Source organism: Oncorhynchus clarkii, chromosome 11, assembly GCF_045791955.1.
Source record: "Oncorhynchus clarkii lewisi isolate Uvic-CL-2024 chromosome 11, UVic_Ocla_1.0, whole genome shotgun sequence".
Taxonomy (NCBI): Eukaryota; Metazoa; Chordata; class Actinopteri; order Salmoniformes; family Salmonidae; genus Oncorhynchus; species Oncorhynchus clarkii.
Window position 1 is genome coordinate 32,296,368 of NC_092157.1, and position 116,083 is coordinate 32,412,450.

General features: G+C 40.8%; 3 protein-coding genes across 11 annotated transcripts; 1 reads left to right on the forward strand and 2 right to left on the reverse strand.

Moving 5' to 3' along the window:
* Positions 1–18,851: 18,851 nt before the first annotated feature.
* Positions 18,852–45,412, reverse strand: LOC139420704 (coagulation factor XIII A chain-like). The gene is made up of 15 exons (XM_071170927.1): positions 45,378–45,412; positions 42,250–42,435; positions 38,757–38,939; positions 36,165–36,413; positions 34,028–34,140; positions 33,777–33,884; positions 33,138–33,309; positions 25,599–25,746; positions 24,807–24,916; positions 21,995–22,083; positions 21,648–21,807; positions 20,717–20,995; positions 20,123–20,283; positions 19,524–19,660; positions 18,852–19,358 (listed from the first exon to the last, which is right to left on the reverse strand). The coding sequence occupies exons 2-15, from the start codon at positions 42,401–42,403 to the stop codon at positions 19,217–19,219; spliced, it is 2,205 nt and encodes a 734-aa protein (XP_071027028.1). The 5' UTR covers positions 42,404–42,435; positions 45,378–45,412; the 3' UTR covers positions 18,852–19,216.
* A 13,742-nt stretch (positions 45,413–59,154) lies between these two features.
* On the reverse strand, positions 59,155–61,519 carry LOC139420705 (coagulation factor XIII A chain-like). Of its 4 annotated transcripts, XM_071170929.1 has the most exons (4): positions 61,424–61,508; positions 61,212–61,267; positions 60,868–61,039; positions 59,709–60,365 (listed from the first exon to the last, which is right to left on the reverse strand). In XM_071170929.1, the coding sequence occupies exons 3-4, from the start codon at positions 60,961–60,963 to the stop codon at positions 60,060–60,062; spliced, it is 402 nt and encodes a 133-aa protein (XP_071027030.1). In that variant the 5' UTR covers positions 60,964–61,039; positions 61,212–61,267; positions 61,424–61,508; the 3' UTR covers positions 59,709–60,059. The 4 variants fall into 4 exon arrangements, with proteins under 4 accessions (XP_071027033.1, XP_071027029.1, XP_071027034.1 ...); XM_071170928.1 differs by having other exon boundaries at positions 59,156–60,365; positions 61,212–61,517; XM_071170933.1 differs by lacking the exon at positions 60,868–61,039 and having other exon boundaries at positions 59,156–60,365.
* A 212-nt stretch (positions 61,520–61,731) lies between these two features.
* LOC139420436 (repressor of RNA polymerase III transcription MAF1 homolog) lies at positions 61,732–101,618 on the forward strand. 6 transcript variants are annotated; one of them, XM_071170570.1, is made up of 8 exons: positions 61,732–61,829; positions 80,906–80,994; positions 97,984–98,112; positions 98,478–98,640; positions 99,125–99,246; positions 99,492–99,611; positions 100,021–100,113; positions 100,284–101,618. In XM_071170570.1, the coding sequence occupies exons 1-8, from the start codon at positions 61,797–61,799 to the stop codon at positions 100,306–100,308; spliced, it is 774 nt and encodes a 257-aa protein (XP_071026671.1). In that variant the 5' UTR covers positions 61,732–61,796; the 3' UTR covers positions 100,309–101,618. The 6 variants fall into 6 exon arrangements, with proteins under 6 accessions (XP_071026671.1, XP_071026673.1, XP_071026675.1 ...); XM_071170572.1 differs by lacking the exon at positions 61,732–61,829 and adding an exon at positions 78,536–78,672; XM_071170574.1 differs by lacking the exon at positions 61,732–61,829 and adding an exon at positions 78,794–78,885.
* The last annotated feature ends 14,465 nt before the right edge of the window (positions 101,619–116,083 follow it).

The following is a 116,083-nucleotide window of genomic DNA, read 5'->3' on the forward strand; positions in this document are numbered from 1 at the left end:
CAGGAGATCTGTGGCCTTTCTCAGCTGGAGATCTGTGGCCTTTCTCAGCAGGAGATCTGTGGCCTTTCTCAGCAGGAGATCTGTGGCCTTTCTCAGCAGGAGATCTGTGGCCTTTCTCAGCAGGAGATCTGTGGCCTTTCTCAGCAGGAGATCTGTGGCCTTTCTCAGCTGGAGATCTGTGGCCTTTCTCAGCAGGAGATCTGTGGCCTTTCTCAGCAGGAGATCTGTGGCCTTTCTCAGCAGGAGATCTGTGGCCTTTCTCAGCAGGAGATCTGTGGCCTTTCTCAGCAGGAGATCTGTGGCCTTTCTCAGCTGGAGATCTGTGGCCTTTCTCAGCTGGAGATCTGTGGCCTTTCTCAGCTGGAGATCTGTGGCCTTTCTCAGCTGGAGATCTGTTGGCGGATTGGATTGTCTGACTGAACACAACCTTTTTGTATACGGTATTTCATTTGTTTTTGGTGTGATGTATACCGTGATGATTTATCTAGTTAGTTGTAGTTGAGGTCACTTGAGTTCCATGAACTTTTTTACTGGACTCTTTTTAGGCCTGAGAAACAGGACATTTCTTGAGGAACCAGAGATCATTATTTGTTATATTGTTATGTGTGTGTGTGATCATTTGTTGGTAATACAACCCACGTAAAAGAACAGTTTTTTTAAGTTCTTTCCAATGTTTTAAGGGTTTATGAAAAGTGTATTTCCATCCTGAATTTTACACAAGTCCTTTGTATTGGTGTAGACTTGACGGACCAGATGGGACTCATTCCCTCCCAAAACAAAAGGAGAAACCAATGTTTTCTCTGGTAGGCACAACCTACCTGGCACCCCTATAAATAATAACTTCAAGTCAAAACTGTTACAGACTACAATCACATATATTGTAGAACAAGGAGCATAAACATATTTGGTTCAGAACTGGCATGGCATTCTATTCTATTCATATGATCTATTCTAAGGATTTGTCTGTCTAACCACACACTGACATGTACAGCTCTCTGGGTGAGGTTCTGTCTGTCTAACCACACACTGACATGTACAGCTCTCTGGGTGAGGTTCTGTCTGTCTAACCATACACTGACATGTACAGCTCTCTGGGTGAGGTTATGTCTGTCTAACCATACACTGACATGTACAGCTCTCTGGGTGAGGTTCTGTCTGTCTAACCATACACTGACATGTACAGCTCTCTGGGTGAGGTTCTGTCTGTCTAACCACACACTGACATGTACAGCTCTCTGGGTGAGGTTATGTCTGTCTAACCACACACTGACATGTACAGCTCTCTGGGTGAGGTTCTGTCTGTCTAACCACACACTGACATGTACAGCTCTCTGGGTGAGGTTCTGTCTGTCTAACCACACACTGACATGCACAGCTCTCTGGGTGAGGTGTTGTCTGTCTAACCACACACTGAACTGACATGCACAGCTCTCTGGGTGAGGTTCTGGCTGTCTAACCACACACTGAACTGACATGCACAGCTCTCTGGGCGAGGTTCTGGCTGTCTAACCAATGCCACTTGTCTCTCGTCTTTCATCTTCTCTAGTCATTCAGAACAGATACTGGACCTATACATTTTTTTCATGATGGTACATGTTAGTCATCATCCCCTCATGTGGTGTCCCATACAAGACAGTTCCCTGACATATTTGAAGAATACACAGGGTCTCTCCCGTACCATTCAATAATAACTAAAGACGATGAAAAGTTATAGATGTGTCTCGTTTCATTTTAATACCGAGTGTAAGGTCTCTTCCAGTTCAGACATCTGTATCAACTTGTCTTTTAATCAGGGGATTCCATGAAAAACCATCTCTCCTGTCCTTCATCTGTGGAAACACAAGGTGGTGTTGATACACACAGCACTGCTAACATTATCAATGGTTGCTAGGTCAAATCCAGGACTGACAAATGATAGTATTTTGACCTATAACCAGATCAAATGTGACCAACCTGAAGTGTGACTGGTGCCTAGCCACTTACTGCCTCAGCCTTCTGCTCCTGATGAGGTAGGGGGGTTTCCCATGGCACTGCTGAACAGTTTAAATGAACACCACATGGCAGCTGGGGGTGGACCACACCTTGCTGTCTCTGGGCAATTGGGCATCATTGGCAATGTAAATAATCCTTACCCGACTCATCCATACCTGTCGTGCCACACTCACTTCCAAATTTCGCTTTGGACGAGACTGAAGTTATGACCAAAATGATCCTATTTACTATCTGTAGTCAATTTTGACACCAGAATAATTGTTTCTGACTCATATTGATGCCACATATCCCGTTTTATATCCAGAAAAGTTGCTTCTAGGAGGCAGTTCCCCTTCAACACCACCTGTTCACTTGTGAGGAGAATACATGCTTTCACCTCACATGTGAATTGCAGATTCACAAGTGGAAATGGCAGTTTCACATGTGAGGAGAATACATGCTTTCACCTCACATGTGAATTGCAGATTCACAAGTGGAAATGGCAGTTTCACATGTGAAAAACTAATGAGTTTAACCTGACTCTCAGAATGTGAAATAGCATTTTCATATTGACTGTTCACATGTGAAATTTCAAGTTTTGTCATGGTATCACATGTGGAAATGTCTCATCCCCATGTTGTCACATTTATTTCACATGAGATCATGTGCTTTTACATGTTGTCACATCTTATCACATTAACTTCACATAAGATCGCGTGTATTTTCCGTAAGGGGTAACTTCAGCCAAAGGGTTAGTTTAGCCACCCCTTGTTTCTAGGAAATATTTAGGAAGAAGTCATCATTTCATGGCTAATATAGTCAAAATGTTTGCCTTGGGGTAAGTTGAGCCAATGGCCACCATACCCCATACAAATTATGATTCAATTGTATCAGTTTAATGCATAATATGCATAGTATTTTTGCAATGTGTCATGCATAAGAGCATTTTTCTTGTTACAGAGTAGACATCATCATGCCCGTGTACGCAAATGTAAAACAAGCAGGGGTTCTTGAGAGAGTTGCCAAGGAAGTGAGAGAAGGGAAGAAGTCAATTTGAGCAGCAGCAAGGGTACAATTTTTTTTAAACATGTACCTGTGTGAATGAGAGGCTATGATAGGGTAGCAGAAGCACACAAGGTCTTCTCTGATGACATAGCGTCTAAGCTTGCTAAACATATCAAGAATCTCGCGAACCAGTTTCATGGCTTTAGTAGTTTCAAATGCTGATAGCTTGTCTATGAATTGGCACATTGAAACAACATCCCTGTCCCAGACAACTTTTCATAAAATTGATCGGAAAGTGATATTGAACAGAGATCTCTAAATGTAGGCATGCATTTAAGATATACAGTATACCACACCCCCATTCCATGAATTAAACATTGACCTACCAGCACTATCACCCACTGTCACAGGACTCAATCAACCACTTGCCACAAGGCGACTCAACTTTCCTGTCCCTATGATCGACTTACCCCATACCCGTAACAAGAGACCACTTATTTTGGACAAGCTATGTTTAAAAAATATATGTTTCCTTGAATTCTGATTATTTTCAGGGATTTTCAACATCCTGAAATACATGTAGATATATTTGTTAGAAAGAACACTATATTTACCTTGACGTAGTGATGCTGAATTTAAAAAAGGGCTCAACATACCCACGTTGAAGAATTTCTAATAAGAGAATCATTATAAATAAATACAACATTTTGATTTAAAGTTGTGCCAAGAGACCCCTTATTTTGGAAAAGTTATGTTTTGAAAACTGTTATGTTTACATGAATTTATCATTTATTTCCAGGTATACACAACATCCAGGTATACACAACATCCAGGTATACACAACATCCAGGTATACACAACATCCAGGTATACACAAATATATGAAGATATCTTTGATAGAAAGAATACTATATTTTCCTTGACATAGTGATGAGGACTATAAAAAATGGCTCAACATTCATAAATTGAAGAACTTCTAATTAAAGAATCATCTTTAATCTTTTTATAAATAAATGCATTTTTTTGTTTCTACTCTACTCTTTCTATACTTCTTGGGAAGTATACAGGGAAGAAAGTTAACAGGGTACTCTGCAGTGGCTTATTACTTGAAAGTAGGCCAACTGTACTGAAAACTCTAGTAGAGCAACTTAATACACAAGAGCAACCATTCATAATACACTTGCCATTATTATATATTGAGGCCTACTGAACTCATTTAGAGCAGCAGACACAGCAGACACTGATTTGTTTGACCTCTTCCTCTCTAAATGTCAGATATTAAAACATGACAGTGCACTTTCTGCAGCTAGTTGAATTTCCTCATTTGAACACTTCCTACAATCCAGATTGAGCACAAAGCATCCCAGATGGGTCACTCAGACCCTTTCTCAGTAGGTCGTCACTGGCTGCTGACAGGGCTTTGACATGACTCGCACAAACTACTCAGCATGACCTTCGTTGAGATTCCACAAACATCTCCTGTTGATGACTATCTGCAAGTGATGGCCGTCACGGCTCATTTTCCCAGAGACTCAGTCTATAAAAATATTTATAAAATATAAATACAAACAAAACAAAGTTAAATATTATCTTTTGTTTGAAGTTGAAAATAGACGGAACATTTTCAATCTTATTTGACCTATGCACTAACAAGGCTTTTCAGCATTTGCATCTTGACACCTGCTAGATTACTGTGAATGTATTGATATACTGTACTTCAACAACAGATGTACTCACATTAAATGTGTTGATTAGGATTCAAACCTTCTCTCAAACAGCCTAATACATACTCTTAGAATAGGTCTACTCCATTAATGTACTTGGTCACGTAAAAGTGTTTTTTCATGTTTTTTCATTCCATTCCAGTTCTTTCTAGTCCAGGACTTGGTGTAATATGTGTCTGTGAAACTGCTGCTTTACATCAATCAATCAATCAATCAATCACATTTATTTATAAAGCCCTTTTTACATCAGTCAAAAAGTGCTGTACAGAAACCCAGCCTAAAGCCCCAAACAGCAAGCAATGCAGATGTAGAAGCACGGTGGCTAGGAAAAACTCCCTAGAAAGGCCAGAACCTAGGAAGAAACCTCGAGAGGAACCAGGCTCTGAGGGGTGGTCAGTCCTCTTCTGGCTGTGCCGGGTGGAGATTATTACAGAACATGGCCAAGATGTTCAAACGTTCATAGATGACCAGTAGGGTCAGATAATAATAATAATCATAATGGTTGTAGAGGGTGACCGAGACTAATAAATAGACCTACTCCCTAAAAGGGAAATGGACAAGGTAGTTGACAGATTTTGGAACATATTTTGAAGCTGTAGATGGTGTATGACCCTGCATAGGGCAAATTACATTTAGAAATTCTAATCTTTTTTGGCTTTAGAAACAAGGTCATATTTCACTTAAAACATTTAAATAATATATTTCCTCGGAAGGTGTGATAATAGCACAAGTCCTGCCACATTATATAAGATTAAGGTACATTTATAGTGGAGCAACCATGACATTTAGCTAACACTGACTCCCACAAGAAACACTGCTTTCTTGGAGTTGGTTCAAGCTCGCAGGTGTCTGGAACATTGGTGATTTCATCTGTGTGTATATATTAAATGTATAGCTAGTTAGCAGTGCGCTAACGGTGACGTAATCCGCTCTGAGACCTAACGTTTGGTGTTTCTCTTGCTCTGAAAGACCTGTGGTTTTTGTGGCACAACTGATAACACTACTTTGTGGAAACACATGTCAATGTGTTCAGAGAGTCACTGGTTCAAGCCCAGGTTGAGCCAAGACATGGAAGCAACACTGTTATCTTCAGACAGCTCACACTCCCTGCAAGGACACCAATGTAATAGTGACACCTGTTGTATGTACTGTGATACAATGTACTGATTTTCACACGTTTTGACTGTGACACAATGTACATATACTTATGTATGGCTCAATTAATGATAGGAGTACACATCAACATTAAGCTGTTAAAAAACAAATATGTTTTAAGTGGGAATAAGCATTGGTCTGAAGCCAAAAAAGAAAGGAAATTCACATGAGCACCACAATCCCTATTCCACCCATGCTCTACCAAGGTTTACCAGCACACAGCTTTGATCTACTAGAGTAGCTACAGTCTTAGAAAAACAGTGTTATCTAGAACATAATAGGGTTATTCTGGTGTCCCCATAGGAGAACCCTTTGAAGAACCCTTTTGGTTCCAGGTAGAACCTTTTGGGGTTCAAGTATAACCGTTTCCAGAGGGTTCTAATAATGAAACCCAAAATGGCTGTACCTAGAACCAAAAAAGGCTATAGCTGGAACCAAAAAGGGTTCTCCTATGGGGACAGCTAAAGAACCCTTTTGGAACCGTTTTTTCTAAGAGTGTATGTTGGTATTGTACTGTAGGCAGGTTGCTTAAAATTCAAACATTTTCAAACCGCCTAATTCATACTCTTAGAGGACGTGCTTCCACAATAATGTGATTTGTACCACATACCACATTGGATTTTTCACACACTACAGTTAGACACTACACTACATTTTCATGTTTTTTTATGGAAGCAAGCTTTGCTTTTATACTTACAAGACCATTAAGCTTGATTGAGTGGTTTGTCTTGTAGTAATGTGGCGCATGCTTGTATTTCCTTAAACCTTTATTTTAGCAATACATGCCATAAAAAAAACATAACATCCTTTTTTGTTCAGTACTGTAGGCGCCCAACAGGTGGTGGTGTATTGGACACAGTAGCTCAGATAGATCGAGCCTGTCTGCATTCCTGATTCCAGTAATGTTCATATTGACGTAAGCTCAGAACCACTTGTTTCAAACATGGTGCTATTTTATCAATTGCTGTGCTGATCAATGGACAGTTCATTACCTCTGTCAAAATAATATGTAGCTTAAAGTTATGTTTGTACCTGTATTTGTTTTAGCAATAAAGACTGTGATTAATTCAAATGTTATTAGTCACATGCGCCAAATACAACAGGTACAGGTAGACCTTACAGTGAAATGCTTACTTATGAGCCCCTAACCAACAATGCAGTAAAACAAATGCAGATAAGAATAAGAGATAAAATTAACAAGTAATTAAAGAGCAGCAGTAAAATACAAATAGCGAGACTATATACAGGGAGGTACCAATACAGAGTCAATGTGTGGGGGCACTGGTTAGTTGAGGTAGTATGTACATGTAGGAAGAGTTATTAAAGTGACTATGCATAGATGACAACAGAGAGTAGCAGTGGTGTAAAGAGGCGGGGGGGGGGGAGCAAATAGTCTGGGTAGCCATTTGACTTGATGTTCAGGAGTCTAATAGATTGGGGGTAGAAGCTGTTTAGAAGTCTCTTGGCCCTAGACTTGGCGTTCCGGTACCGCTTAATGTGCGGTAGCAGAGAGGACAGTCTATGACTAGGGTGGCTGGACTCGTTGACAAGACAACTGTCTTGGTGTGATTGGACCATGTTAGTTTGTTGGTGAACTTGAAGCTCTCAACCAGCTCCACTGCAGCCCCGTCGTTGAGAATGGGTGCGTGCTTGGTCCTCTTTTGCCTGTAGTCCACAATCATTACCTTTGTCTTGATCACGTTGAGAGAGCGGTTGTTGTCCTGGCACTACATGGCCAGGTCTCTGACCTCCTCCCTATAGGCTGTCTCGTCGTTGTCGGTGATCAGACACTGTTGTGTCATTGGCAAATTTAATGATTGTGTTGGAGTTGTGCCTGGCCGTGCAGTCATGAGTTAACAGGGAGTACAGGAGTGGACTGAGCAATCACCCCTGAGGGTCCCATGTGTTGAGGATCAGAATGGCAGATGTGTTGTTACCTACACTTATAACCTGGGGGTGGCTCGTCAGGAAGTCCAGGATCCAGTTGCAAAGGGAGGTGTTTAGTCCCAGGGTACATAGGTTATTGATGAGCTTTGAGGGCACTATGGTGTTGAACACTGAGCTGTAGTCAGTGAATAGCATTCTCACATAGGTGTTCATTTTGTCCAGGTGGGATAGGGCAGTGTGGAGTGCAATAGAGATTGCATCATCTGTGGATCTGTTGAGGTGGTATGCAAATTGGAGTGGGTCTAGGGTTTCTGGGATGATGGTGTTGATGTGAGCCATGACCAGCCTTTCAAAGCACGTCATGGCTACAGACGTGAGTGCTACGGGTCGGTACTCATTTAGGTTACCTTAGGGTTCTTGGGCACAGGGACTATGGTGGTCTGCTTAAAACATGTTGGTATTACAGACTCAGACAGGGAGAGTTTGAAAATGTCAGAAGACACTTGCCAGTTGGTCGGGGGATGCTTGCTCTACACGTCCTGGTAATACGTCTGGCCCTGCGGCGTTGTGAATGTTTACCTGTTTAAAGGTCTTACTCAAATCCGCTGCAGAGAGCGTGATCACACAGTCTTCCGGAACAGCTGGTGCTCTCATGCATGTTTCAGTGTTATTTGCCTCAAAGCGAGCATAGAAGTAGTTTAGCTCGTCTGATAGGCTCGTGACTGGGCAGCTCTCGGCTGTTCTTCCCTTTGTAGTCTGTAATGGTTTGCAAGCCCTGGCACTACCAGCAAGCGTTGGAGTCGGTGTAGTACAACTCGATCTTAGTCCGGTATTGACGCTTTTCCTGTTTGATGGTTTGTCAGATGGCATAGCGGGATTTCTTATAGGCTTCCGGGTTAGAGTCCCACTCCTTGAAAGTTTGGACACAGGATTTTTCTTTATTTTGAATATTTTCTACATTGTAGAATACTAGTGAAGATATCAAAACTATGAAATAACACATATGGAATCATGTAGTAACCAAAAAAAGTGTTAAACAAATATAAATAGATTTTATATTTGAGATTCTTCATTGTAGCCTCCCTTTACCTTGATGGCAGCTTGGCACACTCTTGGCATTTTCTCAACTTGCATCATGAGGGAGAAGAATGGCACATTTATCCTACCAAACGGGACATTAAAAACTAATATCTTATGTTTCAGAGAGTCGTGGCGGAACGACGACATTAAGAACATTCTATGGGCAGGACAGAACAGCAGACTCTGGTAAGACACGGGGCAGGGCCCTATGCATTTATGTAAACAGCTGGTGCACGATATCTAAGGACGTCTCAAGGTTTTGCTCGCTTGAGGTAGAGTATCACACGATAAGCATGCAGCATGTGTATGCGTGGGCGCACTGTTTGTAGGTGCGTACGTGTGTGTAGGTAGGTAGCTAAGTCATTTCAGATTCACTTGAAGGTGTCATGGAAAGCTCTGTGTGTGTGTGTATGTATGCATGTGTGAGGAAGTCATACAAATAGTTTGCATAATGAAACAAATAGGGAGGATGAAATTATTATCTCTCCCTCGCTGAAGTCAGCAGAATTTATAGCGAGCCAATGAGTTTCACTTTTTTCGTGCCAGACCCGGGGGCACTCGCCAGAATACTAAAATGTTTGTCAGGTAGCTTGCTAAAGGAGAATCCTCCATCTGCCTCGGCGTATTGCTAGCCCCCCAACACTTCATTTAGAATGGAGTCAATGCTGCAATAAGTAATAAGTGAAGGGCTAAAAAATGTAATATTGGCTGGAGCCCAGAAGATTATTACCCCGCACCCCCCCCTTCCCCATTCTGATAGGTTGATTATGATAAGAACCTTGACTTTTTTTTATGAGATATGGTTCTTGAACTTTTCCTAAAAAGCTTTTCCCTCTCTGTTGATAAATTAACCAGCATAGTTGTTAAACAGCCTTGGATAAATGTATATCCTAACTTCGAATGGATCCTTGGCAGTGTGGTGCCGGAGCAACAACCTCTCCCTCAGCGTCAGCAAGACCAAGAAGCTGATCGTGGACTACAGGAAACGGGGGGGGGGGGGGGGGGGGGACAGCAGTCATCGACGGGACAGCAGTGGAGCAGGTAGACAGCTTCAAGTTCCTCAGTGTCCAAATCATTAATGACTTAAAATGGTCCAAACACAAACGCACAGTTGTGAAGGGGCGACCGTGGCGCTACCCCTCAGGAGGTTGAAAAAGTTTGGCATGGGCCCTAAAATCCTGAAAAGGTTCTGCAGCTGTACAAGTGAAGGCATATTGACTGGCTGCATCACTGCTTGGTATGGCAAAAGCACCGCCCTCGATCGCATGGCTCTACAGTGGGTTGTGTGGACAGCCCCGTACATTACTGGGGCCAAGCTCCCTGCCATCCAGGACCTCTATATCACGCGGTGTGAAAAGAATGCCAGGAAAATCAAAGACCCCAACTACTCAAGCCAAAGACTATTTTATCTGCTGCCGCACAGCAAGAGGTACCAGTGCATCAAGTCTGACACCAACAGGCTCTTGAACAGACACTATCCCCAAGCAATACAACTGATAAAAAGCAAACAAAATAGCTACACGGACCGAGTTTACCTTGCATCTTTATTGATCTTTAATTTCAGTATTTTCTACTACACAGCATGGCTTGCTGTTTGGGGTTTTAGGCTGGGTTTCTGTACAGCACTTTGAGATATCAGCTGATCTAAGAAGGGCTATATAAATAAATCTGCAAATCTTTGATTTGCACTGTCTCTATGCACACTCACTGGGCCCTCCCTACACACTCACATACACTGTCACCCCAACACACATACAAACACTCTCTCCATAATTTGCTCACTCACACATATATGCACATACATTTCTACTAACTCTGCACACCCACTCACATGCAAGCTGCTGCTACTCTGTTTATCTTATATCCTGTTGCCTAGTCACCTTACCCCTATATATATCTACCTCCATCACTCCAGTATCCCTGCACATGTAGATATGGTATTGGAACTGACATTTTGAATATTTCCTGTGTTTATAATGCTTACTTACTTACTTTATTGTGTATTTCATATTTCTTAGTTGTATTTCTCGTCTTTTTTTCTAGTAATACATTGTTATTGATTATTGCATTGTTGCGCATTGAGTTTGCAAGAACGGCATTTCACTGTACTTGTGCATGTGAGATTAAAACTTATTTTTGACTGGTGACGCGCTGCAAGTCCCACCTCTCCCATCTCCTCATTGGTTTTTAAGAGCAAATACCCACCTGGGAGATTGAAAGCTGAACTGAAGTCCACACTCTAGGCCAGTTGATAGTGGTAATGCACCTTAAAGTTGGTTGCCAACCGCCATATAAAACCCACAGAAGGAGTAGACTGAAGGGGGGAGAATACTAGAAATGGAGTTTCCGCTTTTATCTGTGGATTAGTTGTCAGAGTAGAGAACATGTAATTTTGTGTGACTCAAAATGCGCCAAAATTATACAAAGATCCAGGAAATAAAATTACCTTGTGCCTTTCAGGTAAAATAACAACCCAATGGGTATATCCCAGGACAAATTAGCTATATTTCAACCTGCGTGTCCTGATCGCATCTGGACAAAATCAACATGTGCGAGTCGGAGTGGACTTCTATCAGGAACTTTAACATACTTTGTTTCATGGAATCATGGCTCTCTCAGGATATACTGTCCCTGTCCATACAGCCAGCTGGGTTCTCAGTTCATCGTGCAGACAGAAATAAAGATTGTTTTGATCACGCGGACTGGGATATGTTCCGGGTAGCCTCAGAGAATAACATTGATGTTTACACGGACACGCTGACTGAGTTCATCAGGAAGTGTATTGGCAGATGTTGTTCCCATGGTGTCTATTAAATCGTACCCAAACCAGAAACCGTGGGTAGATTCCAGCAAAACTGAAAGTGCAAACTACCTCATTTAACCATTGCATGGTGACTGGGAATATCGTAAAATACAAACAGTGTAGTTATTCCCTCCGTAAGGCAATCAAACAGGCAAAACATCAGCACAGAGACAAAGTGGACTCGCAATTTAACGTCTCAGACATGAGATGTATGCGGCAGACAATCTACAGACAATCATGGATTACAAAGGGATCAACGGACACCGACGTCTTGTTCCCAGACAAGCTAAACACCTTCTTCACCCGTATTGAGGATAACACAGTGACACCGACGCGGCCCGCTCCCAAGGACTGTGAGCTCCAGTTCTCCGTGGCCGACGTGAGTAAAACATTTAAGTGTGTCAACCCTCACAAGGCTGCTGGCGCAGACCAGCTAGCTGGAGTGTTTACAACTGGAGTGTTCAATCTCTCCCTATCCAAGTCTGCTGTTCCAACTTGATTCAAGATGTGCACCATTTGTTCCTGTACCCAAGAAAGCAAAGGCAACTGAACTAAATGACTATCGCCCCATAGCACTCACTGCTGTCATCATGAAGTGCTTTGGCAGGCTAGTCGAGGATGATATCACCTCTACCTTACCTGACACCCTAGACCATTTCTATTTGCTTACTACCCTAATAGATCCACAGACGATGCAATCGCACTGCACACTACCTTATCCTATCTGGACATGAGGAATACCTATGTCAGAACGCTGTTCATTAACTATAGCTTAGCCTTCAACACCATAGTACCCTCCAAGCTCATCATTTAGCTCGGAGCCGTGGGTCTGAACACCCCCCTGTGCAACTGGGTCCTGGACTTCCTAACGAGCCACCCCCAGGAGGTGAAGAAAACAACACCTCCAACACAGGGCAGAGGCCCCACAAGGGTGTGTGCTCAGCCCCCTCCTGTACACCCATGACTGCGTGGGCATGAATGCGTCCAACTCAAATCATCTAGCTTGCAGACAACAGTAGGCCTGATTACCAACAATGACAAGACAGCCCACAGGGAGGAGGTAAGGGACATGGCGGAGTGGTGCCAGGAAAATAATCTTTCCCTCAACGTCAACAAAACGAAGGAGCTGATCGTGGACTTCAGGAAACAGCAGAGGGAGCACACCCCTATTCACATTGACGGAACCGCAGTAGAGAAGATGGAAAACTTCAAGTTCCTCGGCGTACACATCACTGACGATCTATAATGGTTCACCCACACAGACAGTGTGGTGAAGAAGGCGCAACAGTGCCTCTTCAACCTCTCGTGGCTGAAGAAATTTGCCTTGGCCCCTAAGTCTTAAACTCTTACAGGTGCACAATAGAGAGCATCCTGTCTGGATGTGTTCTTATTTGGAAAGTATTCAGACCTCTTGATTTTTTCACATTTTGTTACCTTACAGCCTTTAAAAAAATTTATCATAAAAATGTTTCCCTCAATATACACACAATACCCCACAATGACAAAGCAAAACAGGTTTTTAGAAATGTTTGCAAATGTATAAAATATGTAAAACTGAAATGTCACATTTACATAAGTATTCAGACCCTTTACTCAGTACTTTGTTGAAGCACCTTTGGCATTGATTACAGCCTCTAGTCTTCTTGGGTATGACGCCACAAGCATAACACACCTGTATTTGGGGAGTTTCTCCCATTCTTCAGAATATTTGCGACATAATGTAGATCCCCATGATGCAGATCCCCTTATTGTATGGAACACTTTTACAGTGCCTTCGGAAAGTATTCAGATCCCTTGACTTTTTAAATATTTTGTTACTTTACAGCTTTATTCTACAATGGATTAAATAGTTGTTTTCCCTCATATATCTACACACAAATCCCACATAATGACAAAACAAAAACAGGTTTTTAGAAATGTTGCTAATTTATTAAAACATAAACATTTTAATATTACATTTACATAGGTTTTCTGGTTATTTACTCAGTACTTTGAAGACCCCTTGGGCAGTGATTACAGCATCGAGTCTTCTTGGGTATGACAGAACAAGCTTGGCATACCTGTTTTTAGTGAGTTTATCCCATTTTTTGCAAATCCTCTGAAGCTCTGTCAGGTTGGATGGGGAGCGTTGCTGCACGACCATTTTCAGGTCTCTCCAGAGATGTTCGATCGGGTTCAAATCTGGGCACTGGCTGGGCAACTCAAGGACATTCAGAAACTTGTCCCGAAGCCACTTCTGCGTTGTCTTGGTTTTGTGCTTAGGGTCGTTGTCCTGTTGGAAGGTGAACCTTTGCCTCAGTCTGAGGTCCTGCGCGCTCTGGAGCAGGCTTTCATCAAGGATCTCTCCATACTTTACACCATTCATCTTTCCCTCAATCCTGACTAGTCTCCCAGTCCCTGCCGCTGAAAAATATTTCCACCTCATGATGCTGCCACCAGCATGCTTCCCCGTAGGGATGGTGCCAGGTTTCCTCCAGGCGTGATGCTTGGCATTCAGGCCAAATAGTTCAATTTTGGTTTCATCAGACCAGAGAATCTTGTTTCTCATGGTCTGAGAGTCTTTAGGCTCCTTTTAGCAAACCTCAAGCGGGCTGTCATGTGCCTTTTACTGAGGATTAGCTTCCGTCTGGCCACTCTACCATGAAGGCCTGATTGGTGGTGGTGCCGAGATGGTTGTCCTTCTGGAAGGATCTCCCATCTCCACAGATGAACTCTGGAGCTCTGTCAGAGTGACCATTGGGTTCTAGGTCACCTCCCTGTCCATGGCCCTTCTCCCCCGATTGCTCAGTTTGGCCGGGCAGTCAGCTCTAGGAAGAGTCTTGGTGGGTCCAAACTTCTTCAATTTAAGAATGATGGAGGCCACTGTGTTCTTGGGGACCTTCAATGCTCCAGAAATGTTTTGGTACCCTTCCCCAGATCTGTGCTTCCACACAATCCTGTCTCGGACCTCTATGGACAATTTCTTCAACCTCATGGCTTGGTTTTTGCTCTGACATGCACTGTCAACTGTGGGACCATATATAGACAAGTGTGTGCCTTTTCAAATTATGTCCAATAAAATGTCCAATTTAAATCAGGTGTTCTACAATCAAGTTGTGGAAGAATCTCAAGGATTATCAATAGAAACAGGATGCACCTGAGCTCAATTTTGAGTTTCAAAGCAAAGGGTCTGAATACTTACAGTTGAAGTAGGAAGTTCACAAACACCTTAGCCAAGTACATTTAAACACTGTTTTTCATCATTCCTGACATTCTAGTAAAAAATTCTCTGTCTTAGATCTGTTAAGATCACCACCACATTTAAAGAATGTGAAATGTCCGAATAATAGAGAGAGTGATTTATTTCAGCTTTTATTTCTTTCATTACATTCCCAGTGGGTCAGAAGTTTACATACACTCAATTAGTATTTGGTAGCATTGCCTTTAAATTGTTTAACTTGGGTCAAACATTTCAGGTAGCCTTCCACAAGCTTCCCACAATAAGTTGGGTGAATTTTGGCCCATTCCTCATGACAGAGCTGGTGTAACTGAGTCAGGTTTGTAGGCCCCCTTGCTTGCACATGCTTTTTAGATCTGCCCACAAATGTTCTATACTTTCTAGGATTGAGGTCAGGGCTTTGTGATGGCCACTCCAATACCTTGACTTTGTTGTCCTTAAACTATTTTGTCACAACTTTGGAAGTATGCTTGGGGTCATTGTCCATTTGGAAGACCCATTTGCATCCAAGCTTTAACTTCCTGACTGATTTGCTTGAGATGTTGCTTCAATATATCCACATAATTTCCCTCCCTCATGATGCCATCTATTTTGTGAAGTGCACCGGTCCCTCCTGCAGCAAAGCAGCCCTACAACATGATGCTGGCACCCCCGTGCTTCACGGTTGGGATGGTGTTCTTCGGCTTGCAATCATCCCCTTTTTTCCTACAAACGTAACATTGGTCATTATGGCCGAACAGTTGTACTTCTGTTTCATCAGACCAGAGGACATTTCTCCAAAAAGTACGATCTTTGTCCCCATGTGCAGTTCACTTTTTTATGGCGGTTTTGGAGCAGTGGCTTCTTCCTTGCTGAGTGGCCTTTCAGGTTATGTCGATACAGGACTCGTTTTACTGTGGATATAGTTACAAGATGCTGGATTGACTTGCACTTTTCGCACCAAAGTACGTTCATCTCTAGGAGACAGAATGTGTCTCCTTCCTGAGCGGTATGACGGCTGCGTGGTCCCATGGTGTTTATACTTGCATACTATTGTTTGTTCAGATGAACGTGGTACCTTCAGATATTTGGAAATTGCTCCCAAGGATGAACCAGACTTGTGCAGGTCTTGGCTGATTTCTTTGGATGTTCCCATGATGTCAAGCAAAGAGGGACTGAGTTTGAAGGTAGGCCTTGAAATACATCCACAGGTACACCTCCAATATACTCAAATGATGCCAATTAGCCTATCAGAAGCTTCTCAAGCCATGACATCATTTTCTGGAATTTTCCAAGCTGTTTAAAGGCACAGTCAACTTAGTGTACTTCTGACCTACTGGAATTGTGATACAGTGAATTATAAGTGACATAATCCATCTGTAAACAATTGTTGGAAAAATGTATTGTGTCATGCACAAAGTACATGTCATAACCGACTTGCTAAAACTATAGTTTGTTAACAAGAAATTTGTGGAGTGGTTGAAAAGCAAGTTTTATTGACTCCAACCTAAGGGCAAGTCAACTTCCTACTTCAACTGTATGTAAATAAAGAATTTCTGTTTATTTATTTTTATACATTTCTCAAAATGTATATAAACCTGTTTTCACTTTGTCATTATGGGGTATTGTGTGTAGATTGATGAGGAGAAAATGTCTTTAATCCTTTTTAGAATAACAAAATGTCTAAAAAGTGAAGGGGTCTGAATACTTTCAGAATGCACTGTATTTATACTTTGTGTATAATGTGTCAATTTGTGTTGTGGTTTGGAGAGCACATTTGAAATAGAGATCTAGGTCTCAATATGTCTTCCCTGGTAAAATAAAGGTATCACCTGGAACCATCGATATAAAACCTGTTCCTGGAACATCAGAGACTGATGAACACTGTCTAATAGGATGTCATCCCAGCCTGCTATAATGTTACTGATTTAAGACTGAAGTAAAAGTTAGCTATTATTGCACTTATTTGAATGAATAGATACATTTCTTGCGGTTCCTCAAATTCATTTACAGTGGTTAATATGGAACCTGTGACGAGTTGACGGTCTGCATGTTTTCTATCACTTTGTGCAAGCCCTTTTTTTTGGTCATAAAAAGGTTGGAGGGTTTGTAAGGTGTGTTTAGATTTTATTCATGAAATGGGACCAGTGAACATAACAATGATATTGGCAGTAAGGGTGGCCTGTTAACTTTATCCCACTCCACCCGGAAATGTTTTAAAATACTAAATGATACAAAAAATATAATGGTGTGACAACAGTATTGATTTTGAAAATGATTTTATTGTTAATCAAAAGCAGTGCACAGCTGAAATGTTAAAAACAGTAAATGGCTGTGAATTAAAATGTTTAGTTTGATGCAAAGCCAAAAATGCTGGTTTTCCAATAAAACTGGTTATACATAAAACTATCAAACAAAATAACTGAGGAATGGTTCCCACATATGGCATTACATTGTGATCTCTTCTTTTTTTACGTTATACAATTAAATTATTTATATTAAGGATAATAGGTGGGTGATGTGCAACGTTTTTGTAACCAAAATCCCAGTCTAAAATAAACATTTTTCACTTTGTTTCCCAAATACGCACAGCTTCTTTAAATGCAGCACCTTTTGTGCTTGATTAAAATCTACTGCAGATAACACTGGACCGTTGATTAGATTGAAGGTCATGATTGTGTGAGAAATTCACAGTCAGCAAAGGTTTGTCAGATCGAAAATAACAGAAACCGAATCTGAGTCGGCTGATTCGAAACCAAATTAAATCCCTGATATATACATGTAATCTAATTAGACTGCATAAAAAAAACCCTATCCATCATATTCATATGGATCATAACTTTTTAAAGTTTTTAGTCCGAGAGTCTTTGGAAACACTTGTGAAGGGTTAACTTTTATGAAAAAACTATGTCAACAACTGCAAGTTTACACAGGATGTTTAGAGTCGACATGCAAGTGATGATATTGTGACCTTATGTAGGTGCCCTTCAACTTTAAGTGTCACCGATGCCTGAAAATACATTGATTTGATTGATATTTGGCAATGCAGAGGAAATAATAAGATAAACTGATGCGCTTATTGCGACAAATCAACTCCTAGCCCCTTCTGTAAAAAATCTTATCGGTGAAAGCAATTCCTTACAGAAAAATCACATGCATTTCACATGTGATAACATCTGTGACAACATGTAAAAGCAACATCTGATAACATGAAACTACACATGTGAAAACATGATCTCGTGAAATAAATGTGACAACATGGGGATGCAAAATGTCTACGTACGATACCATGAAACTACACATTTGAGAGTTAGATGTTCCTATGTGAACGTTTTCACACGTGAAAAACAAATTCCACGTGAGGTGAAAACATGTTATTCTCCTCATATGTGAAAAGGTGGAGTTAACATGTGAACTTTAAAGTGAATACATGTGAACATGTGGTTTCATATGTGAAGAACTGACCTCGTCTTTTTTTTTTATGTGAAAATTTCAGGTACTTCACGTGAAAATGTGATTTTGCATGTCTTTTTGTGTAAGGGAATCAAATGATTTGTGGGTTTTAAAGTAAATGGTACACTATTCAGCTAAAATAGTGTACAAAATATTTCATCAATGACAACATGATTACATTTGACATGATCACTTAGTAGTGACTTTTCAATATGACCCCACCTGGGATTAGAATTGACAACTTCTGGGTTACGCTGATCTTTCTGCTGCCCATCAAAGTCTATAGCATTCCTATACACATTCATTATCTATAATACATGTCTGCACTTAGCAAAAGAGTGCCATCTGCACTTCTATTTTAGTTCATCTTATTATTCTCTCACCATAGATTTCATACAGTGATTTCAGAATAAGTATAGTTTTCTGAATAGTTGTCTACTGTGGGGGATATTATTCTGTTTTAATGTTACTCCTGAACCCAGCCGAGGACATGTTGAATAATAATGACTGTATAAATAAACATACACAATGTAATTATGTATGTCAAAAATGTACATTGAAAACACTGTATGTTAAAAGCACTGTTTTTGTGTATCCTAACGACTTAATTTTGTTTGCAGGGCATCATCTGTGGAATCTCATTTGAAAAATATTCACGTGAAAGGTTATGTGATCACATGTAAAATCCACATGTAAACTTCAGTGTTCTAAAAAAAAAAACATGGTTGCACATGATTTCCCAGGAGGAAATTTCACCTGTGAATCATGTGTTTTTTCCATAAGGGGTATGTTATTTGCTCGCCCTCACCTTCTCATAAGCTAGATGGAATTGCATATCCAGCAATCAAATCCTTTCAAATCTACACAAGAGCCTCTATTCGTCCATGGTTCTCCGGTCGATGGCAGGCGATTAGCAGGTGGGAAGGGCTTCCTGGGCGATGCTCAGGCCTGGACGCCGACGGCCCAATTGCCTTGCACATTCCCAAGGACTGAGCAGTCCAGGACAGCATAGATCATTGTATTCCCAGACCTCGTAGGGACACAGGACTCTATCCAGGTGATGGAGGCGCCGGTAGAGATCTCACTACACACACACACACACACACACACACACACACACACACACACACACACACACACACACAGATTTACTAACCAGACTACATTGGATCTGTTTTTGTGAATGTGAGACTAATGTAAGTGTGAACATCCTCATGATGTGAGGACTTGGAGTTGTAAATCCTCTTACCTGTACAACTTTTCCCGGTATGAGATGAAATTAGGCCCTTGCATGGCCATCTTCACGTCATGCAGGCTGAATGGGAACGGGTTGGTGAACTCCACCTTGACAAATACCTCCTGGTTCACCTTCGCTGGTCCACTCATCTGTTCAAATAGAGATGGTCCATTCACAACAATCTATGGTGATATAAGACATTATAATAATCTAGGAATTATCAACTCCCCTGCGTTCAGAATGGCTGCTTTAACAAAGGCGAGGAGAGATGCAGCACTCCAGCAGCACAAATAGGTTTTTAATTGGGTACACTACAACATTAGCTCTTGGGGATAAACTAAATAAATGTCATATATACTTTTACGGAACACTTTAAAGGATAGTTCACTCAAATTACAAAATGATAGTTTTCCTTACCATGTCAGCAGTCTATGGACAAGGTAAGAGAGCAGTCCATGATTTGGTTTTGTGTACCTGGCCACTGTGACTAAATTACTGCTGACACGGTAAGGAACCCGAAGATGTCATTTTTTTATTTGGGTGAACGATCCCTTTAAGGGAGGAAGGAAATACATCCTAATAAAGAGGACTAATGAAACTTCCAGACCCACCGCAAAGGCCAGCTCGGGGCCTTTCAGGTTCACTATCTGTATGGCCGTCAAGTCCTGGTTGTTCTCCATGCTCTTGGCCGTCACCACGAAGCGGAGGTTGGATTGGCAACCCAGCTTGGGCATGTAGTTCTGGGCCAGCACGCCCACCTGTATCCTCGACGCTGTTGGTTTTAGGGAGACAGAGTTTTGACAACGAAACAAATTCAATCAACAACAGGAGCATATTTGGCAGAACATAACTTTTATAATTATTACCTGAAAATTCATATTTGGATTATTTGGGATTCACCATTCATTACCATTTGTTACCAGGTTGTTACCTGTAAAGTATTTTGAGGTAAGTACTAGAGAGCATCCCATCGTTACCTCACGTTCTCTTACAATACAATACATACACACACCTGCTGAAACAGGACGTTGCCATAAAGCTGTAAAAGGACTGCAAAGCATTTTCAATAAACTGTTGAGGATTTTATTTCAGAGGGGTCTGAAAGCTTTGCAGGACTATCATACAAAGTTGTGAATCATGGAGACAAGCCCAAAATGACCTACAGTACAGTACGTATGTAAAGGATCAACCTGGTTTCTACTCACTCTCCATGGGTTTCAGAGTGACGTCAAAGGTCAACTGCTTGAACTGAGCCCTTTGGATGTTGGTGTAGTAGATCGTGGAGCCGACCAGGAAGCCATGGATGGTGCGTGTGTCTTCACTCAGGTTCCTGAAGACCACAGCCATCTGGAAGTTCTGGCCAATCTTCACACGCTCCTGCGGGATCTCCAGCGTCATCGCCACGCCCTGCTCATCGTCATATTGCAAATGCGTCTTGTAGGTTCTCTCTGCATTCCTCATGGTCTCCTCATCTTTACTACTGCCTGTGTGTGTGTGGGGAGTTGGAGGGGAATAGAGTTAACATGGGACTGGTGGCCTAGGGTGGTCTACTGATCTAAACCGCTCTCTTCGGAACACATATCATAGATCGCTGCAGCAAGGAGTGGGACTGCAATTTTATTTCACCTATAGGAATATACTGTATATACTGTACAGCTGGGGACCTCCACATCTGGCTTCTTCTGAGGCCAGCCACCCTGACAGCTGATGAAACTGGGGAGTATTTCTGTCTGTAATAGAGCTCTTTTGTGGGGAAAAACTAATTCTGATTGGCTGGTTCTGGCTCCCTAGTGGGTTAGCCCAGGTGCCCGAATGGGTTGGCCTATGCCCTCCCCGGCCCACCCATGTCTGCACTCCTGCCCAGTCATTTGAAATCCATAGATTTGGGCCGAAAACATTTACTTAAGTTGACTGATTTCCTTACATGAACTGTAACTCAGTAAAATCGTTGAAATTGCTGCATGTTACGTTTTATATTTTTGCAAAGTAATTTGAAAAGCAGTAATAGCAAAGTCATTTCTATTCTTCATTCTTGTTGCATTAGTTTCATGAGACATTTTGCAAACTGCCAATAACTAACTTTAAACATGCAGTTACACCCTTGCCAGCCTACTCCATTGTCCAGGTGCCACATACCTTCTGGGTATTTGTATGTCTCTGTAATGTCCATTGGCTCATTGGTCTCACCAATGGACTTTGTCAGGATTTTCATGCCGACATAAGTTGTGTCTACGCTTAGTAACTCAGTTTTCCCAGTTTGTGAGTTTAGCTTGTATTTGTAAACGTCGCTATTCACCTGAGGTTAAAAGAAAGAGATACATGTGAATATGATGATGATTGATTTTAATTTAATAAAATGTATTGCAAGTTATAAAGCATAACTGTGTTATGCTTCTTCATGGCATAGAGTGATGATGAAGGCATTATGGCTGAACATTCAACAGAGTGTTACTGGTCAAGCATAAAGAAGAGTATTGTTTTACCTCAGCAAACACAAACGGGGCATCAAATTGATAGCCAAGCATTCCTTCCTTGATGGCTTTGACAGAGCAAGGTCCACAGCGGTAATATCCTGCAAAAACAACATCAACAACCCATGACCCTGTCTATTTGACTTTACAAGGGATAGTTCACGTTTCTAAATGTTTTCTTATTTACGACTTCCCTAGGGTGCTGTTATTTCATCCAAACCGTTTTGATATTTTGTTAGCGGGTTATTTAGCATTGTCTAGAATATATTGGCTAGCATTTTTGGAGAATACACAGCAATGCATTTGGAAACGGATTGTATTAATTATCAGGGCATTGGTCCATTTTCAAGATGCAATCAATGCTTTTCAGAGCCATTTTATTACTTTTAAGAATTGCCTGTACAATTGCAGCGTAATTTATTGGCACCCTTATAGTTGTTTTATAAATAATTCCCAATTTAAGTTTAAATTAAAAAACTATTTTGGTGAAATGACATGGACAAAATGATTAGCACCTAAGAGCTACCTGGATGCAGAGGTTTTGGCCAAGATAACTGCCAACAAATTCAATGAGCTTGCTGCATCTTTTACTGGATTCCTCAATCTGCTGGAAACTGCTCCAATTTCGCAATATTTTAGGAATGGATTCCACCAACTGCTGTTTTCAGTTCTCGCCATAGATTTTTGATGGGATTCAAATCTTGACTCAACACTGGCCACTCCAAAATAGTCCAGCTTTTCTTCTTGAACCATTCCTGGGTGCTTTCTGATGTGTGTTTTAGGTTGTTGTCCTGCTGGTTGACCACAACCTTTGACGGAGACTCCTTTTTTGGACACTGATGACTCACAAATGTCTCTAGCAAACAGAGGTGATGCTGTAATTCTGATTTGGAATTACCATATTTATCTGCAATCTGTAGGGTTGATAATTTTAGTTATAATTTTGCATAGTAATACATCTTACTCCTTTTTTTTTCCATCCGTCACAATCCCTGCAGCCCACAGACAAGTTTTTCCTTTTCATGACTTTCATCTTTCACTGGGTCTGAAGCAGAGGGATCTGGCCCACAGATTCAACATCCACCAGCGGACTGTGAGCTGCATCGTGACAACATGGGGCAACTTTCTTAACACATTTCTTTGTTTCAGCCCCATATGGAGGCTCTGTCAGTGAGGAGATCCTGAAGCAGTCCGACATTGTTTCTCTGCTGAAACCAGCGATTGCCATAATGGTGGAAAAAGGTTTCCTTGTGGACGACTGTGTGCCCTGTAAGGTCTACAGACCAGCTTTCCTCTGAAAGAGAGCACAGACGCCAGCAGCAGAATTCAGGGAGATGCAATACATCTCGGCTGATGGTCCCTGTGTAGCAGCTGACTTGCAGAGAGAAGGAGCACAAGCTGTTTGACACTGTCATCCCTCTCACCATCACTGGAAGCATCAGCCAGCTCTACACCTATTACATAATGCTCATTCAGGAGCTAACATGGCTGCCATAGAATATAGTATAGTAGTAGTAATATAGTAGTGCTATGTGAAGGCATCGCAATGCACAAACCTCAATGTCCCAACTCTCTAAACACATGGCTCTGGATACAGTGTGTTTTGGTCTGAAACAAGTGTGTTGGATATCTTGTTTTTCAGCAAAGCACATTCTAAAGCACATCAAAAGTAAATGTTGTAAAAGTATGAGAACAGACATGAACATAGAAAGGGCCGAAGAACATTCATTTCAGATGAAAAAATGCAAATGTAGAAAAATATACAGCGAGGTCAATAATTATTGGCACCCTTGATAAAGATGAGCAAAAAAGACTGTATAGAATACATGATTCTAATACAAATACTGAGCTACTGTATATTGTATAAAAATATATATGTTCTATTATACTAATACAATTGCTTAAAGAAAGAGAAAAAACAAGCTCTATTTTCATGTCATTTGTAGCATCACCTAGAGTTTAATAAATGGCATTGGCACATGGATTGGAAACAGCGCTATGGTCAGATGACATGAAATTGAAGCTCTTTGGCCACGCTCACCAGTGGTGGGCTTGGTGTTGAAAAACAGAAGCGTATGCATAAAAGTACCTCATACCTATGGTAAATAAAGGTGGTGGACCTTTGATGTTTTGGGACTATTTTGCTTCCATTGGTCCTGGGGCCTTTAAGGTTAATGGCTTCATGGACTTTACCAAGTACCAGGATATTTTATCCAAAAACCTGGTTGCTTCTGCCATGAGGCTGACACTTGGCTGCAAGTGGATCTTCCAGCAAGACAATAACCCCAAGCACTGATCAAAATCCACAAACAAATGATTAATTGAGTACAAAATCAACCTGTTGTTTGAATTGAAGAGGGCAGTCCATAAGTGCAGATTAAAGATATCAAGGATCTGGAGAGATTCTTTATTGAGGAACTGTGGTCTAATATCACTCCTAACGTGTTTGTTCTCCAATCTCATAAAACATTGAAGAAAAAGGCTCAGAGTCGTTATCCTCGCAATGGGAGGGTGCTGGACTATTGAAAACAGGGATACCAATCATTTTTACCCCTATCTTTTTTTAGATGGTTTTGTATTACTTGTTAAACAAAATCTCTTTCGCTGAGCAATTGTATTAGTATAAAATAATGTCATGTTATTGCATACAATATAGCTCAGTATTGTATTTATTTAGCCAAGCGGTTATCAAGGGTGCAAATTATCATGGAACACACTATCTTAAATGGCTGCGTTTTCATGAATTTGATTATGCAATTTTGAAGCATACAAAATGAAGTGAAAATTAGGTCTCTCTCTCCCATCATCCTAATTTCTCTCTTACCATCACTGGTTTCCTGGGGGGTGGAATCCACCACCTGCCAGCCACCAAAGTTCTGGTCTGCAGGGAGGTCAAGTCTGGACAAGTAAGCCTCGTTCCAGCAGTGGTAGTTCCTGCGGAGACAATGCCCACCTCTCAATAACACTATCTGGCATCGTGCACCCATCAGGAACACTATCTGGCATCCTGCACCCATCAGGAACACTATCTGGCATCCTGCACCCACCAGGAACACTATCTGTCATCCTTCACCACTCAGATACACTATCTGGGATCCTGCACCACTCAGGTACACTATCTGGGATCCTGCACCACTCAGACACACTATCTGGGATCCTTCACCACTCAGATACACTATCTGGCATCCTGCACCACTCAGGTACACTATCTGTCATCCTTCACCACTCAGATACACTATCTGGGATCCTTCACCACTCAGATACACTATCTGGGATCCTGCACCACTCAGGTACACTATCTGGGATCCTGCACCACTCAGATACACTATCTGTCATCCTTCACCACTCAGATACACTATCTGTCATCCTTCACCACTCAGATACACTATCTGGGATCCTTCACCACTCAGATACACTATCTGGCATCCTGCACAATCATTTTCTTCTTGGAGCACAATGATTTAAAGATAACAGGGACATCTAGTCCATTTCACCCCCCACCCTGTTATGACTAACTGTTTTTACAGTACATACAGTGAAAGATAGGATTATAGAAACCTACGTTCTGGGATTTCATTTTCATTCAATACAAATGGATAAGCAGAAATATAACTACCAGATTGAGTCTCTGGTAAGGCGCTCGTTCAGTTCAAGCTGATTTCCCACTGAGTTGAAGACGAGATCTGTGATTATGTTCCCTGTGTTGTCGTGGGCGGAGTTGAAGTTGGTGATCACCCTAGCAGGGATGCCCAGACACCGCAGAACTGGGGCAGGGGAGGGGACAACATTAAAGAGACTAGGCAATACTTAAAAACAAGCATATATTAATTAACATGCAATTGTGAACATTAATAAATGTTTAACTAATACATTAAATGTATTCAATCAATTGATTAGAGTAGATTTACCGATATAACTTTCAGAAGTGTGTTTTTCTTGCACAGCAGTGGGCCTTGTCTGAGGAAACTGCTACCTATTTTTATCTGCTAATAGGACTAGTCAACTTAATTACACATTTTCTACATCTTATGCATACCTAGAAAGTGGCCTATGCTCCAGACTAGTCAGAAAACCGGGATTTGTGTTTTGAGCTATGGCTTAGCATTAGCATCTACGGCAGTGGCTGTCAGTGCCATTTACGATGATGTAGGATGATTTTTTTCTTCTGATGAGCATGGCCTTATTTATATTACAGCATACTGGATGACTGTCATTCATATTCTGTTCACCAAGCTCAATGTAACAGCGGTAGGTTTAGGCGACTACACGATACAAAAATGTTCCCTGTACCCATCATGAGGTTCCTACAACCTAGTCTATGAATGAAAGTTTGCAACGTAGGTGCACAGGTCGGGAGAATTTTGAGTAATCAAGGTGACAGACTGTGACACATTCAATACCGCCTTGCACACTCAGCATCTAGCTGATCTAGGGTGTAATATGTTTAGCCCCGTTTTGTTCCGTTTCAGAAATGTTTCTCAACAGAATCAGAGGAATGAATACACCTCTTATCACACGCAAACAGTTCACTCTCATAGCAGCCAGATAAAAACAGGATGATCACTTTGCTCGTTGTATATATATAATACATTCTCGTAACTATCTACACGCTCTCCCCCTCTCACCTTTTCCCTTCCCTTGTGCACAATACATTAGCTGTCTGTGACCAGGCAACAAAAACTTTTCCAAGCAAAACCATATCACGATCGCTAACCTCTATACACAGCCTGCATACTGTAGTTGTCATGTCATAGTCAACTAGAACTAATAGAACTAACGCATTAGTAAACCCGCTAAAATCATGCAGTACAGTGTACAGTCAGAAAGCAGTTTAGCAGTTACACCAGCGGACTCCGGTGGCAATAAATTGATAAAACCAAAAGAGTTGTGTTGGATAGCCATAGCCAAATAGCTAACATAGCATCCCTCTCTGTTTGAGCCGGGTGTATGAGTAGGCTAAACTAGCTAGCTGCATTTGCTAGCCAAGGGAAGGTGAAAGTAAAGAAACAATACAACCAAATATAACTATCTCTCTCTCTTGCTTCTTCTTAATGTTGGAAGAAATTAATTTGTTCAAAACTGTTCAATTATTGTTTTTCTCTCTCTGAGTCAACTACCCGTCACATTAGCACTGCAGTGCTAGCTAGCTGTAGTTTACGCTTTTAGAACTAGATTATTCTGTGATTATTTGATGGGTGGACTACATGCCTGTTCTCTGATAGGTCTCTCATAGGTTGGAGGACGTCCTACAGATGCTGTCATTATTACTGTTTAAGTCTATGGAAGGTGGTGAAAACCACGAGCCTCCTAGATTTTGCATTGAAGTCAATGTATCCAGAGGAGGACAGAAGCTAGCTGTGCCATGGTGCTACCATTCAGAGTGCTGCTGGGGCTACTGTCGACCTTCATTGCAAAACAGTGTTTTAATCAATTATTTGGTGATGTGAATATATTTAGTGTAGCTTTACCTAAAAAATGATAACGCTTTTAATGTTTAACTACAACGACCTTAAGCACACAGCCAAGACGACTCAGGAGTGGCTTCGGGACAAGTCTCTGTATGTCCTTGAGTGGCCCAGCCATAGCCTCGAATTGAACCCGATCGAACATCTCTCGAGAGACTTGAAAATTGCTGTGCAGCAACGCTCCTCATCTGAGTAAGTACTGAGTAAAGGGTCTGAATACTTATGTATATGTTTTATTATTTTAAAAAAAACGTTTTTATACATTTGCTAAGATTTTTTTTTTTTAAATGTTTTTGCTTTGTCATTATGGGGTATTGTGTGTAGATTGATAAGGGGAAAAAACTATGTAATCCATTTTAGAATAAGGGTGTAACGTAACTAAATGTGGAAAAAGTCAAGGGGTCTGAATACTTTCAAAATGCACTGTAATGGAACTAGTGGATATATGGAAGCTTAAATATCCTGACCTAGTGAGATAAACATGGCTGAGGCTCAATCAAGTTATTCGTCTTGACTACTTTCTTATGTCATTCTCACTGGCAAAAGTTTAAAAAGTGTTGATAGCGGACAGAATATGGTCGGACTAGGGCTGTCACAGTGACCATATTACTGCCACACCGGTGTTCATGAGCCAAGATGGCAGTCAAATTCCATGTGACTGTTTAGTCACGGTAATTAGGCTTCTCCAAGCTCTGATGCTGCTGATGATCATTAGTAGCCTACCAAACTTGCTAACTGCCTGGTATTCAGCACTGTATTGTCCCTCTAATCACTCTGAAATCAATGCAAATGTAATCGAAACATCTACTCAAACACTTCATGGGAGCCCATGAGCTCATGTTGCGCAACATTTCTATAGGCTATACAATTGCATGAGAAAACAGAGGAGGATCCCATCAGCTAGGCCTACTATATTTTCCTAATATAAAGCACATTGCTTCTATTTACAACAGGAGTATAGCCTACCTGGCTGGCATGAAAATGAACCACGGGAAAAGTGTCCTCATTTCACTATATAAGTGCATAGATGACCTGCATTCTTTCCCGCTGCACCTGTTTCGAGAGCGGTGCATGATAGTGATCCATTCTAAATCAAAACAAATTTCACACATATATTATTTAGTATATGTAAAGACAAGATTAAATCAAGAATAATGTTATGGGTGACAGGGTAGCCTAGTGGTTAGAGCGCTGGACTAGTAACCGGAAGGTTGCAAGTTCAAATCCCCGAGCTGACAAGGTACAAATCTGTCGTTCTGCCCCTGAACAGGCAGTTAACCCACTGTTCCTAGGCCGTCATTGAAAATAGGAATTTGTTCTTAATTAACTGACTTTCCCAGTTAAATAAAGGTAAAAATGTGTCTATTGCTTTTGAATGACATATTATCACTTGAGAATGATGCCCAGCTTTTTTTTTTGACATTTTCAAATCATAGTCGCACACCTCATGTAGCCTAGCCCACAGGCCTATATGTTTTGATAAGGTTTGTATCACAACTAAAGTGGCCAAATAACTTCTTAAAATGAAGGACATCAATCAGCTTTACAACAGTTGTAAAGCCTAACTGGCATACATACACAGCGCGTGAGTTTCAAATTTGAGGAATATCATTTTTATCCCACAACTGTCCCAGACTATGTTTGGAATATTTATTTCTCGCACAGAATAGAATGGGTCAACTTTTGTACTATGGGGGAATAGTACTGTAGATTGACATAGGATAGTGCTTTTTCTATTCATTAGGCCTACTCATCTTGTTGGCTGGCGAAAAGTACATGTTAACAGTTCTTCCAATATCTTCTATGTGGGCCTCGGAATTGGAGCGCGCAGTTTCGTCCCCGATGTGTCTGTCTTCACTTGTAGCCTGTGAGAAAGACCTGGTCACGTGACAGAGAGCAATGAGAGTGAGCGGTGCTTCGGCCACTGGCCGTAAAAGGCATAGATTTTTTTAGGGGGCATTATGGCCATACAAGGGATGCCGCCGGGAAATTTGAGGAATTATCAAGTGCTTGTGAAATTGTGAATGAGAGATTGCTGAAGTGTACAATCTGCCCAAAAAGAGTTGCATCATGCAGCCTTACAATGTATTAAAAATAAAAAAATTGATCCAAACATTTGTATCACAACTATAGTTGAATAAATAACTCTAAATGAAGCAACGAATAGCCGCATGTGCGCACTCCCTCTAATCTTGGAGAAAATATCCTTTCTATTTTATTCAGCTATGTGCCTTTAGAAACCATGCAACTCCATATTCATAAAACGAGAGCAATTTAGGTCAAAATAAGGAAATAGAAGGACAGATATATACCAATAAAAACTGTACTATAGAGGCACCGAATATGTTTGAGGAAAAAAAATAAAAAATGAAGGAACTTATTCAAGAAAGATCAAGTGCAATATTATAAAAGCAAACTGGACGGAATATGAGAGGAAAATGCACCAAATAATTTCTTATCAACATAGAAATGCTACCAAAAATAATTTACTGAAACTTGTTACAAATAAGTCACCCATGATTCACCAAACAATATTTTGAAAGAGGCGGCAAAGTACTTTAAGCATAAGTTTTCATTTGTCTCCCCCATCTCCACTAACCAACGTTTTTTTCTATGAATAATGTAAAATGAACAGCTGTACAGAAAGACTCATGTGGAGGCCAAATTACAGAGGAGGAACATCTTGGTGCAAATAAAGCATTATGTCCAGGAAAACCCTATGCCTGGATGGCATACCAGGCCTGGTATTCATAGCTAATTTGAAAAGGCTTTTGATAAAGTTTGACTGAAATTTATATAGAATATTTCAATTTTGGAGAATCTCTTATACAAAGTTATGTATAGTAACCCTACGTGAACAATATAAAATGGCTACTTCTCAAAGTATTAAACTGTCAAATGGAGTAAAACAAGGTTGTCCACTATCGGCATATCTATTTATTATGGCCATTGAAATGTTAGCTATTAAAATCAGTTCCAACAATAACATGAAGGGGCTAGAAATCCAGGGCTTAAAAAAAAAGATGTCATTGTACGCTGATGATTCATGTTTTCTTTTAAAGCCACAATTTGGCTCCCTCCACAGTCTCAGGATCTAGATCATTTCCCCTAACCTCTCATGATTGCAACCAAATTATGATTAGTGTACTGTACTCTATTACTTATTGGATCACACAAATGTTTTACTTTTACATTACTGTGTAATTTACCAATAAAATGGTCTGACGGTAAAGTGGACATACTCAGTATTCATTTCCCGAAAGAAACATGTAACGAGTACGCTGAGAGTCGGGAAGCAAGTTCAGGGAGTAGGTGTTAACAAATAAAATAAACACGAAACAAACTACGCACCGACATGAAAACAGAATCAATAACGCCTAAGGAAAGAACCATGGGGAGTGACAGATATAGGCTAGATAATCAAGGAGGTGATGGAGTCCAGGTGAGTATCATGAGGCACAGGTGCACGAGACGATGGTGACAGGTGTGCGGGATAATCAGCAGCCTGATGACCTAGAGGCCAGTGAGGGAGTATACGTGACAGTACCCCCTCCCCGACGAGCGGCTACAGCCGCCGTCAACGGGGACGAACCCGGGGGATCAGGAGCAGACCAGTCACCCCTGCTGATGCACAAGAACCTGCCACGCCAGCTGAAGCACGGGAACCTGTCGAGTCAGCTGGGGCGTGGGAACCTGACAGATCTGTTGGGGTAGGGGAACCTGGCGATCCAGGCAGAGGCATGAAATCCCGAAGAGCCGGCTGAGGCAGGGGAGCCTGGCGATCCGGCTGAGGCATGGGAGCCTGGCGAACCGGCTGAGGCATGAGAGCCTGAGGAGCCACCTGAGGCAGGGAAGCCTGGTGATCTGGTTGAGGCATAAAGCCTGTAGCAGTTCCCGGACCCGACATCATTACTCTGACACAAAAAATGAAATCCTCGCCGATGCTTCCCTTAGGTGAGGTGTTATTCTGTAACAAGTACGCTGGGAAGTCGGGAAGCAAGTTCAGGGAGTGAGTGTTTTAATTAATAAATACAATAATGAACACGAAACACAAACAACGCACCGAATTGAAAAATAATCAATAACACCTAAGGAAAGAAACAAGTGGATTGACAGATATAGGGAAGGTAATCAAGGTGGTGAAGGAGTCCAGGTGAGTGTCATGAGGCACAGGTGCGCGAAACAATGGTGGCAGTTGTACAGGATAATCAGCAGCCTGATGACCTGGAGGCCAGTGAGGGAGTATACGTGACATCACTACAATCAATCTTAATAGAAAGTTAGCAAAAATAGATAAGATCTTGCTACCATGGAAAGGAAAATACCTGTCTATTTGTGGAAAAATCACCCTGATGAACTCTTTAGTCATATCCCAGTTTACTTATGGCCTTGCCTTCACCAAGTGACTTGTTTTTTTAGAAGTATATTGCAAGCCAGACAAAGTTGAACGGTCATATTTATATACTGAATATGAATTCAGAGGGCAGAAATGATTCAATATTAAACTAAAGGCTTCAGTCATACAAAAGTTACGGTATACTTAAATCCATTCTGGTTCTCTGGCAAATTAGTAAGAATGTCTCTCCTCGTGTTCAAGAATGGCCTTTTTCCCTTTATTCTGATTGCAACTTCTCGCTTTCGGTTATTTGAAAATGAAATCATCTCCAAAATATTGCTATTTTTTTAAACAAGCCATGGAAAGTTGTTAGCAATTTCACTTTAATCCACCAGAAAAGACAGAACAAATATTACAACAAACATTATGGTTAAACTCAAATATGCTAATAGATTTTTTTATATTAATTGAACAAATATTTACAAACTGTAAATAATATCATAAATAGGACTAGTGGAGTTATGTCACAGATGCAGCTAACAAAATGATATGGAAATGTCTGCTCTTCAAAAAATTACAACCAACTAATTGCAACATTACCGCAAATATGGAAGAGTCAAGTGGAAGGGGGAGATAGTAAGGAATTTGTCTGTTGACCCCCCATTAAAGACCTGAATTGTTGTTTTTAAAATGGTGATAAATAAAAAAGTATATACATATTCCTTTAGAGCTGTGCCATATAGATTGCAAAATAGTTGAAAATAGATTTTTGATGTACCGATTCCATGGCATATGGACTACGTCATTAGCCTTTTTCCCTGCCTGTACTGTTACCTTTTTGGATTTTCTGTGTATGACCTTCTACCTGTCCCTGGACCCAGCTACCTGCCTCCTCCTGTGGCCCTCTACTAAATAAACACCTGCTGCACCCTGCGCTTGAAACCAGCACTCTGTCTCTCATCATACTCATTACACAATCAAAAGATAACTATTTTTAAATACACTGTATCCGTAAAATGTATATAGTATGTATAAGCTGGAAGTAGAAGCCTAAGTGTTGTTGTCCATTAGTTTACTCCAATTAGGGGAGGGTGGTAGGGTTACGGGAAAGATTGGAAATGATGCAGACAATTATATTGATGGAAACCACAATCCATCTGCAATATTAAAGCTGATCTACCCACTAAAAAAAGGCAACCTTTTCTTAGTTGAAAACTGCAGTTTATAACTGGATGGGCCTGTTTTCTATTGACCATCAATCCCTCAGTGCAAATCACAGGTAATTTGGAAGACACATGACCTATGTTGTGGGGTGGACATTGAAAATGAAAAGGGAATTTGATCAGGCACTCACAGGTGTTGAACGTCCCGGCGTAGACCCAGCACTGGGCGAAGCTGACGGGCCCTTTGGTGACGTACTGGAGCAGGATCTGGTCACTGCCAATCCAGAAGGTTGGTGCAGTGCCAAGGGAGTAGTCATCGCTCCAGTTGCCCACCAAGACCCCGCGGTCATCCTGGGAGTTCATCTGGTTCCACAAGGAATGGAAAAATATATAGAAAACCCCCCAAAGAGATTAGTGCACCAGGTATAAGGATAGGTTAGTTTGAAATGAAATGTTCAGAGTAAGTTGGTAAAAGCATGCAAAAGGAAATTGAGTATTTAATTAAGGCCAGGTACCGGGGTAATTGTTTTCCTTTATTCATATCACAGTTAACTTTTACCAGTTGAATGTACACACAAATATACCCTTTTTTTCAAACTTTTTCCTGAAATATTATATGAAAATAATCAAATGAGGCAATATCTCATTCAATATGTACTGTATATGTATAGTATCTACTGCGAATCACATTCTGTGGATGTAGACTGAAGTTCAGGTTAAATGCTTGGTACGTCTTGTGGTTGTGAAAAGCACTTGGCTCTTAGTGCTTAAACTAGGGCTCATTTTGGAATTTGTGTAGTGTGCTTATGTCATCGTAAAATAACACTCACCATTGCAGAGCCTATCCTGCAGACTTTGACAGCATCGCCTCTGTTTACTAGAGGCATGTGTGAGTCATCCAAGATTTGGAAACAGGCATCAAGAATCCCTTCCACAAACTACAAGAGAGAAATATAACCTCCAGCGTCAAAAAAGGAACAATAATGACACAACTGTAAATGTGTGTGTAGAGTATACAGGACATTAAGGTATTTGATAAGTGTGTGTGCGTGGGGCATGTGTGTGTGGTCTTTTACTGTACCTGACCATAAAACCATTGTCTTCCATCACCTGATTCCTCCTCATATATGAAGCCATTTTCATTCATCACATACTCCTGCCTTTCTTCCTCATTGGGCATGTACACTTCATCATCTAAAGAAATCAGAAATAAATTGCAGCCTCTTTACCAGAATCTGGTCATCTGTTACTTTAGATGTGACTTGTAAGGATGAGAATTGGATGTTCATCATTGATTTCTAATGCCTGACCTGTGTCTATAAATTAATTTGTGTCACTTGAACTAATTGAGACCGTGGTCGCATGTCCTGGAAGGAAGTCATGTCCTGTTGAGCTCTGTATGCTGTCTGGTGTCCAAGTCTTTGCGTTCACACAGCTGATGTCCCACTATCTGAATCCTCCTAACGGCGCATTACATTGGCGGCAGCTGTGTTTTGAGCGTTGTTAACGTCTGTGGAACCTATGTCTTCTGAAGTTATCGCTGGACTAAAGTGACATGACCTCGCTAGGCTGCATGCATGCTAGCCAGGCCTACTCTAGCCCTATGGAGCAAGCATACGACGAGAAGCATGGGCAGCTTTCTCTGCACTATCATCTCCCTCACTGCTAGCTTATTGGATGGGTGAACAGTGAGTACTACACTGCCCACATGTCTGAAATGTCATTACCAACTAAGTACATTTTACCCAGACTTTGACACATATTGGACTTTCCTTTTGCTTTGTGGACGTGATGAGAATGGGGCTTCTCCCGCCATTCTGGACGGGTTTGAGCCGTGGATTATACAACTTGGACTAGACAACAATTCTAACTACTTGGCTGCATGGAGGCACCCTCGAGGGGGAGAACTCTGCTCTCCGACCGGCTGGTTACGCATATGGGATGGATGGAGCTGTGTGGGAGAACTATGTTGCCGGCTACTGTTTGTGTGAGGGACTTTTGTATGAATGTGAAACCGAAGGAGGCCTTGGTGATGCGTTTCCCATTCGACTGTGGGCCTGCTATGTGCATGTGGACCGCGCCTGATCCTCTTTGATGGTTTGGTGAAAAAGTTTGTTTAAAAGAGAAAATATGGACTGAATGTTATTTTACACTGTTGTTGTATCGGCGTTTGACATTTTGTATTTTGTCAGTAGAATTTTGCATTTAACCGTGGAGCTTTATCAACAAGAAAATAAAAAAAAGTGACTCCATGTTTTTCTTTTGGGAATCAAAACATGCTTTTCATGCAGGCTACAGTTTCTCATCACTGTCAGATTTTGTTGTTGTCATGAATCAACGAATTAAACATTTAAATATTTCCCAAATGTTTTGTTCCTAAACAAGTATAGTGTATTTTTTCAATATGACCCCACCTGGGATTTCAACTCACAACCAATGGATTTGGGGTACACTGATCAATCTGCGGCGCTGCAAAGTCTGTACTGTAACGTTCCTCTACACTTTCATTACCTATAATACATCTCTGAACACGAGTTCCATCTGAATATTCTCTGATCATTGATGATGTGAGTGGTTTTCTGTATAGTTGTCTTAGGTTGGTGGGGCATATTATTATTGTAAATATAATATTTTTCTTGGGTGTTTTTTCTTAATTTGACGAAGCTGAGATTAAATTTACTCAAATCCAAATTGTTGGAATACAGGTTAAATCAGCCATTGACACAGACGTGGTGGAGTAGCAGGAATATTGGAATACCTTCAACTAAGAAGTTGTGAGTTCATATCCCAGGTGAGGACATGTTGAATAATAATTACTGTAAAAACATACACAATGTAATCATGTGAAAGTGTCAATTATTTACATTGTATGTTAAAAGCACTGTGTATTCATCCTAACGTCACATTTTTGTTTGCAGAGGCATCACCTGTGAAATCTCGTGTAAAATATTAACGTGAAAATTTGAATCCACATGTGAAAGGTTATGGGATCACGTAAAAATCCACATGTGAAACTTCATGTGGAATATCATCACTTTAAGTGTTCCAAAATAACAATTTCACATGATTTAACATTGAATGTCACACATGAATTCATGTGATTTTCCATGTGTGAAATCATTTGTTTTTTCCCGTAAGGGGTGTATAATGCATATGTTTTATCTTATCTTAAGCGGTCCGAAGAGGACAAACAAAAAATCCACAAAGATTCCACTCACTGGACGCCCAGGCGTTGAACAGGAGGTAGAAGTCTGTTCCAGAGTCCTTTTGTGTCCTTGAGATTCCATTGGACCCGATGACCGCCACATTCGTGTAGTACTTCCCGATGATGGCATCCGCAGAAGGGGTGATGCCCACCACGCACTCATCCCCTTGTTGCTGTATCATGCGGCCGGTCCAATTCCCAGTTTGTGAGCCGTCAAAGGAGATGATGATCTTTGTGCCATTCAACACGTTGGCATCGATACCTGAGGGAGAAGGTGACATGACAGGGGAAACGTCAACACATGTAGACACTCATGTTTCCACTGTACTCTTAGTATATAATATGACGTTATGTGGTAACAATCGATACTTTCTGGTACGTTCTTCAAATAATTAACCTCAGTTGGTAACAAATGGTACCAGGTAGCTCTTGTTTTAATGAGCCTTGAAGAAACAAAGCAAGTAAATCATCAAGTTATTACTGTGTAATTATTGTGTTACCATGACATTTATTTTATAAATACCTGGTAATGTTCCGTACTGTAAAATAAAGTGCTACCAAAAAAAACAGTTCAGTTAACAACACATTAACCAACACAAGTCAAGGTCTGCTCAATATCACAACAACATTACAGAAGATACTGTTGTCGGTAGTCTGTGCAGCGCGACTGCAATAAAGGTGACCTGGAATGCAACAAACCATCAGTAGTGGAAAAAGTACTCAATTGTCATACTTGGGTAAAAGTAGAATCTTTACATCAAATTCCTTACATTAAACAAACCAGACGGCAGGATTTTCTTGTTTTTTATTTATTTATGGACAACCAGGGGCACACCTCCAGTTCTCACACATCATTTACAAATGCAGTATTTGTTTTTAGTGAGTCCATCAGATCAGAGGCAGTAGGGATGACAACAAGTTACATTGATAGGTGTGTGAAATTGACCATATTTCTGTCCCGCCTGAGCATTCGAAATGTAACGAGTAATTTGGCTGTCAGGGAAAATATATGGAGTAAAAAGTACTTATTTTCTTTAGGAATGTAGTGGAGTAAAAGTAAAACGTTTTCAAAAATATAAATAATAAAGAACAGCTACTCAAATAAAAGTACTTAAGCAGTACTTCAAAGTATTTTTTTACTTTACACCACTGCAAACCAATAACTGCAGATGGATTACTAGGGTACTACTAGTACGCTTCTGTAGCTGCACATATGTCAATTCACATACTGTATCTTCATTCATAACACTCAGAATTTCAACCGAGATGATGCATGTCCATTTGCATCATTATTTTAGAAGTGCCTCACAATTATCACACAACCACTCCCTCAGATCCAATAAATGTAGGCTAAAGGATATTTTGTGTAATATTGTGCTCTCTGCTTAGTTTTTTTATGCCCTATTCTCAAAACATTTTGAACACAGTAAACTAAGAATTTCACAGCAGATGTAAAGAGGACAACACCACATTCAGGGAGATAAAAATATATTGAATATGAAAGCCTTTTCAAGGCATAAGTGAAAGGTAAGTCGTTTGAAGATTTTAAAAAAGGGTGTCATACTTCTTAAGCAGTCGTTTTGCTGTCGTTCTGATTTTGTTTGTATTTAATTGACATATTGCAGTTTTGTAGCTGACACTAAAGGACCTAGGGCGTGATACAATCTGTATCGTGGAAGTTCCGTGTTACAGAGCGATTGAGATTTAAATGTAATGTTCCTGTGTTTGTGGAGACTGCATTCACAGTAAACGCTGCCGTCTCAATCGGAAATTACCTTTAAATTTCAATCGCTCTATACCTCGGAACTCCGCAAAATATGGATTGAATCGAGCACATAGATATATTTTCAGCAATTCCCCTGTGATTATGATGTAAGCATTCAGTATAATGTGTGAGAGAGACCCTGGACTCATCTCTTTTCTACACCCTTCTTCCGAAGTGTGCACTTGCACAATCTGTCATCGATTCAACAATAGTGGAAACTCCCTAAATCCATGATGGGAAGTGTGCAAGTGCACACTTGGGGAGAAGTTTGGAGAATCGGGAGGCACCCCAAGGTTACTATTTTTTTTTTATTTTTTTTTATTTTACCTTTATTTAACCAGGCAAGTCAGTTAAGAACAAATTCTTATTTTCAATGACGGCCTGGGAACAGTGGGTTAACTGCCTGTTCAGGGGCAGAACGACAGATTTGTACCTTGTCAGCTCGGGTGTTTGAACTCGCAACCTTCCGGTTACTAGTCCAACGCTCTAACCACTAGGCTACGCTGCCGCCCCTATCAACAATGTTACAGATGTTTCGATGGGAATATGTCAATAATCTGTTTTTCTTTCAACTTGGCACTTTTATTAATTAGAGTTTCTGATTGGCTACAGAGGCAAAACACAGATGACAGAGAGGAGACTAGGAGGGGAACAATTGTAGTATTGAGATGCAACTTCACCTCTAACACACCAACCACTCCCATTAAAACTATTATCAAATGGTGAACACTATAATTCATACATCACCGTCAGTGAAGTCAAGCAATGCATGTAATTTCATTTTTATCCAGCAGAAAGGAATGTACACTACATTGGTGGAAATGTGTAAAAATGTCTTACCAATGTAAAACTCAATCTGGAATTTGTCACTGGGATTTACGGGCTGGTTGAACTGGAGGGTCATCTGAAACTCTTGGGCTCTGCGGACGATGAGAATGTTGTTTTTGCCTTCGTACAAGTGACAGTGGTGGTCGCTCTTGTTCTCATTTTGCATCATGTCCACTCTCACACATTCCAGGGTGGCTGCAAAATAAGGAGATCACAAGCTAAATAATGATGTTTAAATAACCAGGTAACAAACGTAAAACCTTTTGGATGAAACTTTTTGGGTAAAAAGGGTGCTTTTCAGGATGTCAGGTCTGAGTGTGAAGTCAAAATGGGAACAAGGATTTCTGCTGACCACCTCGGCAGAGCACACCACAAACCTGTGGGCCTATACAGCAAATTCTCCAGTGATAGAAAAATAAGAAATGAACACGGTGTTCAATCAAAACGGAAACAGTTGAGTCTGTGGACTCATGTAGCCACCAGAACAGTGTTAATAAATGAATACACTGCTTAGTGTAAAGCCATATTCAAACATTTCCCAAAGTGCCTTGCTAGTCAAGTAAATTAGATGTACCAGCCATGACTGTATTTGTTAGTGACAGAGACATGATTGTTGCATTCATCCATTTAAGTCCTACATGTAGAAGAAAAGGTTCCAAAAGGGTTCTTTGTGGAGGGATAGGGTTCTACCAACTACTTTCAACATCCTAAGAACAGTTTTTTGCCAGGAAGGGTTCTTTGATGGTACTTTAGAAGGCAAGAATGATTCTACATAGAGCAGTATATAATATTAACCAGCATGCTCGATTGCAGTACTATTTTCAGAATTGTTTGTTTTCCTATAATGTGTTTTTGCAGACACATTGATTGGTTGAAACATTTTATCCTACACAAAGATAAATGATATACAGTTTTCTAAACAAATCCAATCTGGTAGTATATTTCATCGGTTACTGAGATGGTTGTTCCAGTTTAGGTGATTGAGGAAGACAGTTTTAAGAAGAACCTTTACATGATAAAATTGTTATTGGTAGAACACTTCATAGGGGGTTCAAGGTAGAACCATATACAGGAGGTTCTTTGAAAAATCCTACATAGAGGGTTTTAGATCGAACCCTCTGCAACGTATTCAGTCCAGCACCAACAAGGGCCACCCTATGGGGACAAACCGAAGAACCCTGTATGGGTCTACTTAGCACCTTTTTCTAAAAGTGAGATCCTATGTGAATATATATATTTTTTATATATTATATAACACCATACCATATGGTCTTCCTAAGGCTTTATTTTGAAGGCTTAGTTTTACCCTAATACAACTATTGATGTTACGTTTGATACCGAAGCTCAGAGGCATGTGTCAAAATCGCTAAGCAGTTTACTTTGAAGCAGTGTGTCAGTGCCTCTGACACTTTATCAGAAGCATTTGATTAACGATGTCCAAAACTTTGTTTTGTCAATCAACCACCTGATTGGTTTGGTATTAGTTTCGGTAGAAGAGAAAAAGACTATGGCAGCGTTTCCCAAACTCGGTCCTCGGGACCCCAAGGGGTGCACGTTTTGGTTTTTGCCTCAGCACCACACATAATTCAAATAATCAAAGCATGATGATGATGATGATGATTAATTCATTATTTGAATCAGCTGGGTAGTGCTAAGGCAAATAACTAAAATGTGCACCCCTTGGGCTCCCTAAGACTGAGTTGGGAAGTTATCAATCATTTCTCAGCATGCTCTATTGCAGGTAGATATTTTTCAATTGTTTATTTTAATATATATTTTTGTGCAGGTTCATTGATTGATTGATTGATTAATCTCATGCTACACAAAGATAAATAGCGTACGTTTTTCTAAACTAATCATAGCGGTTAAAAAAAAAATTGCACTCATTACAGAAATGTTTGTTGCAGTTGAAAGGTTTTAGGTAGTCTCCGCACAATGTTCCTAACTCTGGCACTCATTCCTAATGCAGGTTGTAGGTGAATAAAAAAATCTAACTATTGCTTATTCTAACTATACATCACTTTGCTAGTCAGCATAATGTGACTTGCAGGAAGGTTTGCAAAATGCTGGTAACTTTCCCAAAACTCCCAGGTTTCCAGAAACCCTGGTTGGAAGTTTCCTGGAAACAGAACATCCAAAATCTTTCAAAAACAAAATTTGAAACTCTACTTGCAGGCCTGGTGTGGCCTGACGTATGAACTGGGATACAATAATGCACTTATAACTAAAGGTACAAAGGATGACCTTACAGTGTACCACTACAGTGACAAGTGTTTGTACCCCTTTAGGAACAAGTCTAAATCTGAAACTCATGGTTTACAGTAGTGATGAGGAAACAAAGCTTCTTGAAGCATGGAGGCTTTCCAGCCAATTGTGTTGAAAAAACATTAATTACTAGATGCTTTCATCAACACAGTGTAGGCTTGTGGCGCCGTAGCACGTGCTCACTGTAGCCATGTCAGGTGGTTGTTCGACAAAACAAAGCTTCAGACATCATTGATCACATTTTTCTGCTAAAATACAGGCATCGGCAACCTGCTGCAAAGTTAACTGTATCAAACGTAACATCATTAGTTCACAGGCCATATCAGACATGAAAATCACATTATGCTAATTTACAAGGTTATGTATAATTCCTTTTAGAATAGAGACAGTGGAGGGATAGCCAGCTCCTCAAATTATTATCACCCGCAACCAGTACTCAGAATTACTGGAAAAATTGACAAAGCACGTTTACAAGACTAACTAAAACAACTAAATTGGAACAACCATTTCAGTAACGGGTACAAGAAATCCAAGCAATAGTGGATTAGTTTAGAAAATGTTTGTCATTTCTATTTAATAGCATAAGATTAATTAATTAATAATGTACAAACATAGATACTGAAACAAACAATTGAATAATCTACCTGCAATAGAGCATTACTGTGAAATATAATAATGATGTGCATGGTTATGAGTGTCAGGCCCCTGTATTAGCGCTTAGGATCTCACTTGGTGGATGAATGCGGCAACCATCTATCTGGTTGCCGAGGGGCACAGCAGTAGAAGGCACTGCATCTCAGTGCTAGAGGCATCACTACAGACCCAGGTTTGATTCCAGGCTGTATCACAACCAGCCATGATTGGGAGTCCCATAGGGCGGTGCACAATTGACCCAGTGTCGTTAGGGTTGGGTGGAGTTAGGTTGTCATTGTAAATAAGAATTTGTTTAATTGACTTGCCTATTTAAATAAAGCTTAAATTAAAACAATAAAAAATGCGGTCATGGGTGGTAACTCTCCAGTTTACTCGGAAGGCAAGACTTTACACTAAGCAGTTTCTTAATTTAACACTTTTCCGGTGTCAGTATGGGTCCACAGACTCAATGGTTTCAGGGTTGATTTAACACTCTTAGTTTTATTTTTGGTAATTTTTTTTTTAACACTGAAGAATTTGCTTTGTAATGTGTGTTGATCTCATTTATCATAGACAGCCAAGGACACTTATTCTATTTATCTTGTACCATCACTGTAGGGGCCACGGGGAATTGCCACATCCTCCCCAAAGTGCTCAAACTTGGGAAGTTGGTGTTCATCTTGTTCAGCGTTGGAGCTACAGATGGGGCTTTTAAGGCGCCCAATGAAGTTGGTCCCAAAACAACGTGCAGAGGAAGACATGTTGAAAGCAGGGGGTAACAGTTTTTGCTGTTCTGTAGATTAAAAAAAAGATAAAAACATGGTCAATTAGATATGTACTGTATAACAAGCAGCAAATGCTTGCATCTATGATAATTGCACAACATATTGCAACCAGGGCTGTACCCAGGACCTGGGTGAAATTAATCAATCGAAACTCAGTCGGGTTCTCAACTTCAAATCAAATCAAATTTTATGCAGAATAACAGTGAAGTGCTTACTCACAGGAACTTTACTGTTGAGAGTTAGGATATCAGAATTGGTAGTGCATCAATTAACCCATGTCAGTTAAAATGTTTTAGATTGGTATATTAGTCTACTGCTGGGTACATTTGTAGTAATCCTGGCCAAATTACAGTACTGACCGGGCTGTGCCCAGAGTACCTGACCTCCAGGGGGCCCCCGTTGATTTTGTTAGTCACTCTCACATTTAGATATCATATTAACATGGCATAAGTCATGGAAAAAAACTAATCTGTGAAATATACACAAGAGTACATCAAAATGCATTGAAATATTTCAGGATGGACAATAATCTGGAACCACTGGTACAGGCACATCAATATTCATGAGCTAGCATAATACATCACTGATTTGATTGTTATCAACAGCTCGGTTTCCATCCAATTGGCGACAGATTTTCATAGGAATATTCTAAAATCTGCATAAAAACCATATACGCAATTTCCCACTGAATTTCCAGCTTTCCATCAAATTGACTTGTTGCAGATAAAAGACTTAGCATGCTGATGTAGTGTACATAAAAATAACTTGAGGGGTTGAATTCTCATGTATCACATTTTCAACTCTACTGTTGGTTTTGTCATGAAAAATGACCACTCTGGTCTTGGCATGTGTGTTCTAGTCAACAGCTTGTAGATACAGTGCGGGTAAAGCCTACATGATGAGATTATTATGGACACAACAGCAAGATCATAATTTATTTCATCTGTAGCCTAATAAACTGCAAGCTTTCACAAGTTGTAGTGGGAGGACATCACAATGTAAGGTACTAGGAGGTAACTTGCCCCCTGGGGTAACTTCCCCCCCTGTAATTCACATTAAGACCACAAGATGTCACCAAATGATTTAATCATCACTGTCCCGGCTGCTACTGCTCTTGCTCAACAAAACTTTTTTTAGATATTTCAACAAATCGGTTTTGTGGTAAATTGATCAAATTGTTTTACATTTTGAAAAATCAATCAATATTTGCATATAAAGGTGTTTCCACCGCCGTTTCTCACATAATTAATTTTACAGACACCAACAGATCCCACCTTGTCTAGCGTATTATGTTTTGTCGTTAAAGAATGACATATAAACTACACACATCCAAAGATTGCACCTTACATGAATGTATTCATTTATAAAGGGTTTATAAGTAGTTACATTAACTGTTCCTTAATCGTTTTTACATATTTTATACATTTGTAATAAACAGTTATAACACAAAGGTTGGACTTTTGTGATTATTATTTTGGTGCTTGGCAAATAGTGAGCTTGTTGGCCTATTGCAACGAACCAGTGTACTAACACCAGGTAATATTTCATTAAACCTCACAGCTGATCTCAATTGCAACAATCAATGGACACGATTTATCACTCACTAAATCGGATGTCGAGGTTATCTTTTAGTCCTAATTGGTGGCAACATTTTTCAAGACTATTTAGTCCTCTGGTGAGTATTATCATCAGAACAAATTAATCCTATTATTTTAAACAGGCTAAGGGCAATTTATCTGTTTGACAATCGTTCCATACAACTCAAATAACGTTTTTCCTAATTTACCATGGTACATTTACTGTGGTCATTTATCCCACATGTCGTTTCCAAGTTATGTAATCCATTAATTAAAGTGTATCTTTAAAAAGTATAGTCATTTCTTATTAAGACCAGGGGGAAATATCCCTGCACTTTAAACATTTGAAATGTGTAACTAAATCAAGTAATAGTGATGAGTTATATAATCTATCATTTTTCACAAATGAAAATGTAGGCTAATTAAGTTATTTCAAACGGAACACGTATTATTTTGCCATTTTAGACGAAACGTTTGAATAAAGTATAGTCCTACTACTCCTATATTCTTATAAGTATTTGACGTTCAGCAGCCTTACGGTTTTCGATGATCTTGATAGGTTGATATTTCATTGGAGGCGGGAATAGAGAGCATAGACAAGGAAAGTTGCAGCTGTCTGGTATCAACGTAAGATCAGCTAAATTGCTGGTTTGTTCGTGTGGGTTTTTCGTTGCAATCAAGTTTATTTTAGCATGCAGGTGCATGTAATCTCCTGTTAGTATCGGTTTAAGAAAACCAGCATGTGAAGTTCTGTGTCTTGGTTCCAATCCAGCCTATATGACTGCAGTGTTACTGATTATAATGTTATTATTGCCAGCCAGAGCCGTATAGGCTCAGGATTCAGGAAATAAATAAATGAACCTTAACTGTTTGCTATATTTATTAAACATTGTTAGATCGTTAAAAAAGGCTTAACAGTTTATAAACTCCGTATAAATCCTTTATACAACCGTTGTAACATAAAACGTTATGTAAAGTGTTACTCTTCTAAAATAAGATAGTATGTTATGGAAATCATGATGCAGAGCTTGAACACAGCATGCCAATATTGTGAATGGCAAATATTGATATTTATCTCCTTCAAGAATATGCAATCTAAGTTGTTCAAGTGATCCAGCTACATGACGTTTTGATCCAGCTACATAACAAAAATACATATCCAGCCATACATCTTTGGTCGCAAATTAGATTTACAAGCAAATTTCAGTCACAAAATAGGGCCAATTTCCCTGACAGCGATTAAGCATAGTCCTTGACTAAAAAGCATGCTTAATGGGTAATTTCCTTTGACGTATATTTTTTGTCCAGAACTAGGCTTAATCTGTGTCCAGGAAACTGACCCACAAACTACTGACAAGAGAATTCCCACTCACCTTCAAAAGCTCAGGTAGAGATGCAGTTGGAGGAAGAGTCACGCCAACAGATGTCAAGTGAATGTCGCCCATGTGTTTATATAGACCATAGAGTTCCCCTTCCCAAACCTTCCCCTGTCAGTGACAACTCTCGTCCTGTGTCATTTAGGGGAAGTCCAAGAAAAACGTTGCTGACAGGAGATTTTTGAGATGAGGTTGTTCTGACCTTCATGAAAACTGTTTTGAATTCATAATTCTGTCTTTCATAAGATTTTTTTCACTTAAAATATAAATAAATTATCAATAGTAATGGAGGTCACCAAGGACATGAATTTAAATGAATGAACCTTATTAGGTTACACTTTATTTGGTTAGTCCCATCTACAGATACTCAAAATACCAAATGCAGCTGATATACAACAGCTTGCTCCAGTTATGGCTAGGTTTATGGTTAGAGTTAGCAGGGTTAAGGTTAGTGGATAGTTAGTTGAAATATTGACAATTAGTTGAACACTTACAGTACTAAACATCTACAAACCATCTATTTGGGACTATTTAAATAATTACCAATTATTAAGCTCTATGATTAACCAATGAATCAATGTACATGCACAAACAGATATTGAAACAAAGCAATAGAGCATGCTGGGAAATGTCATAATGAATTGTGTGATATTGGTTCAAAGTGATCTGTATGAGTTATTTTTTTAAATGATAACATAATTGCTTTGGATCTCACTTGGTGACGTTTATAGGACCAGAAATGGATAAATGCAACAACCATGTCTCTGTACTAACAAAAACAGGCATAGATGGTAACTCTACAATATACTCAAATGGCACTCTGGGAAATATTTGAACAAGGCTTTACACTAAGCTGTATATTAAGTTAACACTGTTCTGTTGTCTATATGGGTCGACATATTCAACACTCTCAGTGTTCATTTATTTATTTTTAGCACTGGAGAATATGCTGTGTAGGTTTTGCGTTACTAGTAGATAGAGTAAATTGTATACTAATCTTTCATATTGATAATTTTGAACGATTTAAAGAAAAATCAGCACTTGGGGCCAGAGTTAGGGGAGAAAAACACATGATTTTACATGTGGAAAATCTCAGCTTTATATAATACACTCAAGAAAAACAAGTATATTTATCATAGGGATTCAAGAGTAACATTTAAACAAAATGATATCCCCAACAAACAGTAGACAACTATTCAGAAAACCTTCAAATTGCTGAAATAAGTCAATTAAATCAATGATGAAAGAATAGTCAAATCAACTGATAACTAAAATAGCAGTGCAGATGGCAGTCTTTTGCTAAACGCAGATATGTATTACAGGTAATGAGGACAGAGGACTTCTTTCACTGGTACAGACTAGTTGGTACAGCCGAAAGATCAGCATACCGCTAATGCAGAGGCTGTGTGTTCAAATCGCAGTTGGGGTCATATAAAAAAATGTCACTACTAAGTGATCAAATTAAATCATATTGATTAAATATTTTTACACTATTTTAGCTGAACAGTTGCTAAAGCAATTTTTGGACTTATGAATTAATTATATCTACCCATTGATTCTTGAAGAATATTACTTATAAATGCCTCATGAGCTTAGTTCAACTGTCATACCCCATCAGAACCAAAGATGAGAATGGGTAGCCAGGCAAGGCTACATATGAACATTGCAGAAACATGGCCAGCTTGAGTGTAGATACATGTATCAACAAAAACAATCAATGGGTGTGTTTGTGTTACAAAGACAAAACATTTTCTGCTGTAAGACAGTAGGCTATCATATTGGTTAGCTTAAATACATGCCTACCCTTTGTGTAGCAAATGAAAATAAGTTGTGTGTTGACTACAACCACAGATATTGTAGAACAAGGAGCATAAACATTATGTACAACTTCAGCTGTCCCAGAACTGGCATGGCATTCTATTGTATTTATATGATCTATTCTTAAGGATTTGTCTGTCTAACCACACACGGACATGTACAGCTCTCTGGGTGAGGTTGTCTGTCTAACCATACACGGACATGTACAGCTCTCTGGGTGAGGTTGTCTGTCTAACCACACACTGACATGTACAGCTCTCTGGGTGAGGTTCTGTCTGTCTAACCACACACTGACATGTACAGCTCTCTGGGTGAGGTTCTGTCTGTCTAACCACACACTGACATGTACAGCTCTCTGGGTGAGGTTCTGTCTGTCTAACCACACACTGACATGCACAGCTCTCTAGGTGAGGTTCTGTCTGTCTAACCACACACTGACATGTACAGCTCTCTGGGTGAGGTTCTGTCTGTCTAACCACACACTGATGCACAGCTCTCTGGGTGAGGTTCCCCTTTAACACTACATTTTCACATATGAGGAAAATAAATGTTTTCACCTCACATGTGAATTTTAGATTCACAAGTAGAAATTGCAGTTTGACATGAAAAACTGTCATGTGAAAAACAAATTATAATTTAACCTAACTCTCGCATGTGGAATTGCCTTTTCATGTGACTGTTCACATGTGAAAATCGAATTTCCACTTTCACATGTGATAAAATGTCAAATGTTGTCACGTGTAGCTTCATGGTATCTATGAGGGCACAAGGCGAAACCCAAATGCAGAGGCAGATGGTAGGGGTCCGATATTTATTATAACAAAGGGAGTAGGCAAAGGCAGGTCGGCGACAGGCGAGAGTTCATGAACCAGGTCAGAGTCCAAACAGTACCAGACGATAGGCAGTCTCGAGGTCAGGCCAGGCAGGGGTCAGAAACCAGATCCGAGTCCAAAACAGTACAAGAGGATAGGCAGGCTGTTAGTCAGAACAGGCAGAGTGGTCAGGCAGGCGGGTTCAGAGTAAAGACAGGCAAGGATCAAAACCTTGAGAGCTAGGAACAAACCGAGACTGGGGCAAACCAGGAGCAAGGAAAACCGCTAGTTGACTCGGCAAACAAGACGAACTGGCACAGCGAGAAAGGAAACGCAAGGATATATACACTGGGGATAATAAGCGACACCTGCAGGGATTCGAGACAATCGCAAGGACAGGTCAACAAGATCAGAGTCTGACAATTGGGTACCACAAAATTGGGGTAAAAAAATAAATAATTGTACATCAGTTGGGGCCTCTATAAAACACAATATGAGGTCCTAAACCGAGCATGAATGTGTATCCTTCTAGTTGTCTGGCTATTATAGTCAAAATGTTTGCCTTGGGGTAAGTTGAGCCAATGGCCTCCGTATCCCATACAAATGATGGTTCAATTGTATCAGTTTTATGCATAATATGCATAGTATTTTTGCAATGTGTCATGCATATGAACTCAAGAACTCAAGCATTTTTCTTGTTACAGAGTAGACATCATCATGCCCGTGTACACAAATGTAAAACAAGCAGGGGTTCTTGAGAGAGTTGCCAAGGAAGTGAGAGAAGGGAAGAAGTCAATTTGAGCAGCAGCAAGGGTACAATTTTTTACTGAATGACACTGAAGAGGTACATTGACAAAAAAATCAAATGAACATGTACCTGTGTGAATGAGAGGCTATGATAGGGTAGCAGAGGCACACAAGGTCTTCTCTGATGACATAGCGTCTAGCTTGCTAAACACATCAAGAATCTCGCGAACCAGTTTCATGAGCTTAGTAGCTTCAAGTGCTGAGAACTTGCCTATGAATTGGAACATAGACACAACATCCCTGTCCTAGACAACTTTTCAATCAATTTAACAGTAAGTCATATTGAACAGAAAGATCTATATCTAAATGTAGGCATGCATTTAAGATATAATGTATACCACACCCCCATTCCATTAATTAAACTTTGACCTACCAGCACTATCACCAACTGTCACAGGACACCATCAACCACTTACCACAAGGCGACTCATTTTCCCTGTCCCTTAGATCGACTTACCCCATACAAGCTATGTTTAAAAAATATATGTTTCCATGAATTCTGATTATTTTCAGGGATATACAACATCCTGAAATACATCTAGATATATTTGTTAGAAAGAACACTATATTTACCTTGACGTAGTGATCCTGAATTTAAAAAAGGGCTCAACATACCCACGTTGAAGAATTTCTAATAAGAGAATCATTTCAAATTAAAATAAATGTGTTTCTACTCGACTCTAGAGTCATTTCTACATGGGAAGTTCTACAGCTGTACCAACGAGAGCATCCTGACTGGTTGAATTACCGCTTGGTATGTCAACTGCTCAGAATCTGATTGCAAGGCGCTACAGTGGGTAGTGAGTACGGCCCAGTACATCACTAGGGCTGAGGTTGCTGCCATCCAGGACCTTTATACCAGGCGGTGTCAGAGGAAGGACCTAAAAATTGTCCAAGACTCCAGCCACCCAAGTCATAGACTGTTCTCTCTGCTACCGTATGGCAAGCAGTACCTGAGTGCCAAGTCTGGGCTCAAAAGTCTCCAAGCTTCTACACCCAAGCCATAAGAATGCTGAACAGTTAATCAAATGGCTACCTGGACTATTTGCATTGACCCTCTTATTTATTTATTAATACAACATTTTGCATTGACTTTCTTGCACAGGCTCAATGTAAACTCACTGGACTCTAACCACACACTCACACATACTACACTGACACTCCAAAACACACGGACACACACAAACACACATTCCTTCACACTCTTCACATATGCTGCTGCTTCTCTGTTTATTATCTATGCATTGTCACTTTATCCCTACCTACATGTACATATTACCTCATCTACCTTGACTAACCTGTACCCCTGCACATTGACTCGGTACCTACCGGTACCCATTGTATTTTAGCCTCATTATTATTGTTTTATTATGTTACTATTTTTCCATTTGTTTATTTAGCACATGTTTCTTTTACTTTTTAAAAAACTCTGCATTGTTGGTTCAGGGATCGTAAAGCATTTCACGGTAAGGTTATATTCGACACGTGACATTTCATTTGATTTGATTTAAAGTTGTGCCAAGAGACCCCTTATTTTGGAAAAGTTGTTTTGAAAACTGTTATGTTTGCATGAATTATCATTTATTTCCAGGTTTACATAACATCCTGAAATATATGAAGATATCTTTGATAGAAAGAATACTATATTTCCCTTGACATAGTGATGTTGAATATAAAAATGGCTCAACATACACAAGTTGAAGAACTTCTAATTAAATAATAATCTTTAATCTTTTTTTAAATAAATGCATTTTTTTGTTTCTACTCTTTCTATACTTCTTGGAAAGTATACAGGGAAGAAAATTAACAGGATACTCTGTAGTGGCCAACTGTACTGAAAACTCTAGTATAGCAACTTAATACACTTATTGGGGGCAACAGGTAGCCTAGTGGTTAGAGCGTTGGGCCAGTAACCGAAAGATTGCCCCTGAGCAAGGCGCCGAAGTCGTGGATGCCAAATAAGGCAGCCCCCCGCACCTCGCTGATTCAGAGGGGTTGGGTTAAATGCGGAAGACACATTTCAGTTGAAGGCATTCAGCTGTACAACTGACTAGATATCCCCATTTCCCATTAGATCACTCACACAGAACTGCAATGAACATGAGGGGAGACAGAGAGCTAGTCTAAAGCGCAGGGCGCAGCAGGTTTTTATTGCAAAGGACCGCAGCTGGGTCCAGGGTCAGGCAGAAGGTCATACAGAGGTGGTCCAAAAAAGGGCAACAGTACAGGCAGGGAGAAGGGAGAAGGCAAAAGGCATCATTAGTGAGGCAGGCAAAAATTATCATACACAGGAGTACATCACGGGAAACACAGCGCTCTGAAATACGTGTGTCACAAAACAAACAATACCTCACAGTGATGGGGTGCAAAGAACTGAACTAAATAGCGTGTGATAATGACATACAGGTGTGTGAACAGGTGATTAGAATTCAGTTGATTGGGATCTGGAGAGTGAGCTGCACTCAGAGGATCTAGGTGTTTGAGAGTGTGAACTGGAAAGTGGCCTGGAAAGTGAGCTGCGTTCAGGGGATCTACATGTTTGAGGGTGTGAGTTGGAAGTAGACGTTACAAGAACACAAGAGCAACCATTGATAATACACTTGCCATTATTATATCTTGAGGCATACTGAACTCATTTAGAGCAGCAGACACTGATTTGTGTGACCTCTTCTTCTCTAAATGTCAGATATTAAAACATGACAGTGCAATTTCTGCGGCTAGTTGAATTTCCTCATTTGAACACTTCCTATAATCCAGATTGAGCACAAAGCACCCTAGCTGGGTCACTCAGACCCTTTCTCAGTAGGTCACTGGCTGCTGACAGGGCTTTGACATGACTCGCACAAACTACTCAGCATGACCTTCGTTGAGATTCCACAAACATCTCCTGTTGATGACTCTCTGAAAGCGATGGCCGTCACGGCTCATTTTCCCATTGAGACTCAGAGTCAATAAAAATATTTATCAAATATTAGCTTTTGTTTGAAGTTGAAAATAGACGGAACATTTTCAATCTTATTTGACCTATGCACTAACAAGGCTTTACAGCATATGCAGCTTGACACCTGCTAGATTACTGTGAATGTATTGATATACTGTACTTCAACAACAGATGTACTCACATTAAATGTGTTGATTAGGATTCAAACCTTCTCTCAAACAGCCTAATACATACTCTTAGAATAGGTCTACTCCATTAATGTACTTGGTCACGTAAAAGTGTTTTTTCATGTAAAACATCATCCCATTCCACTCATCCCATTCCACATCTTTCTAGTCCAGGACTAGGTGTATTCTGTGTCTGTGAAACTCCTCCTTTACCCTGCATGTGACTTAGACAAATACATAGGCCTACTCCCTAGATGGGAAATGGACAAGAAAGTTGACAGCTTTTGGAACATATTTTGAAGCTATAGAGATGGTGTATGTTCCTGTGCTTGATCTACTCGATTTTTAGATTGCAGATTGAATGTGTGTCTTACATGAAAAAACATGTTTACGTTACCAAGCACATTAATGTGGTAAACGCAAATGTGAGCACATCTGTTGTTGAAGTACAGTAGATTTACACTACTCTAGCAGGTGTCAAAAGCAATATATGCTAATGAGCCTTGTTAGTGAATAGGTACCATTTTGGCTTTAGAAACAAGGTAATATTTTACTTTAAAAAAATACATATTTATTAATTTCCTCAGAAGGTGTGATAATAACAAAAGTCCTACCACATTATATAAGCATTATATAAGATTTATAGTGGAGCAACCATGACATTTAGCTAACACTGACTCCCACAAGAAACACTGCTTTCTTGGAGTTGGTTCAAGCTCGCAGGTGTCTGGAACATTGGTGATTTCATCTGTGTGTGTATATGAAATGGATAGCTAGTTAGCAGTGCGCTAACGGTGATGTCATCTGCTCTGAGACATAAAGTTGTTGTTTCTCTTGCTCTGAAAGACCTGTGGTTTTTGTGCCACAACTGATAACACTACTTTGTGGAGACACATGTCAATGTGTTCAGAGAGTCACTGGTTCAAGCCCAGGTTGAGCCAAGAAAAGACATGGAAGCAACACTGTTATCCTCAGACAGCTCACACTCCCTGCAAGGACACCAATGTAATAGTGACACCCGTTGTACTGTGATACAATGTACTGATACTTGTTAAGTGTGCTATATGTCCAGTATGTTCTTCACACATATTGGAGTGAGAATCTGACAATAAGGGCCCAATTAGAGCACACACACTTCTTGACTATAACACAATGTACAGATACTTGTGTATGGTTCAATTGATGATAGAAGTACACATAGGAGTACACATCAACATTAAGCTGTTAAAATATATATATATATGTTTTCAAGTGGGAATAAGCATTGGTCTGAAGGAAATTCACATGAGCACCACAATCCCTATTCCACCCATGCTCTACCAAGGTTTACCAGCACACAGCTTTGACCTACTAGAGTAGCTACAGTCTTAGAAAAAAGGTGCTATCTAGAACCTAAAATAACCTATTCTGCTGTTCACATAGGAGAACCCTTTGAAGAACCCTTTTTGATTCCAGGTAGAACGAGGTCTCTCTTGGAAAAGAGATGTTATCTCAATGAGAAAATAAAAGTATAAATAAAGGTAAAATAAAGAACCCTTTTGGTTTCAGGTAGAACTCTTTTGGGTTCAAGTAGAACCATTTCCACAGAGGGTTCTAATTTGAACTCAAAAGGGTTGTACCTGGAACCGAAAAAGCGTTATACCTTGAACCAAAAAGGGTTCTCCTATGAGGACAACCAAAGAACCCTTTTGGAACCATTTTTTCTAAGAGTATATGTTGGTATTGTACTGTAGGCAGGTTGCTTAAAATTCAAACATTTTCAAACAGCCTAATTCATACTCTTAGAGGACGTGCTTCCACAATAATGTGATTTGTACCACATACCACATTGGATTTTTCACACACTACAGTAAGACACTACACTACATTTTCATGTTTTTTTATGGAAGCAAGCTTTGCTTTTATACTTACAAGACCATTAAGCTTGATTGAGCGGCTTTGTCTTGTAGTAATGTGGCGCATGCTTGTATTTCCTTACACCTTTATTTTAGCAATACATGCCATAAAAAAAAACATAACATCCTTTTTTGTTCAGTACTGTAGGCGCCCAACAGGTGGTGGTGTATTGGACACAGTAGCTCAGAAAGATTGAGCCTGTCTACATTCTTGATTTCTGTAACTCTTAGCTTCCGTGTCTAATATTGACATGAGCTCAGAACCACTTGTGTTTTAAACATGATGCTCTTTTATCAATTGCTGTGCTGATCAATGGACAGTTAATTACCTCTGTCAAATTAATATTCAGCTTAAAGTTGTTTGTACCTGTATTTGTTTTTGAAATGAAGATGGTGATGCAACAATAATACATATTTACAATAGGCCTATATCTAAAAGTACATGAAGTCAACTATATATACATTAACATTAACAGTCAAAAGTTTGGGCACACCTACTCATTCAAGGGTTTTTCTTAATTTTTACTGTTTTCTACATTGCATAAATATAGTGAAGAGATCAAAACTGTGAAATACACATATGGAATCGTGTAGTAACCAAAAAAGTGTTAAACAAATCAAAACATATTTTACATTTGAGATTCTTCTAAGTATCCACCCTTTGCCTTGATGACAGCTTTGCACACTCTTGGCATTCTCTCAACTTGCTTCATGAGGGAGAAGAGTGGCGCCGGAGGGGAAGGCTGCCGTCTTATCGTCTCTTAACCAACCACGCTTTTTTGTTTGTTTTTGTTTTGTTTTGTTTGTAGTTTTGCGTTGTTCGTAACTTGTTTTGTACATAATGTTACTACTACTCTTATGACTGAAAAGAGCTTCTGGACATCAGAAATGCGATTGCTCACCTCAAACTGGACGAAGAGTTCTTCTTCAATGAGTCGGATCGGAGGGATATAATACAAACACCCGACCAGGCCCGGATCCCCGTTATTTGCTGGAGAAGGAAACAGAGGTTTCACGGATAGAAATCAGGGTGCCTTGTAAGGATCGGCGGACGAGTGGCTAATCTGCCGTTGCCTTCCGTCCTGCTAGCTAACGTTCAATCACTGGAAAATAAATGGGGCTAACTGAAAGCACGTTTATCCTTCCAAAGGGACATTGAAAACTGTAATAACTTACAGTGGGGAGAACAAGTATTTGATATACTGCCGATTTTGCAGGTTTTCCTACTTACAAAGCATGTAGAGGTCTGTACTTTTTTTAATCATAGGTACACTTCAACTGTGAGAGACGGAATCTAAAACAAAAATGCAGAAAATCACATTGTATGATTTTTAAGTAATTAATTTTCATTTTATTGCATGACATAAGTATTTGGTCACCTACCAACCAGTAAGAATTCCGGCTCTCACAGACCTGTTCATTTTTCTTTAAGAAGCCCTCCTGTTCTCCACTCATTCCCTGTATTAACTGCATCTGTTTGAACGCGTTACCTGTATAAAAGACACCTGTCCACACACTCAATCAAACAGACTCCAACCTCTCCACAATGGCCAAGACCAGAGAGCTGTGTAAGGACATCAGGGCTAAAATTGTAGACCTGCACAAGGCTGGGATGGGCTACAGGACAATAGGCAAGCAGCTTGGTGAGAAGGCAACTGTTGGCGCAATTATTAGAAAATGAAAGAAGTTCAAGATGACGGTCAATCACCCTCGGTCTGGGGCTCCATGCAAGGTCTCACCTCATGGGGCATCAATGATCATGAGGAAGGTGAGGGATCAGCCCAGAACTACACGGCAGGACCTGGTCAATGACCTGAAGAGAGCTGGGACAACAGTCTCAAAGAAAATCATTAGTAACACACTACGCCGTCATGGATTAAAATCCTGCCGCGCACGCAAGGTCCCCCTGCTCAAGCCAGCGCATGTACAGGCTCGTCTGAAGTTTGCCAATGACCATCTGGATGATCCAGAGGAGGAAAGTTCATATGGTCTGATGAGACAAAAATAGAGCTTTTCTGTCTAAACTCCACTCGCCGTGTTTGGAGGAAGAAGGATGAGTACAACCCCAAGAACACCATCCCAACCGTGAAGCATGGAGGTGGAAACATCATTCTTTGGGGATGCTTTTCTGCAAAGGGGACAGGACGACTGCACCGTATTGAGAGGACGATGGATGGGGCCATGTATCACGAGATCTTGGCCAACAACCTCCTTCCCTCAGTAAGAGCATTGAAGATGGGTCGTGGCTGGGTCTTCCAGCATGACAACGACCCAAAACACACAGCCAGGGCAACTAAGGAGAGGCTCCGTAAGAAGCATCTCAAGGTCCTGGAGTGGCCTAGCCAGTCTCCAGACCTGAACCCAATAGAAAATCTTTGGAGGGAGCTGAAAGTCCGTATTGCCCAGCGACAGCCCCGAAACCTGAAGGATCTGGAGAAGGTCTGTATGGAGGAGTGGGCAAAAATGCCTGCTGCAGTGTGTGCAAATCTGGTCAAGAACTACAGGAAACGTATGATCTCTGTAATTGCAAACAAAGGTTTCTGTACCAAATATTAAGTTCTGCTTTTCTGATGAATCAAATACTTTTGTCATGCAATAAAATGAAAATGTATTACTTAAAAATCATACAATGTGATTTTCTAGATTTTTGTTTTAGATTCCATCTCTCACAGTTGAAGTGTACCTAATAATAAATGACAGACCTCTACATGCTTTGTAAGTAGGAAAACCTGCTAAATCAAATACTTGTTCTCCCCATTGTAGGTGAGAATGCTATTCATTGACTACAGCTCAGCGTTCAACACCATAGTGCCCTCAAAGCTCATCACGAAGCTAAGGACCCTGAGACTAAACACCTCCCTCTGCAACTGGATCCTGTACTTCCTGACGGGCCACCCCCAGTTGGTAAGGGTAGGTAAAAACTAATCCGCCTCATACTCCCTGTTCACTCATGACTGTATTGCCAGGCATGACTCCAACACCATCATTAAGTTTGCCGATGACACAACAGTGGGATCAGTAGGCCTGATCATCGACAGCAATGAGACAGCCTATAGGGAGGTGGTCAAAGACCTGACCATGGGGTGCAAGGACAACAACCTCTCCCTCAACATGATCAAGACAAATGAGATTATTATGGACTACAGGAAAAGGAGGACTGAGCACAGCCCCATTCTCATCAACGGGGTTGTAGGGGTGCAGGTTGAGAGCTTCAAGTTCCTTGGCATCCACATCACCAACAAACTAACATGGTCCAAGCACACCAAGACAGTCATGAAGAGGGCATGACAAAACCTATTCCCCCTCAGGAGTCTGAAAAGATTTGGAATGGGTCCTCTGATCCTCAAAAGGGTTTACAACTGCACCAACGAGAGCATCCTGACGGGTTGCATCACTGTCTGGTATGGCAACTGCTTGGCCTCCGACTGCAAGGCACTACAGAGGGTAGTGCGTACGGCCCAGTACATCATCAGGGCCAAGTTTCCCCAACCCTAACCCTAACCCATCCAGGACCTCTATACCAGGCGGCGTCGGAGGAAGGCCCTAAAAATGGTCAAATACCCCCCCCCCCCCCCCCCCTGGAATGCTGCTGCTACTCTCTGTTATTATCTATGCATAGTCACTTTAATAACTCTACCTACATGTACATATTTCCTCAATTACCTTGACACCGGTGCCCCTGCACATTGACTCTGTACCGGTACCCCCTCTATATAGCCCTGCTATTGTTATTTACTGCTGCTCTTTAATCATTTGTTATTCTTATCTCTTACCTTTTTTTAGGTATTTTCTTAAAACTGCATTGTTGGTTAAGGGCTTGTAAGTAAGCATTTCACTATTGTATTTGGCACCTGTGACAAATAAAATTTGATTTGATTTTGATTTGACCATTTCTTCACGGTGGGAACCACACATGTTCACCTACTCGGCATCTCACAAGTACAAGGTGGTTGGAACCAAAAATCTCAAATTTGGACTCTTCAGACCAAAGAAAATATCAATGGGGGGGGGGGGGATCAATGTAATAGTCCAGCAGTTAAGGAGCCTTTTGGTCCTAGACTTGACGTTCCGGTACCACTTTCCGTGCGGTAGCAGAGAAAACAGTCTATGGGTGACTGGAGTCTGACAATTTTATGGGCTTTTGTCTGACACCGCCTATTATATAGATCCTGGATTGGAGGAAGCTTGACCCCAGTGAGGTACTGGGCCATACGCACTACCCTCTGTAGCGCCTTATGGTCAGATACTGAGCAGTTGCCATACCTGGTGTGAAAGGGTAGTGTGGAGTGCAATAGAGATTGCATCATCTGTGGATCTGTTGGGGCAGTATGCAAATTGGAGTGGGTCTAGGGTTTCTGGAATAATGATGTTGATGTGAGCCATGACTAGCCTTTCAAAGCACTTAATGGCTTTCATTTAGGCAGGTCACCTTAGTGTTCTTGGGCACAGGGACTATGGTGGTCTGCTTGAAACATGTTGGCATTACAGTGTGGGGTTGCTTTACTGGTGATACTGTCTGTGATTTATTTAGAATTTAAGGCACACTCGACCAGCATGGCTACCACAGCATTCTGCAGTGATACACCATCCCATCTGGTTTGCGCTTAGTGAGGAGAGTGATGGTGTTGCATCAGATGACCTGGCCTCCACAATCACCCGCCCTCAACCCAATTGAGATGGCTTGGGATGAGTTGGACTGCAGAGTGAAGGAAAAGCAGCCAACAAGTGCTCAGCATATGTGGGAACTCTTCAAGACTGTTGGAAAAGCATTCCTCATGAAGCTGGTTGAGAGAATGCCAAATGTGTGCAAAGCTGTCATCAAGGCAAAGGGTGGCTATTTGAATAATTTCAAATAAAAAATATATGTTGATATGTTTAACACTTTTTCGGTTACTACATGATTCCATATGTGTTATTTCATAGATTAGATGTCTTCACTATTATTCTACAATGTAGAAAATAGTAAAAATATGTCCAAACAACCCAGGGGAGTGAGACTAATGTAAGTGTGAACATCATCATGATGTGAGGACTTGGAGTTGTAAATTTACGTCCCTGTACAACTTTTCCCGGCATGACAAGAAATTAGGCCCTTGCATGGCCATCCTCATGTCATGCAGCCTGAATGAGAACGGGTTGGTGAACTCCACCTTGACAAATACCTCCTGGTTCACCTTCGCTGGTCCACTCATCTGTTCAAATAGAGATGGTCCATTCACAACAATCTATAGTGATATAATAAATGATCATCTAGGGATTATCAACTCCCCTGCGTTGGCTGCGTAGATGTTTTTTGGAATGGCTGATTGATCGAAGGAGAGGAGAGATGCAGCACTTTAGCAGCACAAATAAGGCTTTAATTGGGTACACTACTACGTACATTAGCTCTTGGCACCAAAACAATATATTTCAGAACACTTTTAGTGAACACTTGAAGGGATAGTTGACACAAATCACAAAATGACATATTGTTTTCCTTACCATGTCAGCAGAATATGAACAACGTAAAAGAACAATCCATGCTTTGGTTTTGTTTACATGGCCACTGTCACCAAATTACTGCTGACAGGCTAAGGAAACGTTTGGGTGAACTATCCCTTTAAGGGAATAAAGAAATACATCCTAATAAAGAGGACTAGTGGAACTTCCAGACCCACCGAAAAGGCCAGCTCGGGGCCTCCCAGGTTCACTATCTGCATGGCCGCCATGCCCTGGTTGTTGTCCATGCTCTTGGCCGTCACCACGAAGCTCAGATTGGACTCGCAACCCAGCTGGGGCATGTAATTCTGGGCAGGCACACCCACCTGTACTCTCGACACTTTTGGACACAGGCAGACAGAGTTCTGACAACGAAACACGAACCAGACAAATTCAATCAACAATAGGAGTGCATGTTTGGCAGCACTGAACTTTTATAATCATTCACTTTCAATTGATATTTTGATTATTTGCGATTCACCGTTGCTTACCATTTAAAGTCTTTTGAAGTGCGTACTAGAGAGCATCCCATCGTTACCTCACAACAATACAATACACACACTGTACCTGCTGAAACAGGACAGTACTGTAAAGCTGTAAAATAACTAAAGTAAAGCATTTTCTATAAGCTGTTGAGTATTTTATTTCAGAGTGGTCTGAAAGCTTAGCAGGACTATCGTACAAAGTTGTGATACATGGAGACATTCTCAAGCCTACAAAGACATACAGTATGTATGTTAAGGGTCACCCCGGGTTTCCACTCACTCTCCATGGGGTTTCATTGTGACATCAAAGATGTCCTGCATGAACTGAGCCCTTTGGATGTTGGTGTAGTAGATTGTGGAGCCGACCAGGAAGCCATGGATGGTGCGTGTGTCTTCACTCAGGTTCCTGAAGACCACAGCCATCTGGAAGTTCTTGCCACGCTTCACCGGCTCCTGCGGGATCTCCAGCGTCATCTCCACGTTGGGATCTCTCCTCTGGGATCTCCTGCTGGTCGTCGTATCGCATATGCATCTTCTAGGTTCTCTCGGCTTTCTTAATGGTCTCTTCATCTTTACTGCTCCCTGTGCGTGTGTGGGGAGAGAGGAATAGAGTTAACATGGGACTGGTGGCCTAGGCTGGTCTAGTGATCTAAACCGCTCTCTTCGGAATACATATATCGCTGCAGCAAGGGTTAGAATCCGGCCCACTGCTATTTTAGCAACTCTCTACTATATTTTCTCTCTCTCAATCAAATAGAATAGACAGACAAATATAAGAGGAGTGGGACTGCCACACTCCTTAAAAGAACAACCATGGGACTGATATGAAACTCATTGGCTATTTAATTTCACCTATAGGAAAAAAATAGATACAGTATGTTACTGTATCGATACAGCAGTAATTGAAAAGTCATTTAAAAAACTGTAATAGGGAAGTCATTTCTATACTTCATTGTTGTTGCATTAGTTTCATTAGAAAATGTTGAAACTGCCAATAACAAACAAATATTTATGAAAATGTAACTTTAAACGTGCAGTTAGTTGCACCCTTGCCAGTCTCCTCCATTGTCCAGGTGCCACACACCTTCTGCGTATTTGTAATCTGTGTAATGTCCATTGGCTCATCCATTGGCTCATAATAGTTTCCACCAACGGACTTCGTCACTACTTTCTTGCACATAGATTGTGTCCACGCTTAGTAACTCGGTTCTCCCAGTTCGTGTATCTAGCTTGTGGTTGCAAACATTGCTATTCACCTGAGGTAAAATAAAATCAAAAATATTGTGAATATTATGATTGATTCTAAATAAATAAAACGTACTGCGAGTGTGCATCATATCAATTTATAAAGCGTAAGTATGCATAGACGATGAAGGCATTACGGTGTAACAGTGTTACTGGTCAATCTCAAAGAAAATATTGTTTTACCTTAGCAAACACAAACGGGGCATCAAATTGATAGCCAAGCATTCCTTCCTTGATGGCTTTGGCAGAGCAAGGTGGCAGAGCAATAGTGAGTAGGAGAGATGTCGTCAGGGAAAATTGCTTTTATTCACTCGATCTGTCCAATTTATCACATTATCGCCTCTAAAATTTCAATAAAACACTATAAAGAGTTTATATAATGTGTCATTACATACCTATTTGAAAGTTTGTGTCGAATTTGAATCGGATTTTTGGGGCGGTGCTAAAGTGATCTTAGAAGTAAACAGCGGCTTTGAGAATGATGATCGCATGCAATGATGACGCAAAAAACGACTAGATACCCCCCCCTTACCCCTGTCACTGTCCATTTCTTGTTTTAACGGATGATAGAAGTGCTACACCTGGCGGAGAGAGATTGTAAGACAGAAATAGTTGCTTTATGCGTGCTGTACGTTACAACTTTTCTCCAATACTATAGGGCTATTACCATGTCGATCAACGCTTGAATAGAACCCTAGTTCACACCCCCGATTTTGAAGTCAACACAGTCGCTACAGTCCCATTAGTTTTCTTTGTAGCCTCGTTTGAATGTTGCGGTTGCGCACATTTGTACGGAATGGGGTGAGTTTTTATTATTTTCATCATTGTGTCAAGAGATATAGTACTAAAACACTTGAGTGTCTCTCTTGATCCTAGGTCATGGCAGAGTTGTGCAGACTCAGGACAACTGAGTTTTGGAGGAATACGCAGATTTAAAGAGGAGTCCGTAATTTGCTTTCTAATGATCATGTCCTTTTCCTCAAAGAAGTTCATGAATTTATTACTGCTGAAGTGAAAGCCATCCTCACTTGGGGAATGCTGCTATTTAGTTAACAGTATGAAAAATACATTTTGGATTGTTCTTATTTTCCTCAATTAAGTTGGAAAAATAGGATGATCGAGCAGCAGTGAGGGCTCTTCGATACTGCACAGTACTTACTGTTTTTCCAAACTAGTCGGAAGACTTCCAGTTTGGTGTGGTGTCATTTCCGTTCCAATTTTCTGGAAGCTTGCTTCAGAGCTCGGGTATTTTCTGTATACCAGGGAGCTAGTTTCTTATGACAAATGTTTTTAGTTTTTAGGGGTGCAACTGCATCTAGGGTATTGCGCAAGGTTAAATTGAGTTCATCAGTTAGGTGGTTAACTGATTTTTGTCCTCTGACGTTCTTGAGTAGGCAGAGGGAGTCTGGAAGGGCATCAAGGAATCTTTGTGTTGTCTGAGAATTTATAGCACAAATTTTGATGCTCCTTGGTTGGGGTCTGAGCAGATTATTTGTTGCGATTGCAAACGTAATAAAATGGTGGTCCGATAGTCCAGGATTATGAGGAAAAACATTAAGATTTCAAGGTTTTACTGCTAACCTACAAAGCATTGCATGGGCTTCCTCCTACCTATCTTTCCGATTTAATACCCTACGGTCACAAGACGCAGGCCTCATAATTGTCCCTAGAATTTCTAAGCAAACAGCTGGAGGCAGGGCTTTCTCCTACAGAGCTCCATTGTTATGGAATGGTCTGCCTACCCATGTGAGAGACGCAGACTCGGTCTCAACCTTTAAGTCTTTACTGAAGACTCATCTCTTCAGTGGGTCATATGATTGAGTGTACTCTGGCCCAGGAGTGTGAAGGTGAACGGAAAGGCTCTGGAGCAACGAACCGCCCTTGCTGTTTCTGCCTGGCTGGTTCCCCTCTCTCCACTGGGATCCTCTGCCTCTAACCCTATTACAGGGGCTGAGTCACTGGCTTACTGGTGCTCTTTCATGCCATCCCTAGGAGGGGTGCGTCACTTGAGTGGGTTGAGTCACTGACGTGATCTTCCTGTCTGGGTTGGTGCCCATCCTTGGGTTGTGCCGTGGCGGAGATCTTTGTGGGCTATACTCGGCCTTGTCTCAGGATGGTAAGTTGGTGGTTGAAGATATCCCTCTAAATTAAATCAAAATAAAATAAAATCAAATTCATTTATATAGCCCTTCGTACATCAGCTGATATCTCAAAGTGCTGTACAGAAACCCAGCCTAAAACCCCAAACAGCAAGCAATGCAGGTGTAGAAGCACGGTGGCTAGGAAAAACTCCCTAGAAAGGCCAAAACCTAGGAAGAAACCTAGAGAGGAACCAGGCTATGTGGGGTGGCCAGTCCTCTTCTGGCTGTGCCGGGTGGAGATTATAACAGAACATGGCCAAGATATTCAAATGTTCATAAATGACCAGCATGGTCCAATAATAATAAGGCAGAACAGTTGAAACTGGAGCAGCAGCACGGCCAGGTGGACTGGGGACAGCAAGGAGTCATCATGTCAGGTAGTCCTGAGGCATGGTCCTAGGGCTCAGGTCCTCCGAGAGAGAGAAAGAAAGAGAGAAAGAGAGAATTAGAGAGAGCACACTTAAATTCACACAGGACACCGAATAGGACAGGAGAAGTACTCCAGATATAACAAACTGACCCTAGCCCCCCGACACATAAACTACTGCAGCATAAATACTGGAGGCTGAGACAGGAGGGGTTGCAATTGTATTTGTAACTGTTTTTACAGTACGTACAGTGAAAGATATACTGTAAATATAGAAGATCTAGAAACCTACATTCTGGGATTTAATTTTCATTCAATGCGAATGAATAAGCAGAAATATAACTACCAGATAGAGTCCCTGGTAAGGTGCTCGTTCAGTTCAAGTCGATTTCCCACAGAGTTAAAGACGAGATCCGTGATTATGTTCCCTGTGTTGTCATGGGCGGATTTGAAGTTGATCACCCTGTCAGGGATGCCCAGACACCGCAGAACTGGAGTAGGGGAGGGGACACTGTTAAAGCGGCTAGGCAACACTTCAAAATAAGCATATATTAATTAACATGCAGTCGTTAACATTAATACATCTGTAACTAAACTGCTACCAAGTCCAAGGGAAATGGGCGTTGGGGTTTGTTCACCTTAGTTACAAATCTTCCACATCTTATGCATACCTAGAAAGTGGCCTATGGGCAGTGGTGGAAAAAGTACTGAATTGTTATACTCAAGTAAACGTAAAGATACCTTAATAGAAAATGACTCAAGTAAAAGTCACCCAGTAAAATACTACTTGAGTAAAAGTCTAAGTGTTTGGTTTTAAATATACTTAAGTATCAAAAGTAATTGGAATTGCTCAAATATACTTAAGTATCAAAAGTAAAAGTATAAACCATTTAAAAATTCCTTATATTAAGCAAACAAGACTAAATCAATTTATAACATTTTTTACATGCGTTTTTCTGGATTTTTTTGTTGTTACTCTGTCTCTCACTGTTTAAATAAACCTACCATTAAAATTATAGACTGATCATTTCTTTGTCAGTGGGCAAACGTACAAAATCAGCAGGGGATCAAATACTTTTTTCCCTCACTGTATAGACAACTGGAGACCCATTAGCCTGTTGAATAATGATGGGAAATTATTTTCCCTTGTATTTGCTAACAGGTTGAAACAAGGCTTGCATCATATAATTGATGACGAACAATCTGGTGTTATGCATGGTCGACACATTAGTAATAACTTCAGGTTGATCTTAGATATGATTGACTATAATGACCTCATCCTTGATAATGTTTGTTGATTTTTATAAAGCTTTTGACAACTGTAGATCATGAGTTTATGTTCACTTTATGTTCACTTTATATAGTGGTTGTACTAGCTCACGGGACATCCCAAAGATTTGATATTGGCCGTGGCATTAGGCAGGGCTGCCCAATTAGTACATTTTTATTTTTATTAGTTACTCAAATTATGGATCTTCATATCAAGAAAGGGAATTTTCAAGGTGTTTCAGCACTTGCAAGGAATTTAAACTATGTCAACTGGCTGATGATACCACCATATTTTTAAGAGACAGGAATGAGGTTTCTAAAGCAGTTTCCTTTATTGAAAACTATTCCTTAGTTTCGTGTTTGAAAATTAATATCAATAAGTCAGTCTTATTTCCATTCAAGTATTGTGTTTTACAGGAAGTATATGGTATCCCAATTAAATATGAGGTTACTTATCTTGGAATTGTTAGATGCAAGGTTGAAAAACAAAGGAGTGAATTGAACTTTAACCCCATTATTGAGAAAACAAAGAAGAAATTGAACCTCTGGTTGATGAAAGATACAGTGGGGCAAAAAAGTATTTAGTCAGCCACCAATTGTGCAAGTTCTCCCACTTAAAAAGATGAGAGGCCTGTAATTTTCATCATAGGTACACTTCAACTATGACAGACAAAAGTAGAAAAAAAATCCAGAAAATCACATTGTACTATTTTTTATGAATTTATGGTGGAAAATAAGTATTTGGTCAATAACAAAAGTTTATCTCGTGCTATATGGTAGACCAATCAATCTCTCGGGATGTCTAGCCCACTCATTATCTCAGCCAATCATGGCTAGCGGGAAGGTTGCTCACTTTTTCTGTGGGTAAACCAACTAAGCTTGTAATTTAACAATTTTATTATCATTTACAGATGGCATACAAGAAGCCATTTCTGCCAAAAAGCGCATTTTGATAGAAAAAAACGTTGTTTACGTTCAAACAGCTCTCCTGTTTTGAGTCACATATACTCTCTACCTATCTCCCAACACATTCCTGGTCTCCTAGCCACCAACATCTCCAATGACCTTCTGAATTCTACTACAGTATACCTGTGGATACCTGTGGATAATACTCTCTCTTGTGCTCAGGTTAGATCGGTCCCAATCTTCTGGGAGATATGTCAAGTGTTTGCTGGCTGTTAGCAATGGGGAAGAGATGAATGACGTTGGAAGAGTATCCAACCTAACAAAAAGGTTTCTTGAAAATTGACAATAATTTCTGAAATGCCAACACTATCTCTGCTACTCTCACCATGATCTGGGTATGTGTAACGTTCAATTTAACATCCTAATAGTCTCTATATTGTGCAGTTAGCTGTCCTCCCTCTCCTACGAGCTATCTCCTGTAACAATATACATAGTGGTATAATCCCCAGAAACTATCACCCCAACCTTAATTTATGAGCCCCTACAGATCTCCCACAGTCACATTGCCTTCTGCTTACACCCTTATGTAAACATACTGTCTCAAACACAGGTCTCTTATGTACCTCGCCTCCTGTTCCAAATACAATGCACATAACTCATTCTCATCTAAACCATAACACATGATCCACTACTATAGTTGTAACCATACTAAAACATTTTCAAATCAATTAGTCCATTTCCACCAATCCCTCATCTGGAACAACGATCACTCTTATTGTCCACGACACCTAAAAACATATTGACTTGAACAGGGAATGAGAAAGAATACATGTTTAATAATTTCACACCACCCTTGATGCGACTAAGACTGGGGAAAGAACCGTCCATCTGTTCCATTCTATGCTCATGGGATGCTAGTCTCAATTCCCGTCTCCTTCATTTTCATCCTTGGGTGTTAACGCAGCAAGACACAGACTATGAGTGTTATATGCAATTGATTGTACTGTATCATCCAACAATCCATATGTATTGATGTACTTTAACATTAGGATTATGATGACATTGTAAAACAAAAAACCCTTTCCTGGTTGACTCAAGCTATCATCCAGTGAGTTCTCTAATAACCTTCTGGGGAGAAAAACCCTCCTTAGACCCCAAAAATTTGAGCAGTGTACCCACCCCTCACAGTTTGATAAATGATCTTTTGATAATTTATTCAAACCAAATTTAGAATGCCAGTCCTTAGTGCTTTACTTTGAGTCTATCACTTGAATTCAACCCCCTCAAGCTGCCTGGCACATATCATCACGGTTAGAATGTACATTGATAAACGGGACCAGATATTACCGGAAATAACTCCTCTCATTACAACTCCCGTTTGTTCCTGTTTTATGTTGTGAGTGGCATGGTAATGACAGATCGGTATCTCAATGCATTCTTATTCTAAATTACTATACATTTCGCAGTATGCAGACCTACACAATCAAACAGACCCCCCCCCCCCCCCCACCCTTCTCCCGGCACTCATCCTTCTAGCGTGTCTTCATAGTTTCTTCTTCAGATAGCGTTACAGTTAATTTCCCAACGGCACATATGTAACTTATGCCTGTCACAGTTGATGGCCCTCAATAGTGTGCCGATTTCAATATCCAAAAATACTAATCAGGTTTTCCCACTTATACGAGTCTCTCACCTGAGCCGCCACCACCATTCTGTCTGGTCTATTTTCCCACCAGTACGCCAGCAGCATGAGAGAAGATTAAACATGATCTCTCTCCATGCTCACTCCACATGCACAGTCTCAGGATTCATGGCACACTCCTGCCGCCCGTACCCAGGTTGATGGCTCGTACACAGGTCACAGATAGGAGTGTTACAAGACACGGTCGTATTGAACGCCTTGGTCGCACTTTCTTCAGCCGGTTATGGATGGTTTTGAGCTTCACACACTGTTTGTGGTCAAATGATCCCTTCCATGCATTAAAACATCATCCGATGTCACATTTGCCATAACTTGAGAAAGAACAGAGCAAAACAACAGTTTAAGACACTTCGGAATCTGACAATTCAGACCATCCATTTGCCCTATGATAAATTATTACAATCTCAATTTTCGTAATACCAGTTACTTTAATGGCAACTTCTCCGAATAGTTACCAGATCAGGAAGTTAGAACTGTAACCCATCGGGAGGAATCTCAAAAATTCAGCAGACCCAATCTCGTGAAATTTGTATCGAAACAAAAACAAAAATGAAATCAGCAATACACATATCACAATCCATTTAGAGTAACTGTGAACCCTTATTAACATATATTTTCCCTTCTATATGCAGACTGAACAAAATAAATGTGTGTATTTACCAAAGGGTCAGGGAACTGGTCATTTCCCCTTTGAACACATGATTTACATCGTGATTCAAAAACAAACAACAACACTGCATGCTAAATAGAAATTCTAATAACCAATCAATTCAGAATTACAACTCTTGATAACTCCATAAGGAAATAATGGTATTCTATAAGGTAATGGTAAAATAGACTAGAGACTGGTGTCTCTCATTCATATTATAATTAAATCCCACCTGTCATTTGTACCGAGGTTGATCAGGCCTCACCAGAAATTCAGGACACAGGTAATTCAATACCATTAAGTATTTCCTTTCCCTTTTCTTTCCCTGTCCTTCAGAAACCATTTTAAAACATTTCAAACATTTCCATCATTCTGCATACCCAATTTAAAACCAAATTGAAAAGACCCCTCACAATAAATCCCACGGTATTAACATCACTAAACCATATTCATAACCGTACATCAAAAACACACACATGATTAGGCCTTACTTATCTGCGAGCCCCTTTTACAGACTAATCCGGATACTTTTATACTTATAAAACTGCTATCACTTACTGAATATCACTAACTGCTCTCCCTAAGACCACAGTCTCGGGAAACATTCCAAAGAGAGATAATGAAACTTCCTCCTCTCCTGGAAAAGAAAGTGTACATTTCGTTAGCATTCACTATGCTACATCTTAATCAGCAATCCAAAAGTGTTAATCATAAACCAAACATGATAATGGTAAATCCACTGTCCTCACTCCAATTATAAAACGTTTGTTTTAATCCAACCCATCGTTTATGTATCCTTTATTTAGCACGTACTACCCTTAGACACGGCAACCTTTATCTCGCAAACCGAGTCTAACGATTCACTGGTCTCTTTTTCCCATGATTCTCTATAACCATCACACCACAATGCCCTTCATGTTCATGAACAAAAACAATTAAAAGTTCACTTTAGGTTTGGTAACCCCAATGCTAATTCCTCCATGATCCATCCTCCCTTTCCTCCATTCTGCAAATCTATTTCATAACAAGATGACATAAAATGTCTCACGAGATTTAAAACCCCCCAAGGTTCTCTGAGTTTGCAAGAAGTATTTGGCCAGATAATGTTAATTTGTTACCTCTTTAGAATCCATTCCCCTGGCATTTCGCATAGATTCTTCAACCCAAAACACATTTTCCTTGGCAAATTTAGCCAATTTCTCATCATAAGGAATCTGTGATATTTGATCCCTGGCATCTATAAAAAAAATTAAAAAAGGTTGTGTAAGACGTGGTCTCCAATGTCTCCCTTCACATAAAAACAGTAATCTCTATGAACCACTAATGATCTAACCGAGGCTATACACTGCTATGTACCATTTTCCTGTCCCGCTTCTTTCAAGAGAATTTGTTGCTGCTCTTTTGAAAAAGATGCAAACACTTGCATGGCAGCATTTCCTCCGAATGCAGCAGGCTCCATTCCCACCTTACACTCCCTTTTCCAATGACCATCAGCCCCACACCTAAAACAGGACTGTTGATTTTCCCTTTCCTCCCTGTTTCCTTGTCTTACTTGGGCCATTGAAATCACTGTTAGTGACATTCACTGTGGCTGCATTAACCACCCGTACAGCTGCGGAATGAATGGAATTAGCTTCTACTCTCAACGCTGCTTGTACTATTTCATCGCAGTGAGAATGCTGGTCCACTACCTCCCCCCATCAAAGCCGAGGTACAAATTCTATCAATGTTCTCACGTACCCAGTCTTTCCGCAGCTGAGTACGTCTTCTAATTCCGGGTTTATCGGTGTTTAGATTTCCTCACTCCCGGCTCTAATATACGCCTTTTATTAACTATTTTCCAAGGTAGCGATACCCACTTCCCCGGAGAATAGTTATGGTATTTGTGCCTATTAATTGGTCACTGCACTTAATACCTTGTATTAGAACCAATACTATATATTACTGGAGAATACAGGTGACCTAATGTCTTATTCCAGTGTTACACCTCAAATATCAGTGTTGTTGATAAACTCACATTACCGAAATTATTTACACTTGTCTTCCTATTTCAACATAATTTGGCACAGTTCCCTGTCCCGACAGGGCATGAACCAACCTCTCTCCGTATTGCTACTGCTAATACACACAAATCAAACAGCGTTCATTTTGTTATTGCTTTCCATTTAACCATGAATGTGGCTTTCTTTCAGAATTTATAGGCAACCATCTATCACTATCCACATACACATACTGCCTCACTGCCACTACAGCTGGGACTTTTGTCCCTCTTACAGATCTCGCAGGGGAATACCTTGACTAGGGACCTATCCTATACGGAACATACCATACACTGTAATGTCACTCATGTATCTCGCAGAGGAAAACCTCCACTTGGGACCTATCCTTAATGGAACCTACACTACACCTTATATTTATATGGATCTTACAGAGGGAAAACCTCCACTCGGGACGTATCCTTAAAGGAACCAACCCTACACCGTCATGACACCCATGGATCTCGCAGAGGATCACCCCTACTCGGGACCTATCCCTATGTAACCTACCCTACATAATTTATTTTCCTGGAACTCGCAGAGGTACCCCCCACCCCCCTTATTCGGGAGGTATCCTTATGGAACCTACCCTACACCATATATTTACGACCGGTCGATACACAATGGGCCTACTGAATAAACTCTGGCTTTCTAGGTCCATATACTACTTTTGTTCAGCCTACGATTCTCATATCCCCAAGTTGTCAAAATGAGTGGAAACAGGTGTAGGAACTGTGCCTACCTTGTTTGTTGCCAGCTCTTGCTCCACTGATCTGGACTCTCTGGTTTGACTATAAATCGTGGTGAACCCTGCTCGCAGCGCCAACTGTTAGGTTCTAAATATCATAGTAAGAAATTGACGGACACTATAAAAGCTGCAACCAAGTTTAATCACCCAAAGGATTGAACAGCTAAACAGACAAATATATATTTCCACCAGTGGTAGCATATATACCCCAATTTGGGTGGAGTCTCCTCCTTCTCTCTTAACATTACATCTGTATTACTAGGCAGGAAGTTAAGTGATACAGGCCACAAACTGTTCCTTCTCCCTTAAGGTGACCTGACCTCAACCTCCTTCCTCACTAATCCACATCTCTCCATCTTTATAAGTGTCTGCCAACATGTGATTATCTTTCCTTCACTCAGTACATTCCAAGCTTAATTGCATCCACCATATACATTCCTCCTACAGATAACCATTAACATCTGGTGTAGACCCTAGAGACTTATGGCACCTCTCATATCTCTAGTATAATTGATGATTACCAATATCTAAAGTTTAGACATACGAACCCATCAAACTCAACTGGTTTTGGCATGAAGCAGCTCACAGAAGATTAACATCGGTAGCCGGTAGGGTAGGAAAGACATTTCAACTTATGATATTTACTAGTAAATGCTAACTAAGGCGACAATGGATGTGCAAACCAGGTATTGAAAAAGTTTAGTCCGACGTGTTGGTTAGTAGGCTATTTGTTATCATGCACTGTTTGCATCAGGGGCTTATAAAGGGATGGGCCTGGGTGGACAGAGGCTCAGTCAAAAATATGAAATTCCCAAGACGGACACTAAGGTATTGTTGGCAGAATAGAATAGATGGATGCAGTTCAATGCATGATTCATGTAATACACCAATACATTTCTTGGTAGTCCAAAAAATATTGCTATCAGGTTGTAAATCACAGCTGGCCTGGTACATTGTTGGCTGCCTCCATTTGGGATGCACTGTTTCAGTTTCAAAGACTCAATATTCTGGACAAAAACAGACAAATATAACTAAGGCTGGGAATGTCAATACAATCAAACTAGCAAGGGCAATGAGCACAAGTCAGTCATAACGTAGCTAATAGGCTAGTGTATCTATTTATGTAGAAAGCTAAAAACACATACCCTAACATTAGCTAGACATCTAGCTAGTTAGCTACTAGGAGGATGTCATAACATGCCATTGGAGGAGTCGGTGAGTGACTGACTTTTTCCCCTCATGTAGTTTTTTGGTGGCTATATACAGGTGATGAAGATGTCATTTGGTTAACTAGCAAGAACGTTAATAACTGTTATCCAGTTTGCATATCTCTTACATTCACAAATTCACTCTGGCTATCTAAGACTCTAGCTATCTACTCCAATTTCAGAGTACTCTCGTCTGAGTGTGCCAGAGCGCAGAACAACTGATGAATTTAGGAATGTGCAACACCCAATGAATATGACCGGCAAGAGTAAACATAGGCAAAAAAGTAATAGTTAGTCAAGAACACTCTAGAACAAATGTGAACAGCCTAACCCGCTCTGCTACGGCAAGTAAAATGGTCAGAGTGAAGTGTTCTCTCATTTGTGTCTGGAAGTAGCTAGCTAGCAAGCTAGCCAACTTTAGCCAGTTAGCTTGGGTGCTTGGTTGGGACAAACATGCAAGCAGCAGAAGGAATACGAGACTACAATTTCCCATCTTTATCAGTGCAATTTTTACAGCCAACTAGCTAAGAAAGTTTGAGAGGGTTTATCTAATGTTCATTTGTTTGATTTGAGATCATCTTGCTCTGGCTAGCATTAGTTGTTGATCTTGTTGTTGAGGTGCATAATTGGGGGAGAGAGAGCCTTCCTTTTCATGGTTGTTTGATCAATAGGAATGTAAAGTTCCCAAATATAAGAGTACATATTTGCAGAAATCCATTCAGGTGTATTTTGTGGCTTTTGCGAATGCCTTCTAATAATCTAAAGTCGCGCTGTTGCAACTGCCTGTAAACACACAGTCCAGATCAAAGTGAATGATAACAGGCACGTGTGGCCTACTGTATCTCTGATTGGCTATGGCGCACCGGTCTGTGTAGACTCCGGTCCTGGACAAGACAGATGTTTTTATTCAGTTTTATTTACTGCAGTGTCTATTAATTGTCCAAACGCACAGCCTCTTTCCCTTTCTATATTGCTATAGAATTTTCACAAATGCCTTAGTATAAATAATTCCGAAACATTCTATGAATTTTGAAAACGTGAAAATGTTTTAAAAGTGTTATTTTTCCTGGGGTTGTATATTAACAGATTTGAATAAGATTATGTTGCTAAAATGCTGTCAGTTCCACTTTAACTACGTTTCACAAACGTCAGTTTCAAAGAGATGGCTAACAACAGAAAGCGTGCTGCAATAAGAAACACACTTCCACTCACCAGATAATGATCATTTTAAACTTATTTTTGTAAGTTATTCTTGAAAAGGGATAAGCTAGCAAACTTACAACAACATCCTCTTTGATAACACCTGCTGCAGCCGCTGCAAACTAGCCGACAACAAAAGCTAGCTAGCTAGGCCGTGGGAACACTACTGCTAGCTATTGCGCAGTGACCTGTTGGCCTTCAAGTTTTTCTAGAAATGGTCCCAGCCTTAAAGTCAAAACGTGATTGGTTGATTCTACTGTCACTCCAGAATGTTGCCCTAATACAGTTGAATGGCAGATGCCTTTATCTACTGTAGCTACTGATGGCCTAACCAATGGCTGACTTAACTAGTTAGATTTATCTTCCCTGAGACCAACAGAGAAAAATTGGATTGATTGGATCTTTTTTTCCTCCTCAGTGTTAAACCTTTCCAACACAAAACTGAATAGACTAAATAAGAACATAATTGAAAATAATAATATAATTGTATTATTATAATAATGATTTTATAAATCCTTTGCCCTTCTCTGAAGGTGTAGAATGTCCATTGTTCGTTCTCCACTATGTTTGGGTTAGTAATAATTTGTATAGTGGCTCTATTTCCCTCAGCGTGCATTTTTTCACTATTCTGAATGTCTAAAAAAATGCACATGTTGTTCTGAAATATGAACACAGAAATACTGGACATTTTAAACTCTTATTATGGTGATTTGACAAAATTGAATTTGACTTGCATTTTTCTGGTCTCGGCCTTGACTCTCGGACCCCTTGTCCCCCTCCCGGTCTCGGTCTTGAATCGGTCTCGCCCGCCTCTAGTCTTGGATCGGACTCGATTGGCTCTGGTCTTGGTCTTGAATCGGTCTCGGTTTAGGTGGTCTAGAACACAACACTGAATTCCCAGCAGCGTGCATGCCTTTTTTAGATAACTGAAGGAGGCACACACATTCTCTTCAGGAAATGTACCTTTTCTAGTTTAGTTATATTTATCATACTTTAGAAGTGTTTACTTTGCAGGTTGACTAGCATATTTTGAGTTGCAATGTCCCATACATCGAATGCCCAAATCACCTTGAAGTTCTGTATCTACAAAACAAGTTTTGCTGCCACGTAATCCAAAAGGAAAGCTACAGCTAATGTTTGTTACCAAAATTACTGTTTGCGATTCACAAATTATCCCTTTGTTCCACATGATTCAATTCACCTATTACAATGGCGATGTAAATTGTTCATTTAGTTTAAAGAATCTATTGATATGAATCAAATACATTTTTGAATTAAAACAAAATTGAAATGTGAAGCAGGCCATCTGTTAAAAAGTAAATAAACTTTGTATGGACTTTATTGTCCATGAGATTATGGGTAATTGGTTATTTGATTCAAAAGACGTAGTCGAAAAATGGAAAACAGCTAGATTTTCGTTTTTGGTTTCTGCATTAGAAAAACGAAAATTGGAAGTCGACTTGTTTTCTCATTTATTGTGTCAAAATTGGATATGGAATAACAGAAAAGAAGAATCACTGATCAACAAATAGTATTCCCTGCCAAATAACAGGCTTTTTTAAAATTAAGATTTGAAGCAATATGCCTCCCCTGGCTTACGCGATCCCCCTACCAAACACACACGCAAAACCAGACTGTAGCGTAGAGTAGGCCAGAAGGCTAAATTACAAAACCTCTATCAAATAAAAAAATGGCGAGGCCGCAAAAGTACTTCTGTGAAAGGGTGTTTATTTACATAGTGATTCTGGGGGGGAAAACAATACTGCCACAAAAAAGTATACATTATGAGATAGCTAAAAACAATGCTGCCCCATCAACAGCTCAATCAAAATAATCCCCCTTTGAACTGAAAGAGAGGCTCCTTTGTAGGGGAAGCCCCTCTCATCAGAACATACCAAACACTTTAATTAATTAAGCAAATACCAACATCCAAGCCTACATTTTCACTCAGCTAAACATATCATGAATTAGATACATTGCACCTTTGCAATCCATTTATAATGATACAATATAACACATTTACAAAATCCCATCACTACTGACATGGTGTCTTCCAATACGCCCATTCCCATATAAAAGAGCCATTCAAGACAGGCACTACAAAGCCAGCCCGATTGCTGTAGCTCTGGTCCTTATCCCAGCATACCCGGAAGCTACAGAGACGGAGAAAGAGGAGCAGAAACATACAAACACTGCATTCATCCATAATATTGATAAGTACAATAAACATTGCTTAAATTAAACATGAACTCTTGTTTGTATATTCTTTATACCATAACAAACTGTCACTGACGGGAGGAAATAATAAAGTGTGTTAATTACAGTACACTACCGGTCGAAAGAACACCCACTCTATCAAGGGTTTTTCTTTATTTTTACAAGTTCTCTACATTGTAGAATAATAGTGAAAACATCAAAACTTTGAAATAACACATATGGAATCATGTTGTAACCATAAATGTGTTAAATCAAAATAGATTTTATATTTCAGATTCTTCAAATAGCTACCCTTTGCCTTGATGACAGCTTTGTACACTCTTGGCATTCTCTCAACCAGCATCACCTGGAATGCTTTTCCAACAGTCTTGAAGGAGTTCCCACATAAGATGAGCACTTGTTGGCTGCTCTTCCTTCACACTGTGGTCCGACTCATCCAAAGCCATTTAAATTTGGTTGAGGTTGGGGATTGGTGGAGGCCAGGTCATCTGATGCAGCATTCCATCACTCTCCGTCTTGGTAAAATAGCCCTTACACAGCCTGGAGACGTGTTGGGTCGTTATCCTTGAAAAACAATTGACAGTCCCACCTAGCGCAAACCAAATGGGATGGTGTATCGCTGCAGAATGCTGTGGTAGCCATGCTGGTTAAGTGTGCCTTGAATCCAAACAATTCACAGACAGTGTCACCAGCAAAGCACCCCCACACCATGACACCTCCTACTCCATGCTTCACAGTGGGAAATGCACATGCAGATATCTTCCGTTCACCCACACTGCGTCTAACAAAGACACGACGGTTGGAAACCACAAAATTTCTAAATTGGACTCTCGACCAAAGGACAAATTTCCACCGGTCTAATGTCCATTGCTCATGTTTCTTTGCCCAAGCAAGACTCTTCTACTTATTGGTGTCCTTTAGTAATGGTTTCTTTGCAGCAATTCGACCATGAAGGCCTGATTCACACAGTCTCCTCAGGAACAGTTGATGTTGAGATGTCTGTTACTTGAACTCTGTGAACCATTTATTTGGGCTTCAATTTCTGTGCCTGGTAACTCTAATGAACTTATCCTCTGCAGCAGAGGTAACTCTGGGTCTTTATTTTCTGTGGCAGTCCTCATGAGAGCCAGTTTCATCATAGCACTTGATGGTTTTTGCGACTGTACTTGAAGAAACCTTCAACATTCTTCAAATGTTCCGTATTGACTGACCTTCATGTCTTAAAGTAATGATGGACTGTCGCTTCTCTGCTTATTTGAGCTGTTCTTGTCATAATACTTTTACAAAATAGGGCTATCTACTGTATAACCCCCATACCTTGTCACAACAGAACTGATTGGCTCAAATGCATTAAGGAAATAATTCCACAAATTCACTTTTAAGAAGGGACACCTGTTAAAACTTCTTGGGCGCACCGATCTCTTTAGCGGGATCCTTTTCGTCAACATCCGCTAAATTGCAGAGCGCCAAATTCAAATTAAATTACAAAAAATATTTAATTTTCATGAAATCACAAATGCAATATAGCAAAACACAGCTTAGCTTGTTGTTAATCCACCTGGCGTGTCAGATTTAAAAAAGCTTTACAGCAAAAGCTATCCAAGCGTTTATGTTAGGACATCTCTCTCAGCAGACAAAACATTACAAACAGCTAGCAGCAAAGTAGATTGGTCACAAAAGTAAGAAAAGCAATAAAATGAATCGCTTACCTTTGATGATCTTCGGATGTTTGCACTCACGACACTCCCAGTTACACAATAAATGTTCCTTTTGTTCCATAAAGATTATTTTTATATCCAAAATACCTCCATTTGGTTGGCGCGTTTTGTTCAGAAATCCACAGGCTCGAGCGGTCAGAACGGGGCAGACGAAAATTCCAAATAGTATCCGTAAAGTTCGTAGAAACATGTGAAACGTTTTTTTTTTTATAATCAATCCTCAGGTTGTTTTGACAATAAATAATCAATAATATTTCAACCGGACGGTAGCTTTTTCAATAGGAGAGAGAGAGAAAATGTCTGCTCCAAGCTGTTGCGCATGTAAAACTCTGCTGGCACCCAGCCATCCACTGACGCGATGTGATCGTACTCGCTCATTTTTCAGAATAAAAGCCTGAAACTATGTTTCTGAAACTATTTCTAAAGACTTCACACCATGTGGAAACCATAGAGAAATGAATCTGGTTGATACCCCTTTGGATATTTCAAACTTTTTTAACAAATCAAAAACTGAAAAATTGGGCGTGCAAAATTATTCAGCCCCTTTACTTTCATTGCAGCAAACTCTCTCCAGAAGTTCAGTGAGGATCTCTGAATGATCCAATGTTGACCTAAATGACTAATGATGATAAATACAATCCACCTGTGTGTAATCAAGTCTCCGTATAAATGCAAGTCTCCGTATAAATGCACCTGCACTGTGATAGTCTCAGAGGTCCGTTAGCTCAATTTCGAGTCTCATAGCAAAGGGTCTGATTACTTATGTAAATCAGATATCTGTTTTTTTATTTTTAATACATTTGCAAACATTTCAAAAAAATCTGTTTTCGATTTGTCACAGTATGTAGATTGATGAGGAATATTTTAGAATAAGGCTGTAATGTAACAAAATGTGGAAAAATGGAAGGATGGGGAAGGAGATGAAGGTCTCAAGCATTCTATCCAGATGTCCCTCAAAACAGGCCTGCAGGTGCCATCAACCAAGATAGATGGTCAAGAAGGAGAGAGAGAGCGAGAGAGCACAAGATCAATAATCACTGTTGAGCGTTCAATTTAAAATAGTGTCAAACTGTTCTAGAGTCATATTGTTTCAGCACAGTAGGGTACAGCAGGGTACCCTTGTAGGAGCCAGTAGTGCAGGACCTTGAGAGCATCACGTCCACTGTATAGGGCTGAGTGACTGAACTATGTGAAAGGTCCTATGTGAGTGTGAGATAGCGAGGAATCAGAGTAAGTAGACAATGGACCTGATCGGACAGCTCAGAGCCTTTGCTCTTTTCTGTCCATAAGAAACAATTGGATTGATGGAAGAGGCAGGGCAGGCCTGAAGCAAGGAAGGAGGGTGTGGTCAGCAAGACATCCCCCCCAGGCTGAATGCCCTAAGGTTTTTATCAGAACGGTCATAGATTAGTTTCACCTTTTTGCTTTTCCCGACATGGAATCAGTAATCAATTAACATCTTTTATTTACTGTATTGGCTGATGTAAGTACACACATCAGCACTGACTAGCTTAATTTGATATTGTTGCATGTGTAACAATTGCTAAGTTAGCTATTCAAAGTGCCAGATGGGTAGAAGTGCCACATAGTAACTGCAGTTCATTATTACTCAGTCAATAAGCACCATCAGTCAGCCAGAAAGTCTAGCTAAGTTAGCGACTAAAAGTAATGGAGAATTCTCACCTTTCTTCAGCAGGTAACTCTGTCCGGGCATTCATCTTGTAGCATGTTGAGGGACTAACTTACTTACACTAGCTAGTATGACTATAGCAAGTATGACTATAGCCAGTAGCCAGGTAGGGCTAGCTCGTCAGACTGCTAGCTAGTCAGTACTAGCCAGCTAGTGCATGCCAACTTTGTTCAGTTGTTGTTGAGTTTGTTCTATTGGCACGAAATTAAAAATGGAATAAAATGTGTTATTTGTTTTCTGTAATTCCATGTCCCGTTTTTTACACAATAAATGAGAAACAAGTCGATTTTGGATTTTCAAATTCAGAAACCAAAAACGAAAATGAGTCAATATTTTCTGTCGTCTTCTGAAATAAATAACTAATGAACGTACGATAGACGGACCGGGTCGAATACAGTGGATTTATTCGGTTTTCATCGTCACTGTTGTTTTGCTTTCAAGTAATCGGTCTGGCTAACTGCACATAGCACAGGGACATTACGAAATAGACAGAAGTGCAAAGTCGGTTAGAAAAGGCGACTTGATCGGACAGAAACCGTACTAACGTTAGCTAGCTAATCTCTGTCAAATTAAATTGGTCAAAAGGGATGCCGCTGAAATCCAAATCAGACGGATATTTGGATTTAATGTCGTCTCATTTAATCGGAAGAAGCAGTTTTCCGATAAAAGGTTGTACGATAAATCAATTTCGAACGAGTGTATTTTTAAATTGCTGAATTTGAGGAACTAAACGTTAGTAGGTAACCTTAGTCTGACGAATTGAAATCACTGACCGAAAGTGCTACGCTAACATACTAGCTAATTTGCCTGGGCAGACAACAACAGATCTGTTTTGCATTATTGCCAAATAAACATTGCGAGTGAAATTGGTGAAGACGTTTCAGTTCCACAAAGAGTGCTGACATTATCTTTGACTTTGGTAAGAAGGATTGTGTACATTAGCTACCTAGATAGTAGCAGAGGTTTTTTTAGTGGGGGAGGGGTTTAACGTTATCTAGTAAGAAAGAAAGGGGTTGCTCGTTTTGAGACTTTACTTTTTGTTTACCTTCTATATGTTTGCCCATACCGGGGTGTCTCCAATGATGTGTTATGCTGATTAATGGGTCTGTGGAATCTAGTGCTTGAGCGATTAATGCTTTTTGAGGTCAGTTCGATTATTTAAAAAATAATCACGATTTCAGTTTCGATTCTTTTTTTAAATATGACATATTTCTGTTGTTGTGTATATTACGTTTGTTTTATTTTGTTTACTATTATTTCATTCCAAGTTATCATGTCACCTCTTTAGAGCTGCTGTCTGACAAATCACTATTTTGTAGTTCAAGGGGTCTGAATACTTTCCGAATGCACTGTATAATGCATACTCCCGAGTGGTGAGCTGGTCTAAGGCACTGCATCTCAGTGCAAGAGGCGACATTGCAGTCCCTGGTTTGAATCCAGGCTGCATTACATCCGGCTGTGATTGGGAGTCCCATTTGGGCAGCGCACTATTGGCCCACGTCCGGGGTAGGCCGACATTGTAAATAAGAATTTGTTCTTAACTGACTTGCCTAGTTAAATAAAATAAAAATGCATTCGGAAAGTATTCAGACCCCTTCCCTTTTTCCACATTTTGTTCCGTTACAGCCTCATTCTAAAATGTTCCTCATCAGTCTACTCACAATAACTCATAATGACAAAGCAATTTAATATTCGTACTTTTTTGTGATCTGCAGTTGAGTTAACAGAAAAACAAACAAATGAAATGGAATTCCATTACTTGATCCGAAGTCAGTCAATTCATTAAAAAAAAATTTAAAAACCCACCATTTTGGTTCATCGCTCAGCACTAGTGGAATTCAGACTATTTTCTGCTAACATACTTTTCTGGGAAAAATTTGATCAGCCCGGTCTGAGCCAACCAAGTAGATCAATACCTACACCATAGGGATAACATATATTTGATACACCCCTCAGGAAGCAGTGAAAAAGTATTATTGAATGTCTGATGGACTGTCTATTTTAACATTTCCCTTTCTTCTCACAGGCAGCAATGAAACTGTTAGAGAACAGCAGTTTTGAAGCTCTGGGCTCTCAACTTTGTGTTGAAACGGGAGAGTCTCACATCCTGGGCAGGTATTTACCATTACAGCACTGGACCAGCAGTATCAGTAGATCAATTTACCTCATAACTAATCACATGGCACAAGGTGTTCTGCAAAGCCTGCAATACTGTTCCATGACTAACACAGGTTCAACATTTAACAGGGTGTACTGGCCATTAGGAGGCTTGTGTGTGAACTGCAAGTACATAGCAAATAGCACATATAAATACCCCCCCCTCCCCCCTCTACTCAGGGGTGTATTTCTGGTGGGGTTAAGAGGCTCTATTTTAAAAGGCAAGATTAACACTTTGGAGTTCTGGGAGCTTCAATAACAACATATGTCAAGGCTGAGGGCACTGGCACTGATATGTAAACACAGAGATAAACAGCAAACTGTCGGAATAAGATGGTCAACTGAACTTAAACAAAATATACAGTATCAGTCAAAAGTTTGGACACCTACTCATTCAAGGGTTTTTCTTTATTTTTACTATGCTCTACATTGTAGAATAATAGAGAAGACATCAAAACTATCTATCTGGAGCTCCAGCCCATCCGGTTCTGTGTCTGTCACAAGGCAGGAAAATACACTGTCACTGCTCCGTTATCAGATACATTAGCAATGTGGGTCAAAACACAAGTTAACTTCGCTATCCTAGTACATACACTAACAGTCAAAAGTTTTAGAACACCTACTCATTTCAAGGGTTTTTCTTTATTTGTACTATTTTCTACATTGTAGAATAATAGTGAAGACATCAAAACTATGAAATAACACTTGGAATCATGTAGTAACCAGAAAACAAATCAAAATATATTTTAGATTCTTCAAAGTAGCCACCCTTTGCATGGATGACAGCTTTGCACACGCTTGGCATTCTCTCAACCAGCTTCACCTGGTATGCTTTTCCAACAGTCTTGAAGGAGTTCCCACATATGCTGAGCACTCGTTGACTGCTTTTCCTTCACTCTGCAATCCAACTCATCAGAAACCATCTCAATTTGGTTGAGGTCGGGTGATTGTGGAGGCCATGTCATCTAATGCAGCACTCCATCACTCTCCTTATTGGTCAAATAGCCCTTACACAGCCTGGAAGTGTATTGGGTCATTGTCCTGTTGAAAAACAAATGATCGTCCCACTAAGCGCAAACCAGATAGGATAATGTATCGCTGCAGAATTCTGTTGTAGCCATACTGGTTAAGTGTGCCTTGAATTCTAAATAAATCAAAGCACTCTTACACTATCGCATCTCCTCCTCCATGCGTCACGGTTGGAACCACACATGCAGAGATCATCTGTTCACCTACTCTACGTTTCAAAAGGACACGGCTGTTGGAATCAAAAATCTCAAATTTGGACTCATCAGGCCAAAGGACAGATTTCCACCGGTCTAATGTCCATTGCTCGTGTTTCTTGACCCAAGCAAGTCCCTTCTTCTTATTGGTCTCCTTTAGTAGTGGTTTCTTTGCAGCAATTCAACCATGAAGGCCTGATTCACGCAGTCTCTTTTGAACAGTTGATGTTGAGATGTGTCTGTTACTTGAACTATGTGAAGCATTTATTTGGGCTGCAATTTCTGAGGCTGGTATCTCTTATGAACTTATCCTCTGCAGCAGAGGTAACTCTGGGTCTTCTTTTCCTGTGGCGGTCCTCATAAGAGCCAGTTTCATCCTAGCTCTTGGTGGTTTTTGCATCTGCACTTGAAGAAACTTTCAAAGTTCTTCAAGTGTTACGTATTGACTGACCTTCATGTCTTAAAGTAATGTTTTCTCTTTGCTTATTTGAGCTGTTCCTGCCATAATATGTATTTGGATAAGGTTATCTTCTGTATATCACCCTTACCTTGTCACATCACAACTGATTGGCTCAAACTCATTAAGAAGAAAATAAATTCCGCAAATTAACTTTTAACAAGGCACACCTGTTAATTGAAATGCATTCCAGGTGACTACCTCATGAAGATGGTAGAGAGAATGCCAAGAGTGTGCAAAGCTGTCATCAAGGCAAAGGGTGGCTACTTTGAACAATCTCAAATATAAAATATATTTTGATTTGTTTAACATTTTTTTGGGATACTACATGATTCCACATGTGTTATTTCATAGTTTTGATGTCTTCACTATTATTCCACAATGAAGAAAATAATACAAATAAAAACCCTTGAATGAGTAGATGTCCAAACATTTGACTGGTACTAACATATTTACACTGCTCAAAAAAATAAAGGGAACACTTAAACAACACAATGTAACTCCAAGTCAATCACACTTCTGTGAAATCAAACTGTCCACTTAGGAAGCAACACTGATTGACAATACATTTCACATGCTGTTGTGCAAATGGAATAGACAATAGGTGGAAATTATAGGCAATTAGCAAGACACCCTCCAAAAAAGGAGTGGTTCTGCAGGTGGTGACTACAGACCACTTCTCAGTTCCTATGCTTCCTCGCTGATGTTTTGGTCACTTTTGAATGCTGGCGGTGCTTTCACTCTAGTGGTAGCATGAGACGGAGTCTACAACCCACACAAGTAGCTCAGGTAGTTCAGCTCATCCAGGATGGCACATCAATGCGAGCTGTGGCAATAAGGTTTGCTGTGTCTGTCAGCGTAGTGTCCAGAGCATGGATGCGCTACCAGGAGACAGGCCAGTACATCAGGAGACATGGAGGAGGCTGCAGGAGGGCAACAACCCAGCAGCAGGACCGCTACCTCTGCCTTTGTGCAAGGAGGAGCAGGAGGAGCACTGCCAGAGCCCTGCAAAATGACCTCCAGCAGGCCACAAATGTGCATGTGTCTGCTCAAACGGTCAGAAACAGACTCCATGAGGGTGGTATGAGGGCCCGACGTCCACAAGTGGGGGTTGTGCTTACAGCCCAACACCGTGCAGGACGTTTGGCATTTGCCAGAGAACACCAAGATTGGCAAATTCGCCACTGGCGCCCTGTGCTCTTCACAGATGAAAGCAGGTTCACACTGAGCACATGTGACAGACGTGACAGTCTGGAGACGCCGTGGAGAATGTTCTGCTGCCTGCAACATCCTCCACAATGACCGGTTTGGCGGTGGGTCAGTCATGGTGTGGGGTGGTATTTCTTTGGGGGGCCGCACAGCCCTCCATGTGCTCGCCAGAGGTAGCCTGACTGCCATTAGGTACAGAGATGAGATCCTCAGACCCCTTGTGAGACCATATGCTGGTGCGGTTGGCCCTGGGTTCCTCCTAATGCAAGACAATGCTAGACCTCATGTGACTGGAGTGTGTCAGCAGTTCCTGCAAGAGGAAGGCATTGATGCTATGGATTGGCCCGCCCGTTCCCCAGACCTGAATCCAATTGAGCACATCTGGGACATCATGTCTCGCTCCATCCACCAACGCCACGTTGCACCACAGACTGTCCAGGAGTTGGCGGATGCTTTAGTCCAGGTCTGGGAGGAGATCCCTCAGGAGACCATCCGCCACCTCATCAGGAGCATGCTCAGGCGTTGTAGGGAGGTCATACAGGCACGTGGAGGCCACACACACTACTGAGTAGTGTGGTTTTCCACTTTAATTTTGAGTGTGACTCCAAATCCAGACCTCCATGGGTTGATAAATTTCATTTCCATTGATAATTTTTGTGTGATTTTGTTGCCAGCACATTCAACTATGTAAAGAAAAAAGTATTTAATAAAAATATTTCATTCATTCAGATCTAGGATGTGTTATTTTAGTGTTCCCTTTATTTTTTTGAGCAGTGTATATTAGTGAGCAGTGATACAATCTTTTGCAAAATCATTCGCAAGGAGATTCCTGCAAAAATATTATTTGAAGATGAGTGCCTTCGGGGAAGTGTTCAGAGCCCTTGACTTTTTCCACATTTTGTTACGTTACAGCCTTATTAAAAAATGTATAAAAACATTTATTTTTAAATCCTCAGCAATCTACTCACAATACCTCATAATGACAAAGCGAAAACAGGTTTTTAGACATTTTTGCAAATATATTACAATCAGAAATACCTTATTTACTTAAGTATTCAGACCCTTTAATATGAGACTCAAAATTGAGCTCAGGTGCATCCTGTTTCCATTGACAGTCCTTAAGATGGTTCTACAACTTGATTGGAGTCCACCTGTGGTAAATTCAATTTATTAGACATGATTTGGAAAGGCACACACCTGTCTATATAAGGTCCCACAGTTGACCGTGTATGTCAGAGCAAAAACCAAGCCATGAGGTCAAAGGAATTGTCAATAGAGCTCAGAGACAGGATTGTGTCGAGGGCACAGATTTGGTGAAGGGTACCAAAACATTTCTGCAGCTTTGAAGGTCCCCAAGAACACAGTGGCCTCCATCATTCTTAAATGGAAGAAGTTTGGAACCACCAAGACTATTCCTAGAGCTGGCCGCCTGACCAAACTGAGCAATCAGTGGAGAAGCCTTGTTCAGGAACGTGACCAAGAACCTGATTGTCATTCTGACAGAGCTGTAGAAACATCTCAAGGATTATCAATGGAAACAGGATGCAGAAAAATCATTTTTAGGTAAAGGCTGTTATGTAACAAAAATGTGGTAAAAGTCAAGGGGTCTGAATACCTTCTGAAGGCACACACAACCTACCAATCTGTTTTTCTACCAAACTCACACAAACCAAAACCACAATGATAGACACCTCTGTCAGAGATTGATGTCATAAAACCTGAAAGGGGTGTGTCGCCTCATGACATGTGTCTGTGCTAAGATAAGTGGTGTAGGCTACGTGATTTAAATACCTGAGCAAGACCAGATGAGTCAATATCGTGTGTTATGCAGTAGAATTGCCATAGAAATGTTGCCCTATTCAATCCCTGTAGCGATTACTGGTAATGTGGAACGTTTAGCTAAATAGGCGTAATCTCTCTTGCAAAAAGTCTTGATCCCGCAAATAGGGTGATGGATGAGTGTTTTGTGTTATGCGACAGGGGGTTAGATTAACTGAACTGCAGCAGAGGGGTATACTAGGAACTCAATGAGTTAGCCCACCAACTTTGATAAACAACCAGAAATAACTCTTTACTTTCTGGTTCATGAAGAAAGCTGAACGTCTTTGTGTTTTTGATTTTTGAGTTAAGCCTGAAATGGGCATGGTCTACTTATCTTTAAAAAAACATTTTTTTTTAAAGAAGTTATTTCTAGAATATTCAGGCAAGTTAGCAGGCTAACTCATTAATCCTTCTTAGTAGGAAGCCCTTCGAGGTAACAGTAGGAGGTAACAGTAGGAACAGGGATGTTGCATAATGGACTCTAGGTTATGAGACCAGTGGATACAGTAATGGTGGTGATGACCCCTGTCCTGGCTATGATCAATAGGGGCAGTCTGATGCATGACAGGGTGTACTCTTACAGGGCTTTGTGGCTATTTGTAGACTGTGTAATGGGGAGTGGTATGGAGCGTAAACTAGGGGAGAACGACTGACCCGTCTCATTGAAGCCACAACGTTCAAGGCCGAATGCTGAACTGCAGCATTGTTTTAAGAAAAAACAAGATCCCCTATTATAGGTTAAATCTGTATTAATTCAATAACTTTTTGACAGCATCCCTTTTGATTTAGACAAAACTTTCAATGCATGTTTGCCCATGGAAGAAGTAGTCAGAAAGTTACTTTTTGGACATTCTGAGGATAGAGGTGCTCAAACTTGACCCATTTTGCATACTCCACCGTACCATGAGAAATCTATGTCTTCATCACTAGAAAATATAAACGGTTGAGTTGGATATCATTTAAAAGCTTAAACAGGGTTGTTAAACTATTTTATTTCAGATGTTTTTTTGTTTTTTTTACTTCAATTATCTAAAAATGCGTAGCCTCCGATTTTGATTTTTCTTCTTCATATTAACTTAGACTAGAGGTATAGCTTAGACTAGAGGTCGACCGATTAATCGGAATGGCCGATTAATTAGGGCCGATTTCAAGTTTTCATAACAATCGGAAATCTGTATTTTTGGGCACCGATTTGCCAAATAAAAATAAAAAAATTATATAAAAAATAAATAATTTTAATACCTTTATTTGACTAGGTAAGTCACATTCTTATTTTCAATGACGGCCTAGGAACGGTGGGTTAACTGCCTTGTTCAGGGGCAGAACGACAGATATTTATCTTGTCAGCTCGGGGATCCAAACTTGCAACCTTACAGTTAACTAGTCTTAACACAATCACGACCTGCCTCTCTCTGGTTGCACTCCACAAGGAGACTGCCTGTTACGTGAATGCAGTAAGCCAAGGTAAGTTGCTAGCTAGCATTAAACTTATCTTATAAAAAACAATCAATCATAACCACTAGTTGGTTGATGATTTTACTAGATATTATCTAGTGTGTCCTGTGTTTCATATAATCTGACTGAGCATACAAGCAAACAAGTATCTAAGTATCTGACTGAGCGGTGGTAGGCAGAAGCAGGCGCGTAAACATTCATTCAAACAGCACTTTCGTGCGTTTTGCCAGCAGCTCTTCGTTGTGCGTCAAGCATTGCGCTGTTTATGACTTAAAGCCTATCAACTCCTGAGATGAGGCGGGTGTAACCGAAGTGAAATGGCTAGCTAGTTAGCGCGCGCTAATAGCGTTTCAAACGTCACTCGCTCTGAGCCTTCTAGTTGTTCCCCTTGCTCTGCATGGGTAACGCTGCTTCGATGGTGGCTGTTGTGTTGCTGGTTCGAGCCCAGGGAGGAGTGAGGAGAGGGACGGAAGCTATACTGTTACACTTGCAATACTAAAGTGCCTATAAGAACATCCAATAGTCAAAGGTTAATGAAATACAAATGGTATAGAGGGAAATAGTCCTATAATAACTACAACCTAAAACTTCTTACCTGGGAATATTGAAGACTCATGTTAAAAGGAACCACCAGCTTTCATATGTTCTCATGTTCTGAGCAAGGAACTGAAACGTTAGCTTTCTTACATAGCACATATTGCACTTTTACTTTCTTCTCCAACACTTTGTTTTTGCATTATTTAAACCAAATTGAACATGTTTCATTATTTAGTTGAGGCTAAATTGATGTTATTGATGTATTATATTAAGTTAAAATAAGTGTTCATTCATTATTGTTGTAATTGTCATTATTACAAATAAATAAATACAAATTCGGCCGATTAATCGGTATCGGCTTTTTTGGTCCTCCAATAATCGGTATAAGTATCGGCGTTGAAAAAACATAATCGGTCGACCTCTAGCTTAGACCCTACTTTACATCATCAGTGGTTTTTATTTTGTGACCGACATCAGTTGAGACACAGCATGCTCTTCAATACAGGGTGGGTGGCATTTCAATCATAGAAATATAATTAACAGAGTAGACCTATCCCTTCAGACCACTGCAATTTAGCTGATAAACCATTGAAATTGAATAATAATTGAATTACAACCACAAAAAAAGGCTGCCGGTCCTCCCACCGTCGAATGTCAACTTTCGTGGTCATGTATATTCTATAATCTATATTTCTATGATTTTCAATAGGTTTCCTTTGGAGGATTTACAGTATAATTTATAACAACAGATATTCCCATTCAAGTCAACATTCTCTGTGTGGACCTCAAACCATATTGTGGTACCATTTGAAAGTCAAAATGTAAATGTTAATCACATTTTCATACATTTATCAGCCAAACATGAGCATGTTGTGTCTCAACTGACGGCAAGCACAACACAAAGCCTCAAATGTAAAATAGGGTCTAAGCTACAGCATATGAGAATACCACAGGTGGACTCCCAAGTTGTAGAAACACCTCAAGGATGATCAATGGAACCATGATGCACCTGAGCTCAATTTTGAGTCTCATAGCAAAGGATCTGAATACTTATGTAAAAAAGGTATTTCTGTTTTTTTTTTTTTTTTTTGTTGCTTTGTCGTTATTGGGTATTGTGTGTACATTGATGATGAAAACATCTATTTCATCCATTTTAGAATAAGCTGTAACGTAACAAAATGTGGAAAAAAGGGAAGGGGTCTGAATACTTTCTGAATGCACTGTAAATCTCCCTTGTCTCACGTACCCCTAATATAGACAACAATCAATGTCTTATATAAACAAGACAATCACAATATAATACACAACAGGCAACAAAAGGCAGACCATATACTATCCCGGGAATTTTCTTCTCACTCACTTTTGAGACATGAAACTGGCTATAGAGGTTATAAGTTCCAAATTATTTGCTTACCAAGAAGACAGTGAATGTTCCTAAGTGGCGATGTTACAGTTTTGACTTAAATCTGCTTGAAATATTATGTTAGGACTTGAACATTTATCTCTAGCCATGATCCCCAACATCTTGACAGAGCTTGAATAATTTCTAAAAGAATAATAGGCAACTATTACACAATCCAGGTGTGCAAAGCTCTTAGAGACTTACCCGTAATGATTGCTGCCAAAGGTGTTTCTAACATGTATGGACTCAGGGAGCTGAATACTTATGCAATTACATTTTTTTTAATATACTCTACAGTGCATTTGGAAAGTATTCAGACCCCTTGACTTTTTTCACATTGTAAAGTTATAGGCTTATTCTAAAATGGTTTAAATGAAACATTTTCCTCATCAATCTATACACAATACCCCATAATGACAAAGCGAAAACAGGTTTTTAGAAATTTTTGCAAATGTTTAAAAAAATAAAAAAACTTAATTTAGTTAGGTATTCAGACCCTTTGCTATAAGACTTGAAATTGAGCATCCTGTTTCCAGTGACCATCCTTGAAATGTTTTTACAACATGATTGTCCACCTGGGGTAAATTCAATTGATTGGACATGATTTGGGAAGGCACACACCGGTCTATATAAGGTCCCACAGTTGACAGTGCATGTCAGAGCAAAAACCAAGCCATGAGGTCGAAGGAATTGTCCGTAGAGCTCAGAGACAGGATTGTGCCGAGGCACAGATCTGGAGAAGGGTACCAAAACATTTCTGCAGCATTGAAGGTTCCCAAGAACACAGTAGGCTCCATCATTCTTAAATGGAAGAAATTTAGAACCACCAAGACTCTTCCTAGAGCTGGCCGCCCGCCCAAACTGGCAATCAGTCGAGAAGGGCCTTGGTCAGGGAGGTGACCAAGAACCCGATGGTCACTCTGACAGAAGAGTTTCTTTGTGGAGATGGGAGAACCTTCCAGAAAGACAACCATCTCTCCAGCACTCCACCAATCAGGCCTTTATGGTTGAGTGGCCAGACGGCAGCCACTCCTCTGTAAAAGGCACATGACAGCACACTTGGAGTTTGCCAAAAGCACAGAAAGACTCAGACCATGAGAAACAAGATTCTCTGGTCTGATGAAACCAAGATTGAACAGTTTGGCCTGAATGCGAAACGTCACGTCTGGAAGAAACCATCTCTACGGTGAAGCATGGTGGTGGCAACATCATCCTTTGGGGATGTTTTTCAGCGGCAGGGACTGCGAGACCAGTCAGCATCGAGGCAAAGATGAACAGAGCAAAGTATAGAGAGAACCTTGATGATAACATGCTCCAGAGTGCTCAGGAACTCAGACTGGGGCAAAGGTTCATCTTCCAACAGGACAACAACCCTAAGCACAAAGCTAAGACAATGCAGCAGTGGCTTCAGGACAAGTCTCTGAATTTCCTTGAGTGGCCCAGCCAGAGCCCGGACTTGAACCCCATCTAACATCTCTGGAGGGACCTGAAAATAGCTGTGCAGCGACGCTCCCCATCCAACCTGACAGAGCTTGAGAGGGTCTGCAGAGAAGAATGGAAGAAACTCCCCAAATACAGCTATGCCAAGCTGGTTTCGTAGAAGATTTGAGGCTGTAATCACTGCCAAGGTGCTTCAACAAAGTACTGAGTCAAGGGGTCTGAACACTTATATAAATGTAATATTCCAGTTTAATAAAATAAATAAAAATATTCTTAAAAAAAAAGGTTTTAATTTTTCATTCTTGGGTATTGTGTTTAGATTGAGGAGGGGAAAACAATGTAAAACATTATAGAATAAGGCAATATACAACACAATATAGAAAAGGTAAAGGGGATTGAGTATGAGAAAATGGACATCTTTGCATGTGTGTGTCTATATATATATATATATATATATACAGTGCCTTGCGAAAGTATTCGGCCCCCTTGAACTTTGCAACCTTTTGCCACATTTCAGGCTTCAAACATAAAGATATAAAACTGTATTTTTTTGTGAAGAATCAACAACAAGTGGGACACAATCATGAAGTGGAACGACATTTATTGGATATTTCAAACTTTTTTAACAAATCAAAAACTGAAAAATTGGGCGTGCAAAATTATTCAGCCCCTTTACTTTCAGTGCAGCAAACTCTCTCCAGAAGTTCAGTGAGGATCTCTGAATGATCCAATGTTGACCTAAATGACTAATGATGATAAATACAATCCACCTGTGTGTAATCAAGTCTCCGTATAAATGCACCTGCACTGTGATAGTCTCAGAGGTCCGTTAAAAGCGCAGAGAGCATCATGAAGAACAAGGAACACACCAGGCAGGTCTGAGATACTGTTGTGAAGAAGTTTAAAGCCGGATTTGGATACAACAAGATTTCCCAAGCTTTAAACATCCCAAGGAGCACTGTGCAAGCGATAATATTGAAATGGAAGGAGTATCAGACCACTGCAAATCTACCAAGACCTGGCCGTCCCTCTAAACTTTCAGCTCATACAAGGAGAAGACTGATCAGAGATGCAGCCAAGAGGCCCATGATCACTCTGGATGAACTGCAGAGATCTACAGCTGAGGTGGGAGACTCTGTCCATGGGACAACAATCAGTCGTATATTGCACAAATCTGAAGAGTGGCAAGAAGAAAGCCATTTCTTAAAGATATCCATAAAAAGTGTCATTTAAAGTTTGCCACAAGCCACCTGGGAGACACACCAAACATGTGGAAGAAGGTGCTCTGGTCAGATGAAACCAAAATTGAACTTTTTGGCAACAATGCAAAACGTTATGTTTGGCGTAAAAGCAACACAGCTGAACACACCATCCCCACTGTCAAACATGGTGGTGGCAGCATCATGGTTTGGGCCTGCTTTTCTTCAGCAGGGACAGGGAAGATGGTTAAAATTGATGGGAAGATGGATGGAGCCAAATACAGGACCATTCTGGAAGAAAACCTGATGGAGTTTGCAAAAGACCTGAGACTGGGACGGAGATTTGTCTTCCAACAAGACAATGATCCAAAACATAAAGCAAAATCTACAATGGAATGGTTCAAAAATAAACATATCCAGGTGTTAGAATGGCCAAGTCAAAGTCCAGACCTGAATCCAATCGAGAATCTGTGGAAAGAACTGAAAACTGCTGTTCACAAATGCTCTCCATCCAACCTCACTGAGCTCGAGCTGTTTTGCAAGAAGGAATGGGAAAAAAATTCAGTCTCTCGATGTGCAAAACTGATAGAGACATACCCCAAGCGACTTACAGCTGTAATCGCAGCAAAAGGTGGCGCTGAATAATTTTGCACGCCCAATTTTTCAGTTTTTGATTTGTTTAAAAAGTTTGAAATATCCAATAAATGTCGTTCCACTTCATGATTGTGTCCCACTTGTTGTTGATTCTTCACAAAAAAATACAGTTTTATATCTTTATGTTTGAAGCCTGAAATGTGGCAAAAGGTCGCAAAGTTCAAGGGGGCCGAATACTTTCGCAAGGCACTGTATATATATATATATATATATATATATATATAGACACACACGCAAAGATTTACCTTTTCTCATTCTCAATCCCCTTTACTTTTTCTATATTGTGTTGTATATTGCCTTATTCTAGTTGAAGTCGGAAGTTTGCTTACACCTTAGCCAAATACATTTGGACTCAGTTTTTCACAATTCCGGACATTTAATCCTTGTAAAAATGCCCTGTTTTAGGTCAGTTAGGATCACCACTTTATTTTAAGAATGTGAAATGTCAGAATGTGAAATTTCATCACATTCCCAGTGGGTCAGAGGTTTACATACACTCAATTTGTTTTCGGTAGCATTGCCTTTAACTTGGGTCAAATGTTTCAGGTAGCCTTCCACAAGCTTCCCACAATAAGTTGGGAGAATTTTGGCCCATTCCTCCTGACAGAGCAGGTGTAACTGAGTCAGTTTTGTAGGCCTCCTTGCTCGCACACACTTTTTCAGTTCTACCCACACATTTTCTATAGGATTGACGTTAGGGCTTTGTGATGGCCACTCCAATACCTTGACTTTGTTGTCCTTAAGCCATTTTGCCACAACTTTGGAAGTATGCTTTGGGTCATTGTCCATTTGGAAAACCTATTTGCAACCAAGCTTTAACTTCCTCACTGATGTCTTGAGATGTTGCTTCAATATATCCACATCATTTTCCTCCCTCAATATGCCATCTATTTTGTGAAGTGCACCAGTCCCTCCTGCAGCAAAGCACCCCCACAACATGATGCTGCCACTCCCGTGCCTCACGGTTGGGATGGTGTTCTTCAGCTTCCAAGCCTCCCCCTTTTTCCTCCAAACATAACGATGGTCATTATGGCCAAACAGTTCTATTTTTGTTTTGTCAGACCAGATGGGGGGAAAAAAGTACTATCTTTGTCCCCATGTGCAGTTCCAAACCGTATTCTGGCTTTTTTATGGTGGTTTTGGAGCAGTGGCTTCTTCCTTGCTGAGCGGCCTTTCAGGTTATGTCTATATAGGACTTGTTTTACTGTGGATATTGATACTTTTGTATCTGTTTCCTCCAGCATCTTCACAAGGTCCTTTGCTGTTGTTCTGCAATTGATTTGCGCTTTTCGCACCAATGTACGTTCATCTCTAGGATACAGAACGCGTCTCCTTCCTGAGCGGTATAACATGGTACCTTCAGGCATTTTGAATTTTTTCCCAAGGATGAACCAGACTTGTGGAGGTCTACAATTTTTTTCTGAGGTCTTGGCTGATTTCTTTTGATTTTCCCATGATGTCAAGCAAAGAAGCACTGAGTTTGAAGGTAGGCCTTGAAATACATCCACAGGTACACCTCCAATTGACTCAAATGATGTCAATTAGTCTATCAGAAGCTTCTAAAGCCGTGACATCATTTTCTGGAATTTTCCAAGCTGTTTAAAGGCACAATAAACTTAGTGTATGTAAACCTCTGACCCACTGGAATTGTGATACAGTGAATTATAAGTGAAATAATTGTTGGAAAAAATTACTTGTCATGCACAAAGTAGATGTCCTAACTGACTTGCCAAAACTATTGTTTGTTAATTAACAAGACATTTGTGGAGTGGTTGAAAAATGAGTAATGACTAAGTGTATGTAAACATCCGACTTCAACTGTATATATGTCATTTTTGTGGAAGACAATCATTGTACCAATATTTGCTTCTATTACGCAAAATGTATGTTCTTTAAACAATTTATTTAAATATCGCACACAGAAGAAGTTATAAGGATCATTTTAATTGCTAATTGCAGCTGTCAGTACGCCAGTCAGCATTCAGCTTGAGATACTCAGTGAGAGGGCACAGCCCTGAGCTAGCTTGCAACGTCACTTCCTGGAGTAGCTGAAACTGCAAATTTTATGTATCCATTGGACGCCATCTTAACAAATGTTTTTTGCTTCAAATGTGCTATTGAGTCTACACATAGGAATGAATGGTGTCACGTGATCAATGACTATCTATTTATACGCAGTCATTTGCATAGAGACACATACACACACAGCTAGGCACTGAAACAGCTACCAAGTGCTGGTGTTTAGACTGCTGCTTACTGAATTAGAATGGGCAACAATGGCAGCAAGAGCCGTGCTGGCACCATGTGACCCAATGAGGCTGCTTCTTTCCACCCTAACAAAGTTCAACTAGACCCATTACTAATGATAAACGGAGCACACACTCGCACATGAATTTGAGGAAGTTCACAAATTCTGTCAGTGATATTTTTCCTTGAATGTCAGTTTCTGGATAATGTATTTATTTGATTGAACCAGGAAGTCTGTTACAAATAGGCCTACACCCACAACTATCCTTTATAGCCTAATTATGTGCATTTATTCACAACTAGGCCTAATTATCCACAGATTATTAGCTCAGCTTTTTAGGTCAACTTTTCTATGGATTTCAGATGGTCCATGTTTGTTCAATATTTGTTTTATTTGTCTGTTAATGAAAAGTAGGCCAGTCACGTCACCACCCCCGTGACCTTTGCTCCTTCCTATAATAAGACTGGGCCACATTGTGTCTCTGAGACAGATTTTGGGTTGCACAACCCCTGCTCTTACATAACTGGGGGTGAGGGGAAAATAAACACACGACTGGACTCTGCTCCACTCCGTCTGCATTCCACCCATACCCCTCAAATAGAACACAGTGAAACAGAGACACAGACACAGATACTTGTTCAAAGCAATAAATACAGAACACGAGACGTACAGTGCCTTGCGAAAGTATTTAGACCTCTTGGATTTTCTTCACATTTTATTGTGTTACAAAGTGGGATTAAAATAGATGTAATTGTCATTGTTTGTCAACAATGCACAAAATATTATGTCAAAGTGGGGGGGAAGTGACCTTTTTTTAATGATAAAACATTTAATAACTAGTATTCAGCCCCTTTGTTTAGGCAAGCCTAAATTAGTTCAGGAGTAAAATGTTGCTAAACAAATCACAAAGTTACATGGACTCACTCTGTGTGAAGTTATAGGGGTTGACATTCTTTTTAAAATTACTAACCCTTCCTCTCTCCCCTCAGCCAAGTATTGCATTTCAAGCACAGATTCGACTACAAAGACCAGGGAGCTTTTCGAAGGCCTCGTTAAAAAAAAGGACAGTGATTTGTAGATGGTTAACAATAACAAATCAGACATTGAATATATCTTTAAGCATGGTCTAGTTAATTATGCTGTGCGTTGTGCATGGCTTGACGTCACTTTTTTTTTGCCACTTGTCCTTTTCTTTTACTTGTCCAATAGCACAAGTCACTTGTATAAAAAAAAACTAATTAAAAAGCATTGAGGCTGATGCAACAGGTCAGACCGTTTAGCTTAAAATGTTGAAGTTTTATTTCTTCATATTATAAACTCAACAATGCGCACATGGCTGTTGGCTACATGCGAATGTTCCAAAATGCAATTAGCAGGGAAAACACCTTTCTCAAAAGTGCACCTCACGCACAAGTGGTTTCATGTGACAGAGATGAAAGTATCCATTAGAAATGAAGAAAGGGGAGATCTAAAGATGCATCAACTAGCATGGGTTACTAATATGACTAGTATTATGCGTTTGGCTGTAGGACAATTAAAGAACGTTGATTTGAAAGCCAATAGAACATGAGAAATGCTGGTTTTTAATGGCATATTAAGTGTTTAATAAAATAATTCCTTCATTTCAGTGGTCGTATTTTGGCTAGGCTACTTTGAAACAAGACATACTTCATAAAATAACATACAATGTCCAGGTTTTAAACAATTCAGTTTTATGGTTAAATAGTTTTCAAATGTTGACCGCCTCAGCTCAGATTCAAGGTAGGTGATGTTGCGGTGCACAACAGGCACTGTACTTCTCTCTCTGGTCTTGTGACCGTTTGATCTGTTGTTAATTATCCTTCATTATGTTAGTCAAACATGACTGGTGTTTCGCCTATATTTATGTAATTCAAACTCTCATTAAAGTTTGGCTACATTTTCCGGGCGCCTCTGTCATGTCAGCATCGGTTTGGACATGAGGCTGTAGCCAATATGCATATCACCTTCACTCTGACATGTACTTTTTTAAATTTATTTATGTAGGCTACATGAAACAGATTTTAATATTATTCCAGTGTTGGCCTCTGATTAAATTCTGATCGGAGGAATTGTTTGATATTGTGATTTCTGTGTTTTACATTTCTACTTTTCCATTCGGACTGCTTAAATCTACAGTATATTCTTCTTATCTGAATTTATTTTAAAAGATGTTACTTGTCCCAGACAGGAGGACTAGCGTTGTCGATCCCCGCCTTACGTATTAAACCACCCAGAAACCTAAAAGATACAGTCGTCCTTCTGAATTGAGCTGTAGGACAGGAATGAAACTGCTCAAGGATGAGGCTATTGATGATTTTAAAACGATGTGGTAAACCGTTGGGTTGAGCGTGCAGAGATTGACACAGAGACGGAGGTTTTAGTCCGCAAAAAAACAACTTTACTAGGACAGAAAATAAACATTACAAAGAAAATGACTTAGGTCTTGAAATACATCCACAGTTACACCTCCAATTGCCTATCAGAAGCTTCTAAAGCCATGACATCATTTTCTGGAATTTTCCAAGCTGTTTAAAGGCACAGTCAACTTCTGACCCACTGAAATTGTGATACAGTGAATTATAAGTGAAATAATCTGTCTGTGAAAAATTACTTGTGTTAAGCACAAAGTAGATGTCCTAACCGACATGCCAAAACTATTTTTGTTTGTTAACAAGAAATTTGTGGAGTGGTTGAAAAACTATTTTTAATGACTCCAAACTAGGTGTATGTAAACTTCTGACTTCAACTGTAGCTAGCTACATTTCCTAATGTTTTGCTTGATGTTAGTCTTGCATTTTAACTTGCTACCGGAGAACTACACAGCTGGAGGAAAGCACCAGAGAAAAGTAGCCTTCACAACAGTCAGAGCGCTGTCTGGTGATCCAGTGGCGAAAGCAAAGATATTTCATCCGAGTGTAGAATTGCAACTGAAGCACAAAATTTGTCCATTTTAGATCTGCATTTTCAAAACTCAACAAGATATTGTTTGTGAGGCCTCCCGGGTGGCGCAGTGGTTAAGGGCGCTGTACTGCACCCAGAGTCCCTGGGTTCGCGCCAAGGCTCTGTCGTAACCGGCCGCGACCGGGAGGTCCATGGGGCGACACACAATTGGCCTAGCGTCGTCCGGGTTAGGGAGGCAAAATCCTGCGTTAGCATGACCCCTGAGTATTGAATACGGGACATGACTAGTTTGATACAATACCCATGTCCTCCTTAGTCAGTAGCTAAATGGATGTCCACTTGACAAAAGTTAACTCTGGGATTTTTATCTGTCTCTATAGGATCGAGAGCTACTCCTGCAAGATGGCTGGTGATGACAAGCACATGTTTAAGCAATTTTGCCAGGAGGGGGAGCCACATGTCCTAGAGGCCCTCTCGCCCCCCCAGTCCAGCGCCACCAGCCCATCCCAGTAAGTACCACAGCCACACCCCTTATCAATGTTTACATCACACGGAAATCACACTAGGAATGAAACGGAAGCAAACAGGGAGGGACTGCCTGTTTTCCATTGCAGAATGTTTTGCTATGGTGTGCACTAATGCATTGATACTGGTGTTGTGTCACAGTATTAGTCTCTTATGTGGCACACTAAGGGGGTGGCAGGTAGGCTAGCGGTTAAGAGCATTGGTCTAGTAACCATAAGGTCACTGGTTCAAATCCCTGAGCCGACTAGGTGAAAAATATGTCTGTGCCCTAGATAATTAATTGTAACTTCCCAACCAAATTACTGAACTCTCTCCCTCTCTCTCTACTCATCTCACTTGTTTTGTGCAGACTGGGGAAGAGCAGTGAGGACGCCCAAAACCCTCTGAGTGACAAGTGTTGCAGGAAGACCTTGTTCTACCTCATCACCACGCTTAACGAGTCGTTCAGGCCCGACTACGACTTCAGCGCAGCCCGGGCCCACGAGTTTAGCCGTGAGCCCAGCCTCAACTGGGTCAGTAGCACTGCCTCTGCTCCTCTCATGATTACACCACTTTAGAATGACTTAAAACCAATCTAATTGGGCGGTCATTCATGCCTAATTTCAGAATTGCCCAGATACTCATATACAGATACGTTGAATCATCCCATGCAAGTCCCGGAAGCACATTGTTACAAAGCCATACACATAAGGGGAAGGTAGTGAGTTTTCTACAAGGGGCTTATGGAATATCACAGGCTGTAAGATAGATGTGTCAAACTCAATTCCTGCAGGACCATGTCTGCTGGTTTTGTTTTATTTCATTTTGTGTATAATGACGACCTAAACCACCAGGTGACGAAGCAATTTCCTTAATTATAACCTGATTTATCACAATAACCTTAAATGATCAATCAAGTGCAGACACTCGGCCCTCCACAGGATTTGAGTTTGACAGGTCCACACATCTGTGAGGAGAATAAGTGGTCCTAACGATGGTGTGCCGTGTCTCCTCCAGGTGGCGAATGCAGTGAGCAGCAGCCTGTACTCATCAGTTGGGGTGGAGTTCAACTCCCTGGGGCCTGAGCTGTGGAACTCCATCGACCAGGAAATTTGCCTGCAGGATAGTGACATTTACAGGTGTGCGTGGGAGATATGGTGGTCCCGCGTGGCTCAGTTGGTAGAGCATGGCGCTTGCAACGTCAGGGTTGTGTATTCCATTATCACGGTGGACCAGTAAAAAAATGCATGCATTCACTACTGTAAGTCGTTCTGGATAAGAGCGTCTGCTAAATGACTAACGCGTGAGCGTAAATGTATATGCTGCTAGTTGTGTTTGTCGCCGGTATATGTAGTATATTTATAATGTCCCTATTTGTCCTCAGCTACAACCCTGACCTGGACTCAGACCCCTTTGGGGAGGAAGGCAGCCTCTGGTCCTTCAACTACTTCTTCTACAACAAGAAGCTGAAGAGGATTGTATTCTTCACCTGTCGCTCCGTCAGGTGAGCAGCCACAGCGGGCTTCAGTCTGACTCCATTATCAATGCAATCTGTGACGACACACATATGAGTTTGTTAGTTCTACAGCCAGTCCGAAACAGTTTCTGGCCTGTGGATGACTTTCTATGGTCCACTGTGTATGTTCTAAAATTGGATAAATCTGAATTGCTCACACCAAACCAGCACAGCAGCAGGAGTTGATTGGGCTTGACGTGCCCGAGGCAGCTTGTTCACAACCCAAAGCCTGTCTGATCTCATGATGTGTGTGTGACTGTTATCCATTACCAGGAGGACAAAAGGCCAGGAAAGGGGACTACCAGGTCAACTCCACAAACAATCTGTCAACCAGAGCAACCACATGTACCTGTATGATTGATTAATGAGGCATGGTTTTTCTGCTTTATTTCCACAGTGTCTTGAGTGGGTATGGCTGCGGTTGTCTGGACAACGAGTTGGACATGGAGCTGGATGATGAAGAGGAGATGGATGGATTCACTGAGGACAGGTGGGATCATGTTACTATAGTAATGTTACTACCTGCTTATACTCTTCTAGTGCACCGATGGGCCTCAGTCTTACATATATATACTTTTGTCTGTGCATGGGGGTTACATTTTGGATTTGTGTCTAAATAGAGCCATGATTGACACTGCCTTGTTCTCTCCCCGTCGGCAGGTTCCCTAGAGCTCTTTGTGTCTAGGCACACCCATGCCAAACTTCTACGCCTACACAACCTCCTCCCCCTTCATCTATCCTGTTTCTTATTTCCTCATTTATCCTTGTTTTTTTTCTTTTTCTCGATGTTCTGTACAGCCTGACCCAGGAAGCCATTTGCTCATGTAGAAGAAATACATTTTTTTTCTCCCCATTGACAAGTGCATGTTTCACGCCTTTCACATCAGCTCGATCCGACCCATACCGTGAAGGACGTTTTCTAAATGCCCAGGGCAACTGGGATCTAGGTCTCCTGTTTATTGTGCTTCCTCTATCTTCCGTTGTCGCTGAGCTAAGAACTGACTCTGCCTAATCATTTGATGGAAGGACCTTCCTTTGCCTCTCAAACCACATCCTCGTCACCCGAAACCAGCCTCTGCTTGGATGCTGCACTCTTAAAGAAACCCTCCCAATACTTATTGGATCTGTCTTGGACATTTATGGTCAAGAGAGACCATGGACAGCTAACCCTGACAAGCAAACATTCTCTTTTATTAAAAATCGCAGCAGATGATGTCACAGAAACGGCTGTGTAAGTGGAGATAGAAGTCCACAGTGCAACACCAGCATCAGTGAGAGCCATGGAAGGGGAGGGGCTTATTACATCAAACTTCTCCAATCCCACACTGGGTAGAGGATGGGACAACGACAGCTAATTCGATTGACTGTCTATCCAGCTGATTTCCATTTGTGACTGCTTCCTTTGTGTGGCTTTTATGTTTGACAGTGGTGTTAATGTGAGAACTGAAAACTTTTTTATAGCTCCCAAGTTTTTAAACGAATGCTGCTTTTGTAATGGAAACATTGTAATATCTTATGTTGTCTTATTACTGCACATGACATGTGTAGATGGGAGATGGAGATGACTCTGCCAAGGAAAGCAATATGACATCAGACTTGCAGCTTATACAAGATCACTTTCATGAGCGCCTCACGTTCTGCCTATCAGTAACCATGTTCCTCAATGTGTGATTTTTCTGATTTCCTTATGATTTAGGCTGACCTATTGTAAAACTTGTACCCATTTTCCTCTGCTACAATCATCCATTTATTTTATGCTCAAACATTACAAAGGCTTTGATGTAAAGCCAAGTGAATGTACTAAACACAGGCAGCAAAGGCATCAGCGATAGTTCCAGTAATGTTATTAAAGTGTTTTACAGTATTTTTTTATAAAGAAAGACCCTTTTATCTCTGTGTTCCCTGTGTAAGGCTTGTGAACCTCCCATGATGACCTCCGTTCAGGACCTGTTTTGATTATACAGCATATGTTAATAAAGTTGTGTTTGAACCAAAGAGTGTCCTCTGTGTTGTCATAGAGAGTGGACACGGGCAGCTCACCCAACACAACACATCCCACTCACAGGGAAGAAGAGGACCAAAATGAAGATGTTTTGAACAGTAATGACTACAATGTGATTCAGCAGTGTAAGGTATAGTTAACCATGTTTCCTACAAGAGGAACATGTTATGTTACACCTCACACTACAACCTTTTTAATAACTAATAACTTTGAATAACTAAAAGTGTTCCTATGGACATTTTTGAATAATGCAAAAGAAACATGGAAGGGGCTATAAACTTGGTCCTGCTCAATCTGTCTTCCTTAATTAAATTAGGTAAAAGGCAGAGAACATAGACCTCATATAACAATGTTAAACCTTCAATAAATAATTGGAATAGCACAAGCTATACTTTTCACCAGGGGCGCAACTTTGGTTTTAGAGGGGGAAACATACTTTTTTTTTCTTCCAGTCGGATGAACACTCCAAACAGCCTACCCGACCACTTGTAGGAGTCTGCATGGTCCTAAAGCATACCGTTGCCTCGTTTTGTATCACATTCCAATGATAAAACTGGGGAGGACAAAAATGCTATTTCAGAATTTTGGGGTGACTTGTCCCTCCCGTCCCCAGTGAAAGATACGCCCCTGCTTATCACGACTGATTTAACATTTTAATGTTCTTACATTGTAAATGGCGGTCATCTTCATCTTGGAGACTAGAGGTATGATCAGGGGAGAAAAGGACCAGTGCAGGAAAGTCCAAAAGCGGAACTATGGCTAGGGAACACCTAACCAGGCAGCTAGAGGTTGACTTCAGACAGATGGATGCTACAGCTAGATAGAGGGGCTCAGAACCCCCCGTGCAGTGGGGATGAGAAAAGAGAAGAAAAGAGAAACATGCAGTGGGGTTAATATCTCATTAAGCCAATAACCAAAACTTCTGCACTATAACAGCACAGCTACAGAAACAAAAGGAGTCTGGGAACACAAATGAAAAGATAATTGAATGAAAAGTAAAAGTACAAGAATGGATAAAGAGGGGTTGAAGGGGCGAGAATGGATGGATAGAGTGAGGTTATACAAAGTTTTTACCTAATATAGAAATCCCTGCATGCTCCTCCTTCCTCCCTACCTGCCTCCCGCTTCTTCCCTGCACACCACGGGAGGCTGTTGAGGGGAGGACGGCTCATAATAATGGCCAGAATGGAGCAAATGGAATGGGAACAAACACCTGGAAACCAATACGTTTGATGTATTTGATACCATTCACTAATACCGCTACAGTCCTTACCACAAGCCTGTTCTCCCCAATTAAGGTGCCACCAACCTACTGTGCTGCACACGTCCTCCTTACTCCGTGTGACCTGAGTGAAGCCAATGCAGCCGCTAGGGGCACACACAGCTCACTACACAGCTCACTACACATCAACACAGTTGAAGATTGCTCCTCCAAGTTGCTGCTCCTTCCTCTCTGGGTGTGCATCCTCCTTCCTTTCTCCATGTGACCTGAGTGAACTCAATGTAGCCGCTAGTGGCACAAAAAGATCAATACACATCAACACAGGGAAAGAAGGCTCCAAGTTGCTACTCCTTCTTCCCTGAGTATGCGTCCTCCTATGAGAGAAATGGCGGTGGAAATGTCCTTATGCACAAATATTGATATAATAACCACCATATCGAAGTAAACTTGGAGTCATTCGATGATATGGTGTGTGGTCCTGCCCTACTATGACTTGGGAAACCATTGAGTTTATTAGGCTACAGATGAAATTAAGTTATGATGAACTTCACAGGGTGGTGAACATGGCAGATAGTGTAAAATAATGCATTTGAAAAATGTGTTAGCTAGCCAGCCAGACAGTTTTAGAGGAATGATTCCAAACATGTTTTTAAAAAAAATCTGTCCTTATTTGCAACACTCACTACTGAGTTTCAAACTCCCGCTGGATGCAGCATCAGCACAATAACTGTTTGTCTGCAGCTTCATGAAATGGGTTTCCATGGCTGAGCAGCCGCACAATGCTCAATGCAAGCGTCGGCTGGAGTGGTGTAAAGCTCGCCGCCATTGGACTCTGGAGCAGTGGAAACGCGTTCTCTGGAGTGATGAATCACACTTCACCATCTGGAAGTCCGACGGATGGATCTGGGGGAATGCTACCTGCCCTAATGCATAGTGCCAACTGTAAAGTTTGGAGGAGGAGGAATAATGGTCTGGGGCTGTTTTTCATGGTTTGGGCTAGGCTCATTAGATTCAGTGAAGGGAAATCTTAACGCTACAGCATAAAATTACATTCTAGGAGGACTGTGCTTCCAACTTTGTGGCAACAGTTTGGGGGAGGCCCTTTCCTGTATCAGCATGACAATGCCACAGTGCACAAAGTGAGGCCCATACAGAAATGGTTTGTGGAGGTTGGTGTGAAAGAACTTGACTGGCCTGCACAGAGCCCTGACATCAACCCCATCAAACACCTTTGGGATTAATTATCCCAAGATGGCATAGCAGTCAGACGTCCTTTGTCCTCGTCTTGTCGTGTCCCGTATATATATATATATATTTACACCTTTCTTCGCATGTCTTTTATATCTTTTATATCTTTTATTTTCCAAATACTCTACTTCAAAACACTCTCCTGCAACCCGTCTCACCAATAAAAAAAAAAAAAGCATTACTTACCTCATATCTGAAATCCACAATAGAAGCTACCCAGAAACTAACCAGAAGCTAGCCAGTTTACTGGCTAACGTTATTATTCAGCTAACCACGGTTTGTGGTCATCAGCTATTCTTTAGCTCGAAGATCTATCGCCAGTTTTGTACAACGCGACTCAGACCAGAACATACCGGACCTATTTTTCTCTCCATATGCCCGGATTTCAACCGCAAACTCTGGACATTTACACCTGGATCTCGCAGCTAGCTAGCTGCTATCCGTGTGACTATTGGCTTACGTCGATCCCGGAGCAAACATCAATTATTCCGGAGCTGGACAGCTGAAGAGTTCCATCAGCCACTCCTGGGCTACAATCACCTATCCGGACCCGTTTTACTGCCGATGCGGAGCCCCACCGGGCCTTCACGACTGGACTACCGACGTCACTGATGTGGTCATCTTGTCTGGGTCCCCCCCCCCCTGGGTCCCCCCCCCCCTGGGTTGTGCCGTGGCGGAGGTCTTTGTGGACTATACTCAGCCTTGTCTCAGGATGGTAAGTTGGTGGTTGAAGATATCCCTCTAGTGGTGAGGGGGCTGTGCTTTGGCAAAGTGGGTGGGGTTATATCCTTCCTGTTTGGCCCTGTCCGGGGGTGTCCTCGGATGGGGCCACAGTGTCTCCTGACCCCTCCTGTCTCAGCCTCCAGTATTTATGCTGCAGTAGTTTATGTGTCGGGGGGCTAGGGTCAGTTTGTTATATCTGGAGTACTTCTCCTGTCCTATTCGGTGTCCTGTTTGAATCTAAGTGTGCATTCTCTCCTTCTCTCTTTCTTTCTCTCTCTCGGAAGACCTGAGCCGTAGGACCATGCCCCAGGACTACCTGACATGATGACTCCTTGCTGTCCCCAGTCCACCTGGCCGTGCTGCTGCTCCAGTTTCAACTGTTCTGCCTTATTATTATTCGACCATGCTGGTCATTTATGAACATTTGAACATCTTGGCCATGTTCTGTTATAATCTCCACCCGGCACAGCCAGAAGAGGACTGGCCATCCCACGTATGCTCTCTCTAATTCTCTCTTTCTTTCTCTCTCTCGGAGGACCTGAGCCCTAGGACCATGCCCCAGGAATACCTGACATGATGACTCCTTGCTGTCCCCAGTCCACCTGACCGTGCTGCTGCTCCAGTTTAAACTGTTCTGCCTTATTATTATTCGACCATGCTGGTCATGTATGAACATTTGAACATCTTGGCCATGTTCTGTTATAATCTCCACCCGGCACAGCCAGAAGAGGACTGGCTATCCCACATATGCTCTCTCTAATTCTCTCTTTCTTTCTCTCTCTCGGAGGACCTGAGCCCTAGGACCATGCCCCAGGAATACCTGACATGATGACTCCTTGCTGTCCCCAGTCCACCTGACCGTGCTGCTGCTCCAGTTTAAACTGTTCTGCCTTATTATTATTCGACCATGCTGGTCATTTATGAACATTTGAACATCTTGGCCATGTTCTGTTATAATCTCCACCCGGCACAGCCAGAAGAGGACTGGCCACCCCACATAGCCTGGTTCCTCTCTAGGTTTCTTCCTAGGTTTTGGCCTTTCTAGGGAGTTTTTCCTAGCCACCGTGCTTATACACCTGCATTGCTTGCTGTTTAAGTTTTAGGCTGTGTTTCTGTACAGCACTTTGAGATATCAGCTGATGTACGAAGGGCTATATAAATAAATTTGATTTGTTATCTGACCGAGGGAGTTATCCAACTGGCCACACCGTCGCGACGTTACCTGAACGCCCATCTGCGGCCCGCTAATCGTTAGCTGTCTTATCGGCTGCTATCTGAATAGGTCTATCGGACAATTTTTCTTGGGTCACTATAACTATATCTATTTTGCCAATAGGATTGATCCCCTCTACCACACGGAACCCCACTAATCTACCGACGGAAACGCACGAGGTGGCTAAAAACAGACCTCCATCCTATGCTAGCTTGCTACCGAAGGCCCGGCTAGCTGTCTAAATCGCCGTGACCCCAACCAACCGCACTACTCACTGGACCCTTATGATCACTCGACTAAGCATGTCCTTAATGTCAATATACCTTGTCCATTGATGTTCTGGTTAGTGTTTATTGGATTATTTCAGTGTAGAGCCTCTAGCCCTGCTCACTAAACCTTATCCAACCTTTCAGTTCCACCACCCACACATACGATGACATCACCTGGTTTCAATGATGTTTCTAGAGACAATATCTCTCTCCACATCACTCAATGCCTAGGTTTACCTCCACTGTATTCACATCCTACCATACCTTTGTCTGTACATTATACCTTGAAGCTATTTTATTGCCCCCAGAAACCTCCTTTTACTCTCTGTTCCAGACGTTCTAGACGACCAATTCTCATAGCTTTTAGCCGTACCCTTATATTACTCCTCCTAAGTTCCTCTGGTGATGTAGAAGTGAACCCAGGCCCTGCAGTGCCTAGCTCCACTCCTATTCCCCAAGCGCTCTCTTTTAATGACTTCTGTAACCGTAAAAGCATTGGTTTCATGCATGTTAACATTAAAAGCCTCCTCCCTAAGTTTGTTTTATTCACTGCTTTAGCACACTCTGCCAACCCGGATGTTCTAGCCGTGTCTGAATCATGCCTTAGGAAGAACACCAAAAATTCTGAAATTTTCATCCCTAACTCCAACATTTTCAGACAAGATAGAACGACCAAAGGGGGCGGTGTTGCAATCTACTGCAAAGATAGCCTGCAGAGTTCTGTCCTACTATCCAGGTCTGTACCCAAACAATTTGAACTTCTACTTTTAAAAATCCACCTCTCTAAAAACAAGTCTCTCACCGTTGCCGCCTGCTATAGACCACCCTCTGCCCTCAGCTGTGCTCTGGACACCATATGTGAACTGATTGCCCCCCATCTATCTTCAGAGCTCGTGCTGCTAGGCGACCTAAACTCGAACATGCTTAACACCCCAGCCATCCTACAATCTCAACTTGATGCCCTCAATCTCACACAAATTATCAATGAACCTACCAGGTACCACCCCAAAGCCGTAAACACGGGCACCCTCATAGATATCATCCTAACCAACTTGCCCTCTAAATACACCTCTGTTGATTTCAACCAAGATCTCAGCGATCACTGCCTCATTGCCTGTATCCGTAATGGGTCAGCGGTCATACGACCTCCACTCATCACTGTCAAACGCTCCCTGAAACACTTCAGTGAGCAGGCCTTTCTAATCGACCTGGAAGGATATTGATCTCATCCCGTCAGTAGAGGATGCCTGATTATTTTTTTTAAGTGCCTTCCTCACCATCTTAAATAAGCATGCCCCATTCAAGAAATGTAGAACCAGGAACAGATATAGCCCTTGGTTCTCTCCAGACCTGACTGCCCTTAACCAACACAAAAACATTCTATGGCGCTCTGCATAAGCATTGAACAGCCCCTGTGATATGCAACTTTTCAGGGAAGCTAGAAACCAACATACACAGGCAGTTAGAAAAGCCAAGGCTAGCTTTTTCAAGCAGAAATTTGCTTTCTGCAACACAAACTCTAAAAAGTTCTGGGACACTGCAAAGTCCATGGAGAATAAGAACACCTCCTCCCAGCTGCCCACTGTCACCACCAATAAATCCACTATAATTGAGAATTTCAATAAGCAATTTTCTACGGCTGGCCATGCTTTCCATCTGGCTACCCCTACCCCGGTCAACAGCACTGCACCCCCCCACAGCAGCTCACCCAAGCCTTCCCCATTTCTCCTTCTTCCAAATCCAGTCAGCTGATGTTCTGAAAGAGCTGCAAAATCTGGACCCCTACAAATCAGCCGGGCTAGACAATCTGGACCCTTTCTTTCTAAAATTATCTGCCGAAAGTGTTGCCACCCCTATTACTAGCCTGTTCAACCTCTCTTTTGTGTCGTCTGAGATTCCCAAAGATTGGAAAGCAGCTGCGGTCATCCCCCTCTTCAAAGGGGGGGACACTCTTGACCCAAACTGCTACAGACCTATATCTATCCTACCCTGCCATTCTAAAGTCTTCGAAAGCCAAGTCAACAAACAGATTACAAACCATTTCAAATCCCACCATACCATCTCCGCTATGCAATCTGGTCATGGGTGCACCTCAGCCACGCTCAAGATCCTAAACGATATCTTAACCGCCATCGATAAGAAACAATACTGTGCAGCCGTATTCATTGACCTGGCCAAGGCTTTTGACTCTGTCAATCACCACATCCTCATCGGCAGACTCAACAGCCTTGGTTTCTCAAATGATTGCCTCGCCTGGTTCACCAACTACTTCTCTGATAGAGTTCAGAGTGTCAAATCGGAGGGTCTGTTGTCCGGGCCTCTGGCAGTCTCTATGGGGGTGCCACAGGGTTCAATTCTTGGACCGACTCTCTTCTCTGTATACATCAATGATGTCACTCTTGCTGCTGGTGAGTCTCTGATCCAGCTCTAAGCAGACGACACCCTTCTGTATACTTCTGGCCCTTCTTTGGACACTGTGTTAACAACCCTCCAGACGAGCTTCAATGCCATACAACTCTCCTTCCGTGGCCTCCAATTGCTCTTAAATACAAGTCAAATTAAATACATGCTCTTCAACCGATCGCTGCCTGCACCTGCCCGCCTGTCCAACATCACTACTCTGGACGGCTCTGACTTAGAATATGTGGACAACTACAAATACCTAGGTGTCTGGTTAGACTGTCAACTCTCCATCCAGACTCACATCAAACATCTCCAATCCAAAGTTAAATCTAGAATTGACTTCCTATTTCGCAACAAAGCATCCTTCACTCATGCTGCCAAACATACCCTTGTAAAACTGACCATCCTACCAATCCTTGACTTCAGCGATGTTATTTACAAAATAGCCTCCAATACCCTACTCAATAAATTTTATGCAGTCTATCACAGTGCCATCCGTTTTGTCACCAAAGCCCCATATACTACCCACCACTGCGACCTGTACGCTCTCGCTGGCTGACCCTCGCTTCATACTCGTCGCCAAACCCACTGGCTCCAGGTCATCTACAAGACCCTGCTAGGTAAAGTCCCCCCTAATCTCAGCTCGCTGGTCACCATAGCAGCACCCACCTGTAGCACGCGCTCCAGCAGGTATATCTCTCTGGTCTCCCCCAAAACCAATTCTTCCTTTGGCCACCTCTCCTTCCAGTTCTCTGCTGCCAATGACTGGAACGAACTGCAAAAATATCTGAAACTGGAAACACTTATCTCCTTATCTCTCTACTGCACCTGTACATAGCCCATCTATAATTTAGCTAATTTAGCCTCTTCCCCTACTGTATTTATTTATTTATTTTGCTCCTTTGCACCCCATTATTTCTATCTCTACTTTGCACATTCTTCCACTGCAAATCAACCATTCCAGTGTTTTACTTGCTATATTGTATTTACTTCGCCACCATGGCCTTTTTTGCCTTTACCTCCCTTATCTCACCTCACTTCCTCACATTGTATATAGACTTATTTTTCTACTGTATTATTGACTGTATGTTTGTTTTACTCCATGTGTAACTGTGTTGTTGTATGTGTCAAACTGCTTTGCTTTATCTTGGCCAGGTCCCAATTGTAAATGAGAACTTGTTCTCAACTTGCCTACCTTGTTAAATAAATTTGAAAAAAATAATAATAATTGGAACGCAGACTGCAGGCCAGGCCTAATCGCCCAACATCAGTGCCCGACCTCACTAATGATCTGGTGGCTGAATAGAAGCAAGTCCCCGCAGCAATGTTCCAACATGTAGTGGAAAGCCTTTTCAGAAGAGAGGTTGTTATAGCAGCATAGGGAGGACCAACTCCATACTAATGCCCATGATTTTGAAATGAGATGTTCAATGAGCAGGTGTCCACATACCTTTGGTCATGTAGTGTATGTTAGAGGCTATTTATATAGAAAATGTGTGTAAAACCCATATAAACTGCATTTATGATTGTATGACAATATTTTAGGTTGACAATGATTCTGTTACACAATTTTTGAAGTATCTCATACCTTTGTTTTATTTCCCTGCATAAGTAAAATCAGTATTATGTCTCTACTACCGTTTAGAGTGGTTTGGATTTCTCCCTGATCAATATGCCTGCCATTTTCACACCATCAATACAATGTCACAATAAGGCAATAAAGAATGTTTGAAATTTCCGATTATCCATGCAAAACAATTGCGCACATTCAGCTCATTCATCGTGTCATTTCAGATATATGAGGTTAGCCTCAAGATATCTCAACATTTTGGCCACCATAAATTGGATATTTGAGTGACATAAAGTAAAAGTACCTGACAAGTATGAGTGGTATAGGTGAATTTTCAACCTTTTGGGCTCTGCCTGTCAAGCAGCCTAAGGGTGCATATTCCCATGTTGGCTAGCCTACTGTTGATAATGTTTACTTTGCTAGCTACTGGTAGCTAGAAAAGTTGTCCAGTTGGTGGTATGTAATGTACTAAGTTAGCTAACATCCCCATTTCAACATTGTTTTAAGAGTGTTTAATCACGATGGCCGCTGAAAGACATGATAGGCTAGATACTGTGCCTTCAGAAGGTATTTACACCCCTTGACTTTTTCCACGTTTTGTTGTGTTACAGAAAGATTGTTTTATGGATTCATAATGTCAAAGTGGAATTATGTTTTTTGAAGTCAATAAGTATTCAACCCCTTTGTTATGTCAATCCTAAATCAAGTTTAGGAGTGAAAATGTGCTTAACAAGTCACTTAATAAATTGTATGGACTAACTCTGTGTGTAATAATAGTGTAGGATTGGACAAATCTTTTCAGATTTAGCCTAAAATGATAAGTCTAACTGCCTGTAGCTCAGAACCTGAAGCAATGATATGCATATTCTTGATACCATTTGAAGGAAACACTTTGAAGTTTGTAGAAATGTGAAATTAATGTAGGAGAATATAACACATTAGATCTGGTAAAAGATAATACATCATCTTTGAAATGCAAGAGAAAAGCCATTATATAACTTTGGATTCTAGGCGCAATTTAGATTGAGGCCACTAGACGGCAGCAGTGTATGTGCAAAGTTTTAGACCGATCCAATGAACCATTGCATTACTTAATGTGATATCAAGTCTGCCCAAATGTGCCGAATTGGTCAATTGATACATTGTCAAGTACATAACTATAGAGAACATACAAAATGTATATGGTAATAAACAAATGTAGGTTTTTACACTCTCAGGAATGTCATAAATGATCAATACTTAGCTTCCCTACAGAAAAGACACTAACCTTCACACATCTAGATGGTGTGTGGGGGGGGGGGGGGCAGACACAGCAGAGGTTCAAACTGTAGAACCCAGTTCCTACGTTAAGTATAAAAATAGATTTTGTCAAACAGAACTATGCTACATTTTATCTCAGAGACCCTCAGGATGACAAATCAGAGCAAGATTACTGAATGTAAGTATATTAATGTATCAAACCAGTTGCCATGATGCTATAAAAGTTATTTTTTTGTGCACTCTCCTCAAACAATAGCATGGTATTTTTCCCCTGTTAATAGCTACTGTACATTTGACAGTGCTGTTAGATTACAAGAATTGAAGCTTTCTGTCCATATAAGACAAGTCTATGTCCTGGGAAATGTCCTTGTTACTTACAACGTCATGCTAATCACATTAGCGCACATTAGCTCAACAGTCCAACAGGGGGGGACACCGATCCTGTAGAGGTTTTTAACATTATTTTTGAATGACTACCTCATCCCTGTACCCCACACATACAATGATCAGTAAGGTTCCTCAGTCGAGCAGTGAATTTCAAATACAGATTCAACCACAAAGACCAGGGAGGTTTTCTAATGCCTCACAAAGAAGGGCACCTATTCGTAGATGGGTAAAAGAAAAGCAGACATTGACTATCCCTTTCAGTTATTATTTACACCTTGGATGGTGTATCAATACACCCAATCACTACAAAGATACAGACATCCTTCCTAGGTCAGTCAGTTCCTGCAGTGGAAGGAAACCACTCAGGGATTTCACCATGAGGCCAATGGTAACTTTAAAACAGCTATAGCATTTAATGGCTGTGATAGGAGAAAACTGAGGATGGACTAACATTGTAGTTACTCCACAGTACTAACCTAATTGACAGAGTGAAAAGAAGGAAACCTGTACAGAATTTTTTTTTTTTATCAAACACATGCATTCATTTGGCAACAAGGCACAAAATTAATATTGCCAAAAATTTGGTAAGGCAATTAACTTTTTGTTCTGAATATAATGTTATTTTTGTGAAAAATTCAATACGAGTTACAGTTTTGAGTACCACTCTCCATATTTGTTTATTTTCACCTGAATTAACTAGGCAAGTCAGTTAAGAACACATTTTTATGTATAATGACAACCTACCAGGGAACAGTGAGTTAGCTGCTTTGTTCAGGGGCAGAATGACAGATTTTCACCTTGTCTGCTCAGGGATTCAACCCAGAAACCTTTCGGCTACTGACCCTATGCTCTAACCACTAGGCTACCTGCCACCCCAATTTTCAAACATAGTCGTGGCTGTATCATGCAAATGTTTCTAATCGTTAAGGACTGGGGAGTTTTTCAGGATAAAAAAAAAATATTGAATGGAGCTAAGCACAGGCAAAATTCTAGAGGAAAACTTGGTTCAGTCTGCTTTCCATCAGAGACTGGGAGATGAACTCGCCTTTCAGCAGGACAATAACCTAAAACACAAGGCCAAATCTACATTGGAGTTGCTCACCAAGAAGAAAGTGAGTGTTTCTGAGTGGCCGAGTTACAGATTTGACTTAAATCTGCTTGAAAATGAATGGCAAGACCTGAAAATGGTTGAAGAATTTTGAAAAGAATAGTTGGCAAATTATGCACAATAGAGGTGTGGAATGCTCTTAGAGACTTCCCAAGAAAGATACTCAGCTGTAATCGCTGCCAAAGGTGCTTCTTCAAAGTATTGACTCAGGGATGTGAATACTTATGTAAAAGAGATATTTCTGCATTTAATCTTCAATAAATTTGCAGAAATGTCTAAAAACATGTTTTCACTTTGTCGTTATGGGGTATTGTGTGTAGATGGGTGGCAAAAAATATTTAATCCATTTTGAATCAAAGGGTATGGACCACGTCAAATTGGCTAGCTACAGCTAACAAGCTAACTTTCAGGGGATAAATTAGATACCTATATACAAATATTGTTGGATTTGTTTGACATCTATAGTAGTAATGATAGTAGTCAGACTGACAACTTTACCAGGACGAGTTGTGAATAAAAAAATGGCTACTTGCCTATGTCAAGCTCTTTCCAGAAAGCCTAATCCCTGATGAAGCAAGCTAAATTACACAAATGTTCCTCTCTGCCCCATAGCATGTGTACAATTGCCTGAAATTAACTTTAAAAATACAAAATTCTCTCTGCCTCATTGCCAAATGTGTAGAATAGCTTGAGATCAATTACAAAACTGCATATTTTTCTCTTTACAAAAGCAACATTTTCTCTCAGCCTCATGGCAAAATGTGTTGAATAGCTTTCTTGTGGGGGGTAAAAACAGCCCCAGACCATACAAAACTATCGGTAGTTGAAAATGAGTTGGAAACACACTGAACTTTGGAGTTTTATTAGGTACATGGAAACTTAAGCGAAAAAGTAAAGTTTGTGTGCACTATGTCATCACGCACTGATTTTTATCCGCAGCAAGTCTGTTTGGTGAAAACACCAATGGTGGGAAATGGCGCATACGCTGATTTTAAAATATATGGATGAAAATCTGTCACCAATTGGATGGAACACGAGCTAGTGGCATGTTTATTTTTCTTAAAAATGTGCTTGTTATAATCTTTTGGATCGCAACTTTCAGTTAGTTTGGCCTTCTGAACAAAAGGTTTTGATTTGAGTCAGATTTGGCAGATGATCTGACAGATGTCAGCCTATGGGTATGTAGAATAAACAAAGAAAGTAATATGAAAATATAACAATGGCAATATGACAGTATGTCTAGGTCATAAGGATGATGATAACAAACTTGGATACCTCCTGCGCCTCGTCATGTTGCTTCGGCCTGTTGTTTACGAAGTTTTACTTTGTTTTATAATTTTCTTTGTTTTATAATTGTTTGTGTCAACACCTGCTACCAACTAGCCAGCTAGCTAGCTAGCTAGGTTGCAATGGCGCCCGCTTCACCTGGAATAGCTAACAAACTTTTCCAGCGCTGTAGAAGCTGTGTTTATTACACTCTTGTCCAGGACAATATTGACAATCCAGAGTTCCAATGCGGCAATTGTTTGCTAGCAGAGAAATATAGGAATGAAGTGGCTATGCTTAGCAAGCAAATATCAATACAAACAGCACAGGAATGAAATCATCAACATGTATTGATCACATCTTTACTAATGCAGCAGAAATTTGCTTTAAAGCAGTATCCAAAACTATCAATTCCAAATCACTTGTATGACACCCTATGCCATAATCTTTTACTGGGGTAACTGGCCCCCGGGGGCGGGGCATTTACCACGGTACTTTAAAAAAAACGCCCCTTTTCAAAAAGCAACATTTCATGAAATAGCTAAAATAAAAGTGTAAACTGTAGCCATTTATTTCCCTTTACAGTTTATTCGCCTAAGCATGACCTTCATCCACATACCATATTTTTTTCCAAACGTTGTTTTTTTTTGTGTCAGCAATTAGACATTATTCTTATGGGGGGGGCTAGTTACACTCTGGTACCCTATACCCAAACGCGCTTCAGCCCAGCTCAAATGAAAAAGGGGAGATCAGGTGCTTGACTGAGGGACTTGAAAATCCCCAAAACATTCCTTACCCCAGGATACTTCAACTGGTGACTATGTGGGAGAATACAGAAAAGGAGCACTCTGTTTCTGCATAAATCCGATTTATTGACGGGACAAGCAAGCAATAGGTTTATGTTTGGTGTCACCTATATACCCTCGCAGGGGAGTGTCATGCTCGTCATGTCAGTTATGTCAATACCGTCAGTAGTAGTAGCAAACTAGACAGGTTATTCAAACAAAAGTAAGATCATCATTCAAGGTTCCTACACATACATTCCACTTGAATAACAAAAGACAGAAATAAACAAAGAATAACAGATTTACAAAAAAAGATGAGAAAGAGAGCTGTTCATTCAGACCATTTGGCTTGACGCAATCTGAGCTGTCAATCCAAAGTGCCTCTCCCTGTAACAATTTCCTCACAATATTGCCCCCTCTGGAGTAAAGAGAAACTTTCTCAATTCCCCAGAATTTCAAGGTTGAGGCTGAGCCATGATTGGCATTCACTCAATGCCACACGATCGTATAGTCCATATTTTTGATGCAGTTAGCTGTTTTGTGTTTACCTATTCTTAATTTGAGCGTGCGTTTTGTCTGATATATAGGTGCCTCCCACACTTTTCCTACTCAAGGCTCTGATGAAGGCGATTCATGCCAAAACATAAGCCTATTGTTCATTCTAATATTTTTGGGATCCTAACATGGTCCTCACCCTTACGGAAAAACCACATGAATTTCAAGTGATCAAATGTGATCTTATGTGACAACACGTGAAGCAACATGTGAAACTACACGTGACAACATGTGAAACAACACGATTTCATACATGAAATCACATGTTTTTTCCATAAGGGCAATGACGTTCTCGGAATGTTGTATCATGGTCCCCTGGAGGTTTTGTCTAGCTCCTAGTTTGTTCCAGGGATGTCGCCGAGGACAAGTTTGGGATGTTCTTGGGATATTGTCTCGTGTTTTTCTGGAGTTTTTTGTCTAGCTCAAATATTGTCACGTGTAGTTTCATG

What these genes read in the sequence shown, in the direction of transcription:
- LOC139420704 (XM_071170927.1), bottom strand. Translation starts at nt 42,403, where the DNA reads ATGTCTTCCTCTGCACGTTGTTTTGGGACCAACTTCATTGGGCGCCTT. An exon ending in GTTCAACGCCTGGGCGTCCA is followed by an intron (nt 34,141 to 36,164) that starts GTGAGTGGAATC and finishes TGATTTCTTTAG; the next exon opens with ATGATGAAGTGTACATGCCC. An exon ending in CGCCGGGACGTTCAACACCT is followed by an intron (nt 25,747 to 33,137) that starts GTGAGTGCCTGA and finishes CCCCTGCCCCAG; the next exon opens with TTCTGCGGTGTCTGGGCATC.
- LOC139420705 (XM_071170928.1), bottom strand. Translation starts at nt 60,963, where the DNA reads ATGTGCAAGAAAGTAGTGACGAAGTCCGTTGGTGGAAACTATTATGAG. An exon ending in AGATTACAAATACGCAGAAG is followed by an intron (nt 60,366 to 60,867) that starts GTGTGTGGCACC and finishes ACACACGCACAG; the next exon opens with GGAGCAGTAAAGATGAAGAG.
- LOC139420436 (XM_071170570.1), top strand. Translation starts at nt 61,797, where the DNA reads ATGTTGCGGTTGCGCACATTTGTACGGAATGGG. An exon ending in GAGTCTCACATCCTGGGCAG is followed by an intron (nt 80,995 to 97,983) that starts GTATTTACCATT and finishes CTGTCTCTATAG; the next exon opens with GATCGAGAGCTACTCCTGCA. An exon ending in GATGGATTCACTGAGGACAG is followed by an intron (nt 100,114 to 100,283) that starts GTGGGATCATGT and finishes CCCCGTCGGCAG; the next exon opens with GTTCCCTAGAGCTCTTTGTG.